Consider the following 104,465-nt stretch of genomic DNA (forward strand, 5'->3'; position numbering starts at 1 on the left):
CAGGCGGCTCACTCGCACACAACGGGGCACAAACATAACCCCCCAGGCAGCCAGACCCAGCTCTCTCTCGGCTCGGGGACTTCAGTTACCTGCCCAAATCCGTCCCGAGCAGCCCACGGCTCGCACCCAGCCCTCGGTGCAGTCGGGTCCCCGGGAGGGGGCCGAGGGGGGCGGCTCGGCCGGCGGGTCCGGGGCCCCAGGCGGTGCAAGCCGGCGGCGGCAGAGCCTCCTCGGAGGGGAGAGCGACTGCATCTGGAGCAGAAGGAGCTGCCAGGGAACGGCTCGAAGCGAGAAGGCCTTTAAAGGACATGCCCGAGAGCGGCCGGGAGCTCTCCGCTTGGGGCCGGGGCAGGCTGAGTGCCTCGCAGGTGGCCGCGCATCCCCTGCTCGGGGCACGGGGCCCCATCCTGCGGCCTCTAGCAGGGGGGCAGAGCTGCTGTCTGTGGCTGGGGAGCGGAGCTGGGGCTCAGCATCAGCCCCCACAGCAGGCTCAGGGTCCCCGTGGAGATGGGGGCAGCCCTACACCTTCATAGGGGGGCACAGCACGGAGCTAAACCAGGATGGGTGGCGAGGAGCCCCCGTAGTGATGTGTTCGAAGTCCCATTCCTCCTGCCCCCACTGGCAGCCCCGTTTCCCCCAGCCATCAGCCCCACTGCCCCTTTCCCTGCCCGACCCCTCTGCTCAAATCCATTGCATCCCCTAAAGCCGCTTTCTTCCCCTAATGAGCTTACGTGGAGTTGGACTCGATGCTCACAGGGGGCAGCCTGCAGGCAGGCATCGCCATCAGCCCTCCCCCTGCCCCTGCTGCAGGTCTTTGGGGTCTGCAAATCCCCCAAAGCCTCAGAGGGCAGCCAGCAAACGGGGCAGGGCTGGCCTGGCCTCGTACCCAGCTGCTGAGGGCACAGGATGCGGCCCCGGGGCCAGGGAGGGCTCAGAGGGAATATCTGAGGCTTTGAAGCAGGAGCTGTGCGGTGCCACGGTGGGATGAAGCTTTTGAAATGGCCGCCAGCAGCTCTGCCCCACCAGGCTGGGGTCTGCAAATGCCCCTGGAGCTTCATGGAGGTGTTTTTTGTGGTTTTTTTTTTTTTTTTTTTTCTTCCATCCTGGGGCAAAGAAACCCTGCTTGGCCCTGACCTGACAGCAGAGCTGCTGGGAAGCCGTGAACCAGCTTAGGGGAGGGACAGCCCCAGATGCCCCCTGCCTTCCCTGCAACACACCTACCTGGCGACACAAGCAGTGGTGTGCATGATTAGCACCAATTAATGCCAATTAGCACCTTGTAAGCTCACACTGCCAGCGTGGGTGAGGGAAATAGCCACAGCCGTGCCCCAAGGCAGACTGGCACCGCCACCTGCTGCCTCATACACCCTTCAAAGGCCTCCCCTAGGATTCCCCCTTTTCCCCATCTCTCTGTGATGTTTGCTGCCCATCTCCAAGAGTCTCAGGGTGCGAGGGCTGGTCACTGGGGCTGGTCAATCCCACTTCCTAGGGGATTTTCTGAGACCCACCGTGAGCAGAGGTTGCTGCTCTGAGCTGCGGGAGGATGCTCGGGGCCCGCAGTGGCAGGGCCGGACCCATCCCACCAGTGGTACCACCAGAGGCAGCCAAGCCAGGTGCCAACAGGGGTGATAAACCAGAGCAGCAGAGCTTTCCCCCTCACCTCTAAATTTGGGGTTTTCCTGGGAAGGCAGAAGAAGTCTCCAGGCACAGTCAGGTTTGCACAGGCACTGCCGATCCCATTGCTAACCCCTCCTCAGTGCTTTGGAAAGGGGAGCCCCGAGCAGAAGGGAAGACCCAGGCACCTGCCTGCTGCATGCAATACCATTCCCCTCCTTGCTGGGCTCCTTGCTGTCAGCATCACACAAGGGGCTGCTTGGGCACATGGGTCTAACCTGCACGGGTTGGTGCTGATGCTTTTTCTTGTCTCTCCTCGACACTGCCTGCAGCCAGGACACACACAGTGGGGCACGGGAGTAAAAGGGGGCAGAGGGTGGAAGCTCAGGGGATGGAGGACGGACACCCTGTATATACCAGTGCCTTCCCATGGACACAGCCCCATTAACCAGCCCTCATTAACCAGTGCAGCCTGCTGACCCCATCCCTGCAGGCACCCTCCTTCCCCCCCAAGAGCAGCAGCCTGGCCCTGGGCTGGCAGCACGCCGCCCTCCACAGCCTCTGCCCGAGCCTCCTCGCGGGTCCACGGTTGCAGAAAGCAGCTCTGACAGACACACAGCCCTAAAAACACCACCACGTCAGTTCCCCGCACCAGAAAAGAGCTTTTCTGCCTAAAAGCTCCTCTGTTGCCCACCCACCCCCATGCCAGGGGGTCCGAAGAGAAACACCACCCCTTTATGCAGGCCGTTGTATTCACAGAGCCTCTACCAGCAAATGCTGGAAGCACCCAGGGACTTTTATTTATTCTTATTTTTCAACCTGGGAGCACCTATATCACAGTTAAGCTCTAGGGCCTTAAACAAGCGCAAGCAGCCCCACGCACAGACCTGCTGAAGGATGACGCAGAGCAAGACCCTTGCTGGGACATCTCCAGCCCCGAGAGCTGAGCAGCTGCTGGGGGCTCGGGGTTCAGCCCTCGTGCCTCCTCCGGAGGGGTCCCGCAGGAGCTCACGGCCCCGGCATCTCCCCGGGGCTCCTCCCGAAGCTGCGCTCAGACGGCGGGGACGGCGGTCATCTGGATTATCCACTTCTCGGCTCGGGAAGAAAGCCGCTCAGACAGGCACTGGCTGCTGCTGCTGCGGCAAAGATGATTTATTAGGTCGGTGCGGGGGGCCCAGTCCTGCAAGAAGCACAAGGCGAAACCCCAGCCCTCGGCCAAACGCATCTTTGTGTGGCCCTGATCTCCCCAGCTGACAGGGAGCTGGCAGCCACCAGCCGTCCCGAGGGAGAGCACGACTCTCTTATTATGATTAAAAGCTCCCTGGCAAAACAGAGGAGAAAGAATGGTTTTGCTTCTTCTGGTTGAATTTGAAATTTCAGGCTGATAAAAGGCTGCTGAGCCTTTCCCAACGCGGCTCGCTCTGAGCATCCCAGCCACCAGCTCTCAGCTCAAACCTGCACCAGCCTCGGCGTACTGGGGATTACACCCGTGTGATTCACAGCTTGTCACCAAAATGTGGTCACAGGATGGCTTCCCCAGCCCCAGCATTACTGCAGGAGGGGACACACAAACACCACGGCTTGGACGAGCCTGCAGCGGAGCAGAGCAATCGTGCACACAATCGCATCGAGTTAATTTCCCTGAAAAAAAAAAACTATTAGGCCAAAAAGGGAAATCCCCTCCCTGCGATGAAGGGGATAAATCTCTACAAAAGAGGAAGCAGATAGGGAACCACTGTCAAATATCCCAAATAAATCAGCTGAAAATTATACACTGCCATGTACAGGCAGCCTAGGAAACCTCTAAACAACACTTCAGACCTTTCACTTCACCGATACTGCCAGTAAATCAAGACAAACACAAGCCCGGCCCTGGCTCTCCCTCTGTTCCTGGATAAGGTTCTGCTGAACTATAAAACCTGATGGATGTTTTATGACACTTCCACCTCTTTGCGCTGTTTGAGCTGGTTTTAGAGCTCCTGGGAGGGTCAAGAGGAGTCAAAAGTAAAGTTTTCCGTTGGGGAGCTACAATACACCACATAAACGAGCAGCTTTCCCCCAGCACTTCTAGCATCTCCAGGGTTCACTTCCAACTTCTCATGGCTTATCTTGCACGTACACCCCAGAGGAATCCATTGTACTCGATAAGCTGCAGCCAGCAGCACAAACACAGCTAGCAAGGCTCTTTGCACAGGCCAGCATAAAGCTGCTCAGCAGAACAGGAACTCCCCCTTACCGTTTGCAAAACTGATCTCTGACTACTGTTTCTCAAAAAAAAAAAAAAAAAAAATGCATGTAGGCTGGCCCAGTAGCTCCAGATGAGTTGGAGATGCAAGCTGTGCGTGGCACATAGCAGCCAAGAACAGCCTGTTCAAATGAGACAGCCACCTAAAGAAAGCAGCGAGCAGCTACAAAAACAAACATCCTGCAGCACGGAGATGCACACCGCAGCCAGATGACTTTAAACCATTTACAGCTCTGGTCAGAGAGGTCCCAGGGTTTCCCTCTGGTTTTATCGATACACAGCACACGTCCTGCCAGCTCTTCTCCAGCAAGGACATGGGGAAGCTGACTGCCAGGTGAGTTCTGGAAACGAATTTGTCCTCTGTCATCATCATGCGACCAACAGCCCCAGCCAGACAGGGCACCTAGGGACAAGGACACCGAGGTCACTTACATTGGTAGACGTTTTACAGGGAAATTGTGAAGACTGCAGCCTGCTACCTAATAAAGCCAGAACAGCAGGCTCAGACCGTGATGATCAGGGCACAATTTCTATTTATGTCACATTATGGGCAGCCCTACAATAGCTTCAATACACTCAGCCACTAACACACTGGTATGCAAATACATCAACAATTTGGCTCTCTTGAGGTTTCTTTCCTCCAGCTAGCGTAGACTTTGAAGCTTCATCAGTCCACTGTCACCTAAAATAGCTTGAGAGATTCTTACTATAAAGAAATCTGTGCTCTCAGCATTAAGAGCATCACTTAATGCTTCAGAGTTTCATTCCTCTGGCTGGGTCTAAACATTAATGAGCAAACTTGAAGCAGCAACATGTCACACCTACGTGCTTTAATCCCTCTTCTCCCTTTGTAGATGTAAATGTTTATGAATTTTTAAACAGTTCCTGAAGTATGCAATGCTTCAAAACCAAAATACACCATCACAAACCCCAGTGCTGACCGCCTTCAGAGTGCATCCACCCTCTCACAGCCACATCTGTTCAGTCCTCTGGCCAACAGGTGTCCAGATGAGGTTTCCAGGGGTGCTTTCAAGGATACAGAACTGAAATCTGGACAGAGTCAGGCTATAGAGACACATTTTATTAGTGTATTATTAAATACCTTAGCCAAAGGAAGGCCAATTATTGCCACTTTGCAGAACAGAAATGTGATACAAAGGAATACTTCTCCTGTATGCCATGCACGAGGAAAAAAAAAAAAAAAAAAGAGTCAGATTTCCAGAAGAAAAATCGATTTTTACCAGTTCTCCCTTTAAACTCCATTCTGCTGCATTAAGTTATAGGTTCTCCCTTTCCTAACAATTGACATCCATCACAAATTCCTCCTACACAAATCACTAGCTAAGGTGTTCCAGTTTCTGGTAGTTATTTCCCTTCACAGGACAGCAACTGGGCAAAGCTCTTCAGCACCAGATATGCCGAATATGGAAAGAAATGAAGATCCAAAACTGAAAGAAGTGAGATTTGTAAATCCCAGCAGACCAGAAAAACAACCCAGCAGAGCAACGCTGCAGTGCTCAGGAATCAGCTGAGCTGTCAAGAGAAAAGCTGACATGCACAAAACTTACCACTTGTGCCTTGGCTCATCTGAGTCGATGTAAAATCATGATGGTCAATTAAGCCTAATCCAGAGCTGTCATCTTCAAACAGTCTCAAATCAATTTCTGTCTTGATTTAGCAGTGTGCTCAGGGCATTAAGAACTGAGGCTCCGTGTACTCCACCAAGCAGTACTGCTTGCTTGTTACTTTGGAATATAACAGTGCTAGAAAAACACTTGAAAAGCAAAGGCTTTGAACAAGATGACCCTTTGCTCCTCACTACAGATAACAAGTTTGTTTTCCTTACAGATAAAAAAATAAAATAAAAACAAAGCTCTCCACCCTGTTTCCTGTGTGCAGAAAGGAGCTGAAGGCAATGCCTGCCCCTGGAAGAGGGCAGCAGCACAGCCTGAAGGAGCAGCCAAATGGCGCTGGCATTGCCTCAACACCCAGATACGGTGCCAGGGGCTGGGCCATCACATCTCACCTTCATCTGTTATCAGACAGCAGGTTTGACCTCCTCAACCTGGGCTACCAGCTTAGCTCAGAGCTGGAGCCAGGAATGAGCAATGTGCTCTGAGGTGAACTGCTGCTGGGAAGGCACAGTGCTGCTCAGCTGTGAGAAACACCACATTGCACTCTGTTTGAACAGGACACACATTCAGGTTGATTTAAACTACTAATGGCACCTGGTAAGACACAGATGTTCAGTCAAGCTTTCAGAGATACTGGCACAGGGTAGAAAATACCACAACATCCAGCATAGTCATCAAGCCAAAGGGGACCTGAAAGCAGAGAGGGCTTCTGCCATTAGCAGGCTAATCTTTTTTCTTCCCTACGTGCATCTATGCAAACCTCATTCTGCAGCAGAGAGTGTCCTGAGCATTAAGGGAAGCAGACATTTAATGCAAACCACACGTCAGATACAGGACTCCAATTACCAAAGTCCCACTAGGTTAGGGCAGTTTGATGGCAGAGCAGACTGCTCAGTGCAAATGAAATCAAGGGACCGAGGGTACCGTGACAGATACTGAGTGTTGCCCCTCTCCTCACCACCTTCACTAGATGCAGCAAGAGATTCCTAAGTTTGTCTGTACTTTAGTTCAGGGGGTTTATACATCCACACATGTAATGGCTGAGAGAACATCCCTGGCTGGAGGGCTGAGCAGCGGTTGGTGAAACTCAAAAACACCCTCCCCCCAAAAAAAAAAAAGTATATAACCACACCCTGCCTTAGTGGGCAACGCAGGGACCTAATTGATGGAAAACCCTTTTGTGTAAGAGAATATAGGAAAGTGGAAACATACTCAAGAACATACTCAAAGTGGAAAGTGCTGCTAGCCTCAGCCCTGGGCTCACTTCAGCACCACCCCACCCACATCCAGGAGTGAAGTACCTGCATGACATTAGTTTATTGTGAACATCAGAACGGATTTTATTTTCAGGTGAAAAAAGACATTCTAGAGGTTACAACCCATTTCCCCCAGCAGCCTTTATGCAATAACCCTCTCCCAGCCCATTGCCCTGTCCGACACCCCTCACGCCCCCCCCTCCCCCAGGACGATTTGGGGAGATTCGGGACGATTCAGTGCCTCGCAGCGCCGTCCCGGCGGGTGGCGGAGAGCTGAGAGCCGCCAGCCTCCCTCGGCCGCCCCGCGGCGCAGCGCTGCCACAGGCGGACCAGCGACTCCTCCTCCGCTGCCATCTTGGACGGGGCAGGCCGGGAGGGGCGCACGGCGCCATCTTGGGAGAGGCGGGGGAGGAGGATGAGGCGCCATCTTGGGAGAGGCAGGGTCAGAGGGAGCCGCCATCTTGAGCGCGGCGCCCACTGCGGGTAGCTGGGGCTGCAGATTACCTGAAACACGTTCGCAGAACCCTCCAACACACACATTCCCTCTTTCCACGACCTTAGTCAAGGTGCCCAGAGACAGAACAGACATAGAGAGGTTGGAAATTTCACGTTTAACTTAGAAAACCATCATCTTCACACCCCAGGGTAGACATATATCACCCATATCGCAGCACAGGGACTGCTCTGGGATAACGCCACGACAGCCCCAGCCCCGCTCACAGCAGGGCAGCTGAAAGCACAGCACCACACAAAGTCCTGGGCAGAGGCACACCTGCAGCCTCCCCCTGCTTTTTGAGCCAGTCGTTGGGTTCCTGTCTTGCTGGTGAGCAACATAAAGGCATCCTCCATCCAAGGAAACCTGCAGCAGCTCCGTCAGTGCTCACCTGGGAGGAGGAAAGGAGAGAAATCAAAAGATTCCCTAGGGAAAGGGAAACAGGGAAACCCAGTGAGCCCAGGCAGGGACATGCTCCTCACCTGGCAGGCGCTCCTAGCACAGCCTGCAGAGATTTCTTTAGGGCTGCATTGCTGCCTTCCAGAGCAGCTGCCAGGCGGCTCCGGTGGGCTGGTGTGACCTGGGGGGGAGAGCAGCAAGGAGCTCAGATGGGCTCTGAGCCACATCACAACAGCAGAGCCCCGTGTCCTCCCCATTGCAAGGAATAGATGCCCTGAAGAAGAGACCCCAGGGCCAGGTCCTGGCTCAGCTGCAGCCCCCGCTGACAGCCCCTCAGCCTCCCACCTGCCCCCCAGAGCCAGGAAACACCAGACAGCAGCAGCACGCCAGGCCTTACTCACATGGCTTTGGTACATGGTGAGCACTGCTGTCACCAGCTTGGCATAACTCAGCGACGTGGCAAAGGCCGGGGCCTGCCGGCACAGCGTCAGCACCAGGAGGTCGAAGAGTTCGGGGGGCAGCGCCTCCTGTGAGAGGAATGGGAGTGGGGAGGATTGCTGGCCATTGCTGCTGGAGCCAGCTGGGGATCTGCAGGGCACAGGGCCCTCACCTGCCTCCCCAGCACGGCCAGCACCACCGGCAGCAGCCGCTCCGACAGAGGAACCTCCAGGACCTGACTATAAAGGACAGTGAGGAAGAGATGTGCCATGCTGCTTGCACGGCCCCGCTGGATCTGCAGGGCAGAGCTCAGCTCCTGATCTCTTACCTCAACACCAGTCTCACGTAGTCAGGCTCCAGGCACTCCTCCACGAGCTCACACAGCAGCTTGGTGTGTTCAGCACCTGCAGGAGCAAAGCAGAGGCTGCCAAATCCACAAGGACGTGCTTGACCCTTCCTGTTACCCCTTCAACCCAGTCAGGACACCCAGAAATCAGCGGGCGTGTTGTGTGCCCCTTCTAGGGCTCAGATAATCCAGATTTCTTCAACCATCCGTGGCAAAAGGTTTAATTGCCAGCAGTCCCCAGCAAAGGGGAACGCTGCCCTGGTGAAGGTTCATGCAGGATTCTCTTCCTGTGCCAGCAACGCCTCCTCTCAGTGAGATTTTGGCCCAGCGTTAGCAGTTGCCAAAAATCCCCATGCCCATGGAGGGGATGGCAGCTTTCCTCCAGGAGAGCTGATGCTGGAAACTGGCTTTGCCTCCCTGTGCATACAAGCACCTGTAAACCCATCTTCCCACCCAAATTCTGAGAGCTCACCTGCCCAGATTACTCCAGCACTATTTCTATGTGTCCTAACACACATTTTAGGTGATAAATGCCCTCCAAGAGGCAGCACCCTGCAGTTCAGGCTTCCCTGCCCACTGGGTACAGCCCTTCACAGACCACAGCCTCCCTCCAGCTGTTCCCAAAACCACCCGTGCCTCCCATAAGGACATCCCACAGGAGGGCTTGAGCCCAGCACACCTTCCCCTGGCTCCCGCAGCACCGGAGCCACCAGGACCTGACAGAAGGGCTGGGAGTACTTGGAGCAGAAGGACGTGAAGGCAGCCATGAGGTGACGGGAGGGCGGCTGTGTGAGGGACAGGACCTGTGGAGAGAAAAGATGGGAGGTGGGGACTGCAGGTAAGGAAACGGGGTAGAAAATAGGGCAGAGACAGTCTTGGAAACCTCTGCCCGGGCACTTACTCGCTTGAGGAAGAGCTGCTCAGCCAGGACGGCTGCGCTGGCGTAGCTGAGGTCGGGTGTGAGAGCCAGCAGCCAGCTGCAGAACCGCACCAGGAGCTGCTCTGGGCACGTGGAAAGCTGGAGAAAGGCGCACAACCCCTCGACCTGGGGACAGCAGAGGGGACAGGGACGTTAGGGACAGCAGCAGGCCCTTTGCAGCTATGAGGACACCGATGCTCACCTGGCTAGCAGAGCAGTGGCTGAGGACACGCAGCTCAGGTGGGATGCTCGGCTCTGAGCGCTGCAAGGAAATGCAACCCCTGGGTAATGCACCAAACCAAACCCAAAATACAGCTCTAGGGCTTCCCTCTTCCCTCCCACCTCCCCACTTCAGCTAGCACTGACCCCACATGCTGCAGAGCTGGCAACTGGGCTGTCTTTTTAATCAGTCATCTCTGAGAAACCCATCTCCTCTCCCATCCCTCCTGGAGGCCCTCAGATGAACCCATTTAGCCCATCTGCAGCAAGGAGAAAGGCCAAAAGAACACTTACATTGGACTCTTGCAGCAGCAGCATTTTCAGCCTCGGTCCATGCATCTGGGGAAAATGCAGTAAAGGGAAAGAAATGAGACTGAACATTCACTGGCTGGAAAGGGGGAGGAAAACCCTCAGGTAGGGAGTCGCTGGCTCAGTTTGCTTCCTGATTTCTAGGAAAAGCACTTTGGGAGGGTAAGTTCAAAGGTAATGACACCTCTTATTTGCACAGCAATTTTCAACATCCTGCTGTTTTGAAGCTGGACAACAGAGCTATCTGGTGCCAAGCACCAGCCCTGCACAGCCACCTTTTAAAAGGGAAGGTGAAAATCACAACGCCCTTAGAAAAACCAGCACAGCCCCACAGCTGCAGCTTGCTGTCAGTCTGCAGAGAGCTTGGGCTCCTTGCCTCGAGCAGTGTCCCCAAATGAGAATTATTTGTCTTTAAGGTACCTGTGCCATGCACACAGCAGCAGCCTGAAGGCTCCCAGGGGACTTTTCCTCTGCGGTGAGGCTCAGAGGTGTCCCCAGGAGACACAAGGATGCTCCCAGAACAGCATCCACCTCTCCACTAGGCAGGAGAGGTTTGGGGAGAGGAGTGCACAGATCTAGCATGGAGCTGGATTTCCCTCATACCGGGAAAATTCACCTAGGATGAGACCAAGAAACCCCCAAAAATTTGGGAACCTCCCCAGCACCTGGATAAAGGCCTGGACCTCAGCTGCCACCTCTGTCTGAGAAATCCTGCCGGGCTCCCCAGCTGCATCCCGCTGGGAGCTTTCCGGAGCAGCTCCAGCCGTGCTCTGAGCAGACCTGTCCCCCGCAGTCTCCTCAGGCATCTCTTCCACCCCTGCTTCATCTTCTCCATCCTGGCTTCCCGGCAGGTCAAACACCACCTCCTCCAGCAGCACCCTCTTCCCTCCTCTCCCCTCACCCAGCTCCAGGCTCTCCTCGGACGCTTTCTTGCGCTTCCCACCTGGGAGCACGGAGTCAGCCGCATCCCCTGCAGCACCAAGCTGCTCGCTGGGGCACCACTTCAGTTTTCTTTGCCCCTCCAGTTTGCTCGGGGCGATTTTTTGGCACAGGCACCTGAGCTGCTGCCGGCAGGCTGCTGTCAGGGCAGGGGGTGGAGGGGAGAGCTCCTCACCCCGCAGCCCCCGCTGCAGCAGGGCCCCCAGTGCCTGCACCCAGGGGTCCAGGTTGGGGTCCCCCCTCGCAGCCCGCAGCAGCTGGTGGATGCAGTCCACTGGCACCACCGCTGCCACCGCCTGCAGCAGGGAGAAGAGGTTTCTCTGGCACACGACAGGGAGCAGCAGCAGCCGTGGTTTGCTGGAAAAGGGGAGAAAATGAAGAAGGAGCGCATCAGAGCAAAGTCCTGCATGGCCCCAAGTCCTTACGTGCCCACCCCACCCATGGAGAGGGGTCTGAAGGGAACAGAAAACCCGAGGAAACGGCCAACCCCTCTACCAGCTTTTGCAGACAAGCTGGAAAAGCAGCAGCTCCCTGCTACCGCCCATTGCACCGGAGGGGAGAGCATGCACAGAAATTGGGCACCCGATGTCCCAAACACCCCCCCACACCCCGGGTTTTGGGATCACAGCCGACTCACACAGCCAGGGCCTCCTCCGGCCCCTCCAGCGTGGGCTCCTCCATGCACAGGGCGGCCGTGAAGCCTTGCCAGGGGAATGGTCCCTCCCGGGCCTGGACCCGCTGCAGGACGCGGAGGGCAGCCAGCGGCCCCGAGGGGCCCGAGGCCAGAGCATGGAGCAGGAGGCGGCAGGGCTGGGCCAGGAGCTTCAGCCAGGGGAGCTCCATCGCTGCCGGGGGGGCTCCGCAGAGCTACGGGAAAAACGGGGGGCACCGGACACCCAGAAGGGTGCCGGGAGGGTCCGTGCACCCCCAGCCCCGGAGCAAACCCATGGGTGCTCCCCCAGTGGTTGTGGCGCTTTGGGGGGCTCCCCACTGCTGGGGAGGGGGAAAATTTGGGGGGTCGTGGGTACAGTGAGCACCCCAAAGAGCAGCCGGACCCCACACAAACCGCCCACAGCACCCACAGCTCCCCCCGGAGAGGCCAGAGCCCAGCAGGCACCCACTGGGGGGGCAAAATAGGGGAATGGGGGCACCCGCAGCCCCCTCCCCGCCCCCCGGAGCCCACCCGCGCCCCTCTGGGGCCTTTCCCGCGGAAAAAGCGCGCGCTGTATGCAAATGAACCCCACGTGCGCGCCTTATGCAAATGAGCCCTTAAAGGGAAACCCTCCCCGCTCGCAGCCCCAAGCCCGGGGGTCCCCTCTGTGTCACCCCCCCGGGAAGCAGGGGGCACAGGCAGCTTTCCACAGCACGTTTTTATTATTGCACGATTTCCAAAAGTTTGGCTAAAAGCAGTGTAAAAACAGCGCCCCCCCCACCTCCAACCTGTGCATTTAAAAACCCCACTGCCCCCATCCCAGGGGAAAAGGGTACGGGGAGGGGGCTGCGTGCCCCAAAACCCCTGCGGCTCCATCACCGCCAGCTTCCTGGGGCTCCGGCCAGAGCACGTTCCCCATCCCGCCCTGCCCCTACAGCACCCTCCATACCCACAGCCACCCCAAAATGAAGCCAGGAGCAGCCGAACCCATTAAAAGCAGCTGGCTGCCCTCCCAGCAGGCAGGTCCCTGGCACCAAGAGCACCCAAGGCTCACTGGGGAGGGGTCCCAAAGGGTCCCGAGGTTTAGTCGGAGTCGCTGGAGTCCTCAAAGAGCATCTCATAGGCAAAGGTCAAGTACCGGGAGTCCGCCTCCAGCAAGGCCCTGGTGAAGGCCCATCCTAGCAGGAAGGAGCCGTCCTCATCCGCGCTCCCCAAGGGAGAGGGGTTGAGCTCCTGCAGCACAGGACAGAGCGGGAGCCCCAGCCTGAGCCACGTCGGGCATCCATGTGGTGCCCCGGGACCCCCCAGGACATATCTCATGGGGCACCCCAGCCCCCCAGGACGCATCTGCCCACTTACAGCTCTCGTCCTCTGCTGCTGCGGACCGCGCCGCGGTGGCCGGCCGCTGGGCAGCTCGTGCAGGTAGATGCAGTCCGACCTGAACGGGCAGCGGCCACGGTTCTGGATGAAGAACTTGCACCTGATTTTCCTGCAGGATTCAAAGCCCAGTTGTAAGCATGGCTCCTGGCACAGCACAGAGCCCAGCGTGCTGCGCACTCACCCCGTCCGCGCCTTGAAGCGCTCGATGAGCTGCTCCTTCTCGCCCGCATCCGAGACCCAGTACTTGTGGGGGATGTAGTAGCTGGAGGTGACCCGGCACTCCGGGCAAGCCCTGGGTGAAGGCAACGCGTGCTGGTGGGTCTCCAGAAGGGAAACAGCCCCCAGCAGGGCTCAGGACCCACACAGGATCCCACCACCGCCGCCTCACCCCGCAGCCACGTCCCATCCCCTTCCCAGCTCCCAGGAGCTGCACCACCACACCCGAGGAAGGAATTGGGGGTGCAGAATAGGGCACAGTGACCATCCCCACGCTGCCCTGAACATCATCCCCGTGTGCTCACTTGATGACCTCGCTCTGGAAGTCCCGGCTGCGGCGCCAGGTGCGGATGCAGCCCAGGCAGAACGCGTGGCTGCAGTTCGGGAGGATCCCGAAGAGCCGCTCCTCCGGCAGCGCCTTCTCACACACCCGCTCCATGCAGATGCCGCACACCACGGCCTCGCTGCGCGCCCTCAGCACCGCGGCAGGGAGCGGGGCTGCCGCAGCCCCCTGCTCCACGGGGACCTGTGAGCAGAGCAGCGCGGCGTTGCAGCCCCTGCTCCATCCCTGCCCCAGCTTGTGGGACCGACATGGGGTGATGGGGGCAGCCCAGCCACTGGAGACCCCCCCCCGAGCCCACCTCTGAGCGCTCAGCCCCCGTCGCCGTCTCCACCGCCGCCTCTCTGGGGTTGGGGGAGTTTGGGTCCGGTCCCGGTCCTGGTGGGTGGGAGCCTGCAGGCAGGAGAGCTGTTAGGAAAACACATCCCAGCCCCTCATCAAAGGGCCAGGCCAGCTGCTTGCAGGGCACGGGCTCAGCAGTTCAGGTCCCCACCCTAAAAAAGCAGCCAGGAGGGGTTTCCACAGCCCCAGCTGGGCCCTGCCCGGAGATAGAGGAAAGGGGATTTGGCTCAAGGGTCGGTGTGCTCAGGATGCCCTACCACGACCCCCAACACCCCCAGCCCTGCTGCTCCCTGGGGCAGCCAGCACCTACCTGCAGCACCCCGAGCTCTCCAGTGGATGAATTCCTCATGAACAGCTCGCCCCGAGGGGTTGCTCAGCTCTGGGACGTTCTCTTTATCATTCTCTTCCTCCTCAACCTCCCCATTTGGGAGCCTGAAGTCCGCTTGCATCGCCCTGGGGACAGTGGGGACCGAGGTGCGCCAAGCACCGGGGGCCACGCTGGGCACGGGGCTGTGGCGGCTTCCGGCCGGCACCGGCTCCTCCTGGACGTGCTGGAAGCTGGAGGAGGCCGGGGATGGACAGAGGGACAGACAGACAGAGGGGTGTCCTGGTTTCAGTTAGAACAGAATTAATTTTCTTCCTGGTAGCTGGTGGAATGCTGTGTTTTGGCTTAGGATGAGAAGAGTGCTGATAACACCCCGATGTTTTAATTCTTGCAGAGCAGTGCTTATACCAAGCCAAGGACACCTCAGACTTTTGCTCTGTCCTGCCAACAGGCAGGCTGGGGGTGCAGTAAGAGCTGGGAGGGGACAGACCCAGGACAGGTGACCCAAACTAGCCAAAGGGGTATTCCATACCATCTGGGGTCATGCTAAACAATATATAGGGGTGGCTAGCCACGGGGAGGGGGCCGGACTGCTCGGGGTTAGGCTGGGCATCGGTCAGCGGGTGGTGAGCAATTGCACTGTGCATCACTTGTTTGTACATATTATTATTACTTTCCTATTATCACCATTGTATTATTATTATTATTATTGTTGTTATTATTTTGTTATTATTATTTTCCTGGCTTATTAAACTGTCTTTATCTCAACTCACGGGCTTCACTTTCCATTTCTCTCCCCCGTCCCAGAGAGGGAGGGGGAGGGTGAGCGAACGGCTGCGTGGTGTTTAGCTGCCGGCCGGGTTAAACCACAACAAGGGGTCAGCCCCACACGGCACCTCCTGGCCCCCCCGTCCCAGTGGCACCGGGTGCCCCTCACCTGCAGCGCTCGCCGTAGCCACAGGCCCCGCTCTGGAAGTAGCGGCACCGCGGGGCCGATTTGGGGTCGTGGGAGAAGCGGCAGCTGCGGCCCCACCAGCAAAATCCGCGGGCAAAATTCCTGCAAATTGGGAAAAAAACTACGTGGCCAAGGGCTGGGGCCAGCCTCGGTTACCCCAAAAGCCAGGGGCTGGGCACAGCCCCCTCCAGGTGCTGGCTGTGCCTGGATGCGGCCACGTTTTCCCATCCGGCTAATTATCTCCTGGCTAATTGCAAAGCAAACGGAGCCCAGGGGCTGGGCTGGGGCTGAGCAGCTGCTGCTCAAGCCCGGGGGCTCTTCTGGGGGGGGGGATGAGGGCAGAGGGGGCTGGGGCAGCCCCCCAGGAGGGGCAGAAGGCAGCAGCAGCTCTTGGTGCGGGGCTGGCGGGGAGGGGGGAGCCTGGCCAGGACCCCCAGCTCAAGGGGACGCCCCAGCACTGCCCTCTTCAGCCCCACAACTTCTGGGGGAGATGGCAGGGGGATGCTCAGGGCTGTCACAAACCTCTCTCTGCCCCCCCTTGAGGGTCCCACAGCCCATCTTCCCCCAGAGCCCTTCCCGCAGCCCCCTCACCCAGCCCTACCTGCACAGGGGTCTCAGGGAGCCCCCCCGGCCCCTTAACACCCCCGATGCTGAGCCTGCCTCCATCTCCTCTGGCTGCCTATAGGGCCAGGACCCTCCCGGGGGTATTTATGGCCTTGGTGGGGTGGGCACACCCCTTCCCACCTGAGCAACCCTCACCTTAATCAGCTTAACCCCTGCCCTGCTGCTCCTAGCACTGTCAGGGGGCTGGGGGGGGGGTCCTGTCCCCACGGGGACCCCAAACGGAGCCCGGTTCCCACCCACACCCCTCGATTTGGGGCCCCCCAGGGACTGGCAGAGGAGAGGGGGTGCAGGGGGCAGTGCCAGCAACCCCCAGCCCCTGGGCTAGGACCCCCTCCCCCGAGGGCTGGAGAGGAATCCCACAAAGAAGGGCCGGCCGCTCAGAGGTTCTTAAATATTTAGTTGCGATTTATTTAAAGTCAAGTCAGTTCGTGGGCACTATTTATATTATTAAAAACACTTGGAGGCTTGTACTTCTAGCAAAAATATACATTTCAGTTTGAGGGTTGGTACGCTGCCGGGGAGGGGGGAAGAGGAAAAAGCTCCCCAGGTAAGGGGCACGCGAGCCCCGGGTGCCACCGGGGGGGAGGTTTGGGGCCAAATCCCCCGGGCTGGGTGCAGCGTGCGTCTGCGGTGCCTTCCCCAGAGGACTTCAAAGTGCTTTAGAAATTTAGGTCATTCCTAACTCCCCCGCGAGGTAGGGACACGGGAAGGGGCCGGGCGGGCTGCGGGCAGGGAAACCGAGGCACGGTGAGGAGCCCGAGGGCAGCGGCAGGGGTTTGGGAGCTGCCAGCCCTGCGGCACTCCAAAGGGATTATTGCACCAGGGAAAGCCACTACCCTGAAGAGGAGGAACACAAAACCCATTAATCCGCTCCCGTGCCCCCCCTGTGGGATTATCAGTGTTTGAATAAGGCTGCTGGGGACGTGGGGATGCTGCAGGCAGCACCCAGCTTCGCAGGGCACCCAGCCCGCTCCTGGGGGGCACCCACACCGGGTCCCATCCCAGGCACGGCAGCACCGCAGCATTTTGCTGCAGCGGTGCCACGGAGCGAGGTGAAGCCCCAGAGCTGCTCGGGGCTTGGGCAGGGCACGGAGCCTGAAGCTGCCCCCTCCTCGCTCAGGGGAACTTCCCCAGCACGGCGCCCTGCGAGCAGCCGCCCTCTCCCTCGCCTTTGAGGAATACTTTGAGGCATTTAGACCGGGGGTCACAGCTGCAAGGCTCCTTGCAACCAGGGCACTTGTTAATCCTCGTATTTCCCCTCGGAGCAGAGGGCAGGTGACAGCGTGGCTCCCTTCCCCAGCAGGGGAAACTGAGGCACGGCCATTAAGAGGGGCCGAAGGCCACGCAGTCAGGCAGCAGCAACACCAGGCTGGGCTGCAGCCAGCTCCTGCTCTCCTTAACGCTGCTGTTCCCCAATTTGAAGCCTTCCAGGCTGGTCCCACAGCCTGGACAGCGTGAGATCATCAGATCTGAGCCCTTTGTGGCACCCTCCTGCCCCGTGTTCCCTTCCCCTGTCCCAGTAAATGTCCCCTCGCTGTGCCGGGCTCTGCAGGCTGGCCGTGACTTTCCTGGTGCTGGTGCTGCCAGAGGCTTTGCTCGCTCTGGTGTTTGCAGGGATCCCAGTGCCTCTGCCCCGCGGCCCCCGCTTGGGAAGGGAGCTGCAGGACCAGGCACGAGCCCCGCTGCCTCCTCCCAGCCTTGCACAGCCCCAGACCTGGCCCCATGCAGACAATTTTGGAGCTTCGGTCTGCACAGAACGGCCTGGGGAAGCAAAGAGACCTTGGCCTCTGCTCCACAGGTGGATTTTTGTGAGTCAAACCCTTCCCTCCCTTCTCCACATCCCTCCCTCCTCACACGGAGCTGCCGAGGGGCAGGTTCCTCTGGAGCGGGGGCGCTGGGGGCACAGTGAGGGCGCTGCAGCTGCGGGTGTGTGTGAGGACAGCTGTACCCGTCTTCAAATACTCTGTGTTTTTTTTTTTCTTTGGGAAAAGAGAGAAACTTCCTTTTTGTGACACTGCCCTAGACTTCACGGCTCAGGCCCACATCTTCGGAGTGCAATACAAAAAAAAAAAGACAACCGAGGCACGCTCTAAGTGCTGCTGCTGGCCCTGCTCGGTGACCTCTGGACAACCAGAGCAGCCCCGCTGCCCCCAGGCTGCCGCAGGAACCCCGCTGCCCACGCCGTGCGAACCGCCCGGCCGCTGCAGGGCCCCGGGGAGCAGCTGAGGAGCAGGGCTGTAGTAACGGAAACGGTGGCTTAGGGTTTGCCTCTGAATTTGTTAGTGTGTGTTAAAGGAAGCCCCGGCCGGCCAGGTGGCGGCTGCAAAATCTTATGGCGTCCTGCCCTGTGTACCGTACGGTGGGGTCGTGTAGAAAAAGAGTTTCCAGTAGAAGGAACGGAAGACACCACGGGGAAAGGTTTTCTTTGTGTTTGTACAAAGAGTCCCGCCGGGAATCCATGGCTTCATTCTCATAAATAACAGGTCCTTAGTACATGTCCTTGTAGATCTCCTGAAGGAGAGGGTGCAGGGAGGTCTCGGTCTCCGTCTTCTTGATCTTCTGCACCAGCTGGGCGTGCTCCGTCACCAGCTGCCGCAGGTCGGCCATCTTCTGCAGCAGCTTGGGGAAGAGGTACTGGGCGTCGGGGTGGTTGGACTGCAGGTGGAACTCCAGCGCCCGCAGGATGTTGTCCTGGATCTCCTCCACCTGCTTCACGTTCATCAGGCCAGGACGGTCTGCGGGGAAGAAGCACGGCAGCGGGGTGTTACGGGGTGGCCCTCCGAAGCATGGGCTGCTCCTGGAGGTGTGGAGATGGGAAACCCACCCACAGGGACTCCAGCCTGGTCAATGGGACAAGGGGAAAAACACGTGCCCTCAGAGCACGTGTCCCACAGCAGCCTGTGAGAAAGGGATGACGCCAGGTCCCAGCGTGCCTGGCATCGCTGCCGTGGAGAATCTCTGATGTCAGAACTATTCAGCTCTTCTCCTGCTCCCCTAGGACCACCCCTGGCTGATCTCAGCCAGCAAAACCCTTGCTGAAGCTGAAACCCAGCCCTCCCCAGCCTCCTCCTGACTCCCGCAGGGCCGAGAGCAGCCGCTCACCTCCACACAGGATAATGGCAGCCACAAACAGAGACAGGTCGCTGTCATCCAGCTCCAGCGCGTTGAACTTCACAGCAAACTCGAATTTGGGCTCCATGATCTCGTTGAAGGGCTTGCGCAGGCTGCGCAGGAACTCGCGGGTCACAAAGCCGTTCCCGTTGGCCACCAGCAGCCCGTCCTTGTTCATGATAGAGGCCAGCATGGCGAAGATGGCCTCGTGCACCCCGTACTTCAGCAAAGTCACTTGGTCGTTCAAGTAGAGGCCGACGAAGCTGGGGATGCTCTTGGCGAACTCGGTGAGCTCCCGCACGGTCTCCACCGTGGTGCACTGGCAGCGGTAGAAGACGTGCACCCCGATCTCCTTGTAGGGGGGAATCCCATTCACCAGCTGCTTCCACACCAGCCCCTTCTCTGCTTGCCACAGGGTGTCCATGTCATGGATCACAAAAGGCTGCTTGAAAGAGAAGCAAGCGGTCAGGAACCTGCCACAGGGACCTGAGCACACACATACGAGTGTGCAAAGCAGCGAGCGCAGGGCGTGTGGAGCCCACGGAGCTGCAGCTGGGAAGTGGTGCACGTGCAATAGCGACAGCAGGAGCGAGGTGCACGTCCTCGCCCAGAGAAGAGCCCCCCTGCGCCAGCTGCAGCCAGCCCCGTTTGCCCTGGGAGGGAACTTACTGGGGTGCTGCTGGCCTTCCCGGTCAAGATACCTCTCGCCTTCTTTTTGGTCATGTTGAAGTTTTTCAGGTAGGCGTTGTAGATGTGCTTGGAGAAAGCTTTCAGGTCGGCCACCTGTGGGTTCTGGCAGCTGATCTCGCTCGCCGTCAGCCCCGCCACCAGCTTCCTCTTCTCTGCCTCCGGCATGCGGCCGAAGCGGATCGCTGCGAGGAGCAAAACTGTGAGCACCCCAGCACAGCCCCACAGCGCCCATCCCTGCTCATCTGGGTTCTCTCGCAAGCCCCGCTTCTTCTTCCCACATAAACACTTTGGCTTGGCCAGGAACGGGATGGTGACGCCTCAGGTTTAAAGATCCCAGCACAGGAAAGCGACCTGTGTGCACAGCGCCTGCCGGGCCAACCTGGAGGGAAGAGCCCCGTGCCACCAGCCCGCCTGCGCGGCAGGAACAAAGAGCCCCTTCTCGTAGGGAAGGAATGGATGCAAGAGACAAAGACCAGAAGCTTTGGGCTTCAAAGATGATTCCTTGGCAAAAAAAGAGCCACAGGATGAAGCGAGCTCCATCTCCCATGTGAATCCCCGGGAGGGGGCTCCGCTCACGGGACCGACGGCCCCATGGGCACCCCAGGGGACAAGGGTGGCACTCACCGTTATGTGACATGCCCAGCGAGAGGCACTTCTGGAAGCGGCAGTACTGGCACTTGTTCCTGTTCTTCTTCTGAATCTTGCAGCTCCGCTCACACTTCTCGTACTCCAGCTTCATGCGGATTGTCCGGCGGAAGAAGCCCTGTGAGCAGGCAGCGCACGGGGGGGACCCGGAGCGGGGGGGACAAGGGAACAGCAGCGTTAGCACCCGCATTTTGGGACCGGGCTCATTTCTGATCCCCAGCAGCCTCACAGAGGCTCAGCCCCCTCACCCCCCACGGGGTATTTTCAGCACGAGCAGAGCCTCAAGGCCACGAGGAGAGGTGGGAGAAGGGAGCCGGGTGTGTGATACTGCAGGCAGCCAGCAGGGAGGGATGGAGGAGCGGGCTGTGGGAATGCCTGGCAGGGCCTTGCTGCTAACCCAGCCCCGCTGGCATCTGCTGGGGGGGGGAAGGAATTTCAGAGGCGCAGCCAAGCTGCAGCCAGCGGTCCCAGGGGACGAGCACGCTGCTGGTTTGCAGCACAGCCAGCATCTTGAAAAGCAAAACCAGAGTCCCCAGGCGGGCAGGAGGCTTTGCCTTACAAAGTAAAGCGCGACGCAGAGAGGTTTGGGTCACACACATCTCAGCTGCCTCCTTCAGGACAGCATTTGTGTGGCTGCCCGTAGGCTCTCCAGGCAGGTTGTGTTTTTTTTTTAGTCATTTCATCCTCCATCCCTGCTTCGCTGTGGTCCTGCTTGCCCAAAGAGCCAGCTCACTCCCCGGGCTCTCAGCTCTGCTTGCTGTTGCCGAACGCAGCCCCTGCAGGGCGGACGCACCTTGCAGCCCTCGCAGGCGTGCACGCCGTAGTGGAAGCCCGAGGCTTTGTCCCCGCAGACCCTGCACTCCACGTTCAGCGCCCCCGAGGCCGCCTCCTCGCAGCCCATCTGCAGTTGGTCCGACAGGGAGGGAGAGGAGCTCTGCGAAAGGTCTGCAAACACACGAGGGGAGGCATCGTGTTGTGCAGTCACCACAAGCACAGCGTCGCATCTAGCCCCGTGGCTGGAGGGACTTCCAGAGCTTCCCAGGCTGTCACTCGGGCAGTTAACCTCTGAGATCAGGCACTGGCCACAGGCTGATGCCCTGTACAGAGCCAAGCGTTCCCAGCAGCTAAGAGCCTCCCCGTCAGCTCTGATTTCTCCCTCTGGCATTCATGTTCAGGCAGCGAAATCCTACCAGCAGATTTGCCAGGCAGCTGGCACGGGGCTGGCACAGGAACAACAACGCTTCTCTCCCGGCTCCTACAGGCGGTTTGCACCCAGGATTTCCAGGGAAGGTTCTCAGGCACCCCGGGAGCCCTCCCCTCTCCCCCACGCACCCTCCGGGGCACAACCTTCCCCTCCTGGCCTTGCTGCCACCTCCCAGCCTGCTGCCAGTGGCTGTGCGGTGACCGCAGAGAAAGAAATACTTCTCCGTAACTTGGCTCTCCGTGAATTATTTCACAAACGGAGGAAATTAAACCAAACCAAGCCCCGTTCCCATGCAGACCCGGTGCTCTTTGCCTTGAGCACGCTGTCTGGAGGACGTGGCTGCAGCCTGGATCCCCCCGGGGCTCCACTCACCTGTGTAGCTGCTCGAAGGCAGCGAGCTGTCTGGTCCTGCACTTGGGTCTGAGGCTCCGCTGGCCACCATCACTGCCTCTTCCTCTTCCTCCTCCTCTTCCCTGACCTCAGGTACTTCCTCCTGTGGTTGTTCCATAATCGATCACCCCTCAGTGCCAAGACTGCAATCCCTGTCATAGCTCTGGCATCATCCGTGTCTAGCCGAGATGGACCCTACCAGGCTGTTGCGTTAGCCTGCGGACAGGGGGAGAGGCACGGCGTCAGGCACAGGAGCCCTGCTCTGCTCCGTCTTACCCAGGCAGACAAGCAGCCCCCGGGGCTTTTCTCTGCTGCTCTGCAGGGCTCAGGGAAGCAAAATCTTGCTGGGATCGTGTTCGGAGCCCAGCAGATCCTGGGACACACACCAGGGACCTGGGGCCCCTGCTCCCTGCCCTGCAGGTCCCGCAGCGGAGACGCTGCCCCGGGCAACATCCCCCAAAGCCACCCATGCCCTGGGCTGTCCTGGTGGCAGCCAAGGCCGAGGTTTGGCAGAGCCAACACTAGCAGAAAGATCAGGATCCTTCATCTTCAACCTTCAGACTCCATCCCCAGCCACGCAATGCGGGGCTCAGCCTGATGACGGGGCGAGGACAGCGGCTGCTGGGGGCAGGAAAAAAAAAAAGCCCCAGACCCACGCCAGCCGCCCGTGAGACTGATGGCTTCCTGCCGGCCCCTGCCCTCCCGTTCCTTCCCGTCACAGTGCTGGTGTTTGTTTTCACTCATCGTGTTGTAACAGCCCCGGCTCCTCTGCCAAGAGCCTGAACACGCCGCTGCCCCGCCGCACGCTGCCGAGCGCCGCAGCGCGACCGCGCCGGCTGCACGGCCCGGCCCCGTCCCAACCCGGGGCTTCCTGTGGGAGGGTGGCCACGGGCCCCTTTCCCCCACGCTTCCTCTCCTTGTTTGTGCTCGTCCAGCGCCAAGCGATGTGCTGTGGCCGAGGCCGGGCCGTTCCCAGCGCCCCGAGCCCAGCCGGCTCTCGCCCCGTGCCGCAGCGCCTCTGCCTCCAGCCCTGAGCACCTCCAGCCGGGGTGCTGCAGAGCCACAGCCGTTTCCTTCAAGGAGCTATCAGAAAGCTCAGGATCCGTTGCTTTATTTCCACAGAGCCTCGATTTACAGACATGAGTTCAGCTTTTGGAGCATCCTCGTGCCCACTCCCTGTATAAGCTGCTTGCAGGGTTCTTCCACGAGGGCACCCCGCGTGTCTGTGCCCCACACCCGGTGGCGCAGGGCTCACTGCAGGAGGACAGCAGCGACCCACAGCTCCCCGAGCTCGGTTCCTCTCCCCTCGTGCCCAGAGCTCTGCAGCCGGGCTGCATCCAGCTCCCCAGCCCACCCGGGGAAGCCGTCAGCACCTGGCAAGGTCGGAGCTCCCCAGGCCAGCAGCTTGGTGCCAAGGGGAGGACAAACCCTCAAAGGGGAGGCTGGACATTGACACACCAGCACGGGGACCCCAAGGAGCTGCTGCTGGACCACAGCCCAGGGACACCTCGTTGCGAATTTGGAGCCACGGCTCCTCTGTTTTGAGGAACAGGGACAGGGGCAGGGGGCTCAGCACTCCCCGCCCGCGCCTCCCGGGCAGCACTGAGGCCCCATTCACGGCTCTGTTACCCTTGGCCGCCGCTCACACGTGGGGCAGGGCATCCAGGCAGGAAAACCTAGTCGTCAGGGGTGGAGGGTAACGAGCTGGACCTCGTTAAAGGCTATATATAAACGAAGGCACAGACATCGGGGAAAATGCTTCTGCATGGAACAGCAGCGAGCGGGGGAAGGCTGTGGCAGGAGGAGCTGGCCTCCCGTGGAAAGCGCAGCCAGCAGCGCCTTCATGGGCTTGTCGTTAGCTCTCCGTGGCTCTGGCATCCATCAGGAGAGGCAAGCACTTAAACCCTTTGAGGACGTAGTCTCTGCTTCGTCTCATCGGCCCCCAGGGGCTCAGTTTTCCAGCTGTGTCCCTGGCACGCCGGGTCCAGGTAGGGCCTCGTGCCCCGGCAGCGAGCTCGAACCCCAAAAACCGCCAAAGCAACCCCAAAGGATGGTGCCCTGTGTGGGTGAGGGTGTTCAGGGAAGGGCAAGGATTCAGGTCCCAGCCTTTGAGAGCGGCTGGAGAGCCAGGGGGAGAAAAGCTCTCGGCAGAAAGCTCTGAATTTATTGTTTTAATATCTTCTGGCAGGCCGAGAGCGGAGGGGCCTGGGCGGAGGGGAGCTGCGGGAGCTGTTTGCACACCTGCTTTTCCCGGAGCCGTTCCCCTGTTTTCCAAACAACGGAGATAGAGGCAGAGGAGGGGGGAGAGGGATTAATTCCAGCCGGCCGGCGGCACCCCCTGCCTCCAGCAGATGAAAGGCAGGCAGGGGCCAGGCCTCCGCGTGGCTGCAGGGGACGTGCGGACCCCAGCCCCCTGCGGGACGGGGCAGTGGCCAAACCTGGCTCCACGCGGAGACCGCCGAGCCTTTGGTTCCCTTCAGCTGGATCGCTGAGTTTGGTATAAAGAACAAACCAGCACTGGCTTGACCAAAATCAGCAAAAAAAGCTTGTTTGAGTCTTTTAGTGCTGGATGCTTGTGGCACACACAAGGTGAATGACTGTGCCAGCCTCGGGGATGCTTTATTCAGCCCCAGACACCGGGGAGATTCCCCCCCACCAGCCCCAACGACGGCGTTTCCTTCCCTGGGCTGAAGCTGCCTCCCTCTCCATCACAGCAGAGGAGCAGGAGGGGGGCAGAGATCCCTGCCCGGCACAGCCACCCCCTTTTTCCACCCAGCAGCTGTCACAGAGCAGCGTTGGAAAGCCAGGATGGAAAGGAGGACGGGCACTGCGAATTCCTTCCTAAGCGTCTCCAGAAAAATCAGGCAAAGCTGTTCCCTTTCCTCTTCCCACAGGATGGGAACGAGCAAGAGGGCGAGCATCTCGTGACTTGCTCTGCCCCGTTCAAAGCTTTGGCAGCCGGGGACGTCGGGCTGGTTGCTGTGCACGAAGGCTCCTCACTCGGACAGATGCTGCTGGGTGTCCCCCTCACGGCTCCTACGCATCAAACAGCGCTGGCACCAAGTTTTTCTTTACCAGAAGCAGGAGCTGAGCCCTCTGCCAGGCGGAATGACACGGCAGGAAGACGGGGAAGAAGCGTGGCGCACAGACAAGGGGGAAACAGCTTTAAAAAATTAAAAAAACCTGGCACGCCAGGGCTTGCAAAGTTAAGAGGAGACAAATCTCCAGCCTTGAGCGCAGCACGGACCCGGTGCCTGAAGGCAGAGCTTCTCCAGAGCTGAGCAGGACCCACGTCTTCCTCGGTGCTGGGTGCTTGCATGGTTTTGGCCAGGCAGCTCCTGGCAGCGAGCTGGCATTTAAGCCTCAGAGCTACGTTCAGAGACAGCAGAAGCTGCCACACGAGCCAAGAAGCGCCCACTGCCCCCCGGCTGGTGCACGGGAGGGCTGCTGAGGCGATGCGACCACCCTCACAAAGCTGCCCGTGGAGCAAATTAGCACGAGGAGGGGACGTGCGTGGTGACACGGACACCAGGGTGCTGGCAGCCACCGAGGGAGGGAGGAAGTGCTCATAATTAGAAGGACGTCATCTTTAAAGCAGGTGTAGTTTCAAAGAAGAAGTCATTTCGACACGCTGGCTGGGGCGGAGAGGACTCCTGCCCCGTTCCCCTCCAGGGGAAGGCACATTTGTTCCTAATATTTCCATACCGACGGGGATGGAGGCAGCTCCCCGACATGTCCCGGTTTCAGTGTCGCCAGACGAGACTCCTCCCTGGAAGATGGAAGTTTCCAGGCAAAGCAAGGCGCCAAAAAACGTCCCAGCCTCCCAAGGGACAGGTCACAAGGTTGATCCACTCAAAGCTGCTCACGTTTCCCTACGGGAGGTCACCAGGAGCCGTGAAAGGAGACCAATTTACCATGGGAGCACTTCTGGGTTGTGTTTTTGATCATCTGGATGAAAACGTTAGACAAATTCACAGTCAACAGAAGCGAACCCCTTCGGAAGGATTCTGTTGGCTGTGAATTTGGCACCGGACAGCAGGATTTTGTGTGACACGGCACACACATCAAATGTACCAAAAAACGGAGCTGATTCCAACAAAAATGTGGTGGTTGCTCATTGGCCATTATTTGCAGACATCCCTTGGGTTGTGTCACCGCGTCGGGTATCTGCTGATCGAGGACCAGTTTCTGTTCCTCCTCCTGCACGTCAGCTACTCCTAATAAAAGCCGTGTAAGAGCTCAGCAGATGCTGCAACACAGGAAAGGTAACCCAGAGCAAAAAGTCCACAGAGACAAACACTGAAAACATGTTTTGTTTTTGTTCCTGAAAGCCCTACACACCTCCTCATTAGCTAACGAGGTCTCGGCAGCGCTCACTCTCCCAGCATTTCCTCAGAAGCCTCGGCCAAGAGGCAGCTCCGTGCAGAAGTGAACTACTGGAGCTGGCGAGGAGGAACGCTTGCCCCCCACACCAAGGCACCCAGCCCTGGCCAGTGCTGATATTTGGGGCCTGAGAGAAATTAAAGCATCTGCTCCAACCCTGCAGATGTCCGGCTCCTTGTCCTCCCTGCAGGCTGTCGGCTTTTCACCAACGCCAGCCCAGCCGAGGCGGCAGCAGGGTGCTGCCCGGGCTGCTATTAGCCGTGCTGTTAATTACTCAGGAACACGCGACGGAGCAGCGCAGGAGATTCCCTCGCTTGCCTCGAGCGGCCAGGCCTGCCAACATGAATCACACATCGCCTGCGTGTTCGAACTCATCCACTTCCTGGCCACTGAGAGAAAAAAAAAAAAAAAAGTCAAAGAGTTATGAAACTCGCTGGATCCTTCTCTTTTTGCGCCGCAATCGTCCCGAAGAACTAGATCATGTTTTGATCTGAAGGGAACTTCCCGCCTTCTCACCGGTGCTGGGCTTCCTTGGAAGAGGGTTAATGTTCCTGCGGGGCTCACCCCTCCAAACCTGGCTCTCCAACGCCTCGGATGAGCTGGGATCCGCAGCTCTTTCACAAAAGGGGCGAGAGGAGGGTGGGCAGTGAAGAGCCGAGCAGTCTGGGGCTCTTACCTGAAGTTCTGCTCCATGACCTTCAGCAGCTCCTGCCGCCCCCCGTCCCTCTATTTCCTCCATCACCCAAAATAATGCTAACTGGGTTCTGCAGCGCTTCCTTCCTGCTCCTTTCCTCGCTGCATTAGCTCACAGAGACGGCATGTTTTGGACATCGGTGCCAAGCGTCATTGTTTATTCCCGTGTGAGGGATTTGGACACCTGTTCCCAGTCACGCTCGCAAGGCTCAGCACCACCCCGCGCCGCTCGTGACCCTCTTCTCCCTCTGCACATTCCCATATGAAGCGTTTCCAGGAGTGCTTCCAGCAAACAAACTGGCGAGGCTGGGGCTGGCATCTGCCAAGCCATGTCTGCGTTTTGCTGTCAGCTCAGGACAGCCCGGAGCAGGCAGGGGCAGGGGGTGCGCGTGTCCGGCTGGCTGGGACGGGGACAGCAGCCAGGAAACAAGCAGGTACCCGAAAGGTGACACCACTGGGGCTGCTCAGCACTGGAAACTGCGCAGACGTGGTGCCATTTGAGACGTTTGTTAAGTCCAGTAATGAGAGAGGATCGTCCCCACTCCCGCCAGGGCACAGCAGAGGTGGCCCGAGCTGTCCTGTGATGCCGGGCGATGCGCTGCCCTCCTGCCTGGGGCTGTCCCCCCGCGAGGACAATGCTTTGGGGACAGCTTTGAGCTCGGCACGTGGCCTTCAAGCACTGCTGGGGGAGACACGAGGCAGCTCCGAGGGTTTGGTGCCAGCAAGAGACCCCAACCCCACGGCCCTGTCCCTCAACATCACCCATGGAGCAGATGCAGGCTTCCACATCCCTGCTTCCTCCCTGGAAGTGCAGGGAAGCCGCCTGGGAAGCATTCCCCTTCGCCATCCCAAAAGGAGAGAAGTTTGGCAGCTTGAAACCCATCAACGTGCTGGAAGCTGGGGCTCTCTGAACCCCCGAGCCCCCCGCGTGTCGCTGCAGGGCGCTGGGTTTGCTTACAGAGCCCTCGTCCCCCCGAAGCGGGGCAGGCCACGTGGGAGGATCTGGTTTCAGGAACATCAGTAATTATAGAACAGGGCTGACAGGGAGGGAACAGCAACACGGCTTCCCAAGGCAAACAGCGGGCACGGGCTCAGAGCAACGTTTAAAGGGAAAACCAGGAAAGCAGCAAGCGCAGCGCGGTGCCACTGCTAGCCCTGGAGTCGGAGCGCCCGACTCGTGGCAGCAGCTCGCACCCGAGCCTGGCGTGGTTCTTCCCAAAGCCCCAATGTCACCAGGTCACCGGCGAGTGTCGCCCCTGGGGCAATCAGATCCCTGGAAAAGAGACGGGGGCACAGCAAAAACGCGGCAACAGGTCAGGGCGTCCACTGCCCTGAATCACAGGCACGCGCAGGCAGCCCGTCGGCGGGAGCCAAATACCCAAGAGGCCAGGAAGCCCCAGTGCCAGGTGGCCAGAGCTCCCAAATCCAGGAATCACCCTCAAAAACGTTACCAAACCTCAAAAACGTTACCAAACCTTCTCCTTTTTGCAGCCACTGAGATCCCCTGGGCTAAATCTACCGGGCTGTAAGTTTGTTATGCTTACACTTGGGCTCCCAGAAACGCGCTGCGTGTTTTGTAGACCTTAGCAAAAACATCCCGGGCACCAGGCATTCAGCTCTGATCCCAGGACGCAGCTGACAGTGAGCGATTATGCCCAGGCACGAGTTCAGATGATTCAGCAGGGTCTGGGAACACGCGCTGGAACAGAACAAATCTTCGCTTCACCTCTCCTTCGAACGCGGAGCAGGAAAAGACTAAATCTGAGCTTGCTTCTGTCTCCTCACAGACAACTCCAGAGAGCATTAAAATAACTTTGTGTAACAAACTAGTTCAACACCCTCTCAGGAATTTGGAGGAGAACTGTGTTTCCTTACTATTTTTGGCCACGTTCACACAGTGAGAACCGGCCGGAGGAACGGAGGTTTCCCGGCGTTTTCAGGGACTGAACGCGATCCGGGCAGGACAGCCCCGCCAAGGAGAGGAGCTCGGTGTGCTCCTGTCCCTCTGGATTCCTGCCTCAGCCCCTAGAAAACAAAACGCTGGAGCAGGGCATCAGCACCTCTCCTAACACCCTCACGTCCTGGGCACCATCGCAGGTCCGCAGGAGGAGAAGTGTTTCCACAGTCCACCAGCTCTGGTAGCATCCATATAATTAATGTAGAGGTAGAAAGCAGATTTGGGTACCTTCAGAAACATTTCAGATTTGCATTAAGATGATATTTGGACTTAAAAATAAAGTTATAAAAAAGCAGACAGGATAGAGTTAAGCTTAGGTTCCCATCATTGAGGTGACTGCAGCAAACCTGGGTTATTTTGAAGCCCTCTCACCCGTCCTTTCTTCAGCACAACAAAACCTTTCCTAACGAGACTTTCATTAGCAGCTGCATGTTTCACAGCAAAGTTTGTCTTAACAGATTATCAAAATAAAAACAAAAATGCCTATCAGCTCAGGCAGGAGCTCACCTGCCCTTTTGCACCACCAGCACCATTCCCTGTCCCACGCCACATCTCTGCTCGGGGTTTGAACTTGCACCTTCTGTGTTTTGGATGCACAGTTCCAGTTCCCAGATGAGGGCAAACCAAAAAACACTTCAGGAGGGCACAGCTTCTGGTTAGCACGAGCATTATCTGCCCGATGCTATCCGCAAGCCTCAAAGGCGTGCTCTGGCATGACCCAGCACCACGAGAAACGTTAACATTTCTGGCTCGGGCTTTCACCCTGACACCTCTTCTCACCAGGATTTCCTAAAAACCCCGGCCTCAAAGCCCACGCTTCAAGGCAGGACCTTTTTGGGGGATCCACAGCGCCCCAACACACACCTGACCCAAAGGGCCCCACGTTCACAAGCTCTCAGCTAAGTCTTGGAGGACCCAGACGTTTTTCAGATGCTGTGATTGCAGCGCTGAACCTTAGAGCATTTCAAGAAGTCATCCTGAAACTAAGACCTGTCTCGAGTCAGTTCTGTTCTGAATTCATGCAGTCACGCAGGGCTCAGCGAACATCCAAAAATTGTTCATCTGGGGGAAGCTGTTTCACAATCTCCTTGACCAAAAGGTTCACACTGGCATCGATGGCTACACTCGAAACCCTGCTTTGGGAAAGAAATTTCCCAGGCACTCTGCCAACGCAAGTGTATTTCGGAGTGTAAGATTTTTTAAAAAAAGCAAAATAGCTCTTCTACAGAATAATCCCATTCATGCTCACTACGGAAATCACTTCTGCTTGTCTAGACTTTCCCACAGTCTCAGAAATCATCACACCAGAGACACGTAGTACGTCTCTGAGGAGTGACACCTCTAGAAAAGCAGAGACAGCCCCGCAACGCCCTGTATAAAAGCAGCTCCACAGCCTGACAGACTGGGGCTATCAGCACAAACCACAGATAAACCAACAGCTCGAAAACTCCACGGGCAGGGCAGCCAGGCTGGGATCTGGCAGCAAAGAAGCCCTCAGCCATAAGCACCGGGACATCATCGTGCTCAATTCAAAAGCGTTTGCGGGTCCCCCCCGGAGGGGTCTGTGAGCCTCCTGTCACGCCAGCCCCTCCACCTCCAAGACCATTTGCAGATTTCCAGTTCGTAATTCAAGAGCCGCAGATAAATCTTTCCCCCAAAGACACGATGTTCTGTACGGAAATGCGGATTTGTCAGCAGGCAAGGCTCTAGAGAGAAAGAGCCCATTAAGATCAGCGAGCAGCTCTGCACAACAATGCCTCCCCGCCCGCTCAGCGTCCTGTGGCTCGTTACAAAACCCTCCCCACGCACTGGGGTTCCTCAAAAGTCCCCGTCCTGACCGCCAGAACACAAACTCGAGGAGATGCTTATACAAAAGGCCGCGTCCCCGTCCAGCGAAATACCTTCGACGTGTCTCGTGGCGAAAATAAATCCGCCCCTCGGCGGGGATTTAGAAGCCAGGCGAGGCGTTTGGGCATGGGGCGAGCACCCCGAGGAACGTCAGCATCCCCACGGGCAGGAGCTGAGCCCCCGGGGCCACGTCCTCCAAAACTATTTCAGCTCAGCAGCACGCCGCGGCGTTTTGGCTGGCAGGGCTGTTCCGGAGGGAGCGATGTTATCGGCGTCGGTGTCAGATCGCGTGTCCAGATAAGTAGGTGAACATTTACCTAAGCACAGCCTCTCGTCTCACATGACCTCCCCGCTCTCCAAGCAGCAATTTCGGTTGTAAACGCAGCCAACTAATCACATTTTAAGTTGTTACACTTTGACGGCAGCAGCCGGCTGAGAGCAACGGGATCAGACCACAATACTTAGAGCAGAATCCTAAACAAAACCCTTAAAGATCCCGTTCAGAAACCGAACGGGAAGAAGTCTCCGAATTCAGATTTTAAAAGAACCTTCAGAAAGTTTAAGCTCACGGCCAAAACTGAAACTTGCTGCAAGCAGGTCACTCTCCGCGGGCTCTTCCTTACCCCGAATTTTTTTTAAAACACAAACAGAGCGAGCGTTTAGGAGGAGCAGGCACAGAAAGGAAGGGTTACCTCTCCGCAGCAGCTGTCCCTGTCCGCCCGTCGGTGCAAGCCCCCGTTCCGTTACCATGTCAGCACGGAGAGCTGAGCAGCGAGGCAATCTGCAAGAGAACACAACACCGAGTTCCCCGGCTGCGCTGAAGGCCAGATATTTATGCCGCCGGGAGAACTGGGACAGATCCAGCGACGGCTCTGAAATTTAAACACCCCCCCCCCCCTCCGCCGTGCGCCGCAACCATCTGCTGGGGCGAGTCCCCAGCACCGCGGGGAGGCAGCGGGGGCAAAGCCCCCAAAATCCCTACAGGGACCCCCGGGAGCTCTCCTGGGGTTTTAGGAGCTTGGAGACCCGCACGGGGACGCTGCCCCGGCCTCGTGGCTGCCACCTGGGCAGATTTCCCCAGCTTTTCCCCACGGCGCACAAGCGAAGTCGATGCTAACGCACGGCTCCAGTTGGAAAAGGCTGGCGTGGCCACGAGGCGGTTTGTTTACTCGACTCGCTTAATCCCTCTTTAGGAGGCTGCCTGCAAGTTCCTGCAGTTTTACTGAACCTCTCCCTCTCTCGGGTTGTAGAAACCGAAGGATTTGACGGAGTTCGGCCCTCCTGGTTTTGCTGATAAGGCTGCAAATACCGCCCGAATTTCAGGAGAGCGGCAAGAGACCACGGCTGGAAAAAACCCACGGCTTACGAGGCTGAACTGGAGGACTTACAGAAAATATGCTCTATTTTTAGACGCAGTTATGCAGACTAACTGGACTAACGTATTAAACAAAGATGTTGTGAACATGATGCTACTTGAACCCACGTACCCTCCCTGCCGTGACACGGGCCTGGCTGCTCCTCCCACCCCGCTGGAAAAGCCCCGTTCCCTATCGCTGCCTCCTTTGGGGCAAGGAGCCCCCCGGGACGGGGCTGCTTGGCGGGGCGAGGTGGTGATTCCTCTGCAGGCACCAAATCCCACCTCGTGCCGCTCGCCCCAGGTGCAGCGAGCACCCGGAGCTTCATCTGCCCAGCACGGCAGGAAGAAAGGAAGCAAATCCTCTGCTCCCCAAAGCCCTGTGCTCCTGGAGAGGCTCCTCGGGTGGGTACGAAGAGCGTTTCCTACGTGGCCGAGCAGCCCCAGGCACCTCCAGGGGACGGCACGAGCGTCCCCTCCAAAACCAAGCCCTGTCCTGTGGAGCAAAGCATCAGTCACATCAGGATCTCCCTTCCTGACAGCTATAAATACAGAAAATATGAATGCGGAAAATATAAATGACTATAAACACCAAAAATATAAACTAACAGCCTCCCGCGAAGGAAGCGACTGTCCCCGTGCTGCAGGGAAGGGGCTGAGCCGCACACAGGAGCAGAGGGCCAGCCCCCAGCCCCCTGCTGCTCAGGGCCATAAAACCACACACCCCGACCCCAATCCACGGCTGTGCAGGTCCCCTCCCGAAACGGAAGGGTTTTTCCCCAAACGCCCAAACCAAGGCTTTTTGTTCCCCTTCCTGATGAGGAGAGGCCATAAAGTCATCCCATCCCCGCTGGTGCAGCAGCAGCAGGCTTCCTTCACCTCCACCAGCAATAAAACCCGGCCCTGACTCGGTGACAAAGTTGAGGGTGTCAACGAGCGCGTGAATCACGCAGCGGGACGGCAGGGATCACACCCCGAGCTCGTTCCCACTGCTGAGAACTGAGTAAATCCCGAGCTCACCTTGCCCTGCTCGCAGGTAGCTGCCGGGGCGTGCCCGTGGGCACCGCTCGCACCTCCCTAACCTGGGAGTCCCGGGGAGGATGGGGAAAGGGGTTCCCCACTGAAAGCAGTGAGGGAAATCACAAAAAAAGAGACCAGGAGGAGGGAGGAGAGGATCACAGACCAGAAGTGGGATGTGGGCTGACTTATGGGGGTGACCGCAGCCGTGCTGCCCTGACCCCGCGTGTCTGACGCCTGCAAAGCCCACAGCCCTGCGTGGGGGGCTCCAGAAAAGCCCCAAATCCTGCCCAGGGGGCTCCAAAGCCCCAATTTCTGCCCAGGGGGCTCCCAGCAAAGCCCCAAACCCTGCCTGGGGGGCTCCCCAGCACCCAGGGGCTCCACGCTCCGACTCCTTCACGCGTCCGAGCCTCTCTGCTCCTAAACAAACTTAGAGACTTAAACCTGGGCTGAGGTGGAGTCAGTGCTCAGGAGCTTCTGAAAGCGTGGCGAGGCGAGAAACCCTCCTGAGCACGCGGAAAGGGGAGGGCGAAGCAGCTCGGAGCAAGCCCGGGATCCTCGTCTGCAACAACAGCTCCGAGGGGGCCAGCGAGGAAGGAAAAAATGCAACAGGTTGGAAGGGCAAAACAAAGCAGGGAAGCGGGAGGTAAAATTAAACCAGGGCTTGTTTTGAGGTCCTGCCGCCTCCTTCTGCACGCTGCTTTACCTTTCACCTAGGACTTTTTTTTTTTTTTTTATACGAGTGTTTTTTAGGTTAATTAAGAGCTGGAGGCAGCCCAGCCAGCACCACCCTGCCGCTCTCGGCTGGGGTCACAGACACGGCGCGGAGCTGGGACCCTCGGACACCGCATCCCCCGGGGACCAGCTGCCCCTGCGCTTCCTCTGCCATTTATTTTTTATTTTTTTTTTCAGCAAAAATCCTTTATTTAGGATCTCAGCCACAGGAAGGGGAGCAGAGCACCGGGTGGCGTCACCACGCTGCTGGCCCCAAACTGGGCACCCCCCAGCCCCCCGGCTCTGTCCCCCTCCGTGACCACCGAGGTGCCACTCACGAGCCCCCTGGGACCCCTAAGGGGTGGGGACACCCGGCACAGAGCCCCTGGCCCCCAGCTTCTCCTCCTCAACACCTGCCCTTGGGGACAGGCCCCCCCCGGCCTCATCCTCGCCCCCCAACCCCGTCATCACCACGTCCCCACTGTGTCCCCTGTCATCACCACGACCCCCCCCCCATGTTCCCTGTCCCTACCACATCCCCTCCTCGCTCTTCCCCAATTCCCCTCAGGACAAGCACCCCCCGCACCCCAACGTCACCCAGCTGCCCCCAAACCTTACCCCCCCCCCAGCACCCCCAGGGCCCTGTCACCCTCACAGCGCCCCCCCCACCCCCCTCATCCCTAATATCAACCCCCCTCACTCCCCACATCCCCCCTGCACCCCTCTTACCCCCCACACCCCTCCTGCCCCCTATATCCCCCCCACACCCCTTATGCCCCCCACCCCCTACATCCCCCCTGTGCCCCCCACACCCCCCTTGTCCCCTATGCCCCCTATACCCCCTATATCCCCCTCACACCCCCAACCCCCCCAGGCCCCCCCCAAACCCCTCACGTCCCCCCCTCACCCCCTATTCCCCCAAACCCCCCAATTTCCCCCCAACCCCCCCGTACCCCCCCACACCCTCACATCCCCCCAAACCCCCACGTCCCCCTACACCCCCAATTTCCCCCTATTTCCCCCAATTTCCCCCATGTCCCCCCCCCACCTCACGCCCCCCCCGCTCTCACCTCCCGCCGCCGGCCCCAGCTCCGCCGCCGGCGCCCCCCCCTCTCCCCCCCCCCCGCCCCCGCACGTCACCGCGCCCGCCCTGACGCCACCGCCCGGCCCAGCGCCCCGCAGCCAATCAGCGCCGCCGGCTACTCGGGGCCGCGTTGCCATGGCAACGGCCCAAGCCCGCCCCGCCTCGCTCGGGGCGCCCCCTGGCGGGAGCGGGTTCGGGCAGTGCGCGCGCGCGGGGGCTGATGGGAGTTGTAGGCGCGGGGGAAGGGGGGGGAGGCGCAAAATGGCGGCGGGGGTGGGGGGGTAGGCGGGGGGGGAGGAGGGATCTGGGGCTCCTCCTGCACTGCTCAGCACGCCCTGTGTGCTTATTGCTGTCCCTCTTGGGGTCACAGCGGCTTCATGCTTTGTGCAGGGGGGGCTGTGTGCCCGCACACTGTAGCTGAGGGCTTGGATGAGGCTTTGCACCCTGACACCCAAGGGATGAGCTGGGATGAGCAGTGTGTTTGTGCAGTGCCGGCTCGGTGCCCTCTGTGGGTGCTGGGGAGGCAGCACGGTGCTCACAGTGTCCCTCGTTAATGCAGTAATTAAAGATCCCTGCAAATGTGCAACCCCTGGACAAGGGTGGTGGGCAGGGGGGTGTCGGCGGAGCTGCTGACCTGGTAAAAGAGCCATAAAATCCTAGAAATGTTAAGGGCGGAAAAGCCCCTCAACACCAGCTGGTCTGAGCATCCCCCTGCTGCCAATGTCACCTGCTGAACCTTCATCTGCAGGGTGGCTGGGCCACTGCAAACACACCCCCGTGGTGGTGTTACCCCGAGCAGCTGTAGGTTTCCCACAGGAGACCCCCACACACCCTGACTGGTGTGGGGACGGTCTCAGGGACAGGCAGGGGGAAGCAGCAGAGAGCCACCGTGCCCCCACACCCCTGCGAGCTCTCCTTTTGACCCTTCTGATGTTTTTTTTTTTCTTAGTCTGAGGCACTGGAGCATGCACCGCCAATGTGTGCCTGCTGCTGACACAGGCAAGCTCTGGGTCGGCCGCTCTGGGAGGGTGAGACAGACCCGGGCACATCCAGACCTGGCGGCCGAGCAGAGGCAGGTGCTGACACTGCTCCCTCCACACCTGTCCTTGCGGCAGTGAACATATCCTGCTGCATGGGAACGCGGCTGCTAAGAGCAAAAGCCACGTTCTGCTGAGTTGCTTTAAGGAGAGGCGATGCAGCCCGGGAGGTGGGGAGAAGCAATGGCACTTTTCACCACCAGGGCACGACCCAGCGTCTCCTGGGGGTTTTGTACAGGGCACAGAGCCCTGCGACAAGGCATGGAGCTGCAGAGATGGGCGGAGGTGGCCCTTTTTCCTCCTGGCCTAGGTGTGGTACCTGTCCTGACGCCCGATCAGGGAGGAGATTGAGCTAATCGAGCTGTCAGAGGTGGAGAAGCTCTCCCATCGGGGCATTTCTACCCAGCCCATTTCCTTCCCAGTAGAAACCAGTGCTTGGCACCCTCCCTGTACCCGCCCCTGCCTGAGGATCTCACAGGGCTGTGAGCTGTGGTCACCCTGGGAGGCCTTGGAGATCTTCACACTTCAAGGCGATAAAAAGGCCCAGCCCCGGTTGATTTTACCCCAGGGTAATGTGTTGCAACGGCCCAGCTCCACCAGAAAACATGCAGCATGGCAGGTCCTGTGTTCAAGGGGTGGCACGCTGTCGCTTGTCACAGAGCCAGGCAGGGGCTCCAGAGCTGTGTGGGGACCGTATGGGGCTGCAGTGGTCAGGCACCACTGCTCAGGGCTGCTGTGCTGCATCCTTTACAACCCCCACAGTCCCCAGCACAATGAAGAGGAGGACAGGCGACAAATTTGACCTGCTGCAGTCCCTGCCTGGCAGGGACAGGCCCCCAGTGCCATCGCTGCGAGGGCTGCAGCCACCCGTGCTCCCTCTGTGCATTGGCAAGGCCACCCGGGGACTGGGCTACGGGGCCAGCCGGGCGTCCTTAATGGACACACAGAGCTGCTTTGTCCCAGCAAGGCCCCATCGTGCCACGCAGACCTGAGAAAACAGCCTCTCAGGCAGGCAGAACTGAAAAGAATTGTAAGAAAGGAGCACTGTAAAAACTAGGGGGAGGAAGAGCTCTGCGAGCAAACGCTCGAAGCCGCACAAGTAGGAAATAGATCGTAATCTCCCTAACGAACTGAACTGCAGTTAATCATCACGACCAACTGTGAATCTGGGGTTGATGCAAGGGTTTGCTACCAGTGGCTGTTTTCAGAGGGGACCCTTACGTGAACAGGGGCTCCGTGCCTCAAAGTAACAGGCTAATGGGGCTGTACTTAAGAGAGGTACTTGGAAAAATTAACCCCAGTGTTGTTTTTTGGTGGTGGTGGTGTTTTTTTTTTTTGTTTTTTTTTTTTTTTTAATTCTGCATGTGTCTGTGTGCAGGGAGGTTTGCCAGAAGACTTGGCTTTTGTTCTTGGTCTTTCAGGGAGCAAATTAAGTGAAGGAGGCAGGCTGGGCCAATGTCACTGAAGAGAGCCAACACATCCACCTACTCCCGGAGCAGATGGAGCCAGCCCAGCTGCCTCCAGGAATCTTTTCTATTGCCTTCTGCAGGCCTCGGACCAGCTCCCAAAACAGAGAGTCCTGCAGTCCAAGGGCAAGGACCTAAATCCCGAGCACTGTTACCTCCCCATACAAGCACTTAATTGAAGTAACGAGGTATTGGCCCTCCCAGAAGATACCCCCTTGCCATTCTTGGCCCTCCACAGACTAAACCAAAATCCACTGGGACCTCTTTTCACTGGTTGTGTCTGATTCCTTTTTAATTTCTTTAATTTTCTGCAGTGGATATCCAGACCCTGCCCTGCACATGAAGAAAATCGGGTGCCTGCAGGGCCACAGATTTGCAGGGAATGAGGTCTACGGGCCAGGGGCTCCAAAAGCTTTATTACTTGTTGGTTTGTACTACCATCTACGTGACTCCAGTGACTAACAACCCCCTTCAGGGAATGCACGTGTTAGTTCAGGACATCCTGGTCCACCTGGTCAGGGCCGAAAATGCCCATTGTGAGGGAGGAGAAGTCACTGCTCGGTCCATAAAGGCTGCTCTGGGATCCCCTTTGCAGGGGCGCAGCAGACAACACAGCAGGCATTGCCAGGAGAAATCAAGGGGGAATCCTGGACTGTGTGATCCAGACCCGTGGTGGTGCTTTGAGGCAGTGTTGAAACCAGAGTCCAGCATGCAGGGAGGCGCGTTGAGCCCCCACACCTGGGCAGCCCGGAGGAAACGGCCCCGCTGCCTTCTCCCCACGTTGGGCTGCCTGAGCTCCTGGCCCGCCGTGGCTGCAGCGCATCCCTGAAGAGAAGGGGAGCGTCTCTGCCCTGCGTGTAGTCACTTAGAGGCTCTGTGCTAGTCTCCACTGGTCTCCACACAGCGACCAGGTGTGCTCAGAGGGCCGTGCTGGGCCCTGCGGCTCCCTGCTGGGCTCTGCCATCCCGTGGGGCTAGTTGGAGGGCTCCGTGGCCATGGGGTCCACATCCGAAGGTGGTGGCGGGCCTCTGTTCCCACCGTTGCTCACGTTTTCCTTGCTGCCGTCCCTCACGGGGTCGCTGCCTTTCTCTTCCACCTTCTGCTTGAGTTTGAGGGAGGAATCTCTCCGGCACAGGAGGGGATGGTAGCCAGCGAAGCCGCCTCCGCTCACGTTTGTGCGCTTGTCTGGGGACAGACAGAAAAAGCAGATTGTTTACCTGGGGTCCAAATTTACCTCATGGTGAAGGAAAAGGGGAAAAGGTCTCATTGCCAGAGGTGACTGTGCTTCTTTGAGGATCCCAAAGAGGGGGTCAGGGCAGGAGAACTGGCAGCAGCACGGAGTTGCATGCCCCGGGGGAAGGTCTCCTACCTCCCGGCTCGATAGGGTGCATCAGTCGGTTCATCTGCACGTTCCAGTGCTTGACATTGGTGCTGGCCTGCCGCAGCTTCCTCTGGGCCGCCTGCAGGGAGATGGAGGAGAGCACTGAGCCTCTGTAGGTTTATATACAACACTAGTGCTGTCCCCCCAGCAGGACACCCTTGTGTCACTTCAGCCACCAAATCAGCCCCTGGCATGGATCAGAAAAACCCAGAGCCGCAGGGTGAGGAAGTGCCAGCCTGGTGGTTTCTCCAGCGCCTGCCCCGTCAGCAGACTTCTCCTAATAGCATCTGCCAGCGCAGCAAAATGGGGGCAAAGTGGCCACAGCCTCCTCCCCACTTCGCTGGCTTCGCAAGCTGAGCGCTGAGCCTGGCATGGCTCTACCAGGAGCACGGGATGTGCCTCGCAGGGCAGACATCCCTTCCCAGGCAAATCTCTGGGCTGCTTTCCTTGCTGCAGCTAATGTAATGCCCTAAATCCAGCCTGGCTCAGCAGGGTACGTGTCAGTGGGTCCCCAAAGTCCCCAGGTTCTCCCCAGCATGGAGGTGTCTCAGAGGAAGGCCAGGAAGTCCCCCGGTGCTCGTAGCGCGATGGGAAGTGTCACCAAGGTGATGCTCACCATGACGTCTTGGTCCACCCGCTGCCTGTTCACTCTCACTTCCTCCAGCTGCTTCTGGGCCTCTTCCAGACACTTGTTCTTGTTCTCCATCTCCTGCTTGAGGACCTGCTTCTCCAGCTGAGTTTTGATGATGTATTCTTCCTGCTCCTCCTTCAACTTCATCAGCTGTTTCAGCTTCTCCTCTTCCTCAGCCAGTAGCCTGTCAAGAAAGCGCAAGAGGTGAGGACATCCTTCTGCCACTTCATCCACCAGCTTCCCCCAGCCCTGCTGCCATCACGGGCGGTCACAGACACACGCTGGTTCCCCAGGGAGCAGACAAGGCCATGGCATCACCCCGAGGAGTGTGTCTGACAGCCCTATGCCCAGCGCTTCCCTGGTCAAGGAGAGCCAGGGATGCTCTGGTCCTACCTGGCCTGCGCGTATCTCACAGACTCCTCGTCGTGCCGAGCCTTCACCTCCTGTTGCAGGGCCTCCTGGAGACGCTCCTGCATCTCCTCCAGCTCCGTGATGCGCTTGCGCTGACGCTCTGCCTCTGCCTCCTTCAGGACCATCTCCGCCTGCATGGAGGCGCGTGCCTGCGGCGGGGAGAGGAGCTGTCAGCGTGGGCTCTGGCCCTGCACCCCTGGGTGGATGGGGCCAGATGTCCCCCACACCACGGAGAGCCCATGGAGAGAGCTCCAGAGCATCGTCTGCAAGGTCAGAAGTGGGCTCCCTGGACAGCACTGAAGCCTGTCAGCTTCACACACCCCGGAGCACGTTGTCCTCAGCTCCTGCTCCTTGGGTACCTCATGCACTGACCCCTCCATCCCTTGTCCCCAGGTCCCACACTACCACAGGAGCCCAGAGGTGTTGGTTACCAGCAGTGTTATTGCAAGAAGAGGACATGCTCAGCTCCTCCAGCCCCCCAGGTAACATAGCCAAGGGATGGGGAAGGCAGCGGTCATCCCACGAGCGATGCAGCCCCGCAGCAGGACCTGCCACGAGGATGCACCCACCTGCTCGGCCTCCCGCAGCTGGATCTCCAGCGTCCTCTGCATCTCCTCGTGCTGCTGCCTCCGCCGCTGCTCCTCCTCCTGCAGGAGTATCTCCGCCTGCCGCTGGGCCTCCTTCAGCAGCTCCAGCTCCTGCAGCTTCCTCTCCTTCTCCTCTTGGAGCTGCTTGAGCCGCTGCGTCTCCTCCTCCTTGGCCGCCTTCCGCTGCTCCCGTTGCTCCCGCTGCTCCCGTCGCTTCTGCTTCAGGTCTTTGTGCAGGGACTTCTTGCCTTCGGCCTGCAGCCGGATAGCGGTCTGGATGGCTGGGGAGGGAAGGAGGATGTTAGTAGGGCCATAGGGGTGCTGGGGAGGGGACACGGAGGGGGCACGGGGACACGGACCTAGCGTCCACTCCTGGCGCTGCCGGGTGTCGGAGGCGCTCATCTCATACGTGCGGGAGGAGGTCTTCACGCAGAACATGCACCTCTTCCCATCCCGGTCGGGCAGCACCTGCAGGGAGAGAACACAGCACGGTGTCAGCACAGGGTGAGGGGACAACCAGCGGGATGAGGACTGAGATAAACCCATGCAGGACGTGTTATCCCTGCCGCAAGCCACGGCCCAGGCTGTACCTCCACGCAGCAGTGCTGGTCCAACGCGATGCTCCCCTTCTTCTCCTTCCGCTCCTCGCTCATGTAGTAGGACAGGACGCTGGGCTTCAGCATGAACCACCGCTCTGACCAGTTCCTCCTCAACTGGCCCTTCTTCCACAGGTAGCCCTGCGCCCAGGAGACACGGGGATCAACAACGGGGCAGGGGAAGGATGGGTGGTGGTACAACAACACCATAACCATGCCCTTGAGGGCCGGGAGAAAACCAGAAACACCCCCCAGAGAGAGGTTTTGCCCCAGGACACGTGGGCTCCTTGCCTGCTTGAGCACGTCCTCGATCACCTCCTGGTACACCTCCTCCACGGCCATGCTGATGGCCTCCTGCTCGATGCCCCGCAGGAGCCGCCCCGAGTTCACCATGTCCAGGAACTGCCAGACCGTCAGGCCGCCCTGCCCCTGCGGCTCCTGGGAGAGGTAATCGTCCAGCTCGCAGGAGTTCAGCTCCACGTTCATGGCCGTGCAGATCTTCTTCAGCAGGTACTCCACCTGCAGGGACGGGGAGAGCAGCGTCGGGGAGGAGCGAGAGCCGTTCCCACCCCACAGCCGCCGACTTGGAGCAAGGAAACCCGTGCTGGAGGAACTAAGACCATGTCCCTTTCTGTGCCTTAACACAAAGATACCACCCCTCACAAGGGTTAAGGGCAATGGCCAAGCTCTTCCAGGCTCAGGACATTGATTTTGAGTTAAAGCTCAATTAGCCCTGGGAGGTTCTTCGTTTTGGCCGCAAGCACTAGATGCTTTCGGCTTCTTTGAAGAGAGAGAAAGCACCGCAGAAGTCAAGTGCCTCGGGGAGATCGGCCCAGCGCTGCTGTCCCCCACCCAACCCACAAGGCAGGCGGCTCAGACCATGGCCCTGACCTCAGCACCACCTCTGGTTTCCAGCTGAAACTGTGAGAACCTCGGGCTGGAGCAGGGGATGAGGTCCCACAGAGGACACGAACACCAGGCCCGGGCAGCCCCCAGCCTCCCCAGCCTGGCCTAGGGCACCCCCAGCTCCCGTGCCAGGGCCTTGCCACCCTCACAGTGAAGAATTTCTTCCTAATACCTGACCTAGATCTCCTCTCTTTTCCTTTAAACGTCCTGAAGGACATTTCCCCTTGTCTCTATGACCCCACCTCTCCTACAGCCCCCTCCAGGCGCTGGGAGCCCTTCCTCATCTGAGAGGACTTCCCTCTCCTCATCATCTATCTAGGAGAAATTAATTATATTTTTTCTAGGACAATATCTTTTTTTTTTCTTTTTCTCAGGCCCAGCCCTGTCAGCAGAAGGATGATTCATGTTGTCATGGTCTGGGGAACAGGAAACACCTCTCCTGGGGAGCAGGAAGTGCGGTTGCCCTCGTACATCTGCGCAGCGCTGCGTTGCTTTGCTTTTCTTTTTTTTTTCTTTTTTTTTGGTGGTGGTGGGTTCTCTGTTTGTTTGGGTTTACTTTTTTTTTTTTCTTCTTCATAGGAGGGGTGTGGGGGGGCTGATATCAAGGGGGAGATGGTGCCCAAGCAGGTGGCAGCCGCCTGCCTGTCCCTGACTGCTGCAGCAGGGCCCGGCGAGGCCGCTGATGGCTTTTGACCCCGTCCCTCCTCCCGGCATCTGGAACCTTCTCGTGGGGCTTTCATTTGGGCCCCAGAGAAGGGAAAACCTAAATGCTGCCTGGAATTTGGAGATTACTGCCTGCCCCTCGCCGAGCAGCCCGGCTGCGTGCCCCTCAGGTGCTGGGCAGGGGCTGAGCTCTCGGTGCCAGCGGGGTCTGCTCCGACACTGCCTGCTTCACAAGGAGCACCCCCTGATAACAGCAGGTTTAAAGGGTTTCTCATCATCTTCTCTTTCATCCCTATAAAAATCAGGAGGAATCTTCCAGGTCCCTGCCCAACTCAACCTCTGGGGGATTCCTGGCCTGTTGCGAGGGCTTCAAGACCAGCCCCGGCAGGAGCCGAGCTTGGTTGCTGCTCCAAAACCTGCCCCGTTCATTTAACAACAGGCCAAATGGCTGTCTCACCCCAAAACCAACACAGACCAGCCCTTTCCTTGTCCTCCGAGCCATCTATGCTCTGGAGGCTCCAGCATTTCAGAGGTTTCCCCCCAGCCCTCAGCCCACCCCGCTTTTCGTGGGCACGGCTCTTCCTCCCCCCCTGCCCTCTCTCCCCCCCCACATTGCAGGATGTGATGAGGCAGACGGAGGAAGGATGTGCCAGGAAGCGATAGCGGGACATGGCAGCCCAAAACCGAGCCCGGGGAGAGGCAGCTGGCTCCTACCTCGTCCGGCACCATGACGAGAGGGTATTTGTCTTCAGACAGAAAGTTGAAGAGACACCAGAGCTTGAAGGCGTCCTGGTGGGATATGATGCTGTTCCCGTTCCTGTCAGGCTTGTAATTTTTCTTCGCCGTCAGAGTCCAGCAAAGCTCGTCGAAGTTTTCTTTGACAAAAGCACCTTCCTCCACCTGCAGACAGGAGCCAGGCTGGTGAAGGACTGCGAGGGGGCTTCCAGGGGGAGATGCTGGAGGGAGGGCAGAAGCTCCACACCAGAGACCTCCTGTCCCTGCCGGCACCGACTGATTTGTCCATGCAGCAGAGGATGGGATGCGACCATCACTGCTGAGCACTAACTCTTGGTGCAAGGCCACCAAGCACGGGATCCCTTGCACAGGCAGTTTTGGGCATGCTGAGCAGCAGAGAAAGTGCTCCGGGATCGCTGTGGTGCCTGGGCACCACAGCACGGCACCTGGGGCTGTGGGGCACCAGCAGAAAGCACACGGCAAAGCACATCCAGCACCGCTGGGCTCTCCCCAAGCCCTCACTGCAAATGCCTGCAGGGCTTTGGGTCACTCTCTTTATCCCATTTGACCAAAAAAGAGGAATAGGGGCTCGGCAAAGGGAAGTGACGGCAAAAAGGCAAGCAGGCAGCACCGGTGGTAGGGAAAACACCTCCATCAGCCCTGCTGCCTGCTCACAAGCTTCTGTGGCCACCAAAAGGCTTCCTGAGGGCTGGACCTGAGGTATTACTGCTGGTTTTAGAGGCTGTGCCACCCTGGTAGGGGGTGGCAGGGACCAGACCGGCCTGTCCCACTCTGTCCCTGCGCTTTCCCAGAGCCCTACCACGTGGCTAGCATGAGCACAAACCACAATCTGCAGCAGCAGAGCCAGAGAAGAACCTTTGGGTCCTGGGTACCAGGAAGAGCTAAAAGCCCCTCTTACTAGGAAAAACCACTTCCCCTGCGCAGGCTGCCTCTGGGATTTTATTAGTGAAAGGAGAAGGGGGTTTGAAGGTCATGTCCCAGAGAACCACATGGGAAACTGCAAGGGTTTGGGCCGCTCTGCAGCAGGAAGATGGGGCTGTGCCGAGCGGGATCAGCCCCTGGTGCCCTCCCCGGGGCAGCAGGCTTGGGCTTGGCTCTGTCCCTGCTCAGAGCAGAGCTGATCCCTATATCCCGATACCCGGGGTCGATGCCAGCATCCCCGGGGCTCAGCCAGCACCCAGCAGGGAGCGGCACCGGAGCACCAGCGGCAGCCAAAAACCCATCTCAGCCCTTTGGGGAGGCAGCAGGGGAGGGAAGGGTGCCGGCACCCCGCTCCGGGCCCCCAGCGCCTTGACAGCACACAGTGGAAGAAAGCTGTCAGTCGTTTTTCCTCTCCTCGTATGCCCGGAGGAAACGAGCACCGTGCCGCCGTGGTGCACCGCGTGGAACAAAGGTGCCTTTGAGCCACGGAAAAAGAGCGAAACCCACCCACCTCCCACCCCAACCTCTGCCCTGCCCCAGCGCCCCGGCCTCCCCCAGCCTCCTCCTCCTCCGCCAAGCGGCCGAGAGGTCGTGCCTCAAATCTTAACAGGGGTGGAGAGGAAAAACGGGCTGGGAGAGGCCGCCAGGACCCCCTCCGAGCCCTTTAGGAAATGCTGACGCAGCTGCGCCTCATCCAGAGGCCAGAGGGAAAGGGGGAGGCTGGCTCGAGCCTTGCCAACGAGGCTCATTTTGGCCTTCATCTGAGTGCTCGGAATCCTCCTGCCGCCCATCCCAGCACGCCGTGCCCTGCACACTGGGAGCAGAGGGGACAGGAGATGTGGGACAGCTACGAGATGCGGGAGCAGAGCAGGCACCGTGGTCACAGGGGGGTCCCGGGGAGAGGGGCCGGGGGCTCACCTTGTCCAGGATGTACTTGTTGAGGTAGGGCATGTAGCCCTGGCTGGACACCGGCCCGTCGTCGTCATCTCGGAAATGCTCTTCCAGCGCCACGGGGTCGTGGGGGATGCACAGCACCGTGTACAGGTTGTGGGACAGCACCTGGCCGAGCACAAGGGAGAGGGGATGGGGTCAGGCTCCAGCCCTACGAGCTCCCACCCCCCTGGCACTGAGCCCCCCGCTGCCACCCCAGCCCCCCAGCATCACCCAGGCTTGGGCCTGGCAGCAGGAAATCCCCGAATATCGACCTCAAATAATCATCTGGAAACAGCAAAGAATTCACGTGGAAGCGAGGATTGTCTGGCATTCATTTCATTCCTTTCTTGGTACACGGAGGACTTTTTTTTTTTTTTTTTTTTAAATCGGGCTGTTTCAAATATTACAGAGCAAACAGGACACGCTTTGATCTCGCAGGGATGATAAGGCGCCCCGAGCCATGCAGTTTGGCAGCTGCCCTTAGCGATCTCTTGAAAAAATAAATAAAGAACGCACCCAAGCCGGCTGCCGTGTTGCAACCTGGCAGCAGCAGCTGCTTTCTGTAAGCGTGTCACGAGAAGATGCAAAAATGAAAACAAGAAAAGGTTTGGAAGAAATTAAGACCAGGCTTTGTTTGCAGTGAAAGCAGACGACGGTGATCTGGAGACACACCATCACCACCAGCGGTGCCGTCCATCTGGGTTTTGTCCAAATCCCCCAAATGAAGCACGTTTTGCCCAAATTTCCCATGTGCTGGCAGTCCCAACTGGAAATCCCGACTTTCTGTGCTGGAAAGCCCAGGGGGAAGGCTGCCCGGGAGCACCAACGCCTCCGGCTGGTGGCGCGACGCCGTCTGCCCTCCTTCAACCACCGGTGAGCAGGAGATGCTGGAAGGAGAGGCCCAAAAGCTGGCGGCCTCCCCTTGCGTTGGGATTTACACAAAAAGCTTGTGGCAAGGGTTGGGGCTGGAGGAGACGGTGCCCGGGCACACGGTGTCCCTGCTCCTCTCCTCGTGGGGCTGGAGATCTCCTCCCAGAAGGAGAGGACCCGCCAGGGGCCATGCCGGCTGCTGAAGCTGGAGAGGGTTCTCGGTTCTCGCTCGACCAGATTTTCTCTCCCTTTTTCACCCTCTGGCCAGATGCTATCAGCAGGGCTCCACCCGGCGCTCAGGCACCGCGCAGGCCGTAGCCCCGAGCACTTCTTTTGGGGTTCGGCACAGCTCCGGGGTCCACACAGGGGTGGGGAGGGGTGGAAGCACTGGGAATCCAGACTGAGCGCAGGGGATCGCGCCTCGCCCTCCCCTTCCCACACGGGGCCTCGTCCCCTCCTGGTCCCCTCTCCTTTGCCCATGTCCCCTCCAAAGCCCCCGTCCCACTGAGCGCTGCTCCAGCTCCTGCCCCGACAGCACAGGAATGGGGTGGATGAGACCCAGAGAGGATCCTGCTCTGGGAAAACACAAGGGGGAGAGGAATTGTTTCCTGGTGCTGAGCCACGGGGGTGCTACTGTGTCCCAGAACCCCAAAAGAACCCCAAAACCCCCAGAGGTCTCAGGTGTGCACCCAGCCCTGGCCAGCCCCCCTGACTCCCTCTGTGCGTCCCCCCCACACCGCAGAGCAGTCACCCAAAATACAAGAAGGGGGCAGGAAAACCCTGCTTGGGCTCACTGCAAATATGTGGGGCTGGGGCTGCCCCAACCCCATTGAGACAGAGGAAAACACCCCCCCAGTGCTGAAACAAGGCAAAAAAAGTGGGTGTGGGGGGAAAGAGAAGGGTGAGGATGCTCTGAACATCGAAGGCCAGCCCATGATGCAGGTTTGCTGACGCAGCCTTTCCACCACGACGTGTAGGGGCGGAGGGGACGGCCCCGGTCAGCCCAGCACCGCGGGCACCCCACGTCCCCCCCCCCTGCAGCCCCGGACGCCTCCCTCCACCCTTTTCTCCCCCAGCCCCGTGGCCGCTGCTGACGCCAGCCGCAGCCGGGGGTGGAATACGTAACGCGGCAGGAGAATGGCTGCCCCTTTTCTTCGCCCCCGTGGGAGATGCCAGGGCTGGGGGTGACCTTTGGGGTTGGAGCCCGGCTCGGCGCGTCGAGCACAAACCCCTCCAGCCCCTGTGGGACCTCTGGCACCATGCAGGAAGCCTCGCTGCTGCCTCAGTTTCCCCACATGAGAGCAAACCGGCCCCTCTGCCAAAACTGGAGCATCCCCAAAGGGGGCTGCAGGGAGCGATGCCCCGGGGGAGATGCCTCCCTGCAGCCAGGCACCTTCAGCTGCCCAATTTCTGCAGCAAGAGGGACACGAGAGGGGTCCCCCCACCTCGCTGCCCCGTCAGCCAAACCCCTGTGGTTCAAGCCCTGCCCCGTGGGCTCCTGAGCTCTGATTTCCCCCCGTGCACACACAGAGGAGCTGCTCCCAGCCCTCGCGCTGGCTCAACTGCTGGTGCCAGCCTGTGCCAAGAGCCCTTTGTGCATTCAAGAAGCTTTCAGCGAGCACAGGGAGCTTTCGGTCCCAGCCAGGCGCCTCCTTCCTGCCCCCAGGGGTCTGTAACTGGCTGCGGTGAGCGAGCCCGGCCCCCCAAGGCTTCAGCGATTCCCGGAGACCTGCGTGGATCACGGGCTCCAAAAGAGAGCAAGAGCCACCCCCCTGCTGCTTGCACCCTGTCCCACCCCGACACGCAGCCCGGGCACCCTTGGGACCACCAGCACCACCTCTGCGTTTCCAGCCACGGTTCCTAGGGATGAGAAGCCCGGAGAGTGACCAAACCCTATCAAAACAGCCCCAAATCAGGGTTTTCAAAGCTTCCCACCAGGCTTCCAGCCCCGGCAGAGCTAAAGGCAGCTTCCAGTGAGCAGCCTCAGGAAACCCAGCCCTGGGAGCGCACAGAGGGCTCCTCTTGCTCCTCTCCCCTCCCTGTGCCACGAGGATGGGACCGCGAGCAGAGGAGCGAGAAGTGCCAGGACGGGCACAGCCCCTGCACGCTCAGCTCCAGAGCCAGCGACACCCCGAGGCCCCGGGACCGGCTCCTCCAGCTCCGCCAGCGGGGCTGCGATGGCACGGAGAGGATAAAACCTCCTCGGGGACCAGGCCCAGTGCGTGCCCGCGCTGGGAGCAGAAACACCCGATATCTTTCGGCTCGGAGCTCTTAACCACAAGACTGTCTTTCCTTCCTGTGCGAGATACACACCTACAGAGCGCATACATATGCACGCGCTCACTTGCATAGGAGGGTACATGCAAAGAACTCAACTGCTGAACCCAGCAGCTTCCCACAGCTCTGCCACCCAGCTTTGAAACGCTGCTAAATTTACTTATGCAACTGGCTCAAGAGCGGAACACCCAGCTCCCACCGGCTTTCCTGTAATCCCCCGGTAAAATCCAGCTTTTGGGGCTAAACTGGGCCTTTGTTTCGGGAGCTGCAAGAACTCGGTGAACACCAGCAGCTCTCCCACCCTCCTCAGGACCACGATGGGGTTGGGGGGGCAGAGCGTAGCCCCATGCCACCCCCTCGCACCATGCACGAGGAGCCCTGCGAGGGCCCGGAGCTCAAACCATCGCCCTACAGGGCCTGGGCTGCTTCACCGCTGACCCTACAAGCAGAGACGCTGCCTTGCGTAGGCCGGGCAGAGCTCAACCTCGCGAGCACAGGCAGGGTTTGGCAGCAGTGAGCGCTGGAAATGAGGCCTCGCAGGTGGAGAGCTGTCCAGAATTGGGATTCACAGTGCAAGGAGCACAGCCGGACACCCCGCGTGCGGCAGCGCAGAGCCTGTGCCATGCCCCAAGCTGCCAGAGCTCCTGTTGCAGGGCTGGAGGCGGTGGAACAATGAGGGTGAATCTGCCTTCTGCTCTGAAACATTGCACTGGGTAAAGTCACCGGGGAGATGCTGCACTCAGCATCCTGTGCCCCTCGGCAGCCTCCCTGCACAAACTCTCTAGGAAACTGCCCTTAAAGCAGGGTGTTTGTGGTTTCAGCATCGCAGACCACGCAGGACGAGCGTTGCACGTTAACCTTGTGCTGCCGTCAGCCCTTTTGGAGCCAGGTGTGCACGGCAGGGCCAGGAGGGTGTCCGGTGCTGTGCTCAGCACCAAAAGCCCGGGGAGAAGTTCCCCAGCAGAGCCAGCAGCCCAGCTCCGCTCTATTTTGGCATTTTCCTGAATTTCGTCAGATATTTCTACAGCTTCAGGTATCTTATTTAAAAAAAAATAAAATCACAAATCCAGCCCTGGGGAGCCTTCAGGCCGAATCCAGGCCGTGCTCCTGTTGCCACGTGGGTGCTTTTCTCCTCCTGTCCTGCCACGTGCAGCCTCAGCCCCCCGAGCACGAAGGCGCCGAGGGGCCCTGACGCTCAGCACACCTGCAGGGAGTTTCTGGGAAGCAGCTGCAGAAGCCCGGCTCCTCCAGACCCCTTCAGACAAAAAAATCCCATTTTCCACCCAAATATGCCCCCCCCCTCCCTGACCCCAGCACCTCCCTGCAGCCTGTCCCGGGGGAAGCCCTCGAAAGTAGAAGGAAAAGGAGGACAAGAGGTTTCGTGGCAGAGTTTCACAACACATCTCACGGGCTCGTGGCAGCTGCCAAGTGCTCCTGACGCAACGTTTTACCGGGTTTTGCATGTTTCTAGCTCAGGTCCTTCCCCGGCCTTCCACCCCCCCTGCTCCAACCAGCATTTCCAACCCCGGTGCCAGGCTAAGAAGCAGGATTAGACTTTTAAGCAGCGATACAAAAGGGCTTCCAGCGTTACTGAATAGAAAAAAAATAAATTAACTATTACTGTAGCAGCGGCAGAACCTGGTGGATTCGACCAGACCCAGTCCTGGAGGCAGACAAATAAAGGTTTTTAAAGCCTCGAGGGTGCCGATGAAGGGCTGAGCTTGGGAGCCCTGTGAAGAGCTGCGGAGAGCACAGGGGGAAGGGGAAATCAGAGTTTTTTAAAAAATGGTGCGTTATTTTTGGGCTGGCCACTGAGGAGTTGTAGTTTTTACAGCGGGCTCCCTTTACCTTCCAGCCCTGGGGTTGAACAGGAAGCAGAAACGCGGGTGTGGGTGCAAGCAAGAAAATAAAAACCGCATTTGGGCTGGTAGCTGGGTCTTAAAAGTGTAAGAAACTAAAAACATCCCCCCCAAAAAAATAGATTTCCACTTGTTTTATGTATTTTTCCCCAAAAAAATACACCGGAGGATTAACTCTCTCCTACTTCTCCCCACCTTTTTTTTTTTAATGTTTAAAATGGAGGTGAGGCAGGGACGGGGAACCTCACTAAACCTGGGCACGAATTGTGGAGGCGACAGCAGGGGCTCGTCCCCCTCCACGCTCAGCAATTCCCCGGTGGCAGCCCTGGAGCATCCCCGCAGCCACCCCACAACCTCGCAGCCCACCCGCGAGCCCTGACCGGGGGCAAGCAGCGCCCCGAGCCCCCCGGTTCCCCCACCAGCACCCTTGGGGACTCACCTTGAGCTGGGATTTGGACACCTTGCCGCTCTTCTCCACGTCCAGGGCGGTGAAGGCGTACCAGATGGACTTGAGCAGCTCCGCTCGCAGGTCCATGGCTACGGGCGGCGGTGGCAGAGGCTGCTCTGTCAACGCTGAGAATCCGGTTTCAGGAAACCGGTTGCTTCGACAGCCTTCGGCAGCCGGAGCCGCGCACGAAGCAGCAGCGCCATCTGCTTGGGTGCACCCCCAGAGCTCCCTGGGGTCCCCCAAGGGTTCCCGGACAGGGGTCGGCACCTCTCAGGGGGCTGGGGTTGGCACCTGCTGTAGGAATCCCCTCTCTGTCCCCTTTGGATCACAGGGGGAATAAAGGGGATGCGAGGTTTTGGGGCTCCTGGTGTGTGAATGGGGAGCCGGGGCCCTTCGCTCAGCCTGGAGATCAGCAGCTTTCTCAGCACGGAGAAATCCCCTCCCTGGCTCAGGCAGCAGCTTCCTCTTCTCAGCTTTAAGCGAGGAGCTTCCCCTCACAGCAGGAGCACGAGCTGTGCCCGCTGGAAGGGCTCCAGCCCGGCTGCTTCGGGCTCTGTCACCCCGAGGAAAGCTGGGACCTAACCCGGGGGAGGTTGGGGTGGCGGTGCCATGCCCATCCTTTCCTGCACAAACCTCTTCCTCTCCGAACGTCTCGGGTAGATGTGACAAATAAAAACCTGCTCGCTCACAGCTCCCTGTGTGGGCTTTGTTCACAACCCCGGGGCACGGGCACGCACCTGCTGGGCTGAGGAAGGCAGCCCAGGTCCCTCTCCCAGGCTTAGAGGGTTGTAGGATGTGTTCACAGAGAGATTTTCTTACAGTAAGTGACACAATCCCCTACACTGAGGCTTGGAGGAGCCCTTGGAGGAATCAGTAAAGGACCTGGGATGCAGGAGACATCCTTTAGCCCCCCTGAGTCACACTCTGAGGGCTTAGAGGCTGCAGCTGCCCGGCTCACACCCCTCCTCAGCACCGCCCGTGGACAACCACTGCTTTGGCAGGGCACTCAGTCAATTCAGCAAATCTCCTGAACTTCCTTGATCCTTACATCTGGAAAATAATAAAATCCAAGCCCCCCTCCCATCCTCTGCCAGCCGCTGCCTCCAAGGACTGAAAGAGAGAAGTTTTTTTTTTTTTTTAAAAAACAAAACAAAACAAAAAAAACTTTTATTTTTTAATTTCCAATTACATCCAAACCTAGCTCAGCGCCCCACAAGTATCAGTTCACCTCCTTCTGCCCCATGGCGCTGAGTCTGCCGCTGAAATTTGCTCGAGAGCGGAGAGAAGTGTGGTAAAGAGATGGGAGAAATCCTCTCACACCCGGGCGCCCGCTCCGTGTGCACCCCTGGGAACGCTGATTTCCAGCATCAGGGTGGGGCTCTCCCTCTAACACCTGGGCCAGGACAGCCTGGGCTCACAGACAGGGCTTTATTGCTTCTGTGCACTTGCTGCCCCCTTGTCCCTTTCACAGAAGGGTTGGCGGAAAAGGGGAGCTGTGGGGCCATTTCTGGAGGGAGGGGAAAGGAAACGCCACCCCAAAAACATTTGGCTCTCTCAGAGACTGATGAAATCTCCGTGGCTCCGTATCTACTGCGGGAGACTGGCAGGTGTTGGAAACCTCAGCCATGAAGTGAGTAACAGAAGACACAACCTGCCGTCTCCAGACAGAGGGAAGCAGTGTCCGAGGCGAGGAGCAGCGAAATCACTGCTCGGAGCCCAGAAAAAACAGCAGAGCCTCCAGCAGAAGGCAGCAGCCGGGATCTTGGACACTGCTGCGTGTTGAGAGGAGCCCTTCCAGCAGCATCACCCTGGCAGCCCAACGCTGCAGCATCGGCTCTCAGCACCTGCCCGGTGCGCACCAGCCACGTTCAGCTGGCCTTAGACACCTTCCTGCACCTGGGTACCACACGGCTTCCGTGTGCCCGCTGGCCCCGTTCCTGCAGATCTCGATGCCCCCGTGGAGAAACAGGCTCGGGCCGCCTGCTTTCCCCGCCCGGGAGGCTCTTTGGGGTCTCAGCACCCGTTGTCAGACACGGCTGCATCGAGCGTTAGGGGTTCGTGCTGGATTGCTGCTGCTGCCATGCTGATGGCGTCCTCCAGGCTCTGCTGCTCTTCTAGCTAGTGAAGGAAAGAGAAAGAGAACACTGCGCTCCCCAAAAGCGGGCTCAGGAGGCTTGGGCTTGCCCCCCGAGGAGAGAAGCGTGGGTGACAGGGGCATGAAGCAGAGGGACAAAGCAGAGGCACGGTTGTGATGGGGTTTGCTGCTTACGAGGGAACATCCTGTGCTCTAAGGAGCGTGCCCCTGCTCTCCCCTGCACTCCGGGCAGCTGAGAATTAAGGAGCAAGCAACTTGGGCAGGTGGGGGTGCAGCAAAGCAAGAGGTGGCTGCCAAAGCCAGCGGTGGGGACATGCACAGAGGAACAAAGGGGCCGGGGCAGCAGCAGCACCGCTCAGCCTCGCTCCGGGTGCGGCACGGTACCTGCACGGCGATGTGCGTGCCGTTGGCGGTCGCCAGCAAAGCCACCTGCTGATGGCAGAGGGATGCCACTGCCGACTCTTCGGACACGACGGCCCCAGAAGTGACAATGGTGACCTAGGGAAAGGTTAAGACAAAACCCAGTCGTGTCTTAAAATGAAATGTGACCCCCTCCTCGCAGGCTGTAGCTCTGCAGGGATGAGGGCAGGCCCCGCGTTGCCCATACCGGCTGCGTTTTGGTGCCGTCAGCGTTGACCACGGTCACGGTGTGTGTGTCATCAGCCACCAGCTCCTCCTCAGGCACTGCGAGGGCCCCGCTTTGCGTCACCATGCTGATTGCACTGCCCAGGGCCTGCAGGTCTTCCTGTGACAAACTGACCTGGGCAGGGTAAAAACGTGCTCTCAGTCGGGCTGGCTTCTTAGGAAGCCTTACACAACTCCTGAGTTTAGCAACAGCAAGGTCTCCTAAGGATGAAATACTCTCCCCTCCCTCGTGTGGAAGATCTAGGGCACAGAGAACCCCAAGGACTTTGCCCAGGGTGACAGAATTGGTGCAGACCTCACAGACCTCCAGTCTCCAGCTCTACCCCTTCAATCACGCCTCCCCTTCCTATCTCTCTCTCTGGGCTCCTCAGTAACAGTTCATGCAGGCAGCACCTCACACTAAGAGGAAATAAACCTTACTCATGGCAGCTGCTTCCTCTGCCCCATGCCACAGAAGGAGTTTTTCCCAGTCAGCACACAGGCAGCTGGTGAAGGGAAGTACGTGCAAGAGGAGCACTGCCATTTACAGGCTGAAATAAAAAGCAGTCTCCAAATCCAACCCGTGTCAGCAAAGATTGGGAGCTGCCTCTCGACAGCTGGGCAGGAGGTGAGGGTTGGCAGGAGCTGCACACAAGTCCAAATAAATGTCTGCAAGACCCCATCCAGCCACAAGTTGAGGCAGGGACCAGAGGCCTGTGATTTACCCTCCACATCACGGCTGCAGGGGTGGGATAAGGCTGTAAGGAGGGAGCCCTCATGACAGACAGAGCCCACAAAACCCCAGGGCCTGCTTTACACTGAAAAAAAAGTCTTGAAGAGAAGGCCACACGGGGATCCAGACCCCACAGGACACCTGTTTAGTGGCACTGGGAAGTACCCCAAGGCACACAGGGCTGGGAGAGGCAGAACCTCACTCGGATGACTGCTCTCCCCCAAGTGCTGCAGGCTGTTAGCGTCCATACCTGCTCTGTCCCATCCGGAGAGATGAGTGAGACCTGTGCAGGCATAACATCGTCATCTTCCTCTTCATCCTCGTCTTCCTCCATCTCTGACAGGAAAGCAATGTGCTGGCTCTTTGTGGGGGAGCCTTCCTCAGAAGCAGCTGAGCCAGAGAAATAAAAGAGCAAAATGGGAGTGAGAAGCGCTGATTAAAACACAACGGCACCCACCTCACCCCAGCACCTGCCTGCTCCCTGAGGAGCAGATCACGGTGACAACAGCCCAGTGCTGGCTGGGAAAAAAGGACCTTTCTCTCTCCTTGTACTACAGAGAGGAAGAAATTCCATTCCCAGCCCACGACATACAGCTAGGCCCAGGGGTAGCCTTTTCCTTCTGGCCGTGACACAAATCTGGGCACGATGAGCGAGGCCGAAGGTCACAACACAGATTCAGGTCTCAGGTCCCCAGGTCCTTGCTGTCATCTCTCTCCCCTCTGCCACAGGGCCAGCCCCAGCACGCCACAGGCGGCGGGGGAACGACTGCTCACCCTCCAGCTGCTGCTCTTCGTACAGGCCCTGCTCGCTCTCCTCCGTGGCCTCCAGCTCGCCATGGCTGCTGCGCTTGTGCGTGGCCAGCGTGGAGGTCTGGCGGTAGGTCTTCCCACAGCTCTTGCAGGCGTAGGGCTTGCAGCGTGTGTGCACCACGTGGTGCTTGTAGAGGCTGGAGTACTCCGTGAAGCGCTTTCCGCAGCCCGGCACGGTGCAGACGTACGGCTTCTCCCCTAGGGCAGAGGTCACAGAGCAGAGTTTAACCCACTCACCCTCATCGCGCTCCGTGAAGAGATTCCCCATCAAGGGGGAACAGCTGGAGGCAGACCACTGGAACAGGTGGAATCATAATCAGCCCGATAAAACAATTCCCACTTAATTTAATTCCCTAAACCTAACCCTAAAACGTCTGGCCTGGAAACGACCAGCTCAGTCCCCCAGATTTCCCTGCTGCCACACTCGGTGGCTGCAGGCAGTGAGTGGGGAGGAGCAGGTGCCTGTTTCCTCCCCTCCCCTGCTTACCTGTGTGGATTCTCATGTGGTTCTTGTAATTGGTGGCGCTGGTGAAGCCCCTCCCGCAGTTGGGCTCTGGACACATGTAGGGACGCTCGCCCGTGTGCGTTCGGATGTGAACCTTGCGGATGTTGGAGGTGGTAAACGAGCGGCCACAGCCCTCAAACGGGCACTTGAAGGGTCGCTCACCTGCATTGACAGAGCAACGTGGATCAGAGCAGCTGCTGGGGATGCCCTGGACACCTGCACCCCTCCATTTCTCCTCAGTATTACACTCATGAGACCTCCGATCAGCCCCAACTGGATGCTCACTGCCTCCAGCAACACTGGCATCTTTAACCCCTTTTGCTCTGCTGATAGTGAGTCAACAACCCCTGGTGTGACTTTTGCTGCCCGTCTACTTCTGGCTGAACACAACCTCAGTTCTGCCTTGCTTCACCCAAGATACAAAAGGCATGACCCAAAGGCTGAAGCAGTACTGCATCCTGGAGACCCTTTTGATAAGGAGCTCGGTTCTCCTCTTGTACTGCTCACCTGTGTGTGTCCGAATGTGTTTCTGCAGATCCCCAGAAGTTTTGAAGGCTTTGCTGCACATGTCTTCTGGACACTTGTATGGTTTCTCACCAGTGTGTGTTCTCACGTGGCTCTTCAGCCCATACCCTGCCCAGTGACGAAACTGCACAGTTATTTTTATGAGAAGGGAATAACACTGCAAGCTCTGCACCACCTCTCAGTTCACGCACACATCTGTCCTGTGTCTGCAAAGCTGAAGGGGAAGAAATATCCAAAGTGTCTCACAACATCCCTCACAACTCAGTTTCTTCTTTAAACTCCTTTAATAACCAATCAACTTCATAATCAACCAAGTCCTGAGCAGCCTCCCACACTGAAATTCCTTCTCAGAAGGCCTTAAAAGCTAGCTGTGCTTCTTGTGCTCTGCTGGAAAGAATGGCTGACGTTCTCAAGAATTTCAATGTTTCAACAGGACTGAAGACAATTTTGATACAAGAGAAATTGTTACCTGTAGCAAACGCTTTCCCACAGCTTGGGAAGTCGCACACATATGGCCGGTCACCCGTATGAGCACGTTCATGTACCTGGAAGAAAAAGAATAGTCCACAAAGTGAGGTCCAAGACAAAGAAAGACTGAAGAAATGTAGCTGTTGGACAGAATCTGAAGTTCTCTGCTGGGTTTCATCTTGGGCAATTAACATATCTGTCTCTCATGGGTCAAAACCTCTTCCACTGATGTGTTCCCACTTGACTTTTTTGAACTTACAGACGCTTTTTCCTGTTTCTTCAAGGTTGAAAGCACCTCCCTAAAGACCTCAGAGAAAAACTCACTGCAGAGTGATGCGACCAAAGGATACCCTGACATCCCCTGGAGCATTTGACCTTCTCCCAGGAGCGTTTCCCTGCTCCTTTGTAAAGGCACATTCTGATCTGGCATTAGAATCTGGGGGTCTGTTTGGTTTGCACACTGTTTGACTGCACGTGAGCTGCTTTACCTTCAGATGGTGAGCTGTGGTATAGAGGCGGCCGCAGCCTTTGTACCCGCAACGGAAAGCTTTAGTGCCAACCTGCTGCCCCTTCTCACTGCCGTGCACTTCTTCCTCCTGCAAATCCTGCCAAGAGATGTGTCCTGGTTTCAGTTAGAACAGAATTAATTTTCTTCCTAGTAGCTGGTGGAATGCTATGTTTTGGCTTAGGATGAGAAGAGTGCTGATAACACCCCGATGTTTTAATTCTTGCAGAGCAGTGCTTATACCAAGCCAAGGACATCTCAGCTTCTTGCTCTGTCCTGCCAACAGGCAGGCTGGGGGTGCAGTAAGAGCTGGGAGGGGACAGACCCAGGACAGGTGACCCAAACTAGCCAAAGGGGTATTCCATACCATCTGGGGTCATGCTAAACAATATATAGGGGTGGCTAGCCACGGGGAGGGGGCCGGACTGCTCGGGGTTAGGCTGGGCATCGGTCAGCGGGTGGTGAGCAATTGCATTGTGCATCACTTGTTTGTACATATTATTATTACTTTCCTATTAGCACCATTGTAACATTATTGTTATTGTTGTTGTTATTATTTTGTTATTATTATTTTCCTGTCCTATTAAACTGTCTTTATCTCAACTCACGGGCTTCACTTTCCATTTCTCTCCCCCGTCCCAGAGAGGGAGGGGGGAGGGTGAGCGAACGGCTGCGTGGTATTTAGCTGCCAGCCAGGTTAAACCACGACAAGATGTATGGAAATTAGGAAATTAATTCATCCAGCCACTAGGGCAGGCTTTGCAAAGCCCACACAGATCAGTTCCTTCCTTGCCATACACGTGCACTCCTTCAGTTAGCCCCACAAAGCGTGTTCCTGCACACACAGATTGTACACACACGGTGCGACACACGTGACAGGGCAGGGGTCTAAGAAGCAGAATTTCCCATCCCTACCTCCCAACTCACTGGGTGTTCTCAGGCACATAACTCACCTCTCCATGCTTCACTTGGCTCATTTGTAAAACCAGTATCTACCAGATTTGCTAGCATTACAGAGAAGCCCCCAAAAGATTATTTTTCCTAGCTCTGTGCTCTGCATCAAGGAGTGTAGCCTACTTCTAGAAATGCATCTCTGAAAAATTCAGACCTGAGAAGGGACATCACTGGACTCCTTGCTCTTCACATGAGAAGCATTAGTTACTCCCTCTCCTTCCTTGTCAGACACCTGCAAACAAAGAGGCAAGGCACTATTCACACCTTGGTACAGCGCAGAGCCCGTGAGCAACCCATGCACAAAAGCATTCCCAGCAGCAGCAGCAGCACCCTGTTCTTCTCCAGGGAGCTGGGGGAGGCTGGTCCTGCCACAGCAGAAAGGCTGCAATATTTTTAGCTGCCCAGCTGAGCACTGTATCAGCACACTCCTTGTAGCCCCTTCAACACCGTGAAGATGGGAGAAAATGTCAGCACACAAGACTGCAGACGTTGGTAGGCCCTGCAGTGCCAATACGTGTTAAGATTGGAAGTTATTATGGTTTTTAAGGTCTTTTTTTTTTTTTTTTAACATGGGAACAGTGGGTGTAACTTAGCCACTCTTGACACGTAAGAGATTTGTCTCAATCTGCTGCCTGAACCATGTATGGAAGAGAGTATCATACCCAGGTGGTGTTAGGAGAAACACAGGCACACAGGAAGCAAAAACCTAAAAAGGGGGGATGCACAAAGCAAGAAAAAAAATCCAAGCTGTATCACAGCACCTCCCTGCTTTCCCAAACCTCTGCCTGCAGTAGCTTAAGGGTAAAAGGCCCGGCACTCTGCAGGTACGAGCTAGGTGGTGAAATAGGAACCTGACACACTCCAGGTCCTTGTCAGCCACCCACCAGGGCTGGCGCTCTCACAAAAGCCCTGCCTAGCTTCTCTTCCCAAAGTTGGCACTGCTGTAAAACTGACACATGGAAGTGCAAATGAAAGGAGGTAACTTAAACTCCAGGCCAAATGCAGACTAGTACACCAGTCCCTCAGCACTGCTGGCAGACCATGAAAGGCTTGCATCCTCACCTTGCTGGCGTACTGCTTTAATGCGTTAATGGTCTCGACATCAAAGGCATCGTCTTCCTCCTCTCCAGCTAACTCCTCTAGCCCAGCTTCTGCCTGCACTTCCAGGATGGTGCTGCCAGGGGGCACGATGACAGGACGATGTATGTAGGCGGTGGAACCATCCTCGAGCTGGACAGCCTCAAAAGTGCTGGAGTCGTAACTTTCTGCAAGGGGAAGCAACAAAATCAAACGTCAAAGAGCTGCTGAGTGGGAGCCACCCGTCATCTCCCCAGGCCACCTACAGCCTTGGAGATCCATGACAATTCAGCACTTTCTGCTCCAGCTGCCACGAAAGGGGAATATTTTACCTTTAGGTGCGTTCTGTATGTAGGCCATGCTGCCATCTTCCAACACTACTGGCTGCCCGTCCTCGAAAGATACAGGCTCTGGAAAAAAAGGGGAAAAAAAAATCCATACACATTATTGGGAGACTCAGATGGGATGGAGGGGTAGTGCACCAGCTCCTGAGCACTGCAGTAACCACAACTGTAGTTTTAAGACACCGCCTGAGCCCTTCAGTCCTAAAGTTTGAGTTTTTTTCAGGCTTCACGCATAATTTCATGGCACTTCTTTAGCTCTTCGGGGTAATGCAACATTTCACCAATTAGAAACTGCCAGGCGACGTCCTGGACGTGATGTACAGCTCTAGCACAGATGTGTAGAAGATAACACACAGAGCCCACGGCAGGGGAAGCAGAGATGACAATGAAAAGCCCTTGCACTGTGTGTGGGTGTTTGGAGACAGGAAGGAGGATAAAGGGAGGAAAAGGGCAGAGCCAGGCACGCAAAATGGATTTCAAGCAACCTTTGGAGAACAGAAATGGGAGGTGGCAAAGAACTTGGCAGGGTGAAGGGAGGACTGCCCAGAGCAACTGATTTCTTTCTACCTGCCCTTTCATACCTGGCTGAGGATTGCTTTGTGCAACTTTCCTTCCTGCCACAGGAAATGAATTCCCATCACTTCTGGGACTATCATCACCTCCTTTCACAGCTGATGGCCCAGTGAACAAGGTGACAAAACTTCCAATAATCCCCACCCTTCCCCCTCAAACAACTATTTCAGAATATGTTATCTTATAGGTCAGAGGAAATTCCAGTTCAGCTGCTCCTAAATGGAACAATTTTTGTTCGGGCTCCACAGTTAGCACAAGCACAGCACACAGCTTGCTGGCCTTGCCTGCAGACTCATGATCCAGACGGACAAAATGTGAGAGCCCACACGTGGCACAACACCTAACAAGCATTTGCTTACCACAGCAGCAAAATTAGCTTCTTGACAAATCGCTAAGAACTACGCAGGAAATCACATGTTCTATGTTCCTGTTCACTCAGCCTCAAAACCATGGAAATTTAAAACAAGCAAATGAACAACAACAAAAAAAACAACCCACCACCCCTAGAAGGACTCAAAACTAGAGCCACAGCTGCTGGGACACGGATGATTTCCATCACATCAATGTCCTTCTGAGGAGAAGGAAGGTGAATTTACAGTCCTCACCTTTCTGAACCGTCACCTGATGGATATAAGCTGTGGTCCCATCTTCAAGTTCAATGACTTGGCCTTCGATCAGCTTTGCATCTGGAAGAGTTAAAAACAACGCCATCAGCGCTGCCTGCAGAGCCCACAGCCCTTCTGGTCTCATGAGCTGTCCCCTTGGCTGCGCCTTCTCAAGGAAGGCGGTCACACGAGACAGCGTACCGGCGCTTATAAGCAGTTATTTATCGTGCTTTCCCCTCAGCCACAGAGGAACTTGACTTCCCAGACCTCCCTTTCCTAGACAGGAGAATAGAAGACAAAGAACCTCAGTCATCACTTGTTTACAAGCTGCCCTTCACAGCTCCTTAAGCCAAGAAGCAGAAAGAATGATGTGTGCTAAGCACTTTGGATTTAAAGTAGAAAGCAGTTCGACTTGTGCTGGAAAAAGCTCAATTGTCAGCTTGTAATGGCATCAGCAGTGACCTGAACATTTCTTTTCTTTTCTTTTACTTTATTTTTTCTTTACTTAGGTTGAGGATCAACTCTTGGAGAAAAATTAGAGGTCCTAAAGGGGTCTAAAGCACTGCTGCCCTTGATGAGTTGGGAAGATTGGACTCTTAAAAAGTAGTGCAAATCTGAGTAACCCTGCAATAACATTTTAGTTACAGTTATTCCGTGCAGAGCAGACACTGCTCCATCCCACCTGAACTCAAGGAATCCAAGTTGCTCTCACCTGGTGCAAAGTGTCTAGGGGACAGGCCACAAAATTTTCAAGAAAGTTCAACTCCACATATTTAACAAATTTGCAGAGTTCACACAGAAAAGTAAGCAAGCCAGCAATCACCAGGACCTGGAATCCTTGCAACCTGAGTCCTGTTCCATGAGCTGGGAAATGACACGTCCCTTTTCTCAGGAACAGCAGATGGTGAAGAAAGGAGCACCCTACAAACCCCAAAGTAAAGGAAGTTGTTGGGTTTGGCACTGATGCCGTGACAGTTAACCAACACTGAGATCAGATCTGCATCCCCTTGAGTGAGACGGGCACTGCTGTGAACCAAACGCTGCGCACCTCAGTGGAAGCAAGCGTTCTGCTCAGCTTCAGGGGAAGTTTTGGATGAATAAGGTCCTGCACGCCACACAGGTAACACAGTTGGAAGTACAAAGCAACAACACAAAATACACGACAGCCCGTGTGACACCAGGACACTTTTGAGAACTCCAACTTCCATTTCAAGGGGTTGTTCAAGAGGCTTTTGTTCTTTCCAGCCCAAAGAAGCCGTTACCTTTGACAGCCTGCTGAATGTAGGCTGTCGTCCCATCACTAAGGGTCACTGCTTGCAAGCCCAAGCTCTCCATCCTGCCCCGGTGACCTGTCCTCAGACATGAATTTTGCTTTACTCGGCGTGCTCTCGGGGAGCGCTGGGACTCAGAGCACAAGGTCAGTGGAACAGCAAGTCCTCTTCTTCGTTACAAGCCTGAAATAAAAAGAACAATTCAAGTTTTATTTTTTTCCCTGAAGTATACATGTTGTTTTTGGCATATTCATCCTGGAGAAGAGAGGGCTTTTGGGAGACCTTATAACAACTTCCCACTACCTAAAGGGGGCCACAGGAAAGCAGGAGAGGGACTCTTTGTCAGGGGTGTAGTGACAGAACAAGGGGAAATGGCTTTGAAATAAAAGAAGAGAGATTTAAGTTAGATATAAGGAGGAAATTCTTTACTTTGAGGGTGGTGAGGCCCTGGCACAGGCTGCCCAGAGGAGCTGTGGGTGCCCCATCCCTGGCGGTGTTCAAGGTCAGGCTGGATGGGGCTCAGCACAGCCTGCTCTAGTGAAAGGTGTCTTGCCCATGGCAGGGGGTGGAACCAGATATCTGTAAGGCCCCTTCCATCCCAAACCATCCTGTGTTTCTACCATTCTAGGTTCCTATGACTCTAGGACATGAAGAAAAGCTTGAGTGGCAAACTTTTGGAGTCCGTAAAGCCTTAAATTGGAAAAAGGATCCATTTCTCCTATACCAACGTCAGGATTTTCTAAAAGGCAGGGCAAGCAGCCTGCCTACAGACAAACACACGATAAAACTCATCAAGCCAGCGGACAGACAGACTCTGTAGAGTCAGTGTGAATACCACACCCAACCCTCCTCCAAAAGGCCTGCAGGACAGGTGCCCAGACCCCTTAAGCCCCGACCCCGCAGCCTGGAGGCGAGCTGTGTTGGCAGGGGCGGGCTGACAGCGCCTGGAGGTGCCCTGGGCTGCTCTTCCCTTCCCAGTTCCCAGCTTAATAAATTGAAATCTTTGATTGTAACCCTCTTAATGACTGTAACCCTATCTGGGACTCAGTCATTTATCACATGGGGCACCCGAATTTCGGGCCTCGGGCAGGTGATGCCGAACCCCCGCCCCGAGCACTTCTCTTGATGCCCACCTGCAGCGGGACTCCTCGGGGGTCACCTCTGAGATAACCCAGGCTTTTATCACTTTGCCCTGATATTTTTATCGTTTTACTTCCCAGAACCTCCAGTATTTTATCACTTTGCCCTGATATTTTATCTTTTTGCCTTCCCAGAACCACCAATATCCCATCATTTCACCCTGATATTTCACTTCTCCTTCCGAGAACCACCAATATTTTATCATTTCGCCCTAATACTTCACCATTTCGCCCTAATATCCCATTTCTCCTTCCCAGAACCACCAATATCCCATCATTTCACCCTAATATTTCACTTCTCCTTCCCAGAGCCACCAATATCCTGTCATTTCACCCTAATATTTCACTTCTCCTTCCCAAAACCACCAATATCCCATCATTTCACCCTAATACTTCATCATTTCGCCCCACTATTTCCCCACAGCTGCCTCCCCCCGTGCTGTGCCCCCCCCCAGGGCTCCCCTTTTGGGGTCCCCCCCTCAGGGCCTGGGACCCCCCTGAGCCCCTCCCCCTCCCCCCCCGGCACCGACCTGAGGCAACCCGCCAGGCCCGAGTCCGCCGCCGGACCGCCATGCACCGCGACCCGGCCCCTGCGCGTCCCGCCCCGCAACCAGCATAGCGGCAGAAGGCGCCGCCGAGCCCCGGCCGCCCGCGGGCGGTTATTCAGGTTCCGGGGCCCCGCGCCGCACAGCCCCTCACTGCCTCCCGGAAGTGGGCTGCAACGGACTGCTTGAGGCGAGTGAGGCGCGCATGCGCAGTGCCCTACGGTGAAGCCAAAAGGCACCGGGCGCCTGGTGTGGGCAGGCCCGTTTCGGGGCTCGCCCGTGAAGCTGCCTCCACAAAATCACCGGGTAAACACCGGCAGGGCCGGCCCGCGAACGAACGGCCCGTGGGGAGCAGCCGAGAACCGGCGGAACCCGCTGCGAGCCCGCTGCGCCGCACCCAAGATGGCGGCTCCGTGCCGCACACCCCGCCACTCCCAGCATGGCGCCCGACGCTTCCTGCTCTCGTGAGATTTCCGGCCATATTTATAGCGCGCGGGGCTCCGCCCCCCTCCTTTCTGCCCGAGCAGCCGCCGCCATGAGGTGGGTGCGGGCCGGCCGCTGCCATCCGCCGCCATCCGCCGCCATCCTCCGCCATCCGGCCCCGATGAGCGGCCCGGGGGGTTGGCAGGGGCCGGGGGATGGCGGCCGATAGCGGGGATGAAGCGCGGATGATGCGGGGCGGGCCCGGCGGCCTGGCCCTCCGCCCGCGGCCTAGCCCCGCGCCTGAGCCCGCGCCGCTTCTCCCCCCGCAGCAGCAAAGTGTCCCGCGACACCCTGTACGAGGCGGTGAAGGAGGTGCTGCAGGGCAGCAAGACCAAGAAGCGCAAGTAAGAGCCCAGCCCAGGCACCCTACCCACTCTTTGCCCTCTTCCCTCACCCCCTCGAGCCTTTACCCGGCTGCTTTCCCCCCCCCCTCCAGGTTCGTGGAGACGGTGGAGCTGCAGATCAGCCTGAAGAACTACGACCCGCAGAAAGACAAACGCTTCTCCGGCACCGTCAGGTTCGCCAAACTCTCGCTCCCACCCAGCCTTCAGCCCGCAGCCCCCTCCGATGGGCAGGGCGCTTGGCCCAGGCGGTGCTGAACGCCCAGGGTAGTTCAGGACGCCCCTCCCCAGGGGGGTGCGGCTGGACGGACCCCCACCCTGGGTCTTAAAACGTGAGGGGAGGTGCGGGCAAGGCCACGGCGCTGCCCCCACCGCCCTGCCCGCGAGGGCAGGTGAGGAGCCGTGGAGGAAGGCGGCGAGGTGCTGCGGTAAGGTGTCACCGTGATGGGGTCGCTCTGGTGCGTGGTCCTGCAGCGTGGGGTGACTCTGGTTCTGTCCGCAGGCTGAAATCCACCCCCCGGCCCAAGTTCTCGGTGTGCTTGCTGGGGGATCAGCAGCACTGCGATGAGGCCAAGGCCGTCGACATCCCGCACATGGACATAGAGGCTCTGAAGAAACTCAACAAGAACAAGAAGTTGGTGAAGAAGCTGGGTGAGTGGTGGTGGGGATGCGTCACTCAGTACCGTGGCTGAGCTGGGAGGGCTGGGCAAGCAGCACGGTTCTCCCTGTGTCTGGATTTCCATGACACGATTAGTTGGAAAGAACAGAAAACTGCCCAAAGTCAGCAAGAAGAACAGGGATCTGTCTAAAAAGTACCTAGAAGAGCTAAGATCCTTCTTCAGGAGTGCTGGGTGATCGTCCTCTCCCAGAAGGAGGGGCTGCAGGAGAACTGTTGGTATCTCCCCAAAGGTAGCGCTGTTCCCTGGTGCTCCTTTCCTGGTCAGGGAGCTGGAGAGCAGCAACAGCAGAGTAAAAGTGGGGGCAAGACTTGGCTTGAGTCCTGCACTATTTACATAGACAGAATGTGGTTGGCTTATTTTAACCTGGTAGCCTATAAGGCTTTTCCCTTTCTGCAAAATCAGTCATTTTGACACATGTCAAGCAAAGAAAACTTAGCCTTCAATCATAATTAACCTCGGAACCACATGTAGGTGGGAGGTGATGCAGGAGGCGTGCTGGGAGCTAGGCCTGGCAGGTGGATGTTACATCCCCCTCCACACGTGCAAAGAACATCAGAGGAGGCTCCTGATGCAGCTAAGAGTTGAGTGGCAGTGATGTGGCACAAAAAATGTTTTTCATGGGAACAGTTACGTACAGCAGGGGTGTGGGGTCACCGTCAGGATGTGAGGCTGGGTCCTGGCGGGGCTGGCTGGTGTGCCAGGAGGAATTGGTAACAGGGTTGGAAAAAGGCAGGATTCTGGGAATGTGAATGTGTTGGGAGGAAATGTAGAGGCTGAGCTGAGGATCCTTCTTCACCTACCTTTGCTCTCCTCACAGCCAAGAAGTACGATGCCTTCCTGGCCTCCGAGTCCTTGATCAAGCAAATCCCTCGAATCCTGGGTCCAGGCCTGAACAAAGCTGGCAAATTCCCTTCTCTCCTCACTCACAATGAGAACCTGGTGGCCAAGGTGGACGAGGTCAAATCCACCATCAAGTTTCAGATGAAGAAGGTAAAAAGCACAGGGCTTACCTTAACCTGGGGGTTGTTGGCAGGTCCCTTGTGCGTGGCTGCGATCTCTGCTCCGGGCTGTAGGTGTCCCTGCAGCATCTTAGACCAGCTCCTGGGAGCAGCATCGCAGCGAAGGGCCGCAGCCACCAGAGCGTTCAGCTGCTAACTGGGAAGGAGCAATTTGCGGTTGAAAGATCTTAGAGCAAATGATCAGGAGGCGATCCTGATGGGAGTGCTGAGCACAATGGCTCGTAATTAACACTCCTCGCAGCGAGCGGGTGACACTTGCAGGGTGGGGCCCTGGTGCCCAGTGGGGCTGTGCAGGCAGCAGTGCTTTGTCAGGGGCAAGCTTGGGGCTCGACTTCAAAAATGAGCTTCGTGGCAGCTCTGCGGATGTCTGCTCTCTCCGTCAGAGATGGGAAGGCACGCTGACTCCCCGAAACCAAAACAACCCCATTTAGGCATGGTAATTCTCTGCCAGTGGTCTGAATGCGACTCCTGGGTATTGCTCGGAATTAGCAGCTCTGCTAGCTGAGGTGCGCCCTCGGACTCCTCCAGCTGATCTGGGCTCGAGGGCACAACAACTGGAAGGACCCAGCGAATGGGAGAGTTTGCAAATGCTGCAGCCTTTCAAGCAGCCGAGCTAATGATATCCTGACACTTCCCTTGTCAGCTCGCTCGTAAATCCTTTTGTCTTCGGCCTGCGGGGAGCGTTGCCTTACAAGCTGCTTGGCGAGGCTGGCAGGCGGAGGCTTGGCCCCCGCGCGCACTGTGCGCAGAAAGAAGGGGCTGCTGCCAAAACTGAAAGCGAAGCAGGCGCCACGCTTGGGGGTGAAGTTTGGAGCTTACAGGCTGCGTTAGCAGCTCGCAGGGAACGTGCCAGCGCTGCCTGGCGAGCGGGGCACGGGATCAGAGAGGTAGAGGAGAGGTTTGAGCCCGCTTCCCACCTGCTCACAGCGCGTTAGGCTCCTACCCCTGGATGAGCTGGGGAAATCCTGTCCAGCTGGCAGAGCAGGCAGGGATCTGGTACCTCAGGGCCTTGGGTTCTTGCTGTGCCCCTCAGCGTGTGCATGACCCCGCTGTGCTGCCCCCAGGTGCTCTGTCTGGCCGTGGCCGTGGGTCACGTGAAGATGACGGAGGACGAGCTCGTCTACAACATCCACCTGGCCATCAACTTCCTGGTGTCCTTGCTGAAGAAGAACTGGCAGAACGTGCGCGCTCTGTACATCAAGAGCACCATGGGGAAGCCCCAGCGCCTGTACTGAGAGGGCAGCAATAAACTTTTTAGGACACTGACGGTGCCTTTTGGTGGTGTTTCTCCAAAGCTGCTTGGGCAGGGTTGTGTAAGGAGCTGCTGGTGGGGACGTGAGTTCAAGGGGAACACCAGAATTCACATTGGGGCTTTTGGAGGAGCAACACAAGGGGGTTGCTTGGGAGGGACAGGCTTCTGATCCCACAACCAAAGCAGGAGGGAGGGGGAACAGCTCCACTAACACCTAGAACAGGCAAAAGGGAGGTTGTTACCACAAAGCTGAGGGCTCACAGTGCAGGTCACTGCTCAGCAGTCGAGGTGGGACCCCAGGGTCCCCTTGCTCCCCCCCCAGAAGGGTCCCTCACCTCATGGGGGCAGCTCCCTGCTCCAGCAGCCTCCTTGCTCCTGGGGGTGGGCTCACATTTATAGGGTTTTGCTGTCCTTACAGGGACCAATGAAGGGTCGGGGGCTCCTCCTGCCCAGCAGCAGCTCGTGAGGACCTGATGGAGCTTTCCAGCTGGCCCCAGTCACCTTTGGGTTTAGGGGAACGGGCCCTGCTGGGGGCCCCAGTACTGGTGCTGGCCCCAGTACAAGAAGCGGTTCTTGGCAGCTTCGCTTTGCTCTGGCCTAGCAGAGGGGTCCCGAACCAGTCCCCGTCCAATTTCTGGGCTAAAAATGAGATTCAGTGCATTTAATTAACGTATATAAATAAATACATTGTGTAGTGGCTGGTGGGCTGATGGCAGGCTATAGGATTTAAATTTCTGGGGAAAGAAAAAAAAAGCCCTCTACCCTTGAACAGAGCGTGTCGTAGCATCCAAGGGAACAAAACAATGAAACCAGCTCTGGAGCCTGCTGTTAGAAACCTTTAAAATAAGTGTCAGAGCCAGTTTCTGAAAGATCAACACAACACCAAGAAATTCCATTTAATAATTAAAAAAAGACAATACAAAATGCAAACATTTCTTTTTACAAAGTTCAGATACATTTTTTTTTTTTTTAATCAAGTGCAAATAACTTTATGAACTACATCTTTCTCGTTAACTTTACTCATTTTGCTGGAGATGGTAAATCACGGCCTACTGCAAAAGGCAGATATAAATATTCCAACATGAAAAAAAAAAAACAAAAAACGACAGAACACACAACAACCCTTCGTTATGTTCCCCGCGTCGAGACATTCAATCCATCCGAGAGGTGGCTGGTGCCGTTTTCAGCCTTTCAAACCTTTTCTGAGTCATTTTTTGGGGGATTTGTGGTGAAAGGACTGCTCCTTCCTGGTGGCCCCGTGGACTTTTGAGGGGGTTGTTTGGGAATATTGGTGAAAAAGGAGAGGATTTGGTACCAGAGCTCTTTGTCCTTCACGCCAGGACGTGCCACCCGGCTTGCCTCTTCCAGAGCTGCCTCTGGGGACGGAGGTGGCCGGCGTGGGGACATGTGGCACCCAGGACAGCCCCACAGGGCTCCCGGCGGCAGCAGCCCCAATTTTAAATCATGGAGACTGAAAAAAAAAAAAAAACAACCAAAAAACCTGGGGGGAGGAAGGAGGGGCTGCACTGCACCGGGGCCACCAGGGCGTGCGTTCCCGGGGTGGGTTTTTTTTTGGTCCTTTTATTTCTTCTAAAATATGAAAGACCCTTTCAGCGGTCACTGCTCCGCTGCGACTACCCTAGAGCAATAAAGAAGAAGAAAAAAAAAAACAAAAAAACTCCAAATCCCTACAACAGCTTTTGTGCATCAAAGCAGCTGCTCGCAGGCACCAACCGAGTGACAAAGAGCTCGGCCCCCAGATGTCGAGCTTCCAAGCGGGCTGGGAGCCGGGCAGCAGGAGGGACGAGCCCGCAGCTGCGATGAATCAGGGATCAGGGCAGCCTCCAGCATCCTGGGGACAAACCTCAGCCCCGCTCCGCCGGCCCTAATCCAGCCTGAGCCCCTCATAACGCCCGGGAGAAGCTCTTGGGGTCCAAATTGAGGAGGGGACACCCGGGCCAGCAGCCGGTTTCGGCATGGACTGAGCCTGGGTCATCAAGGGAGATGTGGTGCAATAAATAATTGCTCGTTAAGAGCCTGGGGAGCGGGGCTCACCCCACGTGAGGTCAAGGGACAGTGAGAGAAGCAGGGGTGGGGACAGGCAGCAGCAGAGCTGAGCCCCAGCCCAGCACCTTTCCTCCAGGAGCAGCAGGATGGGGTTGGGGATGGGGGGTGACAGCCGAGACCCAGTGGGAATGAGGGCTGGGGAGGAGGACAAGAGGGTGCTGGGTGGCAGCGGGGTCAGTCCCTGTCCCCGGGGTCCTGTCCGGCCACGGTGACACCCACGATGCCATCGTCACCTGTGGTGCCTGCCTCTGAGGGCAGGATGGATCCCTCAGGCTCCTGCAAGCCTGGGAGGGAGCTCAGGAAATGGGTGCCATCGCGCTTCCGAGGGTGGCACCTGCACCCCATGGGTGGCATCTGCACCCCAAGGTGGCACCCAGCACCTGAAGGCACTTGGGAGCACAAAGCTTCCCGAGAGCCGAGGAGGGCGCAGACCCCAGTCCCTGGGGGCAGAGATGCTGGGGTCACGGGGGGGGCCCTGAGCGCAGCGGGATGACAAAACCCCTGGCAAGTGGCACCAAGGAGGTGCCATGGCCGAGGGCTGCACCTCGCCCTCCTGGCAGCCTCCGACAATCCCAAACTGCTCCGGATCAGCCCCAAAACGCGTGGCACCGATGCTGTTCACGGACAGGGACACCTTGAGACCTCCCAAAAACTCACCCCATCACGCAGCGTGGCCAAGCCCCGCTTCCCTGCAGAGAGAGGCGTGGGCTGTCCACCAAAAGTGTTATTTTTTTGGAAAAAAATGCGGCAGAAAAGGTTCCAAGGCCTGAAAACGCCATCGCATCGCTCGCTGGCAATCCAGGGCTGGGCTTGTTTGTCTGTTTCTGTGGCAGACACACATTCTCATTTCTCAGGCAGGTATAAATATCGTAGTTTCTAGTAGAAAACAAAAACAAAACCAAAAAAACTTCCCTCTAAATAATATAAAGAAGACTCAAACGATTGCACTTAATACATATGAAAAAAAAAAAAAAAGGTAGAAAGGAGGATATCCTAGTGCACAAACATTTACTCCTGCTCTTCACAAAGCTTGCTTTTTTCCGTCGACGAGTTCCTCTTTGGCAGAGCTTGCAAGAAAGTCTGGTTCCTTGGCACAAGTGTCTCCGGGGGGGGACAGGGGGGGAAGGCGGCCGGCTGAAGCCCTCCTCGGTCGCTGCAGTTTCTCTCCCGTGCAGCCAGACATTGTTCTCCGGGAACGTGGCTTGGCTTTCCTCCCGCGCCGAGCACCAGTGCCCCTGTGCGCCCGCCGCCGCGCCGTCCTTTACCTTCTCCTTGTTATTTTTTAATAAAGCAGGCATCATGGTGGGTTCTTTTCCCCCATCTCCTCCGCCAAGCTGTGCTGATGGCCAGGACCCAGGAGCTGCGTTACCTCCCGCGCCACCCTGGGTGAGCCCCGGGGTGCTGGTGGCATCGAGGAGCGGGACGGAGCCGGCGCGGAGGCGAAAAGGGAATTCAAAAGGGTTTTGGGGGAAGCTGCTTCGGAAAAGAGGAGCAGCATCGCCGGCGGCAGAGACAGAGCGTGCCGAGACATCTGCGGAGCGGGAGGTGGCGGTCCTGCCGGAGCCGAGCAGGGGGAAGGAGGAGAAGTGAAGTAAGAAGGGAGGGAGAGGAGGGTTTCCTCGGCAGCCGCGTGGCCCGGGGCGGCAGGGCGCTATTTGTAAGGCCGGAGGAAGCTGGAGACTTTGGAGCGCAGCAGCTTGATGAAGGAGCGGGGCAGCATCTCCTTGTGCTTCTCCGTGTACTTGAAGTAGTTCTGGGGGTGCGCCAGCACGTCGAAGAACGCCTTGATCAGCTTCTTGTCCTGCGGGGAAGCAGAGCCGGGGTCACCCTCCCTCCCGGTCCCGCTGGGGCAGGTCCCCAAAACCCCAGCATGACACCGAACCAAAGCAGGGAGTGTGAGTTGCACTCACACCAGGGCAGCCAGGGAAACACAAACCCCTCCAGCAGCATCCCGCTAAGCCCCGGGTGACAAGGCCCACGCGGGGACGCGCTCACCTTGAGGATCTCCTGGTGGTTCTCGGAGGCGTACAGCCTGCCGTCCCGCACGATGTCCTCCACCAGCTGCTCGTAGTCCTCTGCAACACCCGAGCGAGAAACCAGCTCAGGGGACGCGGCCCCAAACCTCCATCCCCCTCCCCAGGCACTCAGCTGCCCCCCAAGGCGTGCAGATTTGGGGTCCCCGGGTAGCGGGCGAGGCAGGGAGGCGATGCCGGGCCCAGCTGCTCTCCCCGTGCTCACCGTCGTAGGTGACGTAGGGGATCTGGAAGCCCCGGGCGCTGTTGGCCTCGCTGGTTTTGAAGTTGATCCACAGCTTGCGAGAGCGGGCCGTGAAGGCGATGGGCCTCTCGTACGTCTGGCACGTCTCGTAGGTGGTGATGGAGGACGGCGAGGCTGCGAGGGGAACAGCCGGGGGCTGCGTGACGACCCCGGCCCCACTGCGCCAAAGCCTCAAAGGGGGCGAGGGGCAGAGCAGGGGCACCAGGGTGGGATTGGCCACGTGCAGCGAGGCTGAGCCCCCTCCCAACCCCTCCTGTTAAATGGCAGGGGTGCCCACATCCCTTCCCTGGAATGGACGGGGCTCCTTCTTCCCTTCCAGAGGTTTTAACCCCGGAGAAGGCGTGCTGAAGGGCGCTCAGCCCAGCTCACCCTGCACAGCCCTACACACCAACAAGGCACCGAGCAGGCGGGTGACACCGATCCCCTCCCGCCCACCCATTTCCTAGAAGCACCCCACCACCTCCATCCCGGGACGGGGCTTTTCCCCTTGGCATAAATCAGCTCTGCTCTGCCAAACCACGGCTCTGCGCTCCCCCCGCGGCGCGCTCGGTTACCTACAGTTTTTCCGCATGACCAGGACGTCCCCGCACTCGTCCTCGGAGGGCAGGAAGATCTCCGGCACCACGATGAGGATCTTGCGCTTGGGGGGCGGGTTGATGTTCCAGGTGCACTCCACGTTGGCGGGGTAATTCCCCGGGTAGTTGGGGGACTCGATGTAGCCCGTGTACTCGCCCAGCTCGCCCCCGCACTGCCGGTCTGCAAGCAAGGTGGGTGAGGGCACGGAGAGCCAGTCCCACTGGGAACCAGTGGCACGGGGACTGGGACAGCGAGGGTTTACTGGGCGGCGGGGGGGGGAGAGCGCTCGGTGGCACTGCTCATTGCATACCCAAATAAAATAACCCCAAAATGCTATTTGAAGGAATTATCGGCTGCTTTGGAGGAAGGACCCCAGCTCGCAGCACGCCCACCCCCCCAGAGCACCACGGCCCGCTTACTTTTGCACTGGGACACGGAGGTGGAGCCGTCGAAGTCGGTGGTGGTGTTGCCGGGGCAGGCGATGCAGTAATTCTGCCGAAAATCGGGCTGGTAGGTGCCCACGGCGCAGCGAATGCAGCGGTGGACGCTGGTGTTGTAGTAGTGCCCGGGCGAGCACTGGACTGGGGAAGCGGAAAGCAAAGGGGGCTCAAAAGGGGGCACGGCCCCACGGAACCCCCCCCGTTACCCCCCGGGGGCTGTCTCGGACCTACCTTTGGTGTCACAGTCCTGGAAGGAGAGGGCTCCCTCGTGCTTGGTGGTCAGCCCCCCGCCGCAGGGGAAGCAGAGCGCCCGCCCCACCTCGGGCTGGTAGGAGCCGCGGGGGCACGGCTGGCAGGGCTTGAAGCCGTCGGCGGAGTGCTGGCCGGGGGGGCACTGACCTGCGGGCACAGGCATCGCTGGCACCCAGCACCCACGGGTGCCCCACGCCCAGCTCCTCGCCCCGCCAGGCTCGGCAGCCCCGAGAAAATAGGAGCCAAGTGGTGGGGCCCCTTTAAGAGCTTCTCCCCTGCTCCAAAATGGGGAACTCCTGGGGGTCTCCGGGGTGCCCAGGGCTTTTCCACCTTCTGGACGGGGACTGGTGGCAGGGCACTGAGATCGAAGGGTGGGGATGTCCCCAGGGAACTCCCCCCCAAATCCCCTCCGTGCCCCCCTTACCCGTGCAGCCGGTGATGTTGGTGGCTCCAACGGGGCCGAAGGCGTCGCTGCGGGGACACAGGTCGCAGGAGAGCTGCCCTTCCTTCTCCTGGTAGGTGCCCGAGGGGCAGGGGACGCACTGCTCCGTCTGCCCGTGGTAATAGGTTCCCTGCGAGCAGCTAACTGAGAGCCAGGGGTGGAGGTGAGCGGCACGGCAGGGGGATATCCCTGAGGGGGGGGGGGGACACATGCCAGCCCCCTCCCCGGCTCCCCGCGGTGCCCCCTTACCACACTTGGTGCCCAGGCGCTGCTGGCCCGGCCCGCAGCTCTCCTGCCGCTCGGGGGCCACGCTCAGCTTCCTCGCCACCTCGTACTCCATCCCGGCGAAGCGCAGCAGGAACCGCTCCTGGTTGATGGATTTCTTCAGGGCTTTGATGGCCGACTTGAGCTTCTTCTCCACTTTCTGCCGCAGGCAGTGCAGGTTGCAGCTGGCTGGGTGCGCGGGGGGGAAAGAGGGACGGCGGCGATAAGGGGGAAACCCATCGGGATCCCACACCCCACCCCAGCGGGACACCAAGGACCACTTGGGCTCTCCTTCCTGCCCCCCAAACACCCGCGCCGTGCCCACCTGTGGTCTCCTCCGGCTTGATCTCGGCCTCAAACTCCAGCGTGATGCGCGTCACCTCCTTGCCGGAGGAGTTGCGCGCCCGCCGGCCCTTCCCTTTCTTGGACGAGTCGCACTTGAGGTTGACGAAGGCAACCTGGCAGTCGGAGCAGGGTGCAGCACCGCCTGAATGAGGGGGGGACAAGTCAGGGCCCTGTCTGTGCCGGGGGGCACACGCGGGAGCATCCCCTCCGACCCTCCCTCACCTTGCGCCCCGGCCTTCCCCGCCTCGTCCTGCTTGCCCTTGGCCCGCGGGTGCAGGTGGCACTTGGCGTCCTTGATCTTGAAGGAAGCTTTCTGCTTGATTGGCGCAACGACAGCCTCTAAAAGAAAAGGCGGGTGCTGAACCAGCCGGGGGGCACGAGGGGCAGCACGGGGGGGGGGATTTAGGGGAGGGGGGTGGCTGCTCGGAGCCCCCTTACCGAGGCACTGCTGGCTGCTGTTGGCCGGTCTCTGCTGGCTGCCCTGCCGCAGCACGGGCGTCCCGCAGCTCACGGTGTAGCTGCTGTCTGACTCTGTGGGAAGGAGGAGCAGGCTTTGGGGGTGCCCCTCGGTGCTGAGCCCCCCCGGTGCAGCCACACGGTCCCTACAGGGTGGCGGTGGTTGCCCCAAGGGGGTGCAGAGACCCTGGGGGGCAGCACCCAGCACCCCACCGCCCGGCTCCTGCGCTGCGCAAACCCATCCCGAGGAGCCAAACTCAGCCAGGAAAAAAAACCACAAACACTCCTTTTCCCTCATCCCAGGGCTCGGGACCTCAGGGTGCTCCGCCAGCTGCTCCTCTGCCACCAGTTTGTGCCAGGCAGGGAGATGGGGACCCCCCCGAGCCCCCCCGTACCTGGCTGGAAGCGAGCCTTGGAGGCGCAGGTGAGGGCGCAGCTGTCCTTCTTGCCCGTCTTGTTGCAGGTGAGGGTGGCCCGCGGCGGCACGGAACCTGACAGGCATTTCACCAGCTCTGAGGGACACGCACCAGCTGGTGACGACAAGTGGGGACACCCGTGGGTGGCACAGAGCCACGGCGGGACCCCCTCGTCCCCCCTCAGCTGGCGGCACGGTGCGGCGTGGGGCCCCGGGAGCAGCATCCCACCCCCTGGCCCAGCTCCTCCTTGAGCTGTCACTGCTGGGATTTCAGGATTTTTAGGGCAGAGCTGCAGTTTGCTGAGTCTTTCCCCAGTGAAGGGGGGTGGGCGGGTGCCAGAGCACAGCCAGGGCCACAAAAATCATTCATTTAGGGGCACCTGCTGGGGCACGAGCTCACGGCCAGCCCCAAGCACGGTCCATAAATCAATGGCCATAAGTCCATAAATCAGGACAGAGGGAGCAGGACAGCACATCCCGTCCCATCTAGACGCATGCCATACGGACAAGGGACCCCAGACAAAACCACCCTGCTCTGGAGCATCCCTGCAGCGGGATGCCCCAAATCCCAGCACGCCACCCACTGACAGCCACGGTGGGGGCCGTGGGGTTTCGGCACCCCCCAAGGCTGTGCTGGAGCATCCCTGGCAGCAGCAGGCCCTGCCCCGACGTACCTACGCAGTCCTTTTTGTTCCAGTGCAGCTTGCAGCCGGGGGGACAGGTACACTGGTAGCTGCCGGGCGTGTTGATGCAGCCGAATTTGCAGCCCCCGCGGTTGATGCTGCATTCGTCCACATCTGGGGGGACACGGGGAGAGGTCAGGGGGGCAGAGCGGGACCCCTGTGATGCTGAATCGCTCCCAGAGCGGGATTTTGGATGGCCAAAGTGCACAAACCCTGTGCCCCAGCAGGGTGCTTCCAGCTCTGCCTCCTCCCAGCAGCCGCCCCAGCTCCACAGCCCCAATTTGGGGGGGGTTCGAGGGAAGCCCCAGCCGGTGGCACCCCCAAGGGCAGGGGCCGGGCGGCGGCGGGTGCAGCCCACCCAGGCTGAGCCCGGCCCCACGGCAGGCTGGGGAGCTGCGGGGGGCAGCAGACAGAGCTGACATGGAAGCATTTAGCAGCCCAATTCAAAAGGCAGCTGCTTGGCAGCCCGGCCCCTCTCCCCGCTGCTCCCCTCCAGCACGGCCCCTCCGCGGGGGGACCCCCGACCCCAGCCCAAAACGGGGCACAAACCTGGTCAGCCCCCCCCCCCATCTCCCCGGGGCTGTCACCTCTCCCTGCTGCGGACCCCATGAGGCTCAGTTCCAACCCCAAGCAGCCACCGGGGGTCTCAGGAGGGTCACCCCCTCCCCTGCCACGACCCTGCTCCGGCACCCCCCGCGCATCCCATCTGCTCCCCGCGTCCCGGGGCGCCGCACGCCCCCGCCCTTGGGAGCCAGCCTGAGCTCAAACCGAGCTCAGCCCCTTTTGATGTTCCCCTTCCCAACCCCGTCCCAGCTCCCTGCCAAAAACGCGGGGGATTTCTCCCCTCTCCGCCGCTGCAGACAAGTCGCAAGCTGTTCCTGTCGCCCCGTTTGAAGTCGCAGACACCAGCCCCTGGCTGCGCGCGCCCTCCCCACCCGGCCCCGGCACCGGGTGCACGGCGGGGACACGGGGCAGCCCCCCCGGGACCCTCCAAACCAGCCCTCGGGGACAGCCCCAGGGGGCTCGCAGTGACCGTGCCGTGGGGCTGCCCCGTTTCTGGGTGTCCCGAGTGCTCCCCCCCCAGGACCCTGAACCCATCGGGGAGGTGGGGACCCAGCACCCGCCCGGCCCTACCTCCGCAGTGGGTGAGGCCGTACAGCGTGTAGCCCTTGTTGCAGAGGCACTGGAAGCTGCCGGGGGTGTTGATGCAGAGGTGGTCGCAGGTGCGGTCGAACGAGCACTCGTCGATGTCTGGGGAGGGGGGAAAAAGGCAAGGTGGGGAGCTGAGGGCTGGCACGGTCCTCCCCCACCTCCTGCAGCAAACGGGGGGGCTGCGCTGGGATGCTCTGGTTGCTCTGGGATGCTCTGGGACCCTTCCTGCCTCCAAGCTCCCTCCCTGCACGGTCCAGCTGCTGCCAGAGCATCTGCAGCCCACCACACTGATGTCCTTCCCCCTCCAAACTCCTGCAGCCCCTCCGCACCCAAAACGTGCCAAACCATGCCCTCGGCACGGCTGCGGGGGCCCTTGGGTGCTGCCCGGCGGGCAGGGCTGTTGCACGGGCACGTCCTGCCCCGGGACGGTGCCAGAGCTGTCTCCGCACCCCCGCGGGGCACCTCTCGAGGGCTGGGCGGCCCCGGCTGCGCGGGTGAGCCCAGCCCGGCGGGTTTGATCCTCGTTTCATTGGCTTCATTAAGTTAATTGCCGCGCTCACGTCAAACTTGCAAGAGCGCGCGGCACCTGGACGGAGATGAAAGAGGTCTCAGCCCTGGAGCGTCGGCAAGCCCTGCGCCCCCCTGCTGGGGCCAGAGCCCGAGCTTTTGGCTTGCAGCAGCTGCGTTCGAGCACTGCCCTCGGCTCGGGGCATGGGGGGAGCCCCGCGCCCCCCCAAAACGGCCCCGCAACCTGTGGTGCCGCGCCCTGGCACGCAGCGGCAAGGTTTGGTGAGATTTTGCAGGACGTCGGGGTGGGGTGAGGAAGGTGGGAAAGCCGTGCTGAGCAGGAGACACAGCCCTCCCTCCTGCCCTCTGACTGATGGGGAAGGAGGAAAGCCTGGCAAAGGCACCCAAAGCCTCGCTCTGCATCCAGAGCATGGCCCCAAGCGGGGAGCAGCCCAGGCTATGGGACGGGCAGGCAGGATTCAGCCTGTGGAACGGCCTGGAGCTGTGCCAGGGGAGGTTGAGGTGGGCAGTGAGGAGCCATTTCTGCTCAGACAGAGCGGGCAGGCGTTGGGACGGGTTGCCCAGGGAGGTGGGGGAGTCCCCGTCCCTGGGGGGGCTCCAGGAGAGGTTGGGGCTGGTGCTGGGGGACACGGCTCAGTGGGGACAGTGGGGGGGGGGTGCTTGGAGCAGGTGACCCTGGGGGGCTCCTCCACCCCTGATGACTGTGTGATTCTTCCCATCACCAGGCCCAGGAACACAACGGCCTTGAGCACAGCCCAGCCCCTGCGGTGCAAATCACTGGTGTGCGAGCACACGCGCTGTAGCAGCGAGTTTAGGTGACGCCGTGGTGAGATCCCCAGCAAAAACTCATGCAAGAAAACACAAAGCTCTCAAGAAGCCAAGCAGGGTGGGCGCTGAGCTGTGCCCACCCAGGGCAGGACCCCTGCTTGGGGACGGGACCACAGAGGGAGGGACAGGGATGAAGGGCAGGGAGAGGCGAGGGCTGCGTGCCCGGGTCCCCAGCGCCCTCACCTTGGCAGTTCCTCTCGTTGATGAGCAGCTTGTAGCCCTTCTTGCAGCTGCACTCGAAGCTGCCCACCGTGTTCCTGCAGATGTGGTCGCAGCCCCCGTTGTTGAGCCGGCACTCGTCGATGTCTGGTGGGGACAGGACAGGGACACCCCTTGCACCCCGGGCTGGTGACCGTGGCCACCCCCGGGGGCGTTTGGTCCTCCCCAAACCTCCCGGCTCTGCCCCTGGGCTCTGACCCCAGCAGGATGGTGCCAGAGACCTGTGGGATTTGCTGGGCACCCTTTGCTGGGCCATTTTTTTTCTTGCCATCACCAAGGCTGAAAACGACGACGTGCCATAACTGCAGGGAGCGCTGGGGACCTGGAAAGAGGCTGGCCGGGAGATGCAATTTTTTCCCCCTTTTTTTTTTTTTTTTCCCCTCCTAAACACAAAATTTACTGCTAGGAAATGCCCTGTAAAATGGAAGGGGAGCAGGAAGAGGCGGCTGTCTTCCCCGGCTCCCCGGCCCCCCGCTGCCAATGCTGGGGCGACAGCTCTGCCTCTCTGGGGCCGAGGCTTTCCCTTTATTATCGCGGGGGAACCGGCTGTAAAACAGCTCGCAATTGTAATAAAACCCCCAGACGCAGGGGATATGGCTCCAGGTTATTGCACTTTCCTGGAAACTGCCGAATCGGAGGGGCAGCGGGCGCTGAAAAAATAACAAGGGGGCAGGGGGCTTCTGGAATCAGTCAGCAGGTAGACAGCTCGCGGCGGGCCGGGGCTTTGCTTTCAACCAGGGTCAAGTTCCTGGAGCTGCCGAGAGACAAAACGCAGGCACTGCCCCGTCCTGCCCCGGGGTCACCGCGTCCCCTGCACCCGGGTGCACGCGAGGGGCTTCTCCCCTGGCCGACGCACGGGGACGGGGACGTCCGTGGGAGTGTGAAGGGTTTTGCAGCACCCCAAAGCATCGCCCACGCGGGACCCGGTGCTTGAACTCGGCCAGCAGACCCGGCAGTCACCCCACAGAGCCGCAGCGGGACCCGCACACCCCAAATTGCCTCTAACTTGACCCAAATTACCCTTCCCAGGGGGGTTGGGGTCAACCGCGGCACCTCTAGCAAGGAGGGTCCCATTGCCAGCTCCGAAGGAGCAAAAACAAGGGGGTGCCATCACCCTGCAGCCACGGTCACTGGGATTTCCCCACCCTCTGCATCAGCCCCTGGGGCTGCCAGTCCCTAAAGCACCCCCAGGGTCGGGGCAGCCAGATGGGGGCTTCGACTGAGAGCCCCTGGCACCGTGTGGTTGGGGCAGGGGGGGCTTCAGGGCTGTGCTGGGTCCCCAGCGAGCCCCAGGGGACACAGGGTGGGGGGTAAGGGGCTGAGCTGGGTCCCTGAGAGTCCCCTGGGGATCCTGAGCCCTGGCCAGGCCGTGGGGAGGGCGAGCAGCTCCCCTTGTGTGCATGGTGCCAGGTTTGCAGGACAGGGCGCTGATGCATTTTGACACATCTTAAAAAAGACAAAAAGATCACAATTTGGGATTTTCCCATCTCAGCAGACACCCAAAAAGCTTTGCAAACCTGGCCTCAGCTCCTCGGATCCTCCCTCGAGCAGAGCACCCGTGGGTGCCCACTGCACCCCAGGAGCCCCGCAGAGGGGTGTTCCCCCTTCTCCACCCCTGGCTGCAAGCACGATTCAAGCAAACACCGTGGGGAACGTGGAGCTAAGCCAAACCCGAGCCTTTTTGAAGGGCTCCGAGGACACAGATGAAGGCTCCCAAGGGCAGAGCACCTTCCTACCTTTGCACGTCTTCCTGTCGGGCTGGAGCATGAAGCCCATGGGGCAGCTGCAGTGCACGCCCGTGGCAGCGTCGTGACACTTGCTGTCGCAGCCTCCGTTGTTCACAGCACACGTTTCTGCAGGGAGAAAGAGAAAAACAGAAAAACCCGGGGGTGAGGCTCACGCTGCCCAAAATGTGCTGCTGCTGCTCGGGGGAGAGGCAGAGGCTGTGACCCTCCCTGCTCAGCTGCATCAGCCCTGGGCTCTTGGCGTAGCGCAGCCAAGGAGCCCCCCAGTTAATAACCCCCCTGAGCACACGAAGGGAGTGCTTTGGGGTTGAGGCACGGCACGATTTCAGCTCAGGGCTCGGCTGCACACCCGCTGCATTTTCCACCTCGGCAGCACTCGGTGCCTTTATAAGTCCTGGCTGCTGCTCTCCGTGGGTTTTGGCTGCGAGATCCTTGGCTCATCCCAGGCTGCAGGCAGGGAAAAGCACCCAGATTTCTCGGTGTCTGTCCTAGCCCCTGCAGAAGCCTCCTGCCTCCCAGCAATCAGCACTTTAGAAGTGGGCAGAGGCTGGTGGCACAGCTGGGGCACACGGGAACAGCGGCTCCACGGAGGCAGAGGGAGAAGCAGCTCTGCAGGATTAATCCTGCCTTGCTCAGCTCCCAGCTGGCAAATGGTCCTGTGTCCCCCAAGAAAAGGATCAGGTGAGATCAAATGTTGGCCGCCCCGAGGTGGAGGAATTGCATCTCCCAGTTACGCCCCAGCAGGGTGAGGCTTTGGGGCTTTTCTGCCACCAGGCAGGAGCTGGGGATGGGGCTTGGTGAAGGGGCAGCATGGTGTAAGCCCGACCAGCAGGAGGCTCGGCCAGAAACACTGTGAAAAATAAAGAGAAAAAAGCTTTTGGACTCCTTGGGAGACTCAAAGCAACCCTCATGGTGCAAGCAGGCGACAGATCTGCAGGTTGTGGCTGGAGAACCCAGCACCGCTCATGGGGACACCCAGGGACGGTTTCTAAGATGTTCACCCCCAAAACGCCCAGGCACAGTTCCAAGCTTTTCACCCCAAACACCCAGGCACAGTTCCAAGCTTTTCACCCCCAAACACCCAGGGCTGTCACAATTCAGGCGTGCAAAACACACTCAGAGGGCGTGCACGGTCCCGGTCCGACACCAGATGCACCCCAGCACCCCCAGAGCACTCAGCCATTGCTCCCACCCTCACTAAAGCCCCACGGCTCGCTCCGAGCTCCAATTCCCACAAAATCCACTCCCAACATTTGTACATCCCACGTTCGTGTCCCCTGTCCCCAAGTGTCACCCACTGGCAGGCTCGGCCCAGCTGGGTGCCCTGGCCGGTCCAACGTCGCAGGCTAATTCGGGCGAGGTTTTGTAAAATTAGAACACACACACACACGCAGGCAGCATCAGTGGAAAAAAAATCCGGTTTAGAAAAAAAAAAAAAAAAAGCTAATTATTTCAGTATTATCAAAGTCAGCTGTTGCTGGTAAAACTAGAAGGGACACTAATTTAAATGAGGCATTTTCAGCTTGACAGCTTCCCTGTGAGATCAATCTTCAATTTTGCTCCTAACCACCAGAACAATGGCTCGGAGTGCATTAAGTTGTTCACAAAGGGTAATAAAGTATTCCTTTCAGAGGGCTGGTCGCTCGGATAAATGAGGCGCTCGGGCTTCAAGGAACCCGACATGAAAATGCCTTGAAGAAATTCCTTGGAAAGAGCAAAACCCCAGGTCCTGCCGCTCCTTGCGAGAGCCGCGTGGGGCACAAACGGCTGAGCCACGCAGCCCCTCGCTGCAGGGCGACGGAGCTGGGATCGTTCTGTGCTCGTCTTGCCGCTGCTATTTTTATGATGTCCCATAATAAGAGAACAAAGGGACCAGCTCGCGAAATGAATGGCCAGCGCGATTACAAAACGGCCAGGGAGGGATTTGTGCAGATACGGGTCCCGCAGCCAGGTCCTCACGGCGCACGCAGCCTGGCCACGACGGGGCCGGCGGCGTTACGCCGAGGGGAAGGGAAACTTCATGGGGGCTCGATTAAAAATTGAACTCGGCCTTTGTCCCAGTGGCTCACGCACAGGGAGCCCCGGGAGGGTTGGATTAGCAGGGTCGCTGCAGAGATCCGACAACATGCTCAGAGCAAATGCTGCTTTTGGGGTGATCGAGGAGCACGGCTCCCTTCTCACCTCCCAGCCCCTTTGGGACTTTTGGCTGGGCTTTGCAGCGAGCCCTCCCCAGTACCCCGTGCAGGATGAGGCCGGTGCACGAGGGGAGCTGAGCAACCCCAGCTGGGACACCACAGCAAAGGGGGAAGCACATCCCAGGGCTTGCAAAAAAAGCTTTTGCGAGCAGACCACGGGCTCCTGGGGTACCTGAGAGGCAGAGAAGGGTTGGGGCCGGGTGCTGTGGGGCTGTTCGGGAGCCGGCCCTGGGAGAGGAGCATTGTTTGGTGGTGCTGGCAGCCCGGGGGCTGCTGCGAGCCTGGCGCGAGCCAGCGTGAGTCACCGAACCACACAGGGCTTTGGCGAGGGCCCCCGTCGCTCGGGGAGGGAGAAGACAAAGCAGCTTGTGCGCACACAAACGCTCCCACACACACACACACACACACACACACACACTCGCTCCATCCCAGCCTCGCTGTGCCACGACCATGCCCTTGCATCGCCCCGATCCACACCGGGTCCAAGCGCGCCCTCCCTGCCCACACGCGCTCCGGCTTCGCCTCCACCCACAGGGAAACGTCAGCCCCATGAGCTTTCTGAGATAACTGTGGGGCAATCGGGGTGATTAGGAGCAGCTCTGCTCAGCACAGGGACAGCCCCGAGCTGAAGGTCCCCCCCCCAAAGGGAAGAAGCCTGGGGGAAGGCTCTGCAGAGCCCCCCGAAGCAGAAATCGGGGAGCTGCACACCTGAGCGCACCGGGAGGCTGCGTGCACCCAGCACATCCCGAGTTGGGAGGTTTTGTGCTCCCAGCACGTCCCCGATCAAGCCTCCGGGCTGCAGGCGAGGTTCTGAGCCCTCAGCACGCCCCATGTCCTGGCTGGCAGAGCAGAGGCGTCCCCTGGCCTCGGGGCAGGGCTTGAACCTCGCTGGTGCCACAGCGATTGCGAGGAAACCCCCAGGGAAGCAGCCACGGTGACAAGCCTGAGCAAAGCTCGCTGTGAGAGAGCCTCCGAGCAATTTGTCAGCATGGCGAGCAGCCACGCTGGGACACGCCAGGTCCCCAAATGTCCCCACCTGTGCCTGCATCGGTCAGTGAGCAGGGGGAGCTCCAGGAAGGGGTAACTTTGGGAGAGCCCGAGGAGCAGTGCGGTGTCACCCGGAGCTGGGGTGGCTCCTGGGGACCTGTGGTGATGGTGTGGGGGCTCCTGGGCACACGGAGGGAGCGGTGTCACTGCGGGGTGCTGCTTGAGGGCTCCCCAGCAGAAAGCATCGAGGGAGCAAGCCCTGCCCTGTGTCGGGCACGCCAGGCTTGCAGCACGGCTCCTGCAAATGCCTTTTTTAACTGCCCCAAGGCACAGGTGGCAACTGCTCCCACCTTTGCTACGGCTGCAGAGATGGGCACAGCATCTCCCCCCTCACACAGCCCCAGGGACGCCACTGGTCACTTCTCACCAGGTGCCTTGGCCGGGGTTTGGGGACAAACACCACAAACATCACCGGGAAGAAAACCATCACCCCATGCCCGGGCAAGGTGAGCGCCCCGCGTCATGCAAGCACAGCCAGGGAAGGGGTTTTGCTCTCTCTCTCCCCAAAAGCAGAGGCTGTTTGCAGCCCGAGGCCAGGTTGGAAAGCAGCAGCAGGGGATGGTTAGTGGGGCTGGAGGCCGTGCGAAGCGAGGCATGCAGTTAGTCCGCCCGCTCAGCCCCCCGAGTTACGGCCTGGAGGTGAGAGCACCCCTGCGGTTAGATCCCCTCGCGGAGATAGAGAGAACAAAAATATTTACCATTAGAAAACGTCTCAAGGATAACGTGTTGCTGGAAGTGTCTCTCCCCTGTTTGACATTATAAAAAAGTGATTTAGAAACAGTGTCCAGCAAGGAGCTCGTTTGGTGTCACACATCAATTACTGCTACTCTGCTGCCTCTGAGCCTGGGGGAAATGGGCCCTTTTTTTAAATTATTATTATTTTTTCTCCCCCACCTCCCAGAAGGACCAAAATCCAGGTTTCACGCTATCCAACTCTTCCATCACCCTATCCAAAGTCACCCCCAGCCTCTCCAAGCCCCCGCTGGTTTCGCGCTCTGCTTCGGGCTGGCCGTGGGCTCGAGCACCGCGGCAGGCACGGGACAAAGCAGGTTACGAGGAGCATTAGTGCGGAGCCCGTTAGTCCCAGGGAATGGTTCCTCGCTCCCAAGAGAGCAAAATTAGTGCTCGCCCGCGTGGCTGCAAACGCAGGGAGGGGGCAGACAGGCAAGGAACGACCCCAGCTCACTGGGTGCGCTGGGACCCTCGGATTTAGCAGCAAAGCTGGCTGAGGTGACGGGAGCCCAAATTGGGGTGCTTGGGGTGCTCGGTGTCCCCCTGCGCTGGTGGACCTGGGTGCTGGGAGCTCTCAAGGGGATGTCTGGGGAGTGGTTTTGGGAGCCGTGGCACTGAGCTGGGAGTTGTCCCTCCTCATCCTGGTCAGTGTGGGGAGGGGACGAGGCACCCCAGCACCTGGGTTTGTCCCCACGCAGGGCTGGAGTCCTGCACCCACGGGACGGAGCGGAGCCGACCGCGTCCCTGCTCGATGAGAAGCAACGCCGGGTCCACGCAGAGGGGAGGGAGGAGAAAAGGGAAAAGAGAGGAGGAGGAAATCCAGCTCGCCCTGTGCCCACGCTGTGCCAGGGGGCTCAAGCCAAGGGCAGGGGACCCATCAGCGAGGCCACAAAGCTCCCGCGGCTCTGCAGTGCCAAGAAGGGACCAGACCTCATTCTCCTGTTGAGGCCAGCTTGCCCAGAGCAGCACACACGGTGACACCACGGCCACCCGCCTCGTGTCCCCAAGCTCTTTTTTCCCCTGCCCAGAGCCTTCCCATCCACCCCAAGGCCTCTTTGCTCTGCTCTTCCCAGCCCCGATCCGGCACCGCCACCAGCGCTGTCCCCGCTCCTCGGCACCGTCCCGGCACTGTCCCCGCTCTGCAAAGCACGGGAGCATCGTGCACACTGCCGCCAAGCACGGCTCAGGAAATCTGCCATAAAACTCGAGCCGGATTCGGTTTCCTTCTCCATCTAATCACATTTCCTGCCCATCCACATCTCCCGCTCCGGGCTCATCCCGCTGCTGGTGCTCAGCACCCCGCCTCAGCCCTCTGCGCCACAACTGGCAGCGGGAGGGGAGCTGCGCCGCGAGCATCAGCCTCGCCTTACAAATCCTCCCAGAAAGCAAAAAATCCACAGCCACAAAACCACAACGGCCGGGTTCGCATCTCCCCGAGGGCGCCGTACCCAGCGGGGCTGCCCTGACCCGATGCTGCACGGTGCTTTAGCTGGGAGGGCGATTTGTTGCGCTTTTTTTTTTTTTTTTTTCCCTCTTCTTCTTCTTTTAAGGCTGCTTTTAGAGCACAAACATAAATATCCAAGGTCAGTGGCCTCCCCTCCCCGCTCCCCATCCCCCTCGATGCTGCAGACATGTTGGGAGCCATTAGGGCTGGCCCCGGTTCGCTCAGAGGCATGTTATTCATTATCCGCGTTTTTAAAAGCAGCAATAAAAAGCGGAAAAATGAAAAACACCGGCCGTGGCCTAATGAAACTGCCACTCAGAGGGGCTGCTCGTGCTTCCTGCCGCGTGGTGTGATCTGAAGGGAACCTGGGCCGGGGGCCTGCCCCAGCAGCCCATCAAACGCACCGCGTTCGATTTCAAAGCCCGCAGCCCGGGGAGAGAGTTTGCGTTCCCCTCGCTGGAAACTTTATTCCCCTTGAAACGATGAAATATTTCGGAGGAAATGGAGAAGGAGAAGAGGGGAGGGGGCAGCGCTGGGAGCACCGGGGCGCTGGGAGAGCGGGGCAGGCTGTTTGCCGAGCCCCAGCCATAAAACAAAGCCGGGTGGTTATAAATATCCGAGCAGGTACCTCAGCCCCTGTCTCGGCTGTAAATCTGTCGTCTGGGCTTCCCCAGGGCACAATCCTGCCCTGGTCCTGCTGGGGTTGGGGTCCAGGACCCCCCCGGGGTGGACACGGAGCAGAATGGGGCTGTCCCATGGTGCAGGGAGATGGGGCAGCAGCACCCGGCGCTGCGGGGACGGGATCAGAAGCAGCCGGGGGATTTTGAGCTGATGCTGCTCTCAAAAGCCTCAGTCACGATGCTTAATTTCCCCCTGGGAAGGTTGGGTGGGAGGAGAGCTTGTGGGTATGCACTGGAAGAGGTGGGAGAGGTCTCCCCGGGGCTCAGATTGGGGATGGAAGGGGAGATTTTGGCCAAGGCTCGCAGGAAGGATGAGTGATTTTATGTAACACAGAAATCCCACTCATACACCTGTACCTGGGGCTCTGAGGCCCTCCAGAAACCAGATCCCTTTTGAGCAACCCCCAAATCACCAGCTGCTCTCACCCGGTAGCATCATTTTGGTGCCCCGAGTCCCCGCATCGCCACAGCCAACACACGCACACACGCACAGGGAGCCCCACACAGGGCAGATACAAGAGCAGAGGCACCCCGAGCTGCAAATATCACTCAAGGAGAGCTGCACTGGAAGAGCTGTCACCTCCCTGAGCACAGCAATGTCCCCACGGGCTCCTGGGGAGGTCCCTGCTGGGTGCCAAGGTGGGACGGGATGCAGCAGGAAGGGCAAAGACGCATTCACAGGAGCCAACATCGCTCAGCTCCCTGCTGCTCTGGGGCAGGAGGGGCACCTGCAAGCAGCCAGGACGGGCTGGGATTAACCACGAAGCAGGCAGGGGGACAGCAGTGACATGAAGTGACAGGGTGACAGCAGTGACACGAATGTGGTGGCACTCTGAGGGGCTGGCTCCGGGGAGCGCAAAGAGTCCCCAGTGCAGGCACAGCAGGGACGGGAGCAGCCAAAACCTCACTGCTGCTTTCAGTTGCTTTCAACTCCTTTTTCTTTTTTTTTTTTTTTTAATTTTTATTTTGCAAGAACTAAAATGTCTAGAGCAATTTGCAGACTTAATCACTCCCCAAACGTAACATTTTTTTAAATCGAATCAGCTGTTAAGCAGCGCGAGCATATGAAACCAGTAAAGCTTCTATCTCTGTTTGATGTTTTACAATTTGAAAACACACACAGGAAAAGGACAATTTTGGGGTGGTTGGGTTGTCGGGTTGGTGTTTTTGTGTTGTTTTTTTTTGAAAGACAATTGTTCCTGAGCTGAGACCCCGCAGTGCCAAGTTGGAACCGATCACGCCGCATCCAAATCTGTCCCCTCCATGTGCCTCCCCGGCAGCGAGCACTAGGGCAAGTAGTGGCACCCGGGTGACAGTGACAATGCCACCCCTCTTCCCGCAGGGGCATGAAGGCAGGCGGGGACTCTGGCACACCAGCCTGTCCCCACGTGTCCCCTCAAGCCTCCCTGAAGCCACTTTCTCTCCCCGCGGCAGCGTGGCGACGCATCGCTGCGCCTTGTGGGTGCACGCGGCATCACCGAGCAGCTCTGACCTCACCCCTTTAACTCCAAGCCAAAAAGAAGCACCTCAGCCCAAAACCACGAAGAAATCCTTCATCCAGCCAAGACCGAAATGCGTGGGGTGAGCGCGAGCCCCGCGGTGCAGCAGGCAACGCTGGCACCTACCGATGCAGGTCACGCCGTCGGAGTGCAGCAGGAACTTGACGTGGCAGCCACATTTGGGGCCCTGGTCGGTGTCGTCGCAGGTGTGCTGGCAGCCGCCGTTCCCGTAGTTGCAGGTCACTGCCGGAGGCAAAGAGCAGCGGTCACCAGGGGACGCAGCCCCTCTCATCCCCGACATCACCCCCCCAGGCTGGGCACGCACCAAGGGGCAGCATAAAGGTGGCATGGAAAACCTCAGCCAAGTCCTAGGACAGGTCTCTCCCTCTTGGATAATTTCTAAAGCCCTTCACAGCTTTCCCTGCGGGATCTTGCAAGATGCAAGCCCTGATTTGTTTATTTATTTATTTTTGGCAGATTTTTCCACCGGTGGGCCTGGTGGAAAGGGACCGGAGGGCTGGTCCCCAGGGTGCACGAGATCGGTGACGCAGGGGAAGGGCGAGACTGCAGCGGGCTGCGGAATGACTCAGGTGCTCCCGGGAACCCCTGCCAGCCCTCTCGGGGAGGCGAGGCGTCCTTTGCCTCTAGCTCGGAGGGAAAAAAGGCTCGTGGGATTAACCCTCCGTTTCATCAGCAGTTTTACAGGCTTGCTGCAGACAGCCAGCGAGAAGCAAAATAAAAACAATTGCCTCAACACAGAAATAGACATCTGACAAGCCTGGCAGTGGCAGCGAGGTGCTGGCAGGAGATCAGACGGGCTGAGAGCACCGCGTGCCCCGCGGGGAGGATTCCTGCGCTCCTCCCGTGCCAATCACCCCCCCTGCTCACCTTCCCTGGGGGAAAGCAAAGCTGGTGGGAGAGCAACGGGGCACGCTGCACCTCCGGGATCCCCCCGTCGTGCCCTTTCAGGCTCGAGAAACGGGCTGCTAGCGGGGGGCTGTGACATTGGGACGAGGCACAGAGCAGGACCGGGGGGCTGTGGATGCCCCGTGCCCAGCCCCGGGGGTGCTCCTTACGTTTGCAGTCGCGCTGGTTCTTGGTGAGCTCAAAGCCCGGGCGGCACTCGCAGGCGATGCCCCCCTTGGGGGTCTCCCGGCAGATGTGGGCGCAGCCGTGGTTCTTGTTCATGCAGTTCATTCCTTCTAAAAAGAGAGAAGGAAGCAAAGGAAAGCTCCAGAAGGTTGCCGGCACCGGTCCCCAGTGGGAGAAAGACACCTGGGGTGGGACAGGGGAGTGCAGGGGGTGAAATGAGGGGAAAAACTTTTGGGTGAAATGAGGGAGGACCTCGGCGAGGGGCAGGATAAGCCCGAGCCCAAGGCACAGTGTTTGGGGTCACCCTGGTGGGCTCACAGCTGGTTCACGACCACCCGGTGAGCATTTCTGGGGCCCAGCCCACCCATCCCAGGCCTGGGGACAAGCAGCACCCATAGGTGCACACCAAAGGGAGGGAGGGGGGCTCCAATCTGGAAGGGAATTAGCACCCCGGGGTGCACCTGCACGCAGGCAGTGTCACGGCCTTGCTTCCCTGAGCAAGGAAGCTTTCAGGGGGGAGCTCAGGGCTCACACCAGGGCTGCCTCTGAGCTTCACACACCCTTTAATCCTTCCTCTCCCTGCCACATCACCATCTGCACCACAAGGACCTTGCTTCTGCCTTTCTACTTTTGTTGGCTTTGCTTCGCCCTCCCGAGCGGTGCAGGTTGCCCCACGGGGAGGGAGGGCAGGCTGGGCTCGTGCTGCCCAGGAGGTTTTTGCTTTGGGGCAGGGAACACTGAAAGTCAGGAATATTTTCTTTCCCATTCCTCTGCACCCAGCAGCATCGCTGGGGTGAGCGTGGCAGGGCCTAAGGCACCTGTTGGTGTTTTTTTTTTGCCACAAAGGGAAGATTTCCTTGCAAGCCTCACCAAAACCTCACGTCTGCCTGTGCCAGCAGCTCCCTGCTGTGGGGAGGCAATTCCTGGGGCCCCACAGTACGGGAGGGGGGCACGGTGCTGCTGGGGGCTCCCAACCCCGCAGCATTTCAACCCCCCTGCATCTGCTCACAGCGAGGGGGGAGAGAGGAAAGCAGCAGGGAGAACGGGGCAGGAGAGACCGCAGAAGAGCAGAGGGAAAGGCAGTGCCTGAGGCAGGAGAAAAGTCAGAAGGAATAGACAACTGTCCCCAGTTCTCCGCGTTTTCCAGGCTCACAACCCAGGGATCAGCCCCAGTCCTCTCCCCTCCTTCTCCTGAGAAGCCTCTCCTGAACCTGGGCATGGGGATCACGCCAGCAGCAGCGATGAAACCAACCTCGGGGCGCAGAACTGACACAAACCTCCCCGGGCCAGCAATGCTCTACAGATGCTCAGCTCGAAAAACCACTCAAAAGCCAGCACCTGCCTCCACCGGGGCCACCCACGGCGTCCCTGTGTGATGGCAGGGAAGGGACAAGTGGCTCGTCCCTCCTGGGCACACACACGGGGATGGGGACACGGAGATGCTGCTGAGACGTCCCAGCCAGGGCGAGATTCCCTGGGGAGCTCGAGGGACCAGCACAGCTAGGAAGGAGGAAAGCAAAAAACAGCCAGCTGCTTCGCCAAGCGGCAGAGATAAAAATCAGCAGAGATGCAAAAACAAATAAAAAAATCTCTCATTTCCTCGTATTTTGGCTAAGAGATTGCTCCAGACGGCAGCAATTTAGAGCTGATATCGAGGCGAAGGGATCGGCGCTGCGCAAGACCTGGCAGGAGAGGACGGGTCCTGCAGGGCAGCGCGAGGATCTCCGGGTACCTTTTGTTTAATAAAACGCTCCGAGTACGAATTTACATCCTCCGTTTGGTGTCATTGTGCTTCGTTAAGGGGCCTGCAAGGGTTTCGCTCTGGAGATGTTTATGAGCCCTGCAGCCTCCTCTCCCAGCACGCTCACGCCAAATTTGCTTTTGGATTTACAACACTCCCCGCACCGAGGCGGGGGGGCCCCAAACCCGTGCTTCATAGGGGGGTGATGGCAGGAGCCCACCGACTCCTTCGGGGGTCTCCTGCAGCCCCCAGATGGCCACCACCGGGGCAAACAACAACACCAGTCCTCGGGACCTGACCCGAGCAATACAGCGAGGGTTTCCCCATGGGGTCCTTCCTTAGGGGAGCGCAAAGGTGGGCAAGGAGGGTGCCGGGGGGACGCCGAGCACTGACCTTCGGGGCGCTGGATGCAGGTGTGCTGGTTGTCGCTGAGGAAGAAGCCCTCCCGGCAGAAGCACTCGTAGCTGCCCATCATGTTGACGCAGGTCTGCTGGCAGCCGCCGTTGCCCTCGGAGCACTCGTCCAGGTCTGCAAAGGGAAGGCAGTGGGGGGGGGGGGTGGTGAGCGTGGCTCCCCGAGCGGCCGGGGGGAAGCGAGGGCGATTTGCTGCGCAGCAAAAATTGTTTCTGCTTTGTACATCCCTGATCCCCCAGCTAGAAGAAAGGGGGACGCTTTGGCGCTGCAGGGGATGAAGCCAAAGCACATCAAGGCGCGGATCTCGGAGGCCACACAGCTTCTCCGGCCGATGGGCAAAATAAAAAAAAACTAGGGGGTGGCCCCGTTTTACAGATGGGAACACCAAACCGCAGAGGAGGGGGTTTTCCTTGCCCTCCATCCCCGGGCAGGCTGTGCCCAGGATGCTCAGCCGCAACGCAGCCGCCCCCGCTGCCAGCCCCTCCGACCCCGCTGCCGGCGGGGAAGCGCCTGGACTTCATTATGGGGAACAGGGAAACCTTAGCCCGGAGTGGGGATAATTGCTTTTAAGGAGACTCAAATCCCCTACAGCAGCCGGGCTCAGGGAGGAGACGGCGGAGATGAAAACTTCTGCCCGCCTGTCCGAATGCCGCAGGAGCGGTGCCGCAACCCCGCATTGCTCCTGTCCCCGAGGGGTGACGGCCACGGGATGGGGACCGAGGGGCCCTGTCCCAAAGAAAACCTCCCCTGAACTCGGGCATTTCAGAGCCAAAAGCTCAGGCGAAAGCTGAGCCCTGCCAGCAGCGGATGCTGGAAAAGCTGGGAGAGCAGCTCGGGGACAGCCGCTTCTTAAACCCTACACGGCACAGCCCTATGACATGGCATGCACCAAAACCCTTTGCTTTTGGGCAGAAACATGGATAAATGCATGTCTGGGCAGCACAGGGGCATCGCACTGTGCGAGCCCCAAGGGTGCCGCAGCCTGGGGATGCTCAGAGCAGGACGGAGCCCCGGCTGGGAGCTGTCACCAAGCGGTGGCACAGGCTGGGTGGCTGCAGCCAGACAAAAAGGGACACCCTACTTGGCGGCTGGAGGCTCACAGCTTCCTCCAAGGCTCGTCCCAGCCAAGCTCTGTCCTGCAGATGCCAGTAACTCCCCTCAAATCCCCCGCTTATAACAAGGGCTTAACGTCTTGTGACTTCTCCTTAAAGCTCAGCACAAAAATGAGGAGGCAGCTGTTCAAAACCGATGGCTGAAACGAGACTCCGCCGCCCTAATACCGATTTTATTAAACGCAACCGAGGCGGGCAGAAGCCAGAAGCCCCGTGGCAGGACGAGGGCTGGAATTCCTGTCCTAGTTCAAAAGGTCGCCCGAGGAGGGGATGCTCGATGGCTCCAGCGTGCCCCAGCCCAGCTCCCCAACCCTGCTCGCCCACGGGTGCTCGGCAGGGACCTGTTACACGGAGCAGGGCTGGTGTCCTGGGGGAGCTCTCAGTGGCTGCAGGTTATTTTGTGTGCAGGGCACGGGAGCAGAGAACCAGGGCTCCTGTGTCCTGCTCCACTGCTGCTCCCAGGGTGAGAGAAGCTGGGCAGGACTCTCACCTCGCTTTGCTTCTGTCTTCTGGCTAAATGGGGGCTTTCAGATGCTGGGAAATGCACGGCCACGGTGTGGGGGTAGGAAAGGAGGGTGGGAAAACCCCCCTGGGGCTCATCCCTGCTTCCCACCCAGAGCAAGTAAAGAGCAAACCCCCACATACCCTAGGGAAAAAGAGGGAATCGACATCCTCGTCTGCAAAATGGGCTGCGAGGGGTACATTTGTGCCACCCCTAAACCTCCCTGGGAGGAACCGTGGAAGGGCTGAAGCAGGGAGCTGGGGCTGCCCCCGTGTCCCCCCCTCGCCCCGGGGGCCGCCGAGCCCAGCGGCTCCCCTCCCGCCCCGCTCTGTAAACACATGACGTCTGCGGCTCGCCGAGCCCGGCTTCCCTTTCTTCTCCTTGGGCTCATCCTCCCCGGAGAGGGGAAGGCAGGGCCGCCCGCCTGCGCCTCCTTCCAGCTGTGTAAATCTCCCTCTTCACCGAGGAGGCTGCAAAGTTCCCGGTGATGGCAGCTAATGCAAAGCGTATGTGGCCATAATCCCTTCCCCCCCCCCCCCTGCTCCTTCTCCTCCCTCCAAGTGATGAGCTCATTAATGACCCCAGCGCAGACGCTAATTAGAAAATAGCACGGAGCCGCTCACGCTGCGGATGCCGGGGGGGGAGGCGGGTGGCTCCGGGCCCCCGTGGGTGCTGCGGGAGGAAGCGGTGCCGGGCGCGGGCAGCGCGGCCGCCCTGGGGCTGTGCCGCGGGCTCGGCTCGGCCGCGGCCGGATGGAGTTTGGGGCGGTGGGAAGGATGCGCGGCCTCTCCGGAGGCAGATGCCGGGTTTGTCTTGGCCCCGGGATTATTTACCCGGTCCCTTCCCTGGTTCCCATCCCCACCGTATTCGCTATGAACTCATCTATTTTGGCAGGTGCGGGGCTGACCTCAAGCACGAGCCCAGCGGGCGGCTGCGCCCGGGTGAGCCCCGCAGGCTGGTCCTGCCTCATCCTCACATCCAGCGGCGGTGAGGAGCCTCCAAGCCCGCTCTACCCCAGCAGATGGATAGCTCCCATGCAGCAAGACTTTGCCCCAGCACGGGGCATCCTCTCGCAGCACCACCACCGTGCAATGGGGACCGATCCTGTCCCTGTCCCCGCAGAGCTGTCGTGGCACGGGACACATCCGCGCCTGGGGTCAGCCACCTCCCTTGTCAGCAGCTCTCCTAAATAACAAGTCTGAGACGTTAACTGGGAGGTTATCAGCTTTCAGCACGTGGGCAGGCAGGGAAGGGGCGTCTGCCTTTCAGCAGTGATGTGCGGGGGAAGGCAGAAAACCCTTGGCTGCTGCTTGTCGGGCACGAGGCGACGCAGTGTGCTCGGGGCAGCACAGCGAGCAAGGAAAGGGTTTGCAGCACAGAGCCAGGCAGGGTGCACGGGGGTCCTGTGCCCCCACAAGGAAAGGGGAAGAAAAATCTTGTGTCCTGTTTTGAATACAAAAAGCATCTGCTAGGAGCTCTGCGTGCTTGCACCCTCTAAAATCTGCTGCGCCCTGAGCCACACCACGGCAGTTTGCAGGCTGGCATTGCCGCAGCTCCCCACCAAAAGCAAAGGTGCTGAGGTCGATTTAACCAGCAGCAAAGCCTCGGTACAATAAATCCTCTAGCACCAAAGGGCAGTGAGCTGGCCCCGAGCCGTGACGGCCGCGTGTGCTCCCCCCGACCCTCACCTAGGCAGTTGTGGCCGTCGTGTGCCAGGCGGAAGCCGTCGTAGCAGGTGCAGCGGTAGTTCCCGGGGATGTTGACGCACTCGTGGACGCAGCCCGCGTTGTCCTCCCGCTCACACTCATCGACGTCTGCGGAGGGGAGAGAGAGGAGGGCAGGGGGTGCAGGCAGCTCACGGCGCTGTTTTTTCTCCCCAGCCCCATCGTGGTCACCACCCCAGTGGATATTTCGCCCCTTGGGCTCTGCTGCGTCCCTGGCTCCAGCAGTGCCTGCAGCATCCCTCCACCACGGGGCTCCTGGATCTGCTCTGCTCCAACAGATCTCACCTCCTCCACTCTCCCATCCCAATTTTGGGCCTGCAGCACACCGGCCAGCAGCCCTTTCACCCCTCTGTCTGCATCAGCGGGTGCTGAGGTGCCCAGTTTTGCACTGCAGCAGCCCCTGGTGCACCCCCACTCCTGGCTCTGAGCCCCACACAGGAGCAGAGATTTGGTTCTACCCCCGTGAAATGTGCAGTTTTGGGCCATTTCCCTTGCAGGGCTGGAAAACTGAGGGCTGTCCCTTTGCTCTGCACCCACAGGGCGATGCGTGGCAAGGAGAAGACGTCGCCTGTTCCGCACAAGGCTCTGAAAGCCTCGGCACAGGGCAGGGCCCCACCGCCTGTCCCCCTGGGGAGCAGCTCCCTCGCAGGCCTGGGATCGGCCGGGATTTCCCAAAGGCGGTGCTGAGGGCAGCCTGTCTGCCTGCCTATCTGCGCTGGGATCTTGCTTTAATCCCCTTGCTGTTTGCACTCCTCCTGACTCGGGGAGCTCTCCCTGCCGCCGCAGCCCCTGCGCTCCGAGGAGCCAGCTTCCCTTATGTGCCCTGCTCAGCTGCACGCAGACACATCCTTAAACTTCCCGTGCTACTAGCCCAGTTCTGCACCCTTTGGGTTGCAAATCCTGCAAGGAAAAAGCCCAGATTTCTTACAAAGAAACTCCAGGGGACCCTCTTGGGGCAGATGCAGAGCAGGGGAAGAAGTGCAGTGACAATCATGGTCATTCACCACACTGTCCCCATACAGCATCAACAGACCAGGCTAGTTTGGGGCAGAATAAGGAAATAAAAGGTTTGCAGCTGGCTGTGGTGTAGGAGCATCCCGCCCCAATGGCTCAGGGCTCATCGGAGGGGCTCCAGCAGCGGCGTGCCCCTACCTTTGCAGTGCTTCCCATCGCCGGTGTAGCCAGACTTGCAGATGCACTTGTAGGATTTTGGGGTGTTCTGGCAGATGGCATCGATGTGGCAGCTGTCGGTGCCCTCCACGCACTCATCCACATCTGCAGAGGGAGAGGAGGTGACAGGCAGAGCTGTGGGCAGGGGAACAAGGAGCATGAGAGCTCGTGGCAGCCACACAGGTTTTCAGGCTTCAGGACGTGGATTAGGAAGGACAAAGGGAGGAATTTTGCTCCTTTTCTCCCTGTGGCTGCACCCAGCCCTGATACAATTGGTGATGGGCTCGCTGCAGACAGGGAGCTCCAAAACGGCATCGCCCGTGCCCCTGCTCCCATTAAAGCCGCCCCAGGAGCCACCAACCACACCTAACAGGGAACAAGATGCAGACGCCCAAAGTCCAGGCTGGAGCCAGCCCAGCCAGAGGTGAAAGTCTCTGTCTCCAATTAGCAGTTTCCTGAGCCGACCAGCCACCCAAATAATCGTCATCGCTTTCTATTCTTAGGCGCGGAGGAATGTGCGCAAATTAACGGGAACCGCACTAAATAAACCTGGGAGTGGGAACCGAGGAGGGATAACTGGGGAAAACGTGACTTACTCAGGGGCACGGCCAAAACCTCTGCTTCACCAACACCCTGCTGGCTCCCTGGGCATCCCCTTACCCAAATACCTGGGGTGCAGCACCTCACGACACTGAGGCACACAGGACATCACACCCAGAGCACCGTGCTGCAGGCAGTGACCCCAAATGGTGATACCCAGCACAAATTACAGGGAGGGGAGGTTTTAATGGCATTTAGGAGCTGGACAAGTCTCAGCTTTGTGGGGTGGAGGTTTAGCAGCATCAGGCTGCTCACCTGGCTGCTTTCTGGCTTGGCTGCTCAGCCAGCAGCGGGGCTGTTGGTGATGGAAGGCAGCCGGGTGTCCCCAGAGGGGGCTGAGCATCATGAGCAGCCCCTCAGCATGAGCAGTGCTCCTGGAGCACCACGCGTGGCTCTGCCCCTGGCCATCTCCCCTGGGAGAGCCTAGGACCCCCCAAATCAGGAGCGTGAGCCCGGGAAGCTCCCAGCTGCCTTTACAAAGCTGTTTTTCCAGCACCCAAAGAGCAGACGCGCTCCGGGAGGTCCCTGAAGACAAGACGCATCCTTGCAAGCCAGGGGAGGGCGAGCAGCCCTGAAAGCATGCCAGGATGGAGGCCACGGCCGCGGGAGCGATGGCCTGAGTGCTTTCTGGCCACCGCGGCGGCGTTTTTTTGCCGGGAGATGTGAGTCACCCGCCCTGGGGGAGGAGAGGTTTGCGTTTGCACCAGGGAGGCGGCACGTGCCTGTGCATTGTATAAATATTTACAGCACGCATTCATATTTGTTATTTGACATTAGCCATGGCCCGCGGCCACCGCAGCCTCCCTCGGGCCATTAATCACGGGCTGGAGGCTGACCCACCGCGGTGGAGCCGGCCGAGGAGCTGCAGGGTGGCGTGGGGACGGGCACCCTGCTCCGACACCCGTGGGACCGGCCCCGGTGCCACCATAGGGCCAAGATGCTGTGGGCACGCTGCACCCAACGACATCCTCGGGGGGAGCCTCCTCATCCTGTTGGGGTTGCAGCTCTGGGGAGCTGAGCGCTCCCAGCTCGCTGCCTCCCCAGCCAAAGCTGGCATTTTGTTGGGAAACCTGCCCTGGTGCACGTGCACCCCGCCGTGTCCCTGCCTCACCTTGCGGAGGCACCGTCCCACAACACTGAACGTGTGTGCAAACAACCAGCGAGGGGAAAAACCCGCACGAGCCCACAGGAGTGTAAAGTTCACTGCTCCCTGAGTCACAGCTCCCAGCGCCCAGCCCGGCCGTCACTGCTGGCTGCCTCCCTGCCACATCGAGGGACGGCAGTGGCACATTGCTGGGTGCCCCATCCGGCACCCCAAAGCCTCTGGGTGCCCACCCCAGGACCCCCAGTGCCTGCGGGATGTCAGAGCAGAGGGATGCATTTGGGATGTCCAGAGCTCGCTGCTTGGCACGCCACGATGAGCACAATGAAGCCAAGAGTGAATCGAAGGGGTTTTCAACCCCAAATTCATGAATCGCAGCTCTGTGCCCGGAGCCCACAGCCCCGTGGCCACTCACACCCATGGACACCCAGGTCCACGTGCTGAGGGAGCCCACCAGGGCAGGGGTTGGGGTTTTGCAGCTCCCTGCACCCAAAGGTGCCCTTGGGACTCAGCACCCACACAGTCTGAGCTGGCACAGGGCGTTGTGTGGCCGCCACACACCTCAACTCCAAGGCAAAATGTTCCTTTACCTGCTAGAGCAGGGAAATCCCATCCAGGCACCACCTGCATGGGATCAAATCAAATCCAACCCATCAGTTTTCTGAGCTTCAGTGGCTCAGATCTGTGCGCAGCTCATTTCACATCTCCCGTCTGCGCTGAGGTCGTGCTTCCACCCTGCTCAGCACTGGGGGAGCAAAACCCCCCGCCTCCATCCTCTGAAAACCCCCAAAACACGCAGCATCCATCACACACCATGTAGCTGAAATTTTCCCAGCCTTCTGCCAGAAAACTCACTTATTTTAGTATTATTTTTTAATATTTTTTGTTCTTTCTGTGCCCTCAAAGTCAACACAATGAACAATGCCTGCGCGACACAGAAAACAATGCGTGGCTTTCCTTCTCACACATGTACGAATTATTTTTTTCTATCTTTTTTTTTTTTTTTTTTCCATTCTGTAACTTCAAAACTTCTCTAACTTTGGAAAGATTACACAGCAGCAAAAGTACAAAAGAAAACATTATAAATTTGCCACTCTGTAATTTTTCCAAAGCTGGAGACATTCTGAAAGGTTACGGGATTAGAGAACGGGAAAAAAGGGATAAAAAAGTGTGTGTGTGTGGGAAGCGTGAATAAATACCCTCCCAGCCACCCGAGGAGCCATCCCCGTGTTGGCAAGAATCCTAACTTCAGAACACCAAAATTCTGGCTCCTTAGAAAAAGCATCTTTAAGAAATGATGCCGTGAAGAAGAAAAAAAAAGTGCCTTCTGAAAAAAAAATCAACAAATTTTTGAATTTTTGTCAATGCAGGGAGCGTTTTCCCACGGCTCGGCTGTCGGGACAGCCCCGTTTTCCTGCCGGAGATGTTTCTTCCTCCAAAAGCACCCGCGGCAGCCCTGCAGGTGCTTCCAGCGGCCGCGGAGGTGCGAGGGCCACGATTTACAAGGTGACAGAATGGGAGATTCAAGGAAAAGCAACCTGCGGGTGCTGCCGTCCCTGCTCGCCCCTGCAAGACCCCCTCTGGTCCCAAACCCGGGGTCCCAAACCCAGGCTGGGATTTGGGGTCAGCCCCTCCAGACCCCCCCCACTGTGGCCCCTCTCCCCTCTTTCCTCACGAATAATCAAACTGCCCTTTTTCAAACCAAAATGGAAGCAAGTTGACGGGTGCGCCGTGCCCCAAATCCCCCAAATCGGGGGGGGATTTTGCACAGAGCGAAGAATTTAAGTTTAATGAAGACGCGAAGTCCTGTTGGGGGCCGCAAGGTCTCTCCTGCACCCGAAGGCACCCAGCTCCGGTCCTGGCCACAATTTTGGGGCTAATTAACGCTAACGAGGGCGCACGGCACGTGCTCGCCCCGAGGTCCCCGGGGGGTTTGCAGCGCGGGGCTGGGGCGCTGCCCGGGAGGAGGCGGCAGCGCCCGGCTCGATGTTTTTTATTCCGTTGTGGGTGGGATTTTCCAGCGCTCGCCGTTGGGCCCCGTTCCGCTCCAGCTGCAGCTTTATTCTCCATTTCAAAGGCAGCCGAGGCAGACGCTTGCAACGCCACTGCCATTTCGAGCGCGCCGAGGGGACGGCGCCCACGGGGGACCCAAGGGCTCGCGGCGGGGACACGCGGGGAGGTGGCGGTGGCGACGGGTGCCCCGGGGTCCCGTGCCCCAACCCTGCCCCGTGGCGATGTCCGTGTGCCCGGGGGATGCAGCCACGGGTGCTTTATGAGCCTGGGTTGAAGCTCTTCCCTCGTTTCGTTATTAAAAATAATAATAATAAAAGATGCTTTTATCCATAGGCTGAAAGGCAAGGTAAATTGGAGGAGGAAGCTGAGCTAAGGTGGCAAGAACGCCCTGAAACCCCTAAACAAACAAAACCCTTTTTCTCCCTTCGGCTTCAGCTTTTTCTTTTAAAATTAGTTTTATTCTTTGTTTTTATATAGGCGCACGTATTAACAGCCTGTCTGTATAGGGCCGTGTGTGTGTAGCTGTTGGCAGGGGCGCGGAGTTTCCACTCGGCCTTAATGCCAAATTAAAGCTTTATAACTTCAGTAGCTCTTTTTACCGGGGTATTAATAACCACCTCAGACACTGTGGTGCACTTTATTAATCATTTGTTCGGCCGCGTGCGGCGGAGCGGGCGCTGAGCGGCTCCGCCAGACCACGAGCGGCCGCGGTCCCGCGGGACGGGGTGGGCAGACACCCCGCGAGGCGGTTTGGGCAAATTGGCCAAAAATGCATCGTCTGAACCAGAAATCCTCACTCAGGTGCTCGGCGCTGGCTCGTCAGTGGGATGGGAACCGGGCTCCCTGTGAAGTATTTGGGGAGGGGGAGATGAAACAGCAGGGTGCGGCTCGTTATGGGGTGGCGGTGCTGGTGGAGCACGAAAAAAGAGGAAAAAACACAAATATGGGCAGCAGCAAGGGGGTAGAAAAGCTCTCCCCACCCCACCGCCATCCACCTGCAGCCCAAGGGCTTTGAACCCACTGAGGTGGTTCCACACTCCTTGGGGGATTGCTCCTAATGCTGCTGCTGCCCCTTTGGCTGTTCGAGCAGAGCAAGCTTCCCCTTCCAAAAATGTGTTTGTTTGTTTTCTGTTTGGGGAGCAACAATTACAACATCTCCGGCAGGGATGGCCTCACCGAAACGCGGCCGGGCGTCCTTCGACAGCACGAGACAGAGCAAACTTTATTTGCCATCCCAGGCTTCTCCTAACGCCTCTCAGGGGACTTATAATTTTGAAAGCGAAGGTTAAGGTTATTCATGCATACTTTTTTTTTTTCCTAAATGGATCACTCCGGTGCAACTGTCTGCAAAGGAAAAATCTATATAAAACTAAAATTAAAAAATTAAAAAAAATATAAAAATCCCGAGCTGCTTGGAGACAGCAATACATCTCCGCACTGGAAGACTCGAGGTGTCTGAATATTTATACTCCCGTTGGCAGTTACAAAAAAACTCTTCTTCCCTCCTTCCCACCCCCCTCCCCTTTTTAATCTAAGTACAGGCATGTTAGACGCCCTCAGTCAAAGATCTCCTTTGAACTGCTGCATGTTGAAATGTTTACAGTTTTACATTTCATATTTCAGAGGGGCGGAGGGGACAGGCACAACAGTCGCACACTGTGAATGCAGGAGAGGGAGGAAAGCGGAGGCCAAGGGGGAGGAGGTTCAGCAGAGATGGGAGGGGAATAAAACGGCATCTCCACGCTGCAATTGGAAAATTTTATACTCCTTAAGGAAAAAAAAAAAAAAAAAGGAAAAAAAAAAAAAGGCCCTGGCGGTGTAGGCTCTGCAGGTGCATCCCCACAAAAGAGAAGCGAGCCCCTCGTGCAGGGCGCGTGGGCTGGCAGCGAAGGGGCTGCTGTGAGCAGGGAAGGGTTGGACAAGGTGGCAAACATTGAGATGTGGCTTCACCTATGGGGGATGCTGCTGGAGGAGCAGAGGGACCAGGACTTGCTCTTCTGCCTGCGGGAGGTGGGACGGGCTGACGGAGGAAGGGCTGGGATGTGTCACCCTGCCAAAAAGCGAGGAGCTGAGGGCACGGCAGCAGCAGGGAAAACTTCTCAGTGTCCGAGTGCCTGCAGTGCTCGGGCTGCCAGGAGCCTGCCCTGCGTTATTTGGGTTTATACCATCAGCAGTTCTCCCCTTGCAAGCTTTCCAAGCCCTACACTGACCCGATAAACCCAGCAGACGTTCAGGTCCTCCAGCAGATGCCATCCAGGCCCGATGGCTGTGCCAAACCCTTCCTGCCCTACAGACCGAGCTTTCCGGGGTAACGCAGTGGTACGAAGGAGCCTGCAAGCCCTGCTCACACGCCGATATTACCACAGCAAAACAAACCTGTCCTGAGTGGGATGAGCTGTCTCCAGCCCGTGACAATCACCTGGTAAAGGCACCCCAAAAGGGCAAAGGCTTTGGCAGGGACAGTGGGGTTACATACCCTGTCTGCATCACCCTGAGGAAGCAGGGGGATTGCCCATTGCTCCTCAGACACACCTTACCCAGGCATATGGCTTGCTTCAAAGAGCTCGATGTTGCTGGTTCATGGAGAAAACCAGGTGATATTGGGTTCCTGGGCAAAGCACATTTTTATCTGGCACCCCCAGGCTCCGTAACCCTTCACTCAGCCGTGCCCAAAACCCACCGGGTCCACCCCAGCGCAGTGCCCTGCCTTGGCACCCCGCGTGCCCCAGCTGCATGGCAGGCACCAGCCTCACCCCCAGCCTCCTCCTGCTGCCTCCCCCAGCCCCGGCAGAGGCTTCGAGGATTTCTCAGCTGCTGCAAACAGCCGGAGCCCCCGGCTCTGCTCGGAGCCTTTGGTGGGACCGAGGAGCAGGAGGAGCCTGCACCGCCCCGGGAGCGAAGCGGGCGACTTAGCCCAGGATTTCGCTCACCTCTCTCCACCCCCACTCCACCCCGCTCATTCCCCAGAGCGATCTGTCAAGTCCCTGCACGATGGAATTTTACTTTGCTATTTTAATGCAATTCTGGCTCAGGCTTAAATGGAACTGGAAACCAAAAGGCCTTAATAAATAAATATTATGATAAGAAATGAAAGCAATGCATACACTAAAGATAATTTGAGGGGGGATAAAAACCTAAGCATTCCTTTCTAAGCCTAAATCGTAAAGCTTTACATGAAGCCGGACGCCTTCTCACCAAACCTTTGCCCTGGAAAATCTCCCCCGTGCTTGTCCAGACTGCCCTCCTGAAAAGTCGTCTATTGTTTTAAACACTTTGAGCCAGATAAGACAATAGCCTTGAAATTCCTTCCAACTTTGTCAGTGACAGGGCTCAGGGTGCCGGTACGTGGCTATTACTAATGCCTGCACGAGATCTTTAATTATAACCCGCGCTCCTATATTTCATTCACACTCTATTTAATCTCGCTGTCTGCATAAACATGCAGCTACTACAATGGCAAGAGCCAAAGCTGGTTGGGATAAATCTTGCATACAGTTAAACGCCATGGAAAAAATAAAAAAATAAAACCAACAAACAACAGATTGTATAGATAGCGGTGAATTAGGAAAAAAAAAAAAACACCTTCGATACAGCCAAGAAGATCATGCACATAGGGCTGTGTGTGCTGGCGTGCGCGCGCACTCCTGTGCGTGTGCCTGGAGAAAAATCTGAGCTAAATATAGAGGTGCTATAGAAAAACCGAAGGTATAGATAGCCCGTACATAAAGCTACGTGTGTATGGCTGGCAGGGAGAAACTCTGGCTAAGCGCAGGAGCAGGGAAACAGCAAAGCCTTGAGACGCTACGACGGGACGCACCTCTCTTTTCCAGAGGTGGGCACACAGAGCAGGCTTTTTGCGGGGTTTGCCGGCGTTCAGCTTGCCCAAGTTTCCTGCAGCACACCCCTCTGGAGCTCAGCTTTTGAGGCTCAACACGCACGGATGTAAAACAAGCGCGGGTGCAGCTGTGCAGCTCCCACCTTCCAGCACGAGACACCAGCTCCGCTGTGCCTTCCCTCGAACCCAGCCAGAAACGCGTCCTCCTCACCCACATGGCAATGGGAACGAGCCCACCCCATGGACAGTGAGCCCCCCAGAGAGGCACAGCACCCCCAAACCGCCCCAAACGGCAACGTTTTGGCTTTCTGCCTCCGTGCTGGGTGCAGACTTGTCTGCACACCCTCATTCTCTGCCTCTGCACCCCCTGCCCTGAAATAAAGAGTTCAGCCCCACACGTACACACACACACAAAAAAAAAAAAAAGTGTAAGAAATGCAACTCCTTCAAGAGTTTCCAGAAAACCAAGCAAAGGCAGCAGGCAGGATATCTGCAAGCAACATTTCAAAGCAGCCCGACTGGTCGTTACTGCTGCTGCTGGTTTCTCCAGCCTGCGCGTAAAGCCCCAGGTCTGGAGAGGAGGTCCGGCTGCCGACCCGCACATCCAACAGCAAAGCCTCGAGCCGGGAAGATTTCTCTTACCTTGACCGGCTTTATTTGCCAGCGTGTTTCCAGAGTGGAGGAGAAAGAAAAGCGTGCAAAATCCAGCAATCTGCAACGCTCCCATCGCAATCCCCGTCTGCCTGCAGGAGTGGGGGCAAGGAGGGGGATTTCTCGTGCTTTAAAGGAAACAAGAGGCTGAGCATGCAGAGGGGGATCAAGAGAAGGAAGGGGCTCTCTTCTTGCCGTGTGTGGGACAGAGGGAGGGAAGGGGGCTGAACTGATGGAAAAAGCTGCTCTGGGTTCAGTTTTGGGGCTCTTGGTGTTGCTAAAGAGGAGGGAGCGAGGGAAGGAGACCCAGGGCAGTTGGAGGAAAGTGGACTCTATCGCCCTCTCTCTGGCGGCTGCTCTGATCCCTTCTCCTTCTTCTTCTTTTTCTTCTTCTTCTTCCCTTTTTTTCCTTCCCTAAATAATCCCAGCCAGTTCCAGTTTTGCAAGAGAGGAGCAGCAGCAGCAGCAGCAGCAGCAGCGATGAAGGGGGGGAAGCAGCAGGCGCCTTGCACTGGTGCTGGGGACCTGAGAAAGGGGAGTGGAAAGGAGAGCCCCATCCAAGCAACGCCCTTTTTCTCCCTGCCTTTCTTTCTTTCTATTTGGCTTTGGCTGCTCCTTCCCGGCTCCCCCCCTCGCACCCCCAGGCTGGGCTCTGCCTGCAGGAATTTACAGTCTGCTCTGGAGGAGCAGGGCCAGTAGCCATGGAGACTGCTTCCCTGGGAGCAGGGAGGTCAGGCGCAGACCATGGGCGATCAATGCATCAATGCAAAGCCCCCCGCGACCCCCCGAGCCACCCCGCGCCTCGCAGCCCCTCGGCCCCGCAAGGGCTCGGGGTTGGCGGTGGCGGCGAGCTGGGAAGGGGGTTGGGGGGGGGGTAAAGGGGTCTGCCGTGAGAAAAGGGAGTGGGAGGGAAAGGAAAGGGGAAGGAGAAATGAAGACGGAAGGAAAAAAAAAATAAAGAAGAAGGGGAAAATAAATAAAAAGGAGCAAACAGGCAAAAAAAAATACGAGGAGTTTGGGGAGGCTGCGGCGCGGGGCTCGGCGGCTGCGGGAGCGGCTCGGTGGGGAGCGGGGCTGAAGGGCAACTCTGGGAGAGGTGGGGAGGACTGGGATAAGGGGAGGGGAGCAAAAATAAGAGAGAAAATACCTTTCTGAAATATTCAGGGTTTTTTTTTTTAGTTGTTTGTGGGAGCCTCTC

At 58.4% G+C, this 104,465-nt stretch overlaps 7 protein-coding genes across 12 annotated transcripts; 1 reads left to right on the forward strand and 6 right to left on the reverse strand.

Annotated features, from left to right (window-relative positions):
- Window positions 1–6,963: 6,963 nt before the first annotated feature.
- Window positions 6,964–12,009, reverse strand: FANCE (FA complementation group E). 2 transcript variants are annotated; one of them, XR_014619139.1, is made up of 12 exons: window positions 11,449–12,009; window positions 10,538–11,168; window positions 9,858–9,902; window positions 9,547–9,606; window positions 9,327–9,470; window positions 9,105–9,228; window positions 8,408–8,483; window positions 8,252–8,318; window positions 8,043–8,168; window positions 7,725–7,822; window positions 7,522–7,633; window positions 6,964–7,305 (listed from the first exon to the last, which is right to left on the reverse strand). XR_014619139.1 is itself a non-coding variant. In XM_084301901.1 (11 exons), the coding sequence occupies exons 1-11, from the start codon at window positions 11,652–11,654 to the stop codon at window positions 7,630–7,632; spliced, it is 1,581 nt and encodes a 526-aa protein (XP_084158027.1). In that variant the 5' UTR covers window positions 11,655–12,009; the 3' UTR covers window positions 6,964–7,629. The 2 variants fall into 2 exon arrangements, 1 of the variants encoding a protein (XP_084158027.1); XM_084301901.1 differs by having other exon boundaries at window positions 6,964–7,633.
- A 486-nt stretch (window positions 12,010–12,495) lies between these two features.
- Window positions 12,496–15,687, reverse strand: LOC311219010 (uncharacterized protein; the record flags this gene model as incomplete). The annotated part of the gene is made up of 7 exons (XM_084301960.1): window positions 12,496–12,952; window positions 13,025–13,135; window positions 13,365–13,585; window positions 13,701–13,792; window positions 14,052–14,299; window positions 15,004–15,123; window positions 15,623–15,687. 7 exons carry the CDS (start codon window positions 15,685–15,687, stop codon window positions 12,547–12,549), a joined length of 1,263 nt encoding a protein of 420 aa, XP_084158086.1. The 3' UTR covers window positions 12,496–12,546.
- Window positions 15,688–16,031: 344 nt separating this feature from the next.
- Window positions 16,032–34,771, reverse strand: PPARD (peroxisome proliferator activated receptor delta). 3 transcript variants are annotated; one of them, XM_084301909.1, is made up of 8 exons: window positions 34,722–34,771; window positions 31,259–31,347; window positions 21,668–21,901; window positions 20,885–21,036; window positions 20,071–20,209; window positions 19,426–19,628; window positions 18,748–19,201; window positions 16,032–18,380 (listed from the first exon to the last, which is right to left on the reverse strand). In XM_084301909.1, the coding sequence occupies exons 3-8, from the start codon at window positions 21,801–21,803 to the stop codon at window positions 18,133–18,135; spliced, it is 1,332 nt and encodes a 443-aa protein (XP_084158035.1). In that variant the 5' UTR covers window positions 21,804–21,901; window positions 31,259–31,347; window positions 34,722–34,771; the 3' UTR covers window positions 16,032–18,132. The 3 variants fall into 3 exon arrangements, with proteins under 3 accessions (XP_084158035.1, XP_084158036.1, XP_084158034.1); XM_084301910.1 differs by lacking the exon at window positions 34,722–34,771 and having other exon boundaries at window positions 18,748–19,198; window positions 31,259–31,416; XM_084301908.1 differs by lacking the exons at window positions 31,259–31,347; window positions 34,722–34,771 and adding an exon at window positions 30,620–30,851.
- Window positions 34,772–37,733: 2,962 nt separating this feature from the next.
- Window positions 37,734–50,683, reverse strand: DEF6 (DEF6 guanine nucleotide exchange factor). The gene is given in 12 exon segments (XM_084301789.1): window positions 37,734–38,423; window positions 38,608–38,698; window positions 39,236–39,434; window positions 39,644–39,810; window positions 40,231–40,529; window positions 40,608–40,716; window positions 40,839–40,985; window positions 41,136–41,363; window positions 43,128–43,313; window positions 45,009–45,149; window positions 50,469–50,660; window positions 50,663–50,683. Coding segments are annotated over 12 exon segments (1,989 nt in total). The 5' UTR covers window positions 50,681–50,683; the 3' UTR covers window positions 37,734–38,211.
- Window positions 50,684–51,683: 1,000 nt separating this feature from the next.
- ZNF76 (zinc finger protein 76) lies at window positions 51,684–63,308 on the reverse strand. Of its 3 annotated transcripts, XM_084302052.1 has the most exons (15): window positions 63,236–63,308; window positions 61,558–61,749; window positions 60,296–60,376; window positions 59,106–59,183; window positions 58,759–58,961; window positions 57,851–57,928; window positions 56,726–56,842; window positions 56,239–56,314; window positions 55,752–55,877; window positions 55,227–55,406; window positions 54,704–54,937; window positions 54,180–54,319; window positions 53,180–53,332; window positions 52,957–53,070; window positions 51,684–52,595 (listed from the first exon to the last, which is right to left on the reverse strand). In XM_084302052.1, exons 2-15 carry the CDS (start codon window positions 61,628–61,630, stop codon window positions 52,491–52,493), a joined length of 1,758 nt encoding a protein of 585 aa, XP_084158178.1. In that variant the 5' UTR covers window positions 61,631–61,749; window positions 63,236–63,308; the 3' UTR covers window positions 51,684–52,490. The 3 variants fall into 3 exon arrangements, with proteins under 3 accessions (XP_084158178.1, XP_084158176.1, XP_084158177.1); XM_084302050.1 differs by having other exon boundaries at window positions 52,494–53,070; XM_084302051.1 differs by lacking the exon at window positions 63,236–63,308 and adding an exon at window positions 62,700–62,831 and having other exon boundaries at window positions 52,494–53,070.
- A 374-nt stretch (window positions 63,309–63,682) lies between these two features.
- RPL10A (ribosomal protein L10a) lies at window positions 63,683–67,039 on the forward strand. Its single transcript, XM_084301790.1, has 6 exons — window positions 63,683–63,790; window positions 64,003–64,077; window positions 64,170–64,250; window positions 64,577–64,725; window positions 65,572–65,744; window positions 66,838–67,039. The coding sequence occupies exons 1-6, from the start codon at window positions 63,690–63,692 to the stop codon at window positions 67,006–67,008; spliced, it is 750 nt and encodes a 249-aa protein (XP_084157916.1). The 5' UTR covers window positions 63,683–63,689; the 3' UTR covers window positions 67,009–67,039.
- A 3,704-nt stretch (window positions 67,040–70,743) lies between these two features.
- On the reverse strand, window positions 70,744–103,343 carry SCUBE3 (signal peptide, CUB domain and EGF like domain containing 3; the record flags this gene model as incomplete). Its single annotated transcript, XM_084301731.1, has 23 exons — window positions 70,744–70,893; window positions 71,088–71,167; window positions 71,331–71,483; window positions 71,928–72,125; window positions 72,365–72,526; window positions 72,617–72,784; window positions 73,062–73,223; window positions 73,329–73,532; window positions 73,669–73,830; window positions 73,911–74,027; window positions 74,127–74,219; window positions 74,540–74,656; window positions 75,234–75,356; window positions 76,377–76,493; window positions 77,934–78,056; window positions 79,706–79,822; window positions 83,655–83,702; window positions 87,438–87,554; window positions 88,388–88,513; window positions 90,538–90,672; window positions 93,861–93,986; window positions 95,049–95,171; window positions 103,259–103,343. 23 exons carry the CDS (start codon window positions 103,341–103,343, stop codon window positions 70,744–70,746), a joined length of 3,006 nt encoding a protein of 1,001 aa, XP_084157857.1.
- Between the last annotated feature and the right edge of the window lie 1,122 nt (window positions 103,344–104,465).

Source organism: Netta rufina (assembly GCF_964035555.1).
Source record: "Netta rufina genome assembly, chromosome: 26".
In the NCBI taxonomy this organism is placed as follows: Eukaryota; Metazoa; Chordata; class Aves; order Anseriformes; family Anatidae; genus Netta; species Netta rufina.

Coding starts and splice junctions, on each gene's coding strand:
- FANCE (XM_084301901.1), bottom strand. CDS start 11,654: ATGGAGCTCCCCTGGCTGAAGCTCCTGGCCCAGCCCTGCCGCCTCCTG. Junction 9,471..9,546: donor GCCACTGCTCTGCTAGCCAG/GTGAGCATCGGT, acceptor TGCTGTCCCCAG/GTCGAGGGGTTGTGCGCCTT. Junction 7,823..8,042: donor TCACCATGTACCAAAGCCAT/GTGAGTAAGGCC, acceptor TCTCCCCCCCAG/GTCACACCAGCCCACCGGAG.
- PPARD (XM_084301909.1), bottom strand. CDS start 21,803: ATGGAACAACCACAGGAGGAAGTACCTGAGGTCAGGGAAGAGGAGGAG. Junction 20,210..20,884: donor ACGCCTGCGAGGGCTGCAAG/GTGCGTCCGCCC, acceptor GCCTGCTCACAG/GGCTTCTTCCGCCGGACAAT. Junction 19,629..20,070: donor GCTGGGCATGTCACATAACG/GTGAGTGCCACC, acceptor TGCTCCTCGCAG/CGATCCGCTTCGGCCGCATG.
- ZNF76 (XM_084302050.1), bottom strand. CDS start 61,630: ATGGAGAGCTTGGGCTTGCAAGCAGTGACCCTTAGTGATGGGACGACA. Junction 60,377..61,557: donor CATTCAGCAGGCTGTCAAAG/GTAACGGCTTCT, acceptor TAACTCTTCCAG/ATGCAAAGCTGATCGAAGGC. Junction 57,929..58,758: donor TAAAGCAGTACGCCAGCAAG/GTGAGGATGCAA, acceptor CTTTGTTTGCAG/GTGTCTGACAAGGAAGGAGA.
- RPL10A (XM_084301790.1), top strand. CDS start 63,690: ATGGCGCCCGACGCTTCCTGCTCTCGTGAGATTTCCGGCCATATTTAT. Junction 64,078..64,169: donor AGCAAGACCAAGAAGCGCAA/GTAAGAGCCCAG, acceptor CCCCCCCTCCAG/GTTCGTGGAGACGGTGGAGC. Junction 64,251..64,576: donor CGCTTCTCCGGCACCGTCAG/GTTCGCCAAACT, acceptor TTCTGTCCGCAG/GCTGAAATCCACCCCCCGGC.